Source organism: Neomonachus schauinslandi, chromosome 16 (assembly GCF_002201575.2).
Source record: "Neomonachus schauinslandi chromosome 16, ASM220157v2, whole genome shotgun sequence".
In the NCBI taxonomy this organism is placed as follows: domain Eukaryota; kingdom Metazoa; phylum Chordata; class Mammalia; order Carnivora; family Phocidae; genus Neomonachus; species Neomonachus schauinslandi.
Genome location: NC_058418.1, coordinates 55,451,750 through 55,591,609, shown reverse-complemented (window position 1 = coordinate 55,591,609; position 139,860 = coordinate 55,451,750). Strand labels below are relative to the sequence as shown.

At 53.6% G+C, this 139,860-nt stretch overlaps 2 protein-coding genes across 3 annotated transcripts in view; one reads left to right on the top strand and one right to left on the bottom strand.

Annotated features, from left to right (window-relative positions):
• ZDHHC7 (zinc finger DHHC-type palmitoyltransferase 7) overlaps window positions 1-10,882 on the top strand; it is a 27,130-nt gene extending 16,248 nt beyond the window's left edge. Inside the window, exons 4-8 of the mRNA XM_021702523.1 lie at window positions 6,419-6,543; window positions 6,731-6,827; window positions 7,301-7,382; window positions 8,088-8,218; window positions 8,866-10,882. Coding sequence (XP_021558198.1) covers window positions 6,419-6,543; window positions 6,731-6,827; window positions 7,301-7,382; window positions 8,088-8,218; window positions 8,866-9,042 — 612 coding nt within the window. The 3' untranslated portion in view covers window positions 9,043-10,882. The remainder of the gene's footprint in view (window positions 1-6,418; window positions 6,544-6,730; window positions 6,828-7,300; window positions 7,383-8,087; window positions 8,219-8,865) is intronic.
• A 58,795-nt stretch (window positions 10,883-69,677) lies between these two features.
• CRISPLD2 (cysteine rich secretory protein LCCL domain containing 2) lies at window positions 69,678-132,669 on the bottom strand. 2 transcript variants are annotated; one of them, XM_021705690.2, is made up of 15 exons: window positions 132,531-132,669; window positions 117,499-117,813; window positions 112,982-113,100; window positions 110,356-110,488; window positions 109,788-109,903; window positions 106,637-106,737; window positions 101,110-101,253; window positions 99,671-99,731; window positions 97,077-97,143; window positions 96,487-96,617; window positions 94,404-94,447; window positions 91,792-91,864; window positions 89,333-89,408; window positions 83,228-83,361; window positions 69,678-72,209 (listed from the first exon to the last, which is right to left on the bottom strand). In XM_021705690.2, the coding sequence occupies exons 2-15, from the start codon at window positions 117,736-117,738 to the stop codon at window positions 72,155-72,157; spliced, it is 1,494 nt and encodes a 497-aa protein (XP_021561365.1). In that variant the 5' UTR covers window positions 117,739-117,813; window positions 132,531-132,669; the 3' UTR covers window positions 69,678-72,154. The 2 variants fall into 2 exon arrangements, with proteins under 2 accessions (XP_021561365.1, XP_021561366.1); XM_021705691.2 differs by lacking the exon at window positions 132,531-132,669 and adding an exon at window positions 121,745-122,001.
• Between the last annotated feature and the right edge of the window lie 7,191 nt (window positions 132,670-139,860).

Below are 139,860 nucleotides of genomic sequence, written 5' to 3'. Positions count from 1 at the left end.
TATTTTATTTTATTTTATTTTATTTTATTTTATTTTATTTTATTTTATTTTATTTTATTTTATTTTAGATTTGAGAGAGAGAAAGAGAGAGCAAGCTAGAGAAGAGGGCCCGTGCACGAGTCGGGGGAGGGGCAGAGGGAGATAATCTCCAGCCGACTCCCCACTGAGCACGGAGCCCGACGCAAGACGCGATCTCACCACCCTAAGATCCTGACCTGACCGAAACCAAGAGTCAGACACTCAACCAGCTGAGCTACCCAGGCGCCCCACATTTTTCATGTCTTCACTAGAGAATAAATATTGCTCAAACACAAATGATGTCACAGTGCAGCAATGGAAAATAGCCCGCTGGGCAGTTTGTACAGATGGAGAGATTGTAACTAGATGATTTATAAATTCCTCCTGGTTTAAATACTGTTCCTCTAAAGAACAGACTGAGATCTGGGTTTTAGATTTCACCACTTAACTAATCTTAAGTTCTTTGTAGCTTTACAGTTCTCTCATTGTTCTGTGTCAGCTGAAGTCTGAGGCCACATGGGCCGTGTATTGGGCTCCTTTTGGGAGCAGGTTCTCTGAGAGTCAAGAGGGGCCAGACCTACCACCGTGAACTGCCCTTGGTCCCTGATGTCTTGAAGGCCACTGGATTCAGAACCTCTGTGTTGGGTTTCCGGCTCTTTCTCTGAGGTCTGAGACCTCCTTGGGGTAGGCAGAGCAGTACAGACCCTAGCAGCTCAGCCAGGAGTCACCCCCAGAGCCCGGAGATGCCCAGGGCCCCCAGGGAGAGGTGACTGCCGTCAGGGGAGCCATGCGACAGGCCGTGCCACCAGGTGGTCCCTGAGGAGCGGCATTTGAAAACTGCTTTCCATAGCATTAAAACTTCGGTTTCTAACTAGTGGTCCAGGGGCTCCTGATTGAGGAATTATCGTCTACCCGGTTCATGTTTGTTGGTAGCTTTCTCTACAGAAAATACTAACAAGTTAATATCTTGTTGGTACAGATTTTTTTTTATAAATTAGATTAGGAGTCTGTTTGAGGATGAACTGATACCGATCGGTCCACAGAATGTGGTTTACATGCACTTTTATCTGACTTTTGCTGTCGGAGTTCATATCCCAGGGGCTCTTCCTACGCTGTTCACTCTGTCCCTTGCCTAGTGGGGGTCTTGGGCAGAGGATGGCATTACTGACCTGGCCGGTGGGCATCAGGAAGCAGCGCCGTGGGACAGACTGAGACTCGGGGTCTGCTGGTGGCTTCGTAGCCTCACCTCACAAAGATTGTGCCATCTCTGACCACAGCCCAATCCAGTGTCCCCTCAGAGACTTATCAGGGGCCCTCTCCTCATTCCCTTTTATGCAGCAAAGTCTCCCTTTGGGAGCGAAACCCTGCTTCTAACCCCCGCAGTCCAACTCCTGTCCTGACCCACCTCCTCCTGTGGGAAAAGGTCTAACGCTTAGTGGAAGGCCCAAGAGCTGGGGAGGCCGGGTGGTGGGGAGAAGGTGCGTGCACGACACTGCACCTGTCCGTCATGGGCACATTCATTCTCCTTGCTGGGTCACTACAGAGAACGCTGGGCAAAGCGTCAGGAGGGAGGTCCAAGGTCGAGGAGGAGTTTGGGATCTTGGATATCAGGGTTTTGAATTCAAACTGAATTCATACCCCACAAAACTTGTACTTTTAAAGTGCACAGTTAAGTGGGTTTCATGTAGTCTGAGCTGTGCGACCACAGTCAATTTTAGGACATTTTCATCACCTAGAAGAGAAGCCCTGCACCCCTTAGCCATCACTGCCCGGGCCACTCTCCCCCCAGCCCTTGACACCTGCCCGCCCGCTTTCCGTCTACGGACGTGCCTATTCTGGACACTTCATCTAAATGGAATCCTATCATATGGGGCTTTTTATGTCTGGTTTCTTACACTCAGCATGAGGTGGTCAGAGTTCATCCACACTGTAGCACGTATCAGAACTTTGTTCCTTTTTGCGGCAAAAGGATGTTCCATCGAACGGATATGCCACATTTTGTTTCTAGGCGTGATTAGTTGAGGGACATTTGGGTTGCTTCTACTTTTTGGCTGTTACAGATAATGCTGCCGTGAACATTCCCGTGTAGGTGTATTTCATGTCCCTTGGGTAAATACCTAGGAGTGGAATTGCTGGATCCCATGGTAACTCTATGTTTAACTGCTGGAAGAACTTCCAGACTGGAGAGCATGCTCCCACCAGCAGCGTGCAAGGGACCTAGCTTGTCCACATCCTCATGCTCTTGTCCATCTCTCAGATGACTGCAACTGAGGGTCGCGAAGCAGTGTCTCACAGTGGTTTTGATCTGCATTTCCCTAATGACTAATGATGTCGAGCATCTTTTCATGAGCTTATTGGCCATTTGTGTGCCTTCTTTGGAGAACTGTCCATTCAAGTCCTTTGTCTCTTTGATGTCACTGTTTCAGCCGGGCCACATGTCAGGATTCTGCTGGCAAACTACAGACACAGCTAGAGTCAGTGTAAATAAAACTGGGGACACCCAGGGGAGCCTGCGGAGCCCAAGGGCAAGGACACACCTGGCCCCTGACAGGCTGGGGAACCGGGTCGTGCAGGCTGTTGTCAGGGCGGACCAGCGGGAGAGCAGGCTAGGCTCCTGGAGCTTCCTCTGTCCCTTCGGGCGCCTGTCTCTCCCTGCCGTCTAGTGAGGAAGGGTAGCCCCACAGACCAGATCAGATTGGAATCATTAAGGGCCAAATCCCCATTTCTGAAGCAGAGAGTGCACGGCCCAGCACAGTCACACAGCGACCCTCTGTCCCTCAGCACGGGGAGTCTGCTGTCTTCTCTTTGCGGGCCACGACTTTACTCTCCCAGGGTCCAGTCTGGGCTGAACTAGAACCGAGATGCCGTGTCAGGGCACAGACCCCACTGGGACCTCAACAGCATTTTCCGAGGGAGCAGGACCAGTTGATTGGCTTCAGTTCATGTTGTTACTTGAGAATAGGCCCTGGCTCTGGGGAGCAGGGAGGAAGATGGGGTCCTTGAGAGGTGATGGCTCTTACTACTGGAAGGTGAGACTTTCACCATTCTTAACATCCAGGAACACACTGAGGACTTAAAATTGAGAAAGACCACCCACGACCCAGAGCCCGTTGTCCCAGACCCTGGTCTGTGTTCACGAATGTCCACTTTGTCATCCGGCGTCTGCTGAGCGCCTGGTGGCAGAGGGAGCCCTTTGTGGTCCTATCCCAGGCACCCGACGGAGGGCACCCCTCTGGTAGTCCACCAGCAGCGAGCAGAGGTGGGTGGTCAGTCCACATCAGAAAACGACCCCTCAGCTGCACCGGGAACAAAGCGAGGCTTTGAACAAGGTTCGCCTGTCACCAAAGTCCCTGCCTTTTTGTTAACTTCTTGTAGACCGTTTCCAACACACAGAAGTTGAGCGGGAAGCCCATTAGCCCCTCATGGTCAGTCTTGTGTCAGCGATACCCTCCCTGCTCCCTCTCTTCCCCTCCCCAGAGCTTCTGGAGGTAAATCGCAGACATGGTAAAACTTGATTTGTAAGTATTTGCGTGGACATTGAAAGAGGAAGGGCTCTTCTTCGGGAAAGCCTAGCTGCACGTGCGGCGACCCCTCCGTGTGTGCGCGGCCGCACGCGGCCGGCCTCGGGGTCTCGGTCTGCTCACTCCTCCTTGCCGGGAGCCTGCGCTCTGACGGTGGGTGACTGTGTCTTCCGCTTCTCAGTCTCTGTGTCTCGGGATTTTTTAGTGGAAGAAACATGGGCCTTTTGTCTCGGAGCTTTCGTTGCACTCTGGAGTCTTCAGCTTACATCCCTGTGCCCGTTTGCACGTGCTGCCTGTCCCCTGGGCGTTCATAAATGAGTCTGTAGGTCTCAGGGATAGCCCCACTCTCAGCTGGCCCTTGAGTAGGTCCTGGGGAATCCAGAATGCATGACAGGGAGTTGGGGAGACAAGATGGGAATATACGGGAGGAAAAAGAAAACAAAGTACATTGCAAAGCGTAACCTCCCCGGACATAGGCCGTGGCTGGGAGCCCTGTCCCCAAGGGTGGGCATCTGGTTCCTTCCCTGTAGTAGATGAGAGGTGGATGTGGGTGTGCACGGGGGACCGGGTACTGGAAGAGGCGGCAGGAGAGCAAAAAGCTGTTCGGGGTAGCGGGGCGCCTGAAGGCGCTGCTGTGGCCTGGGGAGCTGGGCATGAAGCATGCAGATGGGTTTTACAAGAAGCACCCACTGATGCTTCTTCTACTCCAAGTAGGAACGTGAGCCTGAGGACCACGTCTCTGCTCTTTGGGTTTCTTTGGACGGCGTGAAGAGCGGCCCCACAGGTGCGAGCAAACGGGCCCTCCTCTGGGTGTGACCCGCGTGACCCTCGGTGCTGATCTGGGGGGACAGCACCTGCCCTTCTGCTTGGCATCTGCTCTGTGAAAGCACAGTGAGAGAGACCCAGAATCCGAGTGTAGGTCACCAGCTGCAGGGCGTCGGCCAGGCCGTCTGGAAGCCCTGAGGTTCTGAGCAGCAACCCAGAAGGTCTCCAGGCAGGATCCCAAAGATGCCCAAACCACCGCGCATGAGCCCCAGCCATCAGGCCCCACCTGCCCTTGCCTCAGGAGACAGTCCTAAGGGATCTCCTGGGAAAGACAGGCAGTTGTTCTGCTTTCCAGAGGAGTCCAGAAGGGTACTGTAGCGGATCACAGTTTTTACTGTGGAAGAGTGCATAAAAATTAAGGTGTGTGGAGTTTTAAAATCTGGTCCGTTTCCTCCTATTATGGAAACATATAACATTGAACTGTCACCAGGAGTGTGTATGACGTTACAGGATTTACAAAATCATTGTATCTTTAAGACTCCTGGATCAGTGGAGGAAACTTGATTCAAGACTCCTAATTGTGGTATGTAGATTAAGTAAAATGTTTTGCCTAACATTCTGGTTTAAATTTTCAAAGCCAAAACATTTTAAACCCTTAACTGTTTAATCTTCTTTAAGGAGACAATTGGAGTGGTAGGAAACACTAGGACCTTGACCAGAATAGCTTCCCTGTGTTAGGACGGTGAAGGGACAGGTGCCTGCATGGAGGGAAATACACTGGTGGAGGGCGGGCCGGAAGCCGCTCCTCCTGTCCTCAGGTGGCTCTTGGGCTCTGGGTCTGGCTTGCTGGGGGCCTTGGAGCTGGTGGTCCTCAGTCTCCAAGCCCAGCACACTCACTGCTGAGCCTTGTCAAGCGTGGATGCTGGCCCCCGCCTCACACAGGTTCAGCTCTCTGGCTCTGGCGCCAGCCCGGGCATCCGGGCTTTGAGAAGTCCCTCGCCGTGCCCACCACTGTTCACTCCCGCCTTGCATCTCCTTGGGCTCGTGCTCCCTCCGCAGCCCTGGGCTGCTCTTCCCGATGTGCATTTCTGCTCCAAGCGCAGGCTCCGTGGCGCTAACCGAGGGGAGATGAGACCTTGTTCCTGCCTTGCCACGTGTAGAACCTCCTCCTCTCTAGTGGGTCACCGTCCTCAGTGCACCCCGCCATGGCTCCCGGAGTCCGTCCCACAGATGTGTTGTTCACGGAGCAGCTCCGCTGCCCAAAGAACAAGGCCCTCCGTGCCCGCCGCACAGGCCTCACCTGCTCCTGGCCGCCGGCACCCCACCTCGGCCAGCATGTGGGACACCAGCAACTGCACCATCGCCACCCTAATGCTGCTCCTCCCGGGGCCGAGCCCCACCCATCGCGTCAGGTGCTCAGGGCCACACTTTGCAGGTGTGTGTGAGTGCTCTTGATGAGGCGGCAGGTGCATTGCACAACTGCAAATACGAGATAAAGTGCCTTTTTGTTATCGTTCTGTGCCGTGTTGCCCTCCGGCAGCTGCTAGGAAAGCGACACACTTATCATGAAGCCCTGCCCGTGAGAATGGGGTGACACGGGAGTGGTGTCGACAGAACATTCTGCCCTTCAGCGATAATCAGCTGCCCTTGAGTTGGAATGACTTGACAAACAGACCTCGCCTCTGGTGTGTCCTGCCTTAAGCTAGAAAGAACTCAGGTGACCTACCAGTTTATGAAGGATAAAGTATTTTGAGTTCATTTTAATACATGTGCTATTTTTCATGGAAAGTCAAACTCCTGATCGTGTCTGAGTTATACGGTTATTTTTCATTTTTGTCTTTTGGTTTTTAAGTAGGCTCCACGCCCAGTGGGGAGCCCGTCGTGGGGCTTGAACTCATGACCCTGAGATCAAGACCTGAGATCAAGAGTTAGACGTTTAACCGACGGAGCCACCAGGCGCCCCTTTTTTTCGTATTAATGTACTTTAAGTGGCAACCACAGCATTACAAATTCTTTTACAATGTATAAAATCTAAGATTGATCCTACATTTATTGTTTTTTTTTTTTTAATCTTTCTTTCTCTCCAACCAAAACACATTCTTACTGAACTGCAGGGGGCGGTACCCAAAGGAAATGCTACTAAAGAGTACATGGAGAGTTTGCAGCTGAAGCCTGGAGAGGTCATCTACAAATGCCCAAAGTGCTGCTGCATCAAGCCCGAGCGCGCCCACCACTGCAGGTACCACGGCCCCCTCCCCAGAGCAGCCCGGGTGCCCACCTCTGCAGGGACCACGGCCCCCTCCCCAGAACAGGAGGCCCTTCTCGGAGGCCTCTTGCCAGCACCTAATTCTGTGTATTGGATGCGTGAACTGGGGTTGTATGTTCTCAGAGCATGGAATACTGAAAACCACACTTCTCCTTTTCAGTATTTGCAAAAGATGTATTCGGAAAATGGATCATCACTGCCCGTGGGTGAACAACTGTGTAGGAGAAAAGAATCAGAGATTTTTTGTGCTCTTCACTGTGAGTAAAAGTACTTGTGTGGTGACTTAAGTTGAGTGTTCAGTTCTTTAACTAGAATCTTGTCTGGAGCAGGTGAATTTATTCTCACATCAGACCACTTTCTCTCCAACCTTTTCTCCAGGATTGAAATGATAATACCATGCTGTCCTTGGCAGGAAGCAGTCAATGTTGCTTGTGTGACTGTTTTAGGTGTTTTATGCGGTTTCGTTCTCTCTCAGATACCTTGAGTCACAGTTGCTAATGAGGGTCTTGCCGAAATGTGTTAGGACTCCCTTCCCTGCTGCGTGTTCTGGGGGATTGTGCTCCTTAGTGTAGTATGACCCCGGGCGGCAGCTGTGAGCTGCTCTGATGGATTCCTCCCCTCATTAATCTACTGATGATCGAAATGGAAGAGAAAACACGCTGACGGAGATTTTGCTCCTAGAAACACGTGATGGCTTCCTGGTTGCTAATGAGCTTCTCTCTTGTTCCAGATGTACATAGCTCTGTCCTCAGTCCACGCTCTGATCCTCTGTGGACTCCAGTTCGTGTCCTGTGTCCGAGGGCAGTGGACTGGTGAGTCACGCTGTGTGTCCCCTTCTCGTGAGCACATGCTGTCGGGCAAAATGGGAAAAGTCAGAAGAGAAGATGTTCCAATCAATTCCTAGATCCCTTTAGTGAGGAGTACGGGTTTCAGGTCTACTGTCTCATGAGTGTATTGAAGCCACATACGCATGGTCCTTGCTTAGCCACGTAACAGTTCCTGCAAAGCATCTGTGCAGAGTTTAAGACTACCTGGAAATGAGTGTCGTTCTGGCAGACGTTGAGTTTGCTTTCTGGTTAGCTAGCTGGGAATTGTCAGTGTGGGCCTCGAGTTACCGTATCGGAGCAAACTGCAGCAGGTGCAGTAAGGTGGGCACTGATCGCCCCTCCCTGGACGGGCCAGCAGGTCGGCCAGATGCGCCCCCTGGGGGCTTGTGCGGAGCAGGGTGGGGACGCGGGGCTGTCCTATCTCCTGGCTTCCCTTGAAGGTCAGTGCACAGGTACAGCTTTCCAGAAACCTCGGGTGAGATGGGAACTGCTGACCAACAGCTGGTGGAGTGGGTTTGTGCCAAGAAGGGCTGACTGCCTCCGCCCCGTGGCGAACAGTGAATGTGCCTTTGACAGGCGAGCACGGCGGTCCGCTGGGCCTGGTTCCGGGGCTGGCTCCACGAGGATTCTTCTGTGAGCCGAACACGATGCTCTGGGGCCCGCTCACAGCCCGCTTTCTCTTGTTCACAGAATGCAGTGACTTCTCACCTCCGGTGACTGTAATCCTGTTGATCTTCCTGTGCCTTGAGAGTCTTCTGTTTTTCACTTTCACTGCAGTTATGTTTGGCACCCAGATCCACTCCATATGCAACGATGAAACGGTACGCTTCCTTCTCCGGCGCGCCTGCTTGACGTTATTTGGCTTGAGTAAATGGGCAATCCCAGGGTCAACAGCAGGTGCGGGCGTACTAACTCAGGAGATTGATAGGACAGGTTTTCTGTGTTTGTCCTTCCTGTCTTTGTGCGCGGTGCAAACTCAAGGATCAGTTTGATTTGAGAGTGAGCAGATCCGGGCAGATAGAGCCAGGCTGATTCCCAGGTTCTAGGAGACCCAGCCCCCCCGGAGCAGCTATGTGTGAGGTGCCGCGAACGAATGGCCTTCGTGCCTTTGAACTGTAGATCTAGAGCAGGCACTTGATAAATATTTGTAACAAATGCAAAAAAGGTTGGTGGCCTGACCCCAAGGACTGGCTCCTTCCCGCCACCGCCGTGGCTGCCCGGGCTGGGTGCGGGTGGCCACTTGGCCGGTGGCTACAGCCCGCAGGCGCTCAGGAGGCCGTGGGGCTGGCACAGCAAGGAGGGTCTGCTCTGCTGGCCACCGAGGGCCCACACGTCGCCAGAGCATCTGGCTGTCACGTGGAACCGGATTCCAAACTCTGGTGCTGGCTTCTCTGCTGTGAGCACAGGCCTGCACGTGGTGGGGGTTCCGCGGGGGCTGCCGCCCACCTGCGATCCTCTCTGCTTCCAGGAGATCGAGAGGCTGAAGAGTGAGAAGCCGACGTGGGAGCGGAGACTGCGATGGGAGGGGATGCGGTCTGTCTTCGGAGGGCCCCCCTCCCTCCTCTGGATGAACCCCTTTGTCGGCTTCCGGTTTGGGCGGCTGCAGACCAGACCCAGGAAAGGGGGCCCAGAGTTCTCTGTCTGAGGCCTCATCATGCCGGAACTTGTCAACAGACTTTAAGTTATTTATTTGGGGTCTGAAAGGGTATCAGCAGCTCGCCTGTGATCATGAGGGCAGACGAAACCTACACAGACCCGCTGCTTGCAGCAAGCAGAGTTTTCTATATTTATAATCACAGATTGCAGAATTTCGAAACCAGTGACGGGGGGACGCTCTGGCCAGTTTTCGCCTGTATGACTAACGAGAGGTACGTGGCCACGTGAAGAAGCCAAATGTCATTATCTTCCTGCACAGTTAGGATTTTTGTTAAGAACACTTCGCGTTTTCTAAGAAGTTGTGTGGGATATTCCATGGGTGATTAAAATCCTGTGTATTAAGCTGCTTTTTTCAAACATGAAGAAAAAAAAGTCAATCCAGTGAATAAGAATTCTCCAGCTAATGGTTTCAGGGTGTTCCTGTTGACCCTGGGCTTCGTTAGTGCACTCCCTCGAGCAAGAAGGGGCGTTTACATAGAAACACATTTTGGTCTCAGTGAGCTCTGACACTTTGCACTGAATGTGCAAAAGATCTGTGCACTGAACAGTGAAGGTGGCTTTAGGTTCACTCCCACTGCCCTGGAAGAGGGGTGCTTTGACCCTTGCAGCAAGTCTGTGTGTGTGTGTGTGTGTGTGTGTGTCTGTGCGTGTCTGCGAGTGTGTGTGTGCGTGTGCATGTGTGCTTTAAAATTGGCAGCGTTGTTTAGGTGACATAACAGGTAATAGCTGCGTGCAGCCAACGAGCTGTTTTTTTAGAAACCGACGTTTCAGGGAAGAGGGGAGAGCTGCCACGGGACAAGGCCCCGTGGGGTTTACTATGAATGTATTGCATTTTGGGGAATATCTTGATCCAAAGAACAACCACTCCTGTGTGGTCCTTCGTTGCCCTCCTGTTTTAACTTTCTTTTAAAGATCTTGGGTGCGTGAGGGCCTTGGAACGGACGTGGTTTTTTCCCAGCCAAGTCAGCAGTGTACAGACGGCACCTCAGTGAGAGAACAGTGAAGGCTCGTGGTGGCCTAATACTTTGTGCAGCTGGATGTCGTTTTGGGTGTGGAGGAGGACGGGCCTGGCCACAGTGAATCGCAGAGAGAGACAGCTGTGGGCCTCTGGGCGTCACTGAGAATGTGAGGGGACCCCAAGGCAGAGCCCCTGGACTCTGAGCCTCACTCACTTGCAGAGAGTATTCAGGATGTCAACAGCTTTATTTTTTGTATCATTTATGTTTCTCTACCCACGTCACAAGCGATAAAACAGGACCTTTGGTGCAGCGCTTAAAATGCTATCAGAAAGCAAACAGCTCCCCTCCTTGGGGACTCGCCTTAAACTTGGCCTGGTCTGTACCTGTTCTGCGGGACTCGTGAGGAAGCGATCCATGACACAGTCCAAGTCTCTCTTGCGAGCCTGCCTGCACGCTGAGAAGAGTTGGTGTTTCCTTCCTGGCTTTGACGCCTTTCCGTTCATCTGTGAACTGTTCTGTTTCTGTGGGAATTAATCCGTATCCTCTCCTAATCAGGGCTTCTGCCACTGCTGATGCAGATCCCCAGGGGGACCTACCCGAGATACAGCTGTTGCCAGGTGAGCAAAGCTGGGGGGGATGTCTTGGAAATGGACCGAGTCTCTGCACACATGTGTGAGCCATGGGGGAGGGGCCGTGTCCCTGCCAGAGGGACAGGCCCGAGGGGGACCGGACACGACGAGTGTCCAGAGGTCGTGTTGCATATTCATTTGCACATCTGTTGTCTGGGGTGGACTTGTGTGTTTGGCTTCAGTGTGAGGCTTTTAAAATGTATACCTGTTTATCAATAAAAACATGGTCGAAGTGGTTGAACCCCCTGAGACTTGGCAAGTGTGTGCAAATCAAGAATCCTTGACTTTCACCTGTTCAGCGTCATTTTATGTGAAATAAAGTTGCCGCTGACAGCCCCAGACAGCTGGGTAAGTGGCGCAGGTCCTCACTGACCGTCAGCACCAGCAGCCTGGCTGCCACCGTCCCTGTCCCAGAGCCTCGAAATGCTCTGGTGCCATGCCGAGTGGTGTGGGCTGGCAGGCGCTGCCCTCCCAAAATGTGCCCTACCCACGTTTACTGTCTGCTCGAAGTCGATGCGTGTCATCCAGCTTGACTTGATTCAAAGCATTCCTGTCATTTTTTTAGTGCACTTTGAAATAAAAACAATTTAAAAAAAAATCTCTCTCTTGGATCCAGAATCTCAGGCACCTACAACTTCATTCAACAAACCTAACGTTTGTGCTCGAGGGAGCCAAAGGGCCGTGAAGAGGGCGACGGTGCCGGCACTCCGACCGCCACGGCAGGAGGACCAGCAAGCTGCACGCGCGCCCACTGTGCCCGCCCGTGGGGATGCCGCCCGCACACTCTTGCACGGGGTGCCTGCTGGCGTTTCGGATGTGCCGGGGCCCGGACACACAGCCCTGAGCCCGGCGGCCAGGCCGGCAGCAGCTCTCAGGCTTCTGTTTGTGCAGGATTTTGCTGCCACATTCCCAATCTTCCCCCATTAGGCTGTGAGGGTAGACTCCTTATCTAGAAGTAGGACGGTGGCGTTAAGATGGATAATGGCAATATTACCCAAATGCGAAGGTGGCTAAATCCAATCTTCTAGTGTATGTGAACTTGGTTTGGCTGCTTAAGCAGAGAAAAGCATCCTGTAAGGTGGCCCAGAAAAAGCACCTGAAGAGGCGGGTGCCCATCAAATCCACAGTGGTTCCAAAGTAGCATTCCGGTGTACTCAGTGAAAGGGTGAGCTACCTACAGTCCTGACTGGGGACCAGATTCAGAACCTCAGTGCTTCTTATCCAACTGATAAGCAGAGACAGCCTGAAGACGCAAAGGGAAGATATGCTGTCATCTGTGGCTGGTTTTGCTTTCGATCTGCCAAAGGAAGCACAGCTCGACTGCCAGGCATGATGGGAAAGACCGGGAAATTCTGCTTTCCCGGGGACCCATGGTTTCCCAGGATTCCTGGCCTGCTCCCCCTCCCCTCCCCACTCACCCAGCATGTTCACAGACTGACATTTTATTCCTTATATAGTTTATGAAGGCTAGATAAAAAAACTAAGCTAAGTAGGGTCCTGTGACACACAGTTTCCCGCTTTTCCTAGAGCTAGAAGAGCGGTGTGTGCCCTGGTCCCCACTGCTAGGTCTTCCTCTACCCCAGCAAGCCTCTCCGGTCCCGGGGTGGTTCTGCCTGGCCTCCCCGACCCACTTCTGCTCCCGGAGCCCGGCTTCTCCAGGGGTGCTGCGCAGCCGTCGTCCTGAAGCACGTGTGTTCAAGCCCCCCTTTCCTGGGTTCCACATCCGGATCCTGCAGCTGATGCAGAACATTCTCTGCTGGTTCCTTGAAAAGGGTTGTTACCAGTCAAGGTTTTCAACATGGTGGCCTGTTGGAAAATGCCTTTATTCTACCCTCACCTTGGCTGACGGACTGTGTAGCCAGATCGCGGGTTCTAGTTTTGGTCTTTTCATTCCCCCTGTTGGAAGCGCCATCCCATCGTCCGCCCCCACCCCCAGCCCCCACCCCAGCACAGCCGCTGAAAGGGTCTGTGCCTGTGTTTTCAACCACAGGAAGCCTTTTTGTCCTCTTGCTATCAGATCCTCAGGTGTCCCCGTGGTTGGACTGGTGTGCGTGCACCCCTCCTGTCCCAGACACATGTTTTTCAGTCCCAGCAGGTATGCTGTCGCACATCTTCGGGAACTCCATCCTCTCCATTTTCTTGTTTTCCTAACTCTTACAGATTGAATGTTGCACTGCCTAGACTGGTCCTCTGATTTTCTTAACTGTCTATGCTTTGTTTTCTGAAAATAGTCTTAATTTTGTCTTCTAGCTGAGTATTTGATTTAGGCTATGATAGTTTTAATTTCTAAGGGCCCTTTATTAGTTCCTTTGTCCTTATTTTCTTTCTTAAACACACACACACGGCTTTTTAAAAAGTGGGTTTAGATTCCCAGCAAAACTGAGGGGACGGTTCAGTGGGTTTCCATATGCCCTCTTTCCCCACCATCAACATCCCCCACCAGAGGGTACCTCTGTCACAGTTGATGAGCCCACGCTGACACATCATCACCCAAAGCCCACAGTTTACATTAGGGTTCGCTCTTAGTGTTAATTCAGTGGGTTTGGAACAATGTATAATGACAGGCGTCCATACACAGAGTATCTTCACTGCCCTAAAGAAGCCTCAGCTCCACTTAGTCCTTCCTTCCCCTCCACCCTGCCTGGCAGCCGCTGATCTTTTCACTGTCTTCATAGTTTTGTCTCTCAGAAAGAAGGTCATCTAGTTGGAATCTTACCGTACGTGGACTTTTCAGATGGGCTTCTGTCACTCAGTGACAAGCATGTAGGTTTCCTCCATTTCTTCACGGCCTCATAGCTCATTTCTTTTTAGCGCTAATATTTGATTATTGTGGTGTGCCACAGTTTATTTATCCACCTCCTCAAGAGCATCTTGCTTGCCCCCCAGCACTGGCAATTATGAACAGAGCTGCTAGAAACAGCTACATGCTGTATGGACCTAAGTTTTCAACCCCTGTGTGTTCTGCCAGGAGTTGTAGTTTCCGGGTCTTCTGTTTGAGTTGATGTTTGTGTATGTGGGAAGGTAAGGGGTCCATTTTCATTCTCCTGCATGTAGATAACCAAATTTCTCAACTCCACCATTTGTTGAAGAGACTGTCCTCTCCCCATCATGTGTTTTTGGCACCCTCTGTCAAAGATCAGTTGACCATACATGCCTGGGTTTATTTCTGGACCCTCCATTCTGTTCCGTTGGTCTATATATCTGTCTCTCTGCTGGTACCATACTGTATTGATTCCTGTGGCTTCAAAATATATTTTGAAATCAGGAAGTGTGATCGTCAGCTTTATTCTTTGCTCTCATGATTGATTGGCCATTTTTAGTCTTCTGTGGTTCTGAATGAATTTTAGAATTGTTTTTTCTAGTTCTGTAAAACATGCCATTGGGACTTTGATGGGGATCACATTGAATCTATAGATCAGTTTGGGTAGCGTGGACATTTTAGTAATTCTTCTTCCAATCCATGAACATGGGATGTCTTTCCATTTGTGTCTTTCATTTCTTTCATCAATGTTTATGGAGTTTTTCACTTCTTAGTTTATTCCTAAGTATTTTATTCTTTTTTATGTAAATGGGATTGTTTCCCTAATTTCCTTTTCAGGTAGTTTGTTGTTAGTGTATAGACACGTGACTTTTTGTATATTGATTTTGTATCCTGCAACTTTTATTAAATTTATTAGCTTTAACAGTTTTTTTTTTTTTTGGAGTTTTTTTTGCTTTGTTTTGGGGGGGAATCTTTAGAGAGTTTTCGATATATAAGATCATGTTACCTGCAGACAGGGATGGTTTTATTTCTTCCTTTCCAATTTGGATGCATTTTATTTTTTTGTGGTTAAGTGCTCTGGTTCGGACTTCCAGTACTATGTTGAATAAAAGTAGTGAAAGTAAAAGGCATCCTTGTCCTGTTGCAGATTTTTACTGCTGAGTATGATGTTAACTCTTGGCTTTTCATACATGATCTTTATTATGTTGAAGTACTTTCTATTTACAGTTGAGAACTTGGTTTATTGTTTTTAAGCATGAAAGGGTGTCGAATTTTGCCAGACACCTTTTCTTCATCTGTTGAGATGATTGTGTGATTTTTATGCTTTATTCTGTTAATGTAGGTGAATCACATGAATTGATTTTTGTTTGTTGAACCATCCTTGTATTCAGGGGAAAATACCACTTGGTCCTGGTGTATGTTTCTTTTAATGTGCTGTTGGATTTGGTTTGCTATTGTTTTGTTGAGGATTTTTATATCTGTTTTCATAAGGGACATTGTTCTGTAGTTTTCTTGTAGTATCTGTGTCTGGCTTTGGTGTCAGGATAATGCTGACCTCATAGAATGAGTTTAGAAGTGTTTCCTCCTCTTAAATTTTTTTGGAAGAGTTTGAGAAGGATTGGCCTGAATTCTTCCTTCAGTGTTTGGTAGAGTTTACTAGTGAAGCCATCTGGTCCTGGACTTCTATTTGTTGGCGGGTTTTTGATTACTGATTCAACTTCAGTATTAGTTATAAGTCTGTGAAGACTTAATAAAATCAGAAATGAAGGAGGAGACATTACAACCAATGCCACAGAAATAAAAATGACTATAGGAGACTATAAACAATCATATGCCAACAAACTGGACAGCCTAGAGAGGATGCACTCCCGGACACATACAACCCACCAACTGGACAGCCTAGAGAGGATGCACTCCTGGAAACATACAACCTACCAAGACTGAATCACGAAGAAACAGCACACCACTTACAAGGCCAGACTCAATCTGCAGGAGTGCTCCGGGGGGCAGGTGTGTTAGTGGCACATCTTTATCTTGAGGAAGGATTTTGTTGGGAGGAGGGACTTGAGACCTCAAACTGATAAAGAAGCAAAATTCAAACTAAATGAAATGTTTGGGTTTCATTATGCTTCCTTTTACTGCATCCCCCCCCTTTTTTTTTTAAAGATTTTATTTATTTATTTGATAGAGCAAGAGAACACAAGCAGGGGGAACAGTAGAGGGAGAGGGAGAAGCAGACTCCCCACTAAACAGGGAGCCCGATGCGGGGCTCGATCCCAGGACCCTGGGATCAAGACCTGAGCTGAAGGCAGACGCTTAACCATCTGAGACACCCAGGCGCCCCACCCCACCCCCATTTTTTTTAAAGATTTTATTTATTTATTTGAGAGAGAGAATGAGATAGAGAGAGAGAGCATGAGAGGGGGGAGGGTCAGAGGGCGAAGCAGGCTCCCTGCCGAGCAGGGAGCCCGATGTGGGACTCGATCCCGGGACTCCAGGATCATGACCTGAGCCGAAGGCAGTGGCTTAACCAACTGAGCCACACAGGCGCCCCATCCATCCCCTTGTTTTGATTGTCATCCTTGAGAATGTCATGCGGAATGAACTAGGAAGGAGGAAACATACGCACGTTCACAAGCCTGCTGCAAGACACATGAACCTCCAAGAGCTTTAAAAGAAAGGGGCCACAGGAACGTTGGCAAGGTTGCAGGTCTTACGTGAACGTGGTCACTGCTTGTTTTCCAAGTAACAACAGCAACCAGGTAAGGCCAGACAACTGCAGAGATCCGCAAGGACCTCACTTCATCCGACTAAGGAGACTTGGGCCCTCCATTCTCACCCCACCTCCCTTCTCGTGTCCATCAGCCCGGATCCTAAAAATACCTGGCCCACTGTGCAGCCCCCTCTCTCTGGACCAAGTTGGGTGGCGGAGCTTTGCCGTGTGGATGTGATTTTTTTCAGTTCTGGGACATTCCAAAGAGATGTGACTTTGCAGGCTGATCAGATGGGAGCAAGCATGTACACTTACTGGGGGCCCCAACGCCCCTTGGGTTCTTCTTAATAGTAGTCCCACACACAAAAACCTGTAAAACTACCTGCCTTGCAAGGCCTTATTCTTGTAAGAGTATCGCCAGGTTGTGCAAAGGCATTCTATTCAAGTTACTCCAACACTTTATAAGTTCTGAACGAGAGCCGCTCACACCGTAATGTACATACACGTTCCCTGGCATCTTGGTAAAGGTTAGATTCTGATTCAGCAGGTCTGGGGTGCAGCCTGAGATTCTGCATTTATCACTGAATCCTGGTGACGCTAATGCTGCTGGTCCACAGACCCACACTTTGAGTAGTAAAATCTAAATGTCAGCCCACATGGGAAGAGTTAATTTGCCCTTGGTAGCTACTCAATGAAAGTATTAACCATTTGACCAACACTGAAATATACTTGCATAAGTAAAGAAGACTGTCTTCTGCTCTCATGTCAAGATCATACACAAGATCATACACGTGTACACACACACACCTTTGTAAAGTCAGAACAGGAAGGACAAATAGAAAAGTGAAAGCAGTTGGACTTGTTGAGGTGACAAGCCTTTTGGAGAATTTCAGTTTCAAAGTGGTTACATGTTTGTGGAATCAGCAATTAAAAGGAAAAAAGTACTCAATCCAGAAAGCAAACCACTGCTTTGAGCTGTTTATCGTCTACTCTAGAAAGTTTTAGAACTTAATCATTTTGGGAAGAATTTATGGCTTACTGAGAAAAGCCTGGAGGTTGATAGAGTTCATGTAGGAAGTTGGCTGAAGGACAAAGCAGCTCTTACAATTATTTAAGCAGGAAACGATTCAGTCAGTGGAGACTGGTTCCTTCCGTGGTGTCATCTGGGAGGTGAGAACCATTTGTCCTTCAGAGCCACCAAGCTGGCTGCTCTTGGAGTTGGGTGGTGTCACTGTGCCACGGCGGGGTGCACTCTCTCTCGGCATGACTTTGACCACTGGCCCCAGCCCAGCCATCCGAAAGAGGGAAGTCATCCAGCTGGGAAGGCACCTTCCTTATCTGAAGGACTGTTTTAGGCTGGAGGCATCATCGAATCAGCAGGGAGGTTCCCAGGGGACCACTTGAAAGGAAATGGTCCTCTGGGTGCAGAAGCTCTCCATAAAGACACGGCATTTTTTTTGACTTTGTAGTCAGGCTTTGCTGTGTCCCAGGCATGACCTGCAAGACGGCCTACCAGCTCTGAAATCTCCTCTTCTGACAAGCGCCGGGCTCAACATGCCTGTGTGGATGGACGGGGACACTGTCCACCTACAGACTGACCCTCTGACAAACCAGCTCATCTTCACCTGGCCAGTAGAATTGGCTTGAGTTCTAATAAAAGCTCCCAGGGCGAGGTTTAATAATGACAGTGACCACCAGGACACCATTTCGACATTTCCGGTTTCCAAAATGCCCTCCTGTCCATGATCTGATTGCATCTCACTATAGCCTTGAGGCAGATAACAAAATGCCCATTTCATAGACCAAAAGACAGGCTCCCTGAGGTTACTGAAGTGCCCCAGTCCTCACAGGGAGGGCAAGAGGAGGATCCCATATGGGCATTCCGGCTAGAATAAAACACTTTTTCTAATTTAGCTCCTCCTCTGTTTTTATTTCCTAATTACTGAGTTTAAAAAGTAATTTTAAAAAACCCTTTTTGAGTAAATAAGTCAAAAACAGTAACATAAATTGCAACCTTCACTGAGGTTATTTCAATAAGATATTTTTAGTAGCGTTAGAACTGGAAAGTATATCCTGAAAACTTCATTGTTGTTTCCAGGCTAAATCATGTCCCCCTGGGCACTGGAGCAATGCCTGTCCATGTCCTCGTGACCCCTTCCCTCCAGGGAAGCCTTTGTGCTGGTCTTTATACGTTTGCAGGTGCAGGGCCCAACCTGAGATTTCTGGGCTCCGCCCTGACATTCAGACCCTGGATTTTTAGTGTCTGGGATGTGTGTGTCCGCAGCTGAACACTCCCTGGCTCAGACTCTAAACCTGCCTGATCTTTTCTCCATGAGCTTTAATGCAAATCCTGGGGGGCTGGGGGGGCGGAGCCAGGTCAGTGGCCAGGACATGCCCACCACGGTGTCCGTCAAAGCCTGGAGGAGCCAGCTGCGGAGAGAGGGAGGGAACTCAGGCCCGGAGGGTCCCAGGCAATGACTGGGAGAGGCTGGTCTGGAGCCCACAGGTGGCACAAAATGACCATTTTATGTTTAATGTTAACATTGGCAGTTTAATAATAATGTGAGAAGCTGGCTGACCTCGCAACTCACCTGCTCATCCAGAAGCAGCTCACAGAACTCCAGGAGGACCAATTTCTGCCACTCACAGGCTCACGAACGTCACCTTGGTGGCCAGGGCCCTGCGCCAGTGGGTGACCCAGGGGTAGGGAAGCTGAAAGAGAAAGTGGTTGGCGTTGGCCCTCAGCCTGGCATCAGTGTAACGTCCACCAGAGGGCACCACCAGACAGCAGATGTCCACACGCGGCTCTGGCCACAGACACTCCTGCAGCCAGGGCTCATCAGGCCAGGTGGTCCACTAATGCTTACTGAATGCCTACTGTGCACCCATGAGGCCTCTGCCCTCAGTAGACACGGATACAAGAAATTAAATGTATAATTACATCCTGTGATTCGTGCTATAAATGAACAGCAGCAGGGAGAGGGAACACCAGGGTGGACATCATGGAGAAAGAGGAATCAGGGAAGGGCCCTGGGGGAGGGAACAGCCTTCCAGGTGGAGGCAAGAGCACATGCAAAGGCCCTGGGGCAGGGAAGGGCTGGCTGGTGGTGAGTTTTGTCTCTTTAACATCAGCCTGGAATTGGAGCTGCTTAAAACAAGAGAATGCTCTAGTGGAAGGAGCTGACAGAGCTCACGTGGCCCAGCCTGCTGGGCTCAGAGAAGGTGCCGGGGGGTGCTCACACACGCACACACCACTGGTTACCAGCTGAAGTAGGTTTCCTAAAGATCAGGCTAGCCATCTCCCCCAGGGCCCAGGAGCAAAGCAGATGGGCTTCTGAAGATCAGGGACTTCAGACATTTCCCTCCAGGGTGGGTTGTTAGGGCTCCTCGGGTGGGCAGGGGTGGGAGCAGGGGTGGCATCTGCTGTGGAAAGCACCCTGGAGGTACAGGGGAACGGTCTGAGTAGCCGGGAGGCGTCTGTGCATGGCCTTTCTCGGCACCGGGGACAATGGTGTACTGGGTGGCCTTGACAGCTATCCGGTAAGGGACTCTGTTCAACACCCCAGAAAGCTCAGCCATCAGGCGGCCTCCGGGAGGGTTACTCCACGGGCAGGTTTGGCTCCGAGTGCCCATGGGATAGGGCTGAAAGAGCCTGCCAGACGCGGCTGTGGTTCCCACACCTGCCACCCTCCAGCTGCGTGACTTGGGGCAGGCACCTTCCCCTCTATGCTTCGGTGTCCTCATCTGCAAAGTGATGCTGTCACAGTCCTCCCCCATGCAGCCCGCGGGAGGTGTAGGGCCGTAAGGCCTGGCCAGGATGCCCATGCGCCTTGGTGTCTGTTAGGGGGCGCAGGGCTTCATGGCCACAGCAAGACCTCACGCCCCACCCGACGAGCCGCGGGTGGTTGCACTCCTCGTCCATGTCTTTTGCCCTTTTCTTGGTTTTTCTGGACTAACACAGTGTTCTCAGTTAAGATGGTCTTGCAGGCTTTTTTTTTTTTTTTAACACAAAAACTTAACCAGCTAAACAAAACCAAGTCCATTTATAACAAAGTCCCACCAGAGCAAACATTTGCAATCCCCCACAAATTTAAACAGGCTGCAGCTCATGTCTTTAAAAGCCACCAGCGTCTTCATGTTTGTCTAGGCCTTTCTCTCTGCTGGGAGGTACTTTTCCATCTGCCCTCCTTTCTCCCAGCAGAGCCCAAGAAGGTGGGGGCGGCCGTCCAGGTACTGGACCAGGGGTGGGCAATCTGCCCCTGGCTACAGGAGAGGCTGCAAGCTGGTGGTGTGACCTGGATGTGTCCCCGTGGCATTGGTAAAATACCTTGAGTCAGTCACTCCCATGTACAAATCAGGAGAGTTCACCTGGAAATGCAGATTCACGGGTTCCCTGGGCCCCCATTCCTACCGGCTACCCTGCCTGTAGCTGGCGGTCACTCCCCTAAATGCACGCACGCCCAGGACAGCATTTGCATCTTTTTTTTTTTTAAGTACGCTCTGTGCCCAACGTGGGGCTTGAACTCACAACCCCGAGATCAAGAGTCACACGCTCCACCCACTGAGCCAGTCAGGTGCTCCTTGTTTTCCTTTGTTTAAATAACCTATTGAAGCGAGATTCACATAACCTAAAATTAACCACTTTAAAGTGAACAGTCAAGTGGCAGTTTGTGCCCTCAGCGTGTCGGGCACCGCCCCGAGAAACCCTGTGCCCACGAGCTGTCACTCCCCACTCCTCTGCCCTGGCAGCTGTGTGTCTACTTGGCGTCTGCGGAGCTGCCTCTGCCGGGCATTCCTTACAGACGGGATCGCACGAATGCGGCTGCCTTCCCTCGCTGAGCCTGTCTTCGGGGTTCATCCAAGTTGTAGCCTGGGTCAGAGCTCCCTCCTTTTCATGGCTGAGCAGTACCCCGGCCCGTGTGTGTGCACACGTTACACGCATCCACCACAGTATCACACCACTCCCGTTTGCCCCTCTGGGCCTTGCTCCCACCCCACCGAGACTTGCTGGCTCTCTGCAACCCTGAGGGCCACTCGGATCAGCAGCCAGCATCCTCCCCCGGAGCAGAGTCTCAGACCGGGGTCCACAGAGCCATTTCTTGGCCAGTCCCTGCCCTGGGCATCTCTCATACCCATGCACGTGCACGCACGTGTCTGCTGCATCACGGCCGCCCAATGCCGCTGGGCACTTTGCTGTCCTTCCCATCCGCACAGAGAGCTCCATCTCCTTCCCTGCTGCACACGACGCAGCACCGTGACCCTCAGGTGTGGGCCAGCCCGGCCAGCACTCCCACACGTGGCCTGGCCAAGCCCTGGGCCCCAGGCAGGCCTGGAAAGGAATATCCTCTAGTTTCCTGGCCTCTGACCTCCCAGAGCCAACACCTGACAGCGTTGGCCTCCACGGGGCCTCATGGACATGGGGGAGATGCCTGTTAATCGAATGAATGAAAAAGTGAGTGGCTACTTCTCACTCATTGTTTAAGGCCTAGAGCAGATGTCGCCTCCTCCAGGAAGCCTTCCCAGGGTCTCGGCCCTTCCTCTAGGCCCCCAGGCCCATATGCACAGCACATAAGCCCACTGGCTGTGGCTGACGGGCACTGTGTTGGCAACCACCACACTCGCCTCCATTCCTCCTGGTACCTCCAGGAGTGGGCAGGACCCCTAGCACAGAGCGGTGAACGGTGAGCCCACAAGGCCTGGCACACAGCCGGGGGATGAACAGATGGCAAGAGTCATCTCTGCCATCATCAACGCCAAATCTAAGCACACCTAACAGTTTGTTTCCACACAGCTCTGCAATCATACCCATTTTGCAGATGAGAAACTGAGGCTGAGAGTCAGCATCTTACCCGAGGCCACACAGTTCGTAAAGTGGGAGCTGGCTAACTCCAGCTCTTCCCCACTCTGAACCTTGCTCCCGCCCTCCTGTTGGGGCCGGAGGGGACACACAGGAGCAGAGTGTGCTGGGAAGTGTAGGGGGTGAGCTGAGGTTCAGGGGGAAACATGGCCTGCGTCTCAGAGATGCCAGCAGGGAGGGTGAGGACAAGGGGGAGAGGTGACCCTGAGGCAGTGTTCTATCTGCACACACACTGTGTGTCCAACCAAGGCCCTCGGACAGTGGGAGGGAAGAAACCCCCACTGGGCCCTCCCCAAAGCAGTGGGCTAGCCCCATAGCCCCCAGTCCCTCCTGAGGCTGGGGCTGCCATATTGGCCGCAAAGTCCAGGTTATGATCTGCCCCCTCTCACCTCTCCCTTGGGGAGAGGGAGGGAGACACATGTTCTCTAAGGGGAGACTCTGAAGATGTCAAGGGCTTCAGTTAAAAGAGGAGAAAAGAAGCTGAGAAGAGCCAGGGGCTGGTGAGACAGGGACATACACACGTGAAGGGGCCCCCCACCAATTACAGGATGTCTTGTCTTCACCCACTTGGCTTCCTCCTTGCTTTCCAAACAGAATTGTTTGGACCTGTTCCCAGGCTGGTGCCAGGTCCTAGGCAGAATTGGGGAGAGATGGAGGGAGCCAGGACCTACAGAGGCAGGAGAACGCAGGTGAGAGCTCTCACCCTTCTTGCGGAGAATCTAGATCTTAGAGAAAGGGATGAGAAAACAAGCAAAACTGGGGACAAGAAGCTCATCTTCATCAGAAAGCAGGGCTGAGGCTGGGAGGGGGCGAGAGGTAAACATGAAAGCTGGATTTGGGGGGTGAGGTCTGGGGTGAGTGAATAAGGGAGGCATCCTGGGGTCGCTGCAGGATTTGGGAAACAAAACTGTGGGTGAAAAAGTAGATTCCTTTAATCTTTTAGGGAATTGCAAGTAAAAATCCAAACTCCTTTGTCTCCCATCGGTGGCTAGATCACACTTTTCTCCAACACTCTCTAGACTGTGCTGTCAGGTAACCTGGGTCATAGTAGGGTTACATCCACAAAGCCCATCTCACAACAAGGAAATAATTTAATCCTCATCACGGCTCAGAGGCTGGGGCTGCCATTATCCCACACCAAAGATGACAGAACAGAGACACAAAGAGGTCATGTGAGTTGCCCAAGGTCACAGAGCCAGAATGGGGCCATGCCGGGACAAAGCCCGGGTTCTCCTGCCTCCAAATCCTGACCTCTTTTCTCTCCCCAGCTCTGCCCCTGGGGAAGGATCCAATGACACTGAATCGTCTCTTTTTCAGAGTTTAATATTTTGGGCCAAATCTGAGTGAGGTTTGCTGTTTCCTCTGAAAAGTTTGGCCTGACCTCAGGGCACCGATGCCTGGTCACTGGCAAGAGTCCTCCACTGGCAGGGATGGGCTAGTGGGCAGGCTGCTCTGGACACGATTCAATAGAAACTCAGATAACCCAATAAAAGCTCTTACTTACCTTTGTGGTCAAAACACACAGGACAGTTTAAAGGTGTCAAGTAGGATAATGCCCACTGCGGGCATGGAAGTGGGCACCTCTAGTCTCTGCCAGTGGGAGGTTAAATCCGTACAACTTTTTGGAGAGCAACTTGACACTATGAATCCAGTGTCTTTAAAAATACAAAGTCTTTGACTCAGCCACTCCACTTCTAGGAACATAGCCCAAGGAAATAATCCTGTACAATGTAATTGTTCTCATTCACACACTGATGGAGTTCAGACGGAGGGTCCTATGTGGTCAATGGAGTTCACGTCTAATTGGTTAACTGGAACATTTGTTCTTCCACGGACATTTTGTTTCCCCTCAAAATGGAAGAGCACTTGGGCTTTTTTTTTTTTTTTTTAAGATTTTATTTATTTATTTGAGAGAGAGAGAGAGCACAAGAGGGAGGAGCGGGAGAGGGAGAAGCAGACTCCCTGCGGAGCAGGTAGCCCGATGCGGGACTCGATCCCTGGACTCCAGGATCATGACCCGAGCCGAAAGCAGTCGCTTAACCAACTGAGCCACCCAGGCGCCCTTGGGCTATTTTTAAAAATAGCACCTAATTATGCATATAAATTTCTACTGATTTCATGGCCTGGCTTCCAATTCCAAAAGCCACAGGATTCTCAGTCTGGAGAGGACCTTACAGGTTTTTGAGTCCAACATTTCCCAAAGGGTATCACATAAGAGGTTAAAGGGTAGGTGAGAATGAATGCTTTTGCGTTGGAATGCATTCAGGAAAATGGAACATGCTCTTCCCTGCAGGACTTCTCAGGGCCTTTGCTATATGATGGGCATTGCAAGTCTCCGCCATGCAGATAGAGGGTGCAGTGTTTCTGTGCCATGTCTGGCCACTGCATTCATTTTCTGGGGCTGCTGTAACAAAGTATCAAGAGCTGGGCGGCATAAAATAAAAGACATTCTTTCATAGTTCTGGTGGCTAGAGGCCCAAGAGCAAGGTATCAGCAGGGCCAAGCTCTCTCTGACAGCTCCAGGGGAGGATCCTTCCTTGCTCTTCCAGTTCTTGGTGGCCCCGGGCATCCCTTGGCTGTCTTCACAGGCTTATCTGCCCTCCGTATCATGTCCAAACTTCCTCTTCTTACGAGGACCCCAGTCATCACGCCCACCCCTCTCTAGTAGGACCTCATCTAAACTTGACATCTGCCAAGACTCTGTTTCCAAATAAGCTCACACGCACAGGTTCCAGATGGACATGAATTGTGGGGGGACACTATTCACCCCAATACAGATGGAAAGCCCTCGGAGGCTTCTAAGCAGGGGAGGCACGGGAGCATCCCTCCACCTGCTGCACTGGGACAGACCACAGAGGTGAGGGCGGGCACAGGGACAGCAGCGAGGAGCTCCCTGCAAGGTCCGGGCCAGAGGACGCGTGGCTCAGGCCAGGTGGAGGAGTACAGGTAGGGGAGGTGGTTGGCCTTGGGCTGCATTTTGAAGGGGGAGTAACCGGCGGTGACCCAACATTTGCATGTGTGACTCAAGGAAATGAGGCATTAATGTTACCCAACTTTCTGTGCCCTGCAGGACACACCTGCCTCCGCGTCACCATGGGAGGCTGTAAATACCAGGACCTTGAGCAAGCCGCTCCTCCTCTCAGGGCCCTGTTGTCCTCTCTTGAGATACGGGGCTCCAGGGCTCGAAGGTGGTCATTTGGCGGTTGCCCTCCCAGCCCCCGTGGCTCTGCAGAAACAGCGCCCCGCCCACACGCACGATGCCCACGGGGCCTTCCTGGCAGCCGGTGTGTGCCTGGCGCATTCGAGGGAGGGAAGGCCGGACCCGGTCTGACCCTCCCTGGGATGGGCGCCGCTGTGGGTGCTCGAGCAGACAACAGGGCCTGCACAGTGCAGGAGAGGTCACCTGGGTGGGGAGACTCCTGTGGCTTCTGGTGGCTTTCGGTGGCTGTGCGGCTTGGGCTGGGCTGACCAGCGGGGCTCGAGGAGTCCGGCGGCCACAACCTCAAGCCTGGAGCCTGCTTCTGTTTCGACAGGGCTAAGGGTGGTTTGCACTCATGGAAACAGGTCGTGCTGCCCAGGCTCAAGTCACCTCCCAAGCTCTCCACGAAGCAGGTCACAGAGCCAGGCAACTGTCCTAATTTGAGCTCTGAAATTTCTTGCAGACCTCTCCCTTCTGCCGGGAATTTGGAGGACTTGGTCCAACATCTGGGCAGGAAGGAGGCTGACCTGCTTCCATGCACCGGACCGGCCGGGAGCAAGAGACAAGGCGGGGAGGTGTGGAGCGACTACGTGGGTGTTGGGAATGCTCTGAGACTTGGTTTTTCCATCTGCGAGATGGGCCGTCGCTGGCCACCTTCCCTTCACAAAAGGACAGCTTAACCCCCAACAATGAAGGAAGCACATAAGCCGTGAAGAAAGGCCAGCCCTTGAATCTGGACATGCTCCATTGGGAGGACGCCGTCCCATTTTCTCGGGTTCCCTCAGAGCGCTGACTGTGGGGAATGGGAGACAGAGGCAGTGAGCATGTGTCCCGGGGCTGCTGTGAGAAAGTGCCACAAACTGGGAGCTTAACACAGCAGACATGCAGTTCCGGAGGCTGGAAGTCCAGAATCAAGGTGTGCGCAGGCCGCGTTCTCTCTCAAGGACCGTCGCCTGCTGTCCTGGCTTCTGGTGCCACCAGCAATCTTGGCATCCCTTGGCTCACGGACTCATCCTCCCACCTCCGCCTCATCACCACATGGCCTTCTCCTGGGGTATCTAAGTTCCTCTCTTCTGGTAAGGACCCCCGGCACTGGATTCAAGCCCACCCTCATCCAGCATGACCCCTAATTTAACCTGACATCGGCCAAGACCCTATTTCCAAACAAGGCCACTTACAGCTTTGGGGTAATGGATCTTTTTACAGGGCGTGTCCTTCCCATGGTGCCAGTGAGGTGTCAGAAAGGCTGGGTGGAGGGACGATTCCCTCTTGGCCATGTCTGGGGTTGGGGGACCACCAGGCACAGCTGGGGAGCCCTGGGCTGTCCCACCTGCCCTCACAGATGGAGGTTCCCCATGTCTCCCCTGCAAGGGGCAGCCAGCCTGAGGTCAGCCAGCTGCCCATTGGCGAAGCTACACCAGAATGCAGAGCTCCGGTGCCGGACCAGGGCTGGGCTGTGACCTGGGGAAGGAAGCTCAGCATTTTAGCCCCAGCCCTGCACACAGGCCCAGTGGAGAATGGGCGGCTAGAGCGGAAATTCATGGCGGAGAGAAATCGGCGCCTTTGCCTGTTGGATGGCAGAAGGCCTTGACCTTGCATCAGGGCCCCACGTGACTTCCCAGGCTGCATGCACAGACCCACAGCAGCTGCCCCCCTCCGGCCAGTCCTCTGGACGGGGACCGAGGACTGAGTTGGCTCACAGGCTCCCTGGAGGCTGGCTCTGCAGGGAATGTTCGCCAACCCAAACGACACACTTCCCAGAGAGGTGTGGGGACCTGCCTGAGGTCACACAGCCATCAGTCAGGGCCTACGTGAGGGGCCAGGGGCCTTGCCTTCCGTTCTGCCAGTGGGATCCTCATAGCCTTCATCCATGGAGTTGGCGTCTGTCGGGGAGGTCTTCGCACAGGGGAAGCAGGATGGACTTGATAACGGCTCCACAGTGGCAATCGGGAAGAAAGGATCACCCTCACACGCCCATCCTACCTGTGAGCAGCCGGGTGCTCCGGGCAGCTGGACTCAGCCAAGGGTTCTGTCCCCAGTCAAGCCTCTCGGGTGTCCTGTCCTGTCACTGAGCCTCAGCTTCCAGAGCTGTGATAGGATCGCAAGTTCAATGTCATCGGTGGTCATGAGGATTCGGGATTCCCTCCCAACAGCACCAGCACATAGTAGGTCCCCGAGAAAGATGCCATTTCCATTTTTTATTGCTGCTGTAATCAATTTCCACAAACTCAGCAGCTTAAACAGCACAGGTTTATTGTCTTCAGCCTAGAGGTTAGAGGTTCAACACGGGTCTCCTTGGGCTCAATCAAGGTGTTGGTGGGGCTGCGCTCCTTCTGGGGGTTCTGGGGGACAACCTACTCCTTGCCCTTCCAGCTTCTAGAGGGGGAATTCCTGGGCTCACAGCCCTCCCCCAGAGCTCAGAGCCAGCAACACTGTATCTCTGTGCTCAGACCCAGCAACATTGTGTATCTGTGCTCAGAGCCAGCAACACTGTATCTCTCTGAGCCTTCCCCTCTTTCTCTGGAAAAGTTGAGCCCATTTGGGCAACCCAGGATAACCTCCATATCACAAGGCCCCAAACTCAATCCCATCTGCAAAGTCCCTTTTGCCACGCGAGGTCACATACACACAGGTTCCGGGAATTGGGGCTAGGACGTCTGGGGGGTGTTATTTTGCTGACCACAGGTGAGTGGAGCTGAATTCCATCAAGCAAGGGAAGCCTGGCCTGGTCTCTGGCAGTTCTTTTTGGACCAAGAGGATTCCACTAACACCAGCTCATTCCAGAACCATTTCCCATCGTTCTGCTGTTTTTGACTCTCTTCAAAGAGGTACTGTCTAGCCAAGGAGACTGGGTCAGAGCTGCCAAACCTTTGCTTCAAAATAAACCCTACTAGGAAATTTCCATGAGATCGGGCCCTTTTCTGCCCCCACAAACCTGCCTGAAATCCCAGACCCAGCAGGGCTTCTTGTGGAAAAACCTTCAGACTTCAAGCTCTCCCAGATGGGACTTGCGTTGTTGTTTGGTGTTTATTTTCTTTTGTTAGTTTTCCCCCATCGAACTAAAGGGCACCAGGTACATCACCATGCAGGCAACGTGAACCTGATTTAGGACATCACCAACTCGGAAAGGGTTCTGCAGCCCTCCTCCTCAAAAGGGCCTAAACCACCCCCACTTAAATTCTTCGGGGGTCCCTCCTCCTGGTCTTCAAGGAGTGCTCCACCATCTTTACAGGGAGCGTATCTTATGCCAACACGGAGGCAGGCACACACATCCCCCCAGCCTAATACCCAGCATCTTTTGACCTTGATTTTCCCGGAAGTATTTATACACAGGCTCAGTTTCAGATGCTTCCACATGGAGGAAGGCCATTTGTTTTGGATTTCAAACAGCTTGCAAGGATAGACATCATCTCATGAATTCTCCCCATGATACTGGTGTCCCCACTTTCCTGATGAGGAAACAGGGTGGGACAGGGGAGGGGACTGGGTCATGGTCACTCAGCCGGTAGGTGGCAGGGCTGGAGTTTGAAGCTGAGTCTTCTGACTTTATGTCTTTCCAATTTACGATGGCAACACGCACTCTCTATTGTGATAAGAAATATATATGTGGTCTTCGTCCCAGGTTCCCGCCACAAGAGCTCCTCAAACCCTGGTAACTTCCTCATAGGGGTGAGAGAGGTGTCTTTGTTCATCCGGAACAAGACCCCTTCCACCACACCTGAGTCGATGCTAATGAGGTGACCCTTGGTGGCCCTCAGATAGCTTCAGCATGGGGCTGGCGACCAGAGGAACCAACTGTGTGATTAGAGGGTTGGAATTTGCAGCCCCATCCCCAACCTCCAGGGAAGGGAGTGGGGCTGGGGATGGAGTTGATCACCAGCGGCCAATGACTGAGCCCATCCCGCCTGCGTAATGGAACCTACATAAACACTCTAAACGAAGGGGTTTGGAAAGCTTCTGGCTTGATGAATGCACCCACGTGCCAGGAGGGTGGCACACCCCAAGCCCCAAAAGGACAGAAGTTCCTTCGGGACCTCACCCGACGTACCTCTGCACCTGGCTGTTGATTTGTCTCCTTTATAATCAACCAGTAAATGCAAGGCAAGTGTTTCCCTGCGTGCTGTGAGCTGATACCACAGATTATCAAACCTGAAGGCGTCATGGGATCCCTCAACGTATAGCCAAGTTGGACAGAAGTGTGGGCAATCTGGGGACCCACTACTTACAGACTGGCCTCTAAAGTGGGGGCAGTCTTATGGGTCTGAGCCCTCACATGAGGGGTCTGTGCTAACTCCAGGGACTGTGAGGATTGAATTAAGTTGTAGGACACCCAGCTGGTGTCCACAGTGACCCGGGGAATGGCTGGGTGTGAAAACCCCACACATTTGGTGCCAGAAGCGTTATGAGTAAAAAACAGATCTTAGTCGTGTCTATATTCATTGCTGCATTAACTTGTTCAGGGTCTGGTAGGTTTGTCAGGTCAGCTGTGTGCTGGTGACCAAGTGATGGACAAGAAATGTGCATCCCTTGCCCCATGGCGTATGGAAGAGAAGGGAAGCACCAGGACCCTGTGGAACTTAGGAACAAAAACAGCAGAGCTTCTGGTTCAACTGGTGTGGGGTGGGCCCATCACACTGGGAATTCTTAATATATATATATTTTTTAATTTAGGCATGTGGCAGGCTGAGTAATGGTCCCCAAAGATACCAGGTCCTAATCCCTGGCACCTGTAAATGTTTCCTTCCATGGCAAAGACTTTACAGATATGACTAAGGCTCTTGAGAGGGATAAGCGGGACCCTGGACTATCTGGTGGGAGCACTTGTGTCCCCACAGGGAGGCAGAGGGAGGTGTGACACACAGAGGGGAAGGTGGCGTGACCCCAGGAGCAGAGATGGGAGGGATGTGGCCACAAAGCCAGCACCACCAGCAGCCACCAGAAGCCAGAAGAGACCAGAGCTTTCAGAGGGATCACGGCCTTGACACCTTGATCTCACAATTCTGGCCCCCAGAACTGAGAGAGAATCAATACTGTTCCTTTGCACCCCAAGTTTACGGTAATTGACGACAGCGGTCGCAGCAAACGCACACGAGGAAGATGCACAGCCTGATGGACAGTTAAATGCACGTACACCTGTGTGGTCCCCTATAGATCACGACAGAACATCCCCAGCACCCTGGAAGGCACCCCAGAAATAACCGCTCCCAGCCACTGTCATAAGAGACTCGTTCTGCCTATTGTAGAGCTTCATACACATGGGATTGTGCAACAATCATAATTTGCTCATCTATTGTCCATTGATGGGCACCGACCTGCTCTCAGTTATCTGTTATTATCAACCAAGCTGATAGGAACAGTGACCTATGGTCTTCTGTGGAAGTATCCGTTCATCTGCCTCGGGCACACAGCTAGGAGTGGACGTGCTGGGTCTGGATCAGGAAGTTTCTGCAGCTTCCCAGGTGATCCAAATGTGTCATCAGGTGCTGAGACCATTGCTCTAGACCAACGGTTCTCAACTGGGGCCGCCTTTGCTCCCCAGGGGGCATGTGGCCAGGTCTGGAGACATTTTTGGTTGTTACAACTCAGACTGGGGGACGCTAATGGTCTCTAGTGGACAGAGGTCAGGGATGCTGCTAAATAAACATCCTGCCGTACATAGGGCAACACCTCCCCCCGCCCCCATGGCAGTGAATTATCTGGCCCCGATGGCCAAGAGGCCCGAGAAACCCTACTGCACACGGATGAGTCACGACCCTGTGCATGAGTAACCCACCTGCATGGAAGCTGCAGCTCCAAGAGCCCAGTTCCCACTGCGAGAGGTGCACCGGACTGCCGGTGACGAAGGTCAGAGCTGCGGGGGAGAGAGCAGGCTGCCTGCTGAGAACGTGGCCTCCTGCCCCGAGCTGACCTCAGCTGGGGGTCGTTAGCCGGAGCTCCGAGGCAAACTCCTGCTGCACGGCCGCGCAGAGTGGTTTTCCGACCTCACTGCCCTGTTCTGCAGTTCCTTCCTGGGTCTGTTGGCTCCAGAGACACAGAAGGCCCCTGGGGCGGAGGGGGCGCGGTGGGAACCAGTCTGAGCCACGCTGCAGATGTCTGCTCAGTGAGGGGATGATGGTCCAGGTGCACGTCCAGGCAGCGTGGCCCAGGGAGCGCTGAGCGAGATTGGCCTTGTGCCCACGGGCCTCGGGAACGAAGGTCTAACGGTGGGCTTCCCCTCGGCTCCGCTGCCGGGCAATGTTTTTGGCTTTGTACAGGCACTGTCATGGGGCCTCTGTGTGAGTGTGGGGGGCACTGGCTGGCTGTTCGCCATCCCCATTTCCTCTTCCTCCTGGGCCTGCTGGGCTACATTTCCCAGCATCCCTTGCAGTCAGGGGCGGCCCTGTGACTGACTGCAGGTGAAGTCCTGAGCTCCTCTTAAAAACCTCCCACACCCGGGCGCCTGGGTGGCTCAGTTGGTTAAGCAACTGCCTTCGGCTCAGGTCATGATCCTGGAGTCCCAGGATCGAGTCCCGCATCGGGCTCCCTGCTCTACAGGGAGTCTGCTTCTCCCTCTGACCCTCCCCCCTCTCATGCTCTATCTCATTGTCTCTCTCAGATAAATAAATAAAATCTTTAAAAAAAAAAAAAAAACCTCCCACACCCGCTCCTCCCTGCTGGGTGCCACCCAGGAGCCTGGAGCTGCGGGTGGGTGGCCGAGCCAAAGACAGGAAGAGCCTGGGCCCTAAGTCCCCCTGTGGAAAAGTCACCCACCACCTGCTTTGCACGATTGAGCGGAAAACAAACTCCAGTTAAGTCACAGAAACGTGGAGATTGGCTTGTTTTAGCAGGTCGCATGTCCTTAACTAGCACCCCGTGCTTCTCCAAACGGGGGGGCGGGGATAGGGTTCCAACTCCACTCCTGGTAAGAAGTGATTCCTCACCCCAAAAAGGACTTATAATGCGGAATGAGGAAGAGTTTGCAGAGAAAACACAGGAGCCAAAGGCACAGCAGAATGACGTAAGTCAGGGGCCGCGAGGGCTGTGACTGTGGGCGGGGCGTGTCTCAACCTCTGTAGTCGGGTCGTCCAAACCTGCGGACGGGTATTCAGATGCGCAAACATGAGTGAATTATTCTTTGCTCTTGTTTTTTTACATTATAATATTTACACATAATTAAAATCATATTGGCTCTTTAGAAGTGCTTTCCACACTGCCATTTCATGAAACCTCTTCAAACTGCTCTCAGGCCCCCAAGGCCGGACTTCGGCAGCCTCAGCACCACGCTGGTGTTCGGTCACTTGCGTTCCCTGATTTGAGCCGTGGAACTCTGATCTCAGATACTGTGTGGGTTGCTCCCCAGCTTGGTTGTTCTGTGATCCTCAAGCGGGGTCACTTTGCTCCTTGCATTGGTGACCCCTCTCCCCCGCCCCAGGATTGTACCAACCTGCCCGCTTGGCCATATCCCACTTTCCTCTCTGGGGCCCAAGGAACTTCTAAAGCCCCACATGCTACACACACGCTGTGGGAAGCAGGGCTCTCCGGTCAGACTCCTTCCCGGGGCCTCCCTCACAGCCTTTCTGCTCTAGCATCCAGGCCCGTGTGGAAGCGATGCTGGGCCGGGGGTCCGGGCCCTTCCCATCCTCTGCGTCACAGGATCCCCAGTGGCTGTGTTTGCCAGGTGCCTTGGTCCGCCGATGGAGGCCAAGGGGGGCACTGGAGGAGAAGCCCCTTCCCCCCTTGTGGCTACAGCTCCGGTGGCCTCTTGCGCTGGCTGAACTCAGGTCTCGGCCCAGCTGTGTGGCTTCTCAGCGTTCTGTGGACCGCATGGCCAGCTCCCAGCATTCAGTGTCCTCCGTCAAAGTGTCCAGAGGAGCGTGTTTCCCAGGCTGGACCCCAATGGCTACGCAAGCCTCCACCTCCCACGGTGCTGCCCCAGCCAGCCGCTCGCCTCTCCCACTCTTCCCCTCCATGGATTTGTTTCTTCCCTCGGCTGCATCTTGCAACTTCCCTTCAGATTCAGGCCGAGGTCGGTTCTCCACGTGTGGCTCTTCATGTGAGAACACCCAGGTCTGGGAATTCCAGAAACATTATGTACACTTGAATGCCCGACTTCCAAGACCACTGACTAAGGACTTAAGAAAACCTCAAAAAGTTATTTTGAAGCTCAAAACTGAGTGTTTGTCCGTTTGTATCTGTTCTCCTCCTCCCTGAGCGATAAGCTGCATTTTGTGGCTGGTCTGTAATAGCAGTAGGAGTGCTGATGGGGGGGAACCCCAAAAGAAAACCTCTGAGCTGTTTTATAATATCCTTCCCCTATGGAAGCACAGCCAGCAGCCAGCAAGCGACAGACAGAACGTGTTCACAGGAGCAAATTTTCATAGAAGCCAGTGATACGTTGTTGCCCCTATGAGCCTGGCCTCTCTGGAAGGACAGAAGATACTGCTAACTGGGAGGGAAATGGGGGTTTGGGTGAGAGGAAGGTGGGGTCCCTGACCGTCCCTTTGACTCTGTTACACCGGGCACGGGCGTTCCTTTCTGAAAATGGAGGAGGAAAAACATCTCATCCCTCTTTCCAAAAAGTCCAGTTGACTCAAGTCATCCTGTCTGAAATACAGAAAAGAAAAAAAAAAATGAAGAAAAACAGCTGCTAAAAGTCTCCAGCTTAAGGCTGTGCTCTGCAGAAATACCCAAACCACACTAACCCCTTGCCTGCCATTTGCGATAAGCATTTGCAGGTTCAGGGAGAAACAGGTCACAAGTGTGCAAGGGAGGGCGTGGGCAGCAGACACCAGATCCCCGTCTTGTGGCTGGTTGGGGCTTATCTGCCTTGGGTAATGCAGAGGATTAGAGTTGCCATCATTCCATCTTTGCTCACTGGCTGGCTGGCTGGCTGGCTGAGCACTCACATGCCCACACTCATCTGAGGTCTGAGATCAAAGGTCAGAGATGACTAAGGGGACGGTGATCAGGACCCCTCCCTTCCCTGTCTGAAGCCAGACCCAGACCCGCACCAGTTGGAGGAAACCCAGGCCGGCCAGACCTGCTGTATGCATCTGTTTCATGGCGTGGTGGCAGGCCCCCTGGTGTCCCCTGGAGAGCGTGACTTGGTGGCCTGCCTTGGGAGGCTGGCCTTTGCGAGCTGTTTCCACCAGCATGGACAGGGCGGATATCTCAGAAGGACTGCAAGGAAGACTTAGAACCAAGCCCAGGACAGGTCCTGGCCGCAGTTTCTACAGCCCAGTGCAGCCCACAAGCTTTGAAGATGCCACCCCCCACAGAGCCACCAGAGGGCACTGTCCATTGCCACATCACCACTCCCCTTCTGAAATCTTCCATGGCTCCCCATGGCTCTTAGGAGAAAGGCCAGATTCATAAAGCCATCTTGCAAGGCCATGAATGAGGTGACTGCTGGCCTTCCTGGCTTCTTCTTACCCTCCATGCTCTGCTCCAGCAATAAGGGCTGTCTCTCAGTTCCTGGGAAAGACGATACTTCCCGTGGCCACAGGGCTTCTGCAACCCCTCTCTCCCCAGCTAGGCTGGGCCAGGAAGGCCGGCGGCCTCTCCCCCACTTGGACTTCCAAGCATCTTCCCCGAGCAGCGAGGCCAGCCTTGCTGCTGCCTGGATGGGGGAGCGGAGGGGGGGAGACTCAGTGAGAAAAAATCCACATAAACAAATGCCTCCAAACACTACCAGGCCACACATGAATTGTAACACTGGGTTAGAGCCGTTAATTCTTTGTTCTGTTTATGCCTGTGAACTCCCCCTTGAAAGCAAGGGCTGTCGATGCCTCCTGTCTGTGTGCCCCCCGGCACAAGCTGGGAAATAGAACCAGTAATGGTTGCTCACACACCACGCTCCCTGTCCCATCCCCGGGCCATGGCAGACATCACGAATGGATCACAGCTCTCCAAACAGGCATTACTAATCAGTCTGGGCATGTGAGAGGCTCTCTGGCCTTTCTGTTTGACCTGATGTGTGTGGCACGGTGCTCAGCATGTACACTAAGAGCTTGATTAATATTTGTTCAGTGAATGCAGGATGATGTTGCTTGTTCCTAAGACCTAATATCTGGTGACCAGGGCCACCTCTCCACTCCTACAGCTATGTAGTTTGTGCACTGAACAAAAGCACCTGGCAGGGGCAATGGGGACTGAAATCCAGCTGTGAGCGAGCAGGGGCCTTGGCCATGGGGGACGTGTCTGGCCCAAGCATGGCAATCCCGTCAGACGTTCTGGATCTTACCCAACCCTGCCTGCCTCCGATTTGGGGGACGGGGCCCAGAATCCCAAAGCCAGAGGCTCCAGACAGTAGCCTCTGCCCCCGAAAACGGACTCTGGGCGAGGAGGAGAGTCCCCAGGCCCAGGCAGTCCCCTCCATCCGTGGGGCTCTTCGCTGGGCTGACTTCCCCTCACCCTCTTCCCTCGTGGCCCAAGACATTTATTGTGGAGGGGACCCCCTTTCATGTCCCTTCATTTAAATGCCTCTTCCCTTTTTCAAAGTCCGGGAGGGCTCGGGTTCACCCATTCAGACCAAACACGGTAGATTCTGTTTCTTTCAAACCTGACCCTTCGTTTCCGCTATTCTCACCGTTCCTGCTCACCTGGCCCGAGCCAGAGCCGGGAGAAGCCTTGCCCAGATCCGGCTCCAACCCCGAGGAGTAGCCCTTCCAGGCTGAACACGCAGCCTTCCCTCTCCTCGGGCACACACTTCCTCCCCTCAGAGAGGCACGTTCCGCATCCTTAATGTCTCTGGATGGGTTTGCAAATTTCACATCACTGCCCCCCAGGCGGTGGTCCCCACGCAGGTGCCGTGGCCCGAGAGGTGCACCTACCGTTTGTCCCCAGCTCCTCCCCATTCCACATCTCTGAAGGCAGGGCGCATCTTGCACAACAGATCGTGGTGAAGAGGGTTTAAGGCTTTGGTCCTGATGCGTGGACTCCTGTAAGGATGGCCGCCAGCCCCATGCCCTTGGTGACGCAGAGAAATCGGGGACCTCCATCACTCGGCATCCAGGGGTGATCTGGAAGAGCCAGACTCTGTGACATGCAGATGCACAAAGCCAGCCTCAGCATGATCCCACTCCGTCTGTGATCTGCACGGTGCTTACACGATAAACCTAAATAAAAGCTCTGGGAGGGAAGACACTTAAACAAGTGTGTCCTGAATCAGGAGGGAGAGAAGAGAGGGAATTGCCTGGCTGCCCCCGTTAGGTCAGGCAAGAGCCCTGGGAGCCTCGGTTTCCCCCTTCATAAATGCATGATGACGCAGGCCTGGCCTGCGAGGCCGGCTGGGGGCCTCACACGGATGGGAGCAGGCTGGGGTAGTCCGTCAGCTGTGTGTATTAATCCATACCCGGTACCCCAGGCGGAAGGTGTGCACCTTCTTTCTGGCTGGTTTGTGGGCCCGTCCACAGTGTTACATTAACCACATTCCTTTCTGACCAAGATGAGGTAGAATTAAAATATGATCAAGACAATTAAAATATGATCAAGACAGAGCCCAGCTCTGCCAGTCCCACTGAGGATCTGCCCTGCAGCCTGGCTTCCCACTCTGCCTCTAGTTAACGAGAGGTGGGCAGCGGGCTGCCAGCAGGAAATAGCTTACACATGCCAGGTGGGCCCTGGGCGGCCGAAACTGGGCCAGAGCAGGGGGTCACTTAAATGCTCAAAGAGGATGACACGCCAGAGCTGGCCCAGCCGGGGCCCCAGCTGAGCAAGCAGCAGACAGGAAGTGTGCAATAGGCTTCTTTGGGCTGGACAATCTCTTTTTAAGTGGAAATGTCAATCGGCTTTGAGAAGAAGACTCAGTCCTTGGAGAGAGGCCAGGTCTTTCCCTGGCCAACAGCCTCGGGCTGAGCGTGGGCTGACCCACACTGGAGACCAGCTCTCCTACGTGGCAGTAGGAAGTTGGGGGGACTTGGGCGCCCTCAAATGGGGCTGAAGAAGCTTTGGCCGAGGAGGAGGGGAGATTTGTGATCATTCCTTTCCCTCTGTCCCTTCCTTCTTTCCTCTGTCCCTCCCTCCCTCCCTCTCTTCCTGCCTCTTTGATTTTGCCAAATATTTATTAAATGCCTACAATGTCTCAGATACTCTGCTAGGCACCGGGGATTCAGCAGCAAATGAAAAGAACAAAAAATCCTGCCTTTGTGAAGTTTACATTTTAGTGGGAAAGATGGACAAGAAAATAAATAAATAAAAATAAGTTTCAAGGGGCTCCTGGGTGGCTCAGTCGGTTAAGCCTCTGACTCTTGATTTCGGCTCAGGTCATGATCTCAAGGTCATGAGATCGAGCCCCGTATCTGGCTCCGCACTGGGCGTGGAGCCTGCTTGAGATTCTCTGTCTCCCTCTGCCTTTCTAAAAGAAAATAAATTTCAAAAAACACTCTGGGGGAAAAATAATAAGGAAGGGAAATGCAGTATGTCGGCAGGGGTGGGGGCAGCTGCAGGACTCTCAGCTGGGGTAGCCTGGGAAGGAAGGTCTCACAGAGGGTGGTGAGGAGGTAAGATTACTGGGGGAGGGCATTCCAGGGAGAGGGCACAGCAGGTGCAAAGGTCCTGGGGCGGCAGTGTGCCTGGCACGTTTGAGGAACAGCAAGAAGGCTCAATTCACCCAGTTCCTTCCCCGGACTGTCCCAGAACCTTCCTTTGTCCCACTTGTTTCTGGGCTTTATCTCTCTAACCCAAGGACAAGTCCCAAGCACCCATTTCGTGTGTGACACTGCTCTCAGTTCTGGGAACTTGGGTGGGGAAGCTGAGATGGGCCTGCCCTTGCATTGGTTACAATCTGGTCCCCATACAGAAACCTGGCAGCTCGTGGGCTCAGCTGGACCAAACAGCTCATTTGCTTTGGCCAGCACTGAATTTTTTTTTTTTAATTGGGGACTTTTTAAATTGGGGACTAATAATTTCAAACTCACAGAAAAGTTGCAAGAACAGCATATGGACCTCCTGTGTGTTCTTCATGCAGACTCACCAACTATTTGGGTTTTGCCCCGTTTGCTTCACACCCACGTGTTGCTCTGGGTGGGTGTGAATGCATGTCCCCTCCCTGAGCCATGTGACCGTAAGTCACAGCCAGCAGACGCTGTTACCCATACTCACTTCAGTGTGATAGAAGCAACCTACGTGTCCCTCAAAAAGAAAATGTGCAAATATGTGCCATGGACGATTACAGAGCCCGAAGAAAGAAGGAAATTCTGCCATTTGCAGCCACATGGATGAACCTGGAGGACGTGATGCTAAGAAATAAGCCAGACGCAGAAGGACTAATGTTGCAGGCGACCATTTGCAGGACGAATCCAACAGTCAGCTCCTAGGAGCAGAGAGAGTCATCAAAGGGTGCGTAGTGTCCGCTCTGTAAGATGAGTCTGTCCCACTGCCCACCGCACGGCATAGAGCCTGTCGTCAAAAATGCTGCGCTGTGTGCTGGGAGGGGGGTCACTGAAAGAATGAGTGAGTGAACGAACGCATGGATGGATGAATGAATGGAACTTTGAAGATGACGCGTATGTTTATGGCATAGATTATGGGGATGGTTTCGTGGGTGTAGCCTTATCTCCAAACGCATCAAGTTGTGCACATTGAACACGGAGAGCTTTTTGGATGTCAATCATGCCTCAGGAAAGTGGTTAAAAAAATACTTGGTGTGCGATTCCCGAGAACAAGAACATTCTCTCACTTAATCACGGTGTGAAGATCGAAGTCAGGACATTCACATGGATACCATCCTCGTATCTAATCTGTATCACTTGTGGTTCACATTCAAATCTCACCAACTGTCCTGCTCGTCTTCTGTGGTTGTATTTGCTTTTTCTAGAACAAGACCCAGGACCTTGCACCGCATTTACCTGCCGGGTCTCTTGAGTGTCCTTTCCTTGTGAACGGGGTACTTGGCCTTTTCTTCTTCTTCTTCTTTTTTTTTTTTTGGTCTTCATGATAACAGTTTTGAAGTGTATGGGCCCATTATTTTGTAGAATGTCCCTCAGTTTGAGTTTGTCTCACACTTATACCCCGGTTCTGCATTTGGGGTAGGAATCCTGCAGAAGTGATGCTCTGGTCCCCTGAGTGCGTCTCCTCCGGAGACACGTTGTTGGTTTGGTCTAATATGGATGACATTAGTGTTTTTCAAAAAATAAATAAATTTAGAAGTTTATTAGTTCTAGGAAAAAATAGACTCCTCAAAATCAATTCTTAAGTTGCCTGTAAAACAGTAAGCTTACAGAAAATGTCTCTCTCATGAACAGAAAATCACTATGCTTTTGGTCCAAGATATGTTGCATTTTTTTTCCTTCTACGATGACAAACAGATGGATGTAGCTGAATCTGTGAATGAGCATACTTGCCCCAAATGTGCAACATACATACAGAAGCGATGAACAGAAGACTCACATTCCATTCTGGAGCAGGGCCAGCTTCAAGCCCAGGTGAACCTTCTAGATGGAACGGCCACATGCCCTAGGCCTGTGCTCTCCGATCCACGGCTGGGGCGTTCTCTGCCCAGGGGGGCAGTCCCGCTGGGCTGGGAGAGTGCTCTGCAAAGCCGCATGAGGGCCGCCGGGCTTGGACCCCACCTGCCGGGGGTGGCAGGGGCTGGCGTGAGTGGCTGGAAGGTTGCTGATGTTAGTTTCAACCACTTGATTAGGCTTGCGTCTGCCTGTTCTCTCCACTGAAAAGTTACCATTTTCCCCTTTGTAAATTATAAATAATTTGTGGGGAAATACTTTGAGACTATAAATATCCTGCTCCTCCAAACATTGTCTCTCGTGAGGTTTTCCGCATCCACTGATGATCTAACTGCACCATTCCTAATGCATTTATTCGTTGGCGGATCCATTACTTGGCAGATATATGGTTGTCAGAGAGCTGCTTTTTTTCCAAAGAGAGCTTTCTCTTCTCCCTCATTTATTCTTTTATTCGTTCCTTTTGTTTCTGTCCATGCGGCATGCATGTTTCATCCATTGTAGCTGTTGTGGGGGAAGGCCTGGGTGTGGGTGGGTGGATTAGCCAGACATTGCTGTGTAACAAGTCACCCCAACACGCAGGTGTAAACATTTATGATCGCTCATAGTTTCTGCGGACCAGGTATTTGGGAACGGCTCAGCAGGATAGTTCTGGCTTGGGGTTTCTCAGGGTCCACATGCAGGCCTGAAGGCTCGATTGCGGATGGGGAGCCACTCATGGCCACCATATTGGTGCTGGTTGGTGGCAGGAGGCCTCAGTGTCTCAGGCTGCTCCAGAGCAAGTGACCCAAGAGAGGGAGAGGCAAGCAGAGGGTGTCCTTCCCAGGACCTAGCCTGGGAGGTGGGACAGCACCACTTTCACCACACTCTACTAGTTAGAAGTGAGACTTAGTGAGCGGGTCCACACCAAAGGGAGGGGAATTAGCCTCCACCTTTAAAGGAAGGAGGTCAAAGACTGTGCAGACACACATGGGCTCCTCGAAAAGTTACACACAAGAGTCACCTTATGACCCAGCCATCCGCCTCCTAGGTATATACCCAGAAATAGGAAAGCAGGGACCGGAACTGGTGCTTGTACATGGATCTCACAGGAGGGCAAGTTGGAAACAGCCCAAGTGTCTGTCAACCGATGACGGATAATCCACACACGGTCTAGCCGTGCGGTGGAATTTCATTTTGTCACAACGAAGAATGAGGCACTGATACAGGCCACAACATGGATCAACCTTGAAAACCTGCTGCCACGTGAAGGAAGCCAGACACAGGCGGTCACATGCCGCCTGACTCTATCTGTGGGAGATGTCCGGAACAGAAAAATCCAGAGACAGGGCCTGGTGGGAGAGGGGATAGGAAGCAATGCTTCACACATGGGGTTTTACTTTGGGGTGACGGACCCATTTTGGAAGTCTGTAGAGCTCACAGCCGTAGAGCATTGTTAATGTACTAAATGCCTCCAGAAGGCTCACTTCAAATAGTTAATTATACGTTATGTGAGTTAGCCTCAGTTAATTATTTTAAAAAAACAAAACAAAAGCCCCACATTGGGCAAGCCTGAACTCTGGGGAGACCGGCTGGAGCTGTGCAGTCTATCGGGGTAGGGATGCGAGCAGAGGGAGGGCCTAGGAAGGAACAGGGGTGTGCAGAGAGATTTCCACCTGAACAGGCAAGGAAAGGATAGAGGGGCCCCAGCTTCTGGAGGACAGTGAGGATCATCAGGGTCCAGAGCACAAGGGCCTCCAGAAGCTTCTGGAAGAAGAGCAATGAGCTGTTTGTGTGTTGGTTTTGTGGTGCTGGGGGCGCCTCCTGGCGGGGCTGCTCACGGGAGCGTCTGCCACTAAGTGAGTCAGAGGGAGGGCATGCTCAACATCTATCTGGGAAAACAGGCGACGTGTCTTGTCATCTGAAACCAGCCCTCCCCACCACATCCCGGGGGCTGATCCCCGATGTCAGAGCGGCCGGCGCCTCAGCTCAGCCTGGCGGCAGACTGGTGAATGTGTCTGCGTGGGGTGGCGCCATGTGGGGCCGGGGGCTCTCGTGGGTTGCAGGGGGGCTGTGCTCACGTCAAAGGCATGTCCCGGAATCCTCTGTGCTTGGTCCAACTGCAGCACAACTTCCCTCGAGTTTGAGGGATTTGCCTCTCTATTTCTCTTTGGGGGCTGGAATCTGGGCACTTGGGTGCAGAACAGAACCCGTTCCTTACCCCCTGAGCGGGGAGCAGAAATGCTACGGAAGATACCCAAGGCTTGGAGAGGCCTTTGGGGATCAGAGAGGATGATATTGTAATCAACGCCGAGCCTGGGATGTTACTAGCCCAGGCAATATTCACGATTATGTGAACCTGAGTCTCTGTTTAAGAAGGTGGGCGAGCAGGGCGCCTGGGTGGCTCAGTTGGTTAAGCGACTGCCTTTGGCTCAGGTCAGGATCCTGGAGTCCCGGGATCGAGTCCCGCGTCGGGCTCCCTGCTCAGCAGGGAGTCTGCTTCTCCCTCTGACCCTCCCCCCTCTCATGTGCTCTCTCTCATTCTCTCTCTCAAATGAATAAATAAAATCTTTAAAAAAAAAAAAAAAAAGAAGGTGGGCGAGTGGACCATGGTAATCCCCGTGGCAGGTTTTGGGGGATTATCGCAGGTTATAAACTTGGGCTCAGGGTCGGATGGACCTAGAGTCAAGACTAGCTGTGCCACTCACTAGCAGTTTAACTGGGGGTCAAGTCGCCTGACCTCTCTGTGCCTCGACTTGTCCTTCTGCGGAGTGGGGTGGTAGCAGTCCCTGGGGGATAGCACTGTGAAAATGTGTGTGATGAGCTGGGCCCTGTGCACACGGCCCCTATGATTATCAACCATCATCTTCATATCACTGCGATACGCCCAGGGTGTTGGCCAAGCTTTATCTGACCTTCCTGCCCCATCACCTGTCTGGATCATGACCATTCTCCCCATTTTAGGAATGAGAGAGACTGTTCGGTTGAGGGGTAGTTGGGGTGGGTCACATCCACATGATTTCAAATCGCACACGCTTTTCTTTATTTCATGCTTAGCTTCTTACAACCTACATTCGTACCTTTCAGAAACACATTTTAGAAGGGTCCCCTCTTAAAACGGCCACAGGGTTTGGGAACTTACAGAGCCAAGCCTCAGTTGTGGGAACAGCTCTCTGCACGAAGCAGTGGGCTCTCTCTCTTGCCGGCGATCCAGGTTGGAAGCGGGTGGTCATGGAACAGGACTTCCCTGGGTTTGGCAGAGTGAGAGCCACTTCCGGGACAGCGGCCGGGCAGAGCAGCTCCCGCGGGCTTGCCCCCATCAGGATAACTGGGGGCGGGGGGGGGGGGGGGGGGGGCCCCCGGGGGCCCCCGGGGGAGGGGGGGGGGGGGGGGGGGGGGGGGGGTCCGGGAGCCATCTGTGCTCAGCGGGCAGCACGGGGCAGGAGGAAGGAGCCATCGGCCAGCCAGGGAGGTCTGTGTGCAGTGCCCAGACCTGCATGCAGTTGGCCAGGCCCCAAGACCCACAGGGAGGAAACTGGGGGAGTGAATACCCACTTATCTCCTCTAGCTCCTGCCGGTGTCTCCCACTGGCCAAACCCCATAGGACCCGAGGGCGGCTGGTCCCGACAGGTGGGCCCCGGGATGCAGAGGGTGCAGGATGGATGCGGAACAAGCCCCACATCCTCAAAGGCAGCATCGGCCGGCCGGGCATTCCCTGGCTCCTGGCCCTGTCACGTGCAACCTCACGAGGGAGAGGAAGGGAACCTCATCCCGCTGTTTGTAAACCTCAGAAAGCCAAACAAACTGTCCTTCTTAGAAGCCAGGACCAGATTTGCCTTGGACATCTGGAAAACCTTACCCGATTTCCCAATCTCCGCTGGCGGCGCTCGGCTAACTCGGGAAGAGGTCCAAGCGGACAGGGGCCAGGGCACCTGAGGAATGTCACATCTGATGGCCAGAGGGACGGCTGAGAGGAAGATCCCGCTTGGATCCTGTCCCACATACGGCCGGAGACGAGCGGGACGGGCAGGGTGTTCTGGAACCTTCTCGTGGTGCATGAGGCCTCATCTTATGCCATCTCACCAGACCCTCTACTGGCTTTGTACCCTAATACGTTCCAAGCCCCTTCCTACCACAGGGCCTTCCCTGCACTGTTGCCCTTGTTAGGAATGCCAGCCCAGCCCCCTTCACTCCACTGCCTGCCCCCTTCAGCTCTCGGGGGACACAGGCCCCAGCTTCCTAAACTGGGTCACAGCCCACTGTGAGCCCTCTGAGCCCCTGGTTCCATAATTTATCACACGGGGTGTCTCCCGGCCATCGGGCCCCGGGCAGGCAGGGGCATGGCTGGCTGGCTCCTGTCCATCTGTCCATCCGGGTCTGCGTTTCGTACGTGGTAGAAGCTCAGAGAAGGGTTTGTTGGACAAGTGGATGAACCATGGGAGCCCCAGAGAAAGGGTTTGTCTTGACTCCAAGGGTTCCTTCTCTTGTCTGTGCGCTCAGAAACACGTGGATGACAGAGTTCCTAACTTTTCTCAGACATTATTTTTGATGTTTTGAAGGAAAAGGAAGTGGAAATGGGCAGAAGTGACTTGTCCACGCTGAGGTGATGATGAAGGTGGTCGTGGAATATTTGGAATATTCTCCTTTGCTCCCAAATCGACAGAGGTTTGCCCTGGGGTAGGCGTGGCCACGCAGCCAGCCGGGCCAGGGGTGCTGGAACCCTACACCATTCTGAAGAACTGTGTCTCGGGTGAACAAACCTAGGTGGAGGCCTCAGCAGAGCCTTCTGTCCACCCCGGCTTCCTCCCGGCGGGGAGCAGCGGGTCTAACGCGGGGCCAGGAATGCAGATTCCCGGGCACTGTGGCTTCAGGAGGTCTGGGCTCGGACCCCTGACAGCAAGGGGCTTGGCGGAGCTCAGTGGGTACAACGGCCTGCGTCCCCTCTGTGAACGGCTCCCATGTGGACACCCCTCCTGGCCACCTCAGTGTGTGTGCCTGAATGAAGATACTCAGGAACCAGGGTGGCCCTTACTAGCATTTAGATAAGCAGAATGGTTTAACTCATCAACACCACCACAGAGAGCCAGGTCTAGAAAATATGCATAAGAAAAAAAAAAAAGCTGAAATAAACAAGAAAAAGAGAGGAAAAGTTTGTTTTTTGTTTTTTGTTTTTTAAAGGCTGGAACCAATTTCGGGGTTAAACCAGCTGCCCACACAGATTTATTTCAGCTTTTCAAGCGTTATTCTATATGATTTATTTCCTGCTAACGCATTTGACAACTATTGTGTAAATGGTTTCCATTTATTCTGGAAAGGCATCTCCTCCTGCTTTCGGGAGGTCCTACTAGGACCCAACTAAATCAAAAACAACAACAACTGGTTTTGATTTGGGAAAACAAAACCCACAAGAAGACAGAAGAGTACAACAAACCCTGATTCCAAAAGCAATCTTCAGAGACTCCAAAATGAATCACCAGGGGCCCCTCTGGCCCTCTCTGATAGATTTAGGTCTGAGTCCTGCTGTGTGTCTTTGGGCAAATCACTTAAGCTTTCTGAGCCTCTGTTTCCTGATCCATAAAATGGGGACAGCCGTTGGAGCACCTCATGGGGAGGTCGAGAGCATGACGGAGATTGGGCATGGCACTTCGAAATCACTTAAAAATGGTCACAGTTACTACTCCTGTAACATGGAAACATTCTGAACCACAAAGGGCTCCTCCTCACTGTGCTTTAATACCTCGGCTCCGAGCGCAAGGGCCCCAGGTGGACCTGGGCGACACCTGGATTCCTGTCTCGGAAGCGGAAGTGACTTATTACAGAATAACAGAGGCTGCAGGAGGGATAAGGCGTCTGCGGGCTCCAGGGCACACAGTCCACTGAAGGCAAAGTTGTCTTTTGAATCTAAAAGAACCTTTTCATCTAAAGGAAGGAACGGGGCGGGGGGGGGAGGGCACCTTTCGAAGAAAGCAGTTTGCAGACCTCACAATCGAGTTACTCTTGCCTCGCTATGAGAGAAAAAAAAAAAATCTTGACTTGGCCAAGTGTGTGAAGCTAGTTGGAGAACAAAAGAACTCTCCGCGAGCTCATGGTAAGGCAGGACCCACTTCAGGCATTGGGGGAAAGGGGTTTCCGGAATGGTCATTAGAGCGGAAAGGGCAGGTTTCCCTGCGGCCACCAGCATTGCGAACCCGGACCGGGGCAGTCGCAAGGCTTGGGTTTTGCCACGAGCGTGGGGAGGGGGCCGCGGGGGAGGCAGGGTTGCTCGCCACCTGACATGCGTCCAGAGGACGTGTTTGCGCTGGAGCTGCGCTCCAGCGGCTGCCATCCCATGGGAGGCGATGCAAGGGGAGTGCCCTGGCCTTGGTTCAGAGCGGCCGCAACCACCCGGCTGGCCCAAGAGGGTCACACCGGCCCGAGCGTGTGGGCTCAGTCAAAGCCCCTGCAGGTCAGAGCACGGGGAGGGGCCGCTGCAGCCCCAGGAAGGCCGTCAGCACATCTGGGCATCCCATGGCAAGAGGACTGGAGAGGCCGGGGCTGGGGGCCAAGAAAGGGATTCGAGGTCAGCACTAGCAGAGCCAAGTGAAGGAGAGAGGGAGCAAGGGCAGGCCAGGTCAGCAGGCCAGTGTCAGCTCCCGGGCTCCAAACCAAGCCATGGCTGAGCACACAGGCCAGAGTCAGCACGGAGATGCTGACTGGGCCTTAGAGAGCCTGGCAGCGGGCAGGGAGCTGCCTCTCAGCCCAGGGGTTCCTGGCAGTGACCCTGCTGCCTGAGGACAAAGACCACTCACCCTTGGCCACGAACTTGGCTGCCTCCTGCTGAAAAGGGACTGATGAAGGGCTGTTGGGGAGGCCGAGATGGCAGAGCAGCTGGGATGACCTAAGTGTCTGGGGAGGCAGCACGTGGTTCCGGCTTCTCAGCTGTAATGTGCACTCTGACTCAAGGCCAAGCTCAGCACAGGCCTGGAGGGGACTCAGGACAGGGACACCCCCAAATTCCAAGATCCTTCCCCACAAGACAGGGACAGCTCAAAAGGGTGGCTCAGTCTCCCCACAGTATCCATTAGCACCTCTGCCTTATGTTTCAGGTTGCATCGTCCAGATGCAGAGCTTGAGACGAGGATTTGGTACAAATAGTTGATGGGGTATGTGTTCCCAGGAAGCACAAGGGAGGGAAGTAGAAGGGAGGTGGGGCAGGGGAATGACAGGCGTCCCGAGTGGGCATCCTGCTGGGGACCCCAGGGGACAACTTGGAGTACCCTGCGTGAAGGGCAGGGAGCCAGGGTTTATATACGCATGCTTGTCCTTCCTTGCTAGAGGGCTGCTCCCGGGACATTAATTCCTCCATACGGTGACCAACCATCCCAGTCTGCCTGGGACTAAGGTGTTTCCTGGGCTCCGGGACTTTGAGCGTTAGAGACAGGAGTGTCCTGGGCAAACTGGCACAAGTTGGTCACCAGTTCTCTGGCTCTTCTGGGGCCCCTGATGCATGCTGAACTTACTCCTGCAGCCAGAGAATGCCTCAGGCATTCTTACCATGCACCGCAGCTAAAAAGCTGTTGGCATGAACAGCAATGGTGAGTTCAGAGGGGACACAGACAGGGGGTATCCAGCAGATTTGCTACACCAGCCTAGCCACCCCCATATACCTGTGATTGCTCCACCTCCGTGCATCCTTCCTGCTGCCTCCCCTCACTCACAGCGCTCCAGCCGGCCACAATGCTCCACACACTCTCCTGGCACCTCTGAGCTCAGGGCCTTTGCACTGGCTATTCCCTTTGACTTGATGTCTCTTTCCTGGACAGCATGTAGGAAAATGTGACCTCCACAAGGTAAGTTTGTTGAGTATAAACAGTGCATTATTCCCAATGCACAGTGTTTAACATACAGTAAACATTTATCCACTAAGCAAATGAATGAAAATGATCTAAAAACAACACTACATAGAAACAAGAATCTCAAATGCACCGGGAGATGAGACTCCAGGCCTTGCCACCCATGGAGATGGCCTCCTCCAAAGGAAATGGGGAAACTGTCAAATGAGGCCCGAGAGAGCCCTGGGAATCCAAACTCCACTGTAGCAGCCTCTCTGCTGCCTCATGCCCTGGCACCTCTGGCAATCCCTGCAGGGGTCATCGGAGGGTACCCAGCCCAGGACCAGGACTTCCAGATTCTTCTGCTTTAGCCAATTAATCTATGCAGAACCTCCTCAAATGAAACAAGAAATGTGCTGTTGACTTTTTAAAGCAGGGGTGGGGAACCTAGACCCACCTGCTTCCCATTTCCCTCATGAGGAGCCCAAAGGACAACCCTGGGGATTCAGGGGCAGCTTGAACACAAAGCCCTGAAGAGCTAATATCAGACGTCCCAGGGTCTCGTTAAGTGCAGAGGCGGATGCAGAAGATGTGAGTATGTCTAACAAGCTCCCAGGTGATGCCAATGGCCTGTGGCCAGGGCTCTGAGCATGCAACGAACATTTGGCCACATCTCCTCTCTGCCGGAGTCAGGAAGGTTTGATGATCTTGCCTGTAGTTTCCACAAACTCAGCGGTGGTGAGGTGTAAGACAGAGGAGGCAGAGGCCCTTGGGGTCACTGGCAATGTGAGGGTTGAGGCAGCCTCTCCGATACATAGGTCCATGTGTCTAAGTTAGGGTACTGTGTACCCACAGCATTGAGACCCCCTAATACCTTTGGCTTAAACAAGATAGTATTTCTCTCACCATCTAGAGGGAGGTGGGTCCAGGGCTAGGAGGGCAGCTCTGCTAGCTTCAGCACGGGGTTTTTATCTCTGGATCCAAAGTGGTTGCTGCAGATCCTGCCATCACGTCTACATCCCAGGTAATGGGAAGGAGGAAAAGGCAAAGGGAGCCACGCTCATTCTTTTTAAAGGCACCACCCAGCAGTGCCACCAACCACCCCTGCCCCCGCTCCGCGGGCCAGATGAGGCTAAGAAGTGAGCAGTCTTAGGCCCAGTGAAGCAGAGGCGTTCTATCATTCAAGGAAGAAGGGGGTGGATATTGGTGGCATCTGTAGGAAAAGAAGTTATGTTCAAACCCTAAACTTGAAGTTATGTGAATAATATTCCGACAACTTTATTTGGTATGGCCCATGCGGATAGAGAGTATGTGGAAGGCGGAATAATGGCCCCCAAAGACGTCCACATTCCAATCCCCAGAAACCGTGACCCAGAAACCATGTGGGAGCCAAGTGCAGACTTGGACCAGGCCTTCAGGGGTCATAAAGACCCCTTTTTGGAACCACCCTCCACCAAGCACAGACTTGGCTTTCCCCACGGTCAGCTAGTGACAGTGATATGTAACCAGATAAATCCGCAGACCCCTGGGGCTCCCCAAGTTGCTCCCTCCCTCAAAGAAACAGTCAGACCTTCCCTGCAGCCACCGAGGAGCTTTGAGAGTGCACTAAAGTGGACGCGCCCCATCTCCCACTGTACCAGTGCACAACACACACTTCTGTCCTGTTCTCCCACGGGATGGGCTCAGCCATCCAGAGCGGCTCGCTCTCAGTGACTCCCCCGGACCCCCCAAAAACCTCTCTCACCAGCCCCATCCCCCCACTCCCCTGGTGCCCTGGCTTCCAGCAGCACCCTGCCATCCACACCCTCCCTCACACAGGAACCCCCAATCCTCCCCATCCCGAAACTGCAGTTTTCTCTCACTCTGCTTCTTCCTTGAGGACTTCGGAGGAATTTCACAAATAAGCAAACTTTTTATAAATAAGGAACATTAACCAAGGACTTCTGCGTCCAGGCCTGTGCCCAACACTTCCCCCCATGACTGGCCTTCAGAATAAGGGTGTCATTATGCACCTCTTGCCCCTGTTTTGGGTAGGGACACGGGTGGAGGGAGTCCCTGCTTTCCCAAGGTCACCTTGTAGGGAGGAGCCAGGCCCCACTCTCTAGACCATTCCATTGCCCAGTCTGGGCTGTTGCAGGAGTTGGCTACAAAAAACCATGTCCTCTCGCCGGCCTAAACAGCTTGTCCACGTTTGCCTCCAAAAGGGTGGCCCTCGGGGTCCCCTAGGACCTGTTTTCCTGCCATCGGAGATAAACAGCAGGCGCGCTGGGTCTCAGGCTGGGTGGGGAGGCAGAGCGGCTGGTCCAGCCCTGGCTGGCTGCCTGCTCGGGGCCAGCACTGATCAATCAGCAGACACACAGCCTGAGCCCGGGGAGCAGGTCTGCCTCGGCCAAAGGACACGTGACCTCTTGCCCTGGCCGGGCCTGGCGGCTTCACTTAAACGGCATCTGAGGAGCTGTGCCAGGCGCTACCTTGTACCCCCGGCCGGTGGCCCTGTCCCACTGTCTCGGAAATCCCAGGAGGCTGAGGAGGAGGAGGCTGGCCTTCAGCCCAGTCCCCTGAGGCTCAGTTTCTCAGTGGTCCACAAGGACCAAGAGCCTGTTTCCTGCCTCCAGGGACTGGTGAAGACCCAGAGAGATAATGGCAGAGAGAGTATTCTGGAGACTCACTCCAGGGAACACCTTTGCAGAGAGCCCGCAACAGGCCAGGTGCAGGGAGGCAGGGCATGCTGGGGCGACTGCAACGGGTACCCAGCCCTCCAGGGGTGGACGCTGTGACCAAAGAGCAAACAGGCCACCAGACTATCATAGATGAGCTTGGGAGCCCCACTGTGCCTGGACATTCTGGAAGGTTCTGGGGGTAAGGCAGGAGGGAAACTCCAGCTGGAAGGGAATGGGTGGTCAGCTGGCCGAGTCTGGAGGAGCCACCTCGTAGGTGGGAGCCTGTCAGAGTCATGTCCATCTGGGCATGCTTTACCAAATGGGTTCTTCACAAGCAGCCTGCCGAGGCTCCTCACCCTGCGGTGGGGACCAAGGCCCTGGAGGGAGTGACTTGTCCGAGGGCATGCAGCCAGGACCTGGTGGAGCCTTCCCATGACAGCCCGTGCAAAGGCCCAGGGGTGTGGGCAGCGGGGAGAAGCGTCAGGGCTGAGGAGAGTCTGCATAGGCAGACAGGGGCAGGCTATAGGACCTGAGCGCACCCCCCCACCCCGAACAAGCCTGAAGGCCGTGGGAGGGTGATGGGAAGCCAGGGGAAGCTCTGAACAGCAGAGGAGGCAGGGAACAGAGCATCCTTCAGCCCCCGTGCCAGGAGCCCCTCCTTTCCCTGGTGACTTTCCCTCTGGCCCACAGCGGCTCTGCTTGGACCCTCTCCTTCTGGACAAACACTGGAGCAGGGTGGGGACATTTCCTTCTGGAGATAAGGTCTGGGCAAGCCTCCCTGGCACTGCCTTCAAGGACAGCTGTGGATCTGGACTTGCCTTCCTGGGTCAGGACATGCTGGAATTTTTCTAATACGTTAACCCCAAGACCCTGAAGATCCTAGGGGCTTAACCCGCCCTGGTCTGCACGGTGTTTACAGACAAAATGCAACTGGATGGTCCGCAGCCTTTAAAAACAACTCACAATTTGAGGGGCTGTTTCGCTCTGCTGTTATGGGGGCCTGACCTCGAACGAGGGGCCCATGACAGAGCCCTCTCCCTTGGAGACAAAATTGAGCTCGAATACCTTTTCTAAATTTTTTTGCTTAGCAGTCAATTTGGGGAAAATTAAAATGTTCACAGGATACCCGCCCCCCAACCCCCAACTAAGAACAAAAATAGCTTTAGGACATCTCATGGGGAAAATGTGGGGTTTTTAACAGCTCTTGTGAGGCCTAATGCACACACAACACAGCTCAGCCGTTTAAAGTGTACGACTCAATAGTTCGGGGCATATTCAAGAGTCATGCTAGCCGTGCAGTCCATTCTAGAACCTGTCATTACCCTGTTCCCTTAGCCGTCCCCTTCAATCTCCCGACCCCCAGCCCAGCCCCTGCAACCACGAATCTGCTTTCCGTCTCTGGATCTGCCTGTTGCGGACACTCCGTATGAATGGAGGCCTGGTTTGTGACCGGTGTCTTTCACGGGGCGGGCTGCTGTCCAGGGGTGTCCGCGGTGGTGGGCCTGCCTGCACCTCACTCATCTTTACAGCCCAGGTATGCTTCCAGCAGGAGGGACCTCAGACCTCATCCTTGGGTCCCCTTGCTGGCTGCTCTGAAGAGCTCCTGGGAGCATCTGGAGGTGGGTTTCCATGGGGACCTAAGTGGGTGTCTCCTTACACATGGAATCGCTGGGTCATACGGGAAGTCTGTTTCACCTTGGAAACCACCGGACTGGGAAAACACAGGTGGTTCCAACATACATGACCTGTTTATTAAGAAGATTCACGGACACTTGTTGAGTGTCGACTATGAGCCCGGGGTCCCAGGAATTATTTAATTCCATCCTCACAGTCAGCTTATTTGGCCGTGGGTACTGTTATTGTCCCCACTGTTCGGGGACAGGGACGGAGGAATCAGAGAGGTTGAGTCACTGAGCAGCAAGGCCCAGCTTGTAGGTGCGGAGCAGGAATTTGAACCCTCTCTTCCTGATGCCTCCCGAAGGGCGGGCTCTACTCGTTCTAGCTCCTGGAAAAGGCCCTGCAGCTCCTTTTTACTCCTTTTTAGCCGCATCTATGGCTCATCGTGGAGAACGAGAACCCCGAGGCCACTGTCTCACTCCCCCTTCTGGAAATTGCTTGGGCTGGGTCCCGATGCTCTACGACCGTAACCGACTCGCTCATCCATCACAGTGACCGCCACCGGTGGATCCCCCGCTCTAGACCAACCACCTTATAGCACGCTGCGTCCCACCGCGTTCTTCCTCTCCTTCCCAAGGCCACATCGACATATGTCTGCAAATAAATCGCTGCTTTATTTGATGATGATCAGTACTGCTCCCAGTACTGATTCATCGAAAGCAGTACTTCTCAAGGCTGAGCTGCCTCCAGAGAGTCCCCCGGGGAGGGTCTGTTTAAACCCCCACGGCCAGGCCCTGCCCCCAGAGATTCTGAAGCTGTCAGTCTGAGGCGGGGCCAGAGAATCTGCATTTCCAACAAGCTCCCAGGTGAGGCCGGTGCTGCCGGCCGGGGTTCCCCGCTTTGAGAAAGTCTGCGGACTTGGGCTTTTCTGCAGGAACCTTCCTTGACTCACGAGTGAGGTGCTTTGGACCTTTCTGGACCTCCGCCTGGCATGCTACGGAGGATACGCTAATGCAGCACACACTCGTTTGGAAGGAAGAAGAGGGGCTGCCTCGACGGGGGTAGGGGAGGAGTTTTGCAACTTATCCGAGTATTAATTCGGACCCCTGGATTTAGCTTTATGAATTGATTCCCTGGTGCTCTGCTGCCCCCTAGTGGTGGGCAATTCCGCACCCCCTCCTTTGGGAGGTGCCCCTTGATTGCTGACTCAAGCCAGGGGACCTGCTCCAGGACCCCCCAGGCCAGCCTCCCGTACTTGCTCTTTCTTGGTAACTCATCTGCTGTCAGTCATTTGTACTTTAGTACGAGTAAGTTCAAGTCCCTGATTGTCCCCTCTGGGGAGATTGCTCCTCAATCTCAGAGCTCATCACTAAAGGGCAGGAAGGTTCCCCCTTGGCTTTGTTTCATGGGCTGGAGAAGGAAGGGGCAGTGGTGTCTTTCCAGACCCCTAGAGGGCAACTCTCTCCTCTGAGCCTAGAATGTGGGGGAACCTGGCCGGGGTCCTGCCTCCCAGCTGCCCTGGGCTCCTGACCTGGAGGCGTGGGGTGTGGCTTCACAGCTGCCCAATAAGACACCAACCTCCGATTCTGAGTGCTTACCCTGTGCTCAGCCTTACCGCTTTATCTTCCCGTGAGGCCCTCCCAGGTCAGAGTTTCCACTAATCCTTATCTCACGGACATGGCCATGCAGGTGCAGACAGGCTAGGAGGCTTGCTACCTTGACAACCGGTAAGCTGAAGGGTCAGGAAGGTGTCCAAGGGGACAGGCCAGTGGCCCGCTGGTCCTAGAAGGCTACGGACCTCAGAAGAGACAAGAGCTGAAGACGGTGTAGGGGTGCCTCGCGTCAAGGGCACCTGAAGCCAGGGATGCGATGAGCTCTCCTAGGGAGGACAGATCCACCGAGGAGGGAAGGGACCCCGGGTCAGCTGTCAGAGGGGACAGCAGAAGAGCAGGAGGAGAGGCCGGGGAGGGAGGGAGGCCGTGAGGGTGGAGATGGAGCTGCTGACAGGCAGACACCAGCTGGAAGTTGTGGTCTTTAAGGGAAATCCACCATTTGATCAAGCACGCAGCCGACTGCAGGGCGTGGCCGGTCCGGTCCAAAGGGGGGCCAGGGGCGGAGCCGGAGGCGCCATCCCGGAGGTGGACCCGAGCTCAGGTGCCTTTCCTGTCCTTCAGCTCGAAGGCCAATTTGTGAGACACTTTGCAATTTGTATGTATCACATCCTGACCCCCAGAGCCCGTGAAGGTGCCTGATTTGGCAATAGGGTCTTTGTCGTTGTTATTAAGGACTCAGGATGAGATCATCTGGGTGGGCCCTAAACCCAAGGACAGGTGTCTTCCTAAAACACAGATAAGGAGCAGACACGGTCAAGGGGGAGGACGTGTGAAGACAGGCAGGGATTGGAGGAAGGGGCCACAGGCCACGGGACACCTGGGGCCCCCGGGAGCCGGAAGAGGCAGGAAGGACCCTCTCCTAGAACCTTCAGAGGGAGGTGACCCGGTGACACCTGATTTGGACTTGTGGCCCGCAGAGGATGGGAGAGTATACTTCTGTTGTTTTAAGCTGTGTGGTTTGTGATCCTTTGTTATGGCAGCCATAGGAAACTCATACAATACGTATCAATATATCTACATACGGCTAACTACATAAATATATCGAGAGAGAGAGAGATAAAATAGTACCCTCCCCCGTGTATCTATCACCTGTCATGTAAAGGGAGAATGCACCATCTGTGTCCGTGTTTCTCCAAGCGTGGCCTGAGGAAGACTTGCATCAAAACAGCCTGGGGACATTGTCCAAAATAAAGATCCCGAGCCCACTCCCAGACCTATGGGATCGGACTGCCTGGGTAGGGGCCCCTGAACGGGCATTGTATTATTCTATTATTTCTTAAAAGATTTTATTTACTTATTTGAGTGAAAGAGCATGAGCAGAGGAAGAGGGAGAAGCAGACTCCTCGCTGAGCAGGGAGCAGGACGCGGGGATCGATCCCAGGACCCTGAGATCACATCCTGAGCTGAAGGCAAACGCTTCACTGACTGAGCCCCCAGGCGCCCCCTCAGCGGGCATTTTAAACCTGCTTTCCAAGGATTCTGACCGACCTGGGGGTCTGGAAACCCATGCTCCCTGGACGTGGCCCTGAAAATGATTTGAGTGTAGGCAGGAGGAAGCTCATCACACAAGAGGGAGCAGGAACGTGTCCAGGCAAAACAGGAGGGACAAGGGCGGACTGTTTTGGTGAGGGGAGGTCGCCAGCGTGCCTTCCTCGAGGCTGGTCTGTGCTATGGGCCCAGATGTCCAGGGTCACAGGGACCCGGCTCTGCCCCTGGGCGCAGTTGCTGAAGGGCGGGGAGCACACAGAGGCTCTCGGGGGGCTGATGTGCGCACTTAGCACGCCTGGCGCCCCCAGTGTTTCAGCAGCTGCTCTGTGTCACGCCGCTCCAGGATCTCCGGGCCCAGGAAAGTGGCCAGGGCCGACACCCGGGGAGCAGCTGGTAGGGTGGGCCGCACGGCCATCTGGAAGCGTCCAGCCTCAGGGAACACTTATGTAACTGGTTCCGAGGGGAAGCTTGGATGATGGGGTAGGCTGGAGCCAAGGATGAACTGAGTGTTTCACAGAATGGGCCAGGGGGCACCGGGCCTGACAAGGAGGACCCTCCCTTATTCCTCAGCCCCTTGACCCCCACGAAGTGCTCCACGTCCTCGAGGACAGAAGCACAGGAGAAGGCAATTTAAGCTCTGCGAGGATGGAGCATCCGCGCGGCTTTGTCCCGCACGCTGCTCGGCTCGGGGCGCGGCACACAGTGGTGCTCGGTGAGTCGGACTCGCGAGGACTACTCCCGGCGAAACGATGGGCCCGCTCCCCCGCCTGCGGTTACCCGGCCGGTCGTTACCACCCCACGCTGTTACTCCCACTACCTTCACTGCGTCTCTGGGACCGTGACAGGGGCTGACAGCGGTCACTGCTCTCTCCCTGCTAGTACCCCAGCTGTTACTGCTGCAGCTGTGAATGTCGCTGCCGGTGTGACCCCACGGCCCTTCCACTCTGACCGCCAGCATTGCCGCAAAAGAGCCTGTGACCAGCGCCGCTAGTTACTACCCCGCTCTTCCTGCAGGTTCTCCTCGTAGCATTCCTGCTCCCATTCCTGCTCCCATCACCGTTTCAGCAAGGCAGAAGGACTTCGTCCTCCCAGCTTCTTCAAGGAGGGACGGTCGGTCGCCTCTCACGCCCGCTGGCTGCGTGCCGGGCTCCTGGCGCGGGAACCCGGCTCACAGCCCTGCACCCCCAGAAGCAGAGGCCGCCGGCGCAGGGCAGAGGGGGGCCCTTTCTCACTGTCTGGGGGAGCGGCGCGGTCCCTCTGCCCGGAGCGCAGCTAGGGCTTCCGCAGAACGTTCCCGAAGGTCACGGGCCCCGAGGCACCAGGCCCCGTCTCAGGCTCACGCTTTCCAAGCACCCCAGCAATCTCGTGTCCCTCCCCCAGCAAACACGTGGTGCCTTGGTGGAGGTTTCCTCCAAGTGGCTCTTCCCACCCAGACCCTATCTCGTCGGGGCCAGGGATGAAACAAAACAGAGCTGTCTCCCGGCTTTGGAAGCCAGGGGAGGGAACGCCTCTCGCTTTTCGAAAGGCCCAAGAGCTGTGGGAAAATGTCCACCACGCCAGGCTACGGTTGGCTCTGCACGTTTCTTTGGGAGAAAGGAAGAAAACGTAAGGAGGAAGTTAAAATGCCACAGTTAACACTGAGCTTTGGGAATTCAGACTGCAGTCGGCAGACCCGGATTGAAGGGCTGGAGCACCGTGAGGGCCGAGCCTGGTGGACAGGGGTGTGGTGCCACCGACAGCCACCGCATCCCTGCTCCCGGAGCCCCTCTCCCGACTCCCACCAGCCAGTTATTCTCGGGGGGGCGGGGCCAGAGGGAAACACGACCTCCATCGGCAGCATGGATTTCATGGAAAACATGTATGTTTTCATGTGGTTCTTCCCTAATCATAGTATTAGCACATGATCATCAAAGACTACTCGGGAAGTAGAGAAAAGTGAAAGGGGACGATCTCCTGTTCACAGAGAACCCCTGTTAACCGTTAGCGAAGTTGTTTTCTGTGTTTTTTCTACATGCTGTAAAGGAAAATAATACTATACTGCAGATCACACTTCCTTTTTTAACTTATGATGACAAATGTGGTTTTTTTTCCTCTCCCTCCCCAACCTAGAGTTACCTGGACTGACAGACACGACCATCGGTCCAGTTCAGCTAATTAAGTCAGACCCGCTGGAGGCGGCTTTGACCCTATTTCCTCCTCTCCCCAAACTCCATGTACCCCAAGTCCTGTCACGCTGCCACCCCAATCTCTCTCAACACACCCACTTCTCTGCACCCCCAGGGCTACCACCCCAAGTTGCCTGCTGCCGGCTCAGACACAGAGGGAAGCACCTTAGAAATTCTAGGCTTTGGCGTCTCCCCAGGCCCGCGCAATAGCCACCCACTTGTTTTCTGGCTTCCATTCCTGATCCCAACAATCCACTTTTCACACTCTTGCTGGAACGTGCTTTCAAAATGCAAATCTGACCACATCACCAACCACCCCCACCCCCAAGATTGAAGCTTCAATGTCTGTAGCTCATTGCTCCTAGGATCTAGACCAGACTCCTCCTCCAGGAAGCCTCCCTGTCTGCACACACAAATGGCCCCCCGTGGCACCATGTGCCACCCACCACTGTGCTCATAGGTGTTTGTGGGCCCGCCATCTGCCCTCCCCCCGTCACGGTGCCTCTGGGAACCACTCTGTCCGTACAGAGAGCACACACTCTGAAAACGCACCGTGGATGGAATGAATGCCAACACTCAGCACCGCCCATAAACACGGTGTTCGTGTGGCCTGTCATTCACATGGTGGAGGCATGGCTGCTTTCTTCAACCTTGCCTTCTCGGGAGAATGTGGGATCAGTGATCACCAAGCAACAGGCGATCACTCGACATACCCACGAAATTTAGGTGTTTGCCACCCTAAGTGCTGAGGATGGCGTGATCACCCCGATTTTCTTATCAGGGAGACAGATCTGGTGCTTGGTCTAGCAGATTCGGGGGACACAGCTCAGCAGGAAGTGGAGACTGGGGACAGCGGTCCCCTGAATCCCCGCTGGGTACTGTGCGCTCCCTGCTCCTGGGCGTGGGAGGGTATCCGGGGTCCAAGCGGAGCCCCGCCGCGCTGTTCTCGCTCCTGGCTCGGTTTGGAGACACACTTGTCTGGGCCATGACTACAGCAATCACTGGCTGTCGTTATCAGTGAGTGAGCTGCCTGGGGCCCCCATCAGTGCATGCACGCGCGTGTGTGCATGTGCGAGCATGCACACCCACAGTTGACCCCACCTGGGGCCATTCTGAAAGACAGCTGCCGGGTCGCCTGAGGCCACAGGCCCAGCCCAACAAGGAAACTGCTGGTCTCTTCCAGGTGGCCAGCCTCTAAGCCCCCTCTGCTTGGCTATACTTGGGGGTTAGGTCACGGGGCCCCTGGGGCCAGTGTCCAAAATGACACAGGAAGAGGCCACTGTGGGGTGATACGTGGAGAGTGTGAGGCTGCCCCCACCTCAGGGTTCCCTGCTGCAATCAGTGTTAAAAAAAATACTTCTCCTCTTACCAAGTGGCAGGTGGTGGGGTTTGTTACTCTGGCTTTTGGCAAAGCAACAGGAGGAAAAACAAACCCACACAGTCTGGAAGGAAAGGAGGGGGCCAAACGGTAAGATCTGGACCCAGTTCCGTCGCATCTGGGCCACAAATGGAGAGAATGATGAAGTGTTTCAGCCCCGAAACGATCGTCACTCTGCTCAACAACGCCGCCGTCGTTAGAACGCTTGTCGAGCACCCAGCCAAGGCTCTGTGCACTATCAGTGTCTGTTCGAGAGACAAGACCAGGGAGGCTTAGCCTCACCATCCGGGGCTTATACACCACGGAGCTGGGCCGGGCCACACCCAGATTCCGCACCTGCAGGTCCACACCTGCTGTGCTCCCCGCTCCCAGGACGTCTGAGCTGCTCCGGCAGGTAGAAGACCAGAGTCGAGGCGGCAGGTCAAGGGTGGAGCCCTGGGCCCAGTGCCCCCTGCCCTGGGCACTAGTGGGCTCCATCTCCCTGTAGACGTCACCCCTCCTTCTTACAGGAAGGGGGGTGGCAGCGTTCAGGTGCGAATCCCAGGGCTGCCCCACCCTAGCCCCGAGACCACGGGCGAGCGAATTACACACTTGGAACCTGTTTTCCCGCCTATCAAAAGGGCTAATAGTACCTATTGCACAGAGCTGCCGGGATACACGTTGCCGCCTTCCCTCCTCCCCTAGCTTTTCCTCTCCTCCTGCACAACTATTCCCACCCAGAAGCCTTTCCAACTCCCACCCTGCCCTAGGCCGGCAGGTCCCCCTCAGCACCTGCACCTCCGCCTTGGAGCCTCCTCATCCTTGTCCTGTGTTTGTTGGTCCTTGGAGGGCAGGGGCGGGTCTGTCTCATTGGCCACGGGGCCGCTGGGGTCAACTCCAGTGCCTGGCACCCAGGAGATGCTTTCGTTTCCACTGGAGCTGGGGGCAGGCAGCGAGGGTGTATGGGGCACCTGCAGCCTCTCGGACACCGAGCAGCAGGCTGCCCACCTGAGCGTGATGATGTCCAGCAGGCGGGCTGAGAAGGTACAGACGTGCCTCCCCGTTGGGGACGTCCGTGCCCGAGTGAGAGCTCCAGAATGCACTTGTGATGACATGGATTCGGTGCCTTTTTGGGGGTTGTGCTTGGTTATTATATTCTGTAACTTCTTATTTTGGTGTAATTTCGAACTTACAGACAAGTTGCAAGGATAATAAAGGGAATTCCTGTGCACCCTTCGCCCAGATTCACCAACTGTTTGCATTTGTCCTGCAGCTGTAGCACTTTCTGTGTATGTGTGCGTGTTTATTCACATCCCATTCGAGAGTCAAGTGCAGATGCCAGTCCCTCCCGTTCCTAAATCCCTTCCCTACAATAGCACGATCCACGTCGGGACGCCGAACATCTCATGGGGACGTTGGGCCGTCAGAGTGTGACGGCGTCTTCAGTCTCCCGTGATGAGTATGATCACCCAGCCCGAGGACCGGGTCGCGGTGCCCAGGGCCTCTGGGAGGCGCTCCATGGCCGTCCCTGCCTCCGGGGTTCAGGGCCCAGTCTCTCTCGTCCCCCTAATTTGGAACAGTCCTTCGGCCTATCTTTGTCTTTCGTGACTTGTTGGTTCTGAGGACCGTGTTTCTCGTTTTGACCCACGAGTTGGAAACCAGGACAGCCATTCTGAGCCAAGTTTGGAGGATTAAGTGCGCGATGAAGTTGATGCCCCCGCATCCGGTCAGCACTCACGTCCTGTCACATGATTCTGACGGGTGGCCGTCACAAGCTCTTGGGCTCTTGGGTGAGGGTTGTGTGGACCCCCGGTGAGGGGCATGCTCCTCACCTGACTGCCCCAGGCTGTGTGACATGAGCTAAGTCGCCTACCCTCTCTGTGGCAGTCTCCTCATCTGTGAAATGGGGATGAAGACACGGTGTCCGTCTCATGGGACTGTCATGAGGATCGATGCGCTCGTATTTGTGAAGAGCCGGGAATGGCACCCAGTGCGAACACGTGACACAGGGAGCTTTCTGGAACAGGCCGTCTGTTTCACTCACTCGTTTCATCACTCACTCTGGTTTCATCTTCAAGCTGCAGCTGCATCACATCGCCGCTGGGGACAGTGGCTCAGTCACAGGGGAGGGGTTCACGTGTCTCCCACTTCCTTCCCCCGGGCTCCCCCTTTACTCACACGCACCCGCCCGCACAGGCACGCGCCCCCGGGCGCCCACACGTGCCTGCACAGCCTGGAGAGCAGAACCAGGCTGACGGCACGATCCTCGGGGCTGCTCGCACACTCGTCAGGTTCCAGTATCGTGCTCGTTGCTGCACCGCTCTTTTTACGACTCTTCGCGTGTTACTGTAATGTCAGCGGCCACATTCGCAGGGCTTTGCTGTGGTGACTCGGCGGCATGCACGTGCCCACGTGCTGTCGTAAGCACTTCCCACACACTTGTAGGGTCCCCGTCACCACTGTCTGAGGCACGTACTGTTCCTGCCCCCCCCCCCCGGGACAGACACGGAAACAGGCACAGAGAGGTTAAGGTGAAGGAGCGTGCCCAGGGGGGCGCCTGGGTGGCTCAGTTGGTTGAGCAACTGCCTTCGGCTCAGGTCAGGATCCTGGAGTCCCGGGATCGAGTCCCGCATCGGGGTCCCTGCTCGGCGGGGGGTCTGCTTCCGACCCTCCTCCCTCTCATGCTCTCTGTCTCTCATTGTCTCTCTCGCAAATAAAATCTTAAAAAAAAAAAGGAGCGTGCCCAGGGCCACACAGCTAGAAGGGGCCACGCTGGGCCTCTAACCCACGGGCTACTAGCTCTTCAGTTAGCCCCCCCGATGATGTTGGATGAAGAAGAGAGTGCTCATGGCACAAGCTTGGGATAGCATCTTCAGAAGGCAGCGCACTGAGATTTGAGACAGTGAGGGAAACTGAGTCTCGGAGGGGTCATGCCCCATGGGGGTGAAGCCCAGCTCTGGCACTTACCAGCCATGTGACGAGTCTCCGAGGCAGGGAGGTGCCCCACGGGGGCTCTGGGGGCTGGGGGGGGGACTGAGGCTGAGCGCACCCAACAAGGCAGGCGTGCTGGTCCCTGGCAAGCCCGACCGCCATGTTCACAAAGGGCAGCTGGGTCTCTGGGAAGGCTTGGCCGGGACCTTGGTTCTGCGCCTTGCCTGCATTTCCTTGGCCAAATGATGGAACTCCAGCTTCTCCCTGGACAAATGGGCTGTTGCGAGACCAGATGGGGTGGGTTAGCAGGCTCGATTCAGCAAAGAGTAGCAAACGGGCCCTTTGTTTTGACCTTGCACCATGTTTGCTCCCTTCCTCAAGTGAGCAGGGGAGGCCCTGGGAAGGAGCAGACGGAGGGGGAGAAAGGTGGTCTGGTTCCAATTAAGCTGTTTATATGCGTCCTTGTCCAGTGACAAATGGCTGCAGTGACGGAGAATCGTGGTTTCAATTTTCCATTTGGGATCAGACGTCTCGTGGCGCTGCCAACCTCCTCCGGAAGTGGGCAGGTCATCCCAGCGGCCTTGGGAGCCAGAGAAGGTGGCTCTCGACCACGATGCGTGCTCCAGGCCTGGCCTGGGTCGGCCAGGGGAGGAGGACGGTCCTCGCCGATCGCGGCCTGGGGCCGCTCTGGGACCTACCCCCTGTCCATGCACTCCTGTGCTCTCCCCCCCCCCCGCATGACAAGACCACCTTATTTTTGGGGCAGAACCAAGTTAACACACGTCCACGCCCACCCGCAAATGCTTCCTTCTCAATTGACCCATTTGGCCAGAGCAGGCTGTTTCCAGGCCAACCCGAACAGGGAGGGTGGAGCGGGGCAGGCAGGTGGAACGGCCGGCTGGGCTCCTGGTAATTTCCATCTTGATTTTCAAAGTCCCACAGAAGGCGAAGGCGAGCCAGGGGCGACTCAGGCTGGAAGGAAGCTTGACAAGGGAGGTGCTCCGCGGGGAAGGCGGCCTGGGGTGGCCCCGGGGGCCTGGCAAGGCACTCAGCCTCACCGGGCCCTGGCTTGCCCACCTGGCAACGGGGACACTGGCACCTGGCTCGCAGGCCCGTGACGAGGAATACACGGGAGGAGGCACCTGAGCCAGCCACCATGAGTCTTCAAGGCACACGCCCAGGTTGCAAGAAAAGGCACCCTTCTATTTCTCTATAGTGAACCTTGACCTTTGGCTCTCGAGGTTCCCCCCTCCCCGCCCCACCCCAATAGCTGACAAACTCAGAAAACTGGCCATTCTGCAAAAAGCACCCTGGTTTTACGTGTTTCTGATTCAAATCAGTTCATTCTGAGAGCCCTCTGCCCCCTCCTTGAGCTCACACTCCTCGAGAAATGGAAGTCAAGGCCCATCTCTCCTCAGTCCAGAGCCCTCCATGGCTCCCCAATTCCCTGGACTGGAAGCTCAAGTCCTCCCCGAGGCCTGATGGCCGCCCTCACCTGCCCCTCTGTCACCTCTCCCGCCGTGCTGCCCTCCTGGGCTCCCTGGGGCCAGGCACACTCCCTCTGACACCCTCTGGCTCCTCCACCTCCATCCCCCCTTTACAAAGACCTGACCTCACCTTCCCTGAGCACCCTGTTGAACGTATCAACCACCTCTGCCTCGGGCACTCCCAGCCTCCTCTGTCTGGGTTCTTTTTCTCATAGCACTTCTTACACCTGATGCAGAAGATGGTTAACGTGCTCTCGTTTCCTGCCTGCCACCCCCCTACACTCCACCCCCACACAAATGTAAGCTCCACGCGGGAGACCACGCATCTGTGTCTGTTTTGTCATTTGTGGTACCTCTAGGACCTAGAACAGTGCCTAACACACAGGAGGTGCTCAATAATCATCAGATGGATGGATGGATGGATGGAGAATGGAAGGGAGGAAGGAAGGAGGGAAGGATAATGGATGGATAGAAGGAAGGAAGGATGGATGGTTGGTTCAGCCTGTGGGCTGGGGAATCCTGCAAGTTCTGGAAGGAAGCAGGAGACAAGTCCATTCTACTCTCTGGTTTCCCAGACCGATCTGGGGGCTTCCTCCCCTCTTCCCCACCCGGCTTCAGCACAGAGATGGGCACAGGTGGCCGTTCCCAGTGCTCTGCACTCATTTAAACAGAAAAGGGATTTGTTATGAGAACAGTGAGGATACCACAGGATCTCAGGGAGGGCTGGAGGACCAGGTGGGAAGGTTCTGCAGCCAGAAACAGGCTCCAAAATCACACCACAAAACTGGTCTGGTGGCACCCCCCCTGCTGGGTGGCTGAGCGTGGGCATCAGGCCCCGGGGTGGGAGTCTGGACTCTCCTGTCAGCCCCACACCCATGGTTGCCAGATAAAACACAGGAGACCCAGTCCAATTGGAGTTGCAGGTAAACAACGAATAATATTTTAGTAAAAGGAGGTACCACACAATATTTTATTGTTATTATTATATTTTATTTTCTTTAAATCTGTCATCCCTACCCACTGCTCCCGAAGCTCCTACTGTTGCTCTGAGAGAACAACTCTGGACACCAACTTCCTTGAATCAGGGGCTCCCAGTTCCAAGTATGGGAGGCATGCCACTTGCGTGCACCCTAGCTGCAAGGGAGTCTGGGGAAGTGGGTATCAGATGCTTCTAAGCCTCTCCAGGAGGAGGGGGCTCCAGCTCATGGGTTGGGGAGCCCCGTAGACGATGGCCAGCACCCGGCTTTAGGCTTCTCCTCTCCTGTCATCTGCAGAGCCCAGGAAGGCAAAGAACCAGACTCTCCCCATATCTGTTGTGTGATCCCCGAGATGTGGCTTTTGAGATACAAGCATCCTTTCCTTTAATCGGTTTTCTCTGTCAGAGAGTTTTGTGTCTGTTTAGATACAATCTCCACTAAAAGGAACCAGGGCTCCTTGGAGAAATGACTGATTCCAGGGTTGGGGAGAGGAAAGTACAGGATGAGCCGGGAAACATCGGCCAGAGCCGATGGGGCTCATGTCAAAGGCACTCAGAAGCCAGCCGGCCAGCCTCCCTCTGCTCCAGTCTGGGAGGGGCGAGCACCGAAACAGAAAATGTATAAGGTGGTGTGATCCCCTGCATGACGCTAGAATCAGCCATACCAACGTGTGCGTGCAGGTATAATGTATGGACATCATATACAAAGTATATACAAATATATAACTTATTTATAAAACAGAAAATACAACATTTGTGTGTGTGAGTAAATGAAGAGGGGACATGACAGGGTTGTGCCAACTAATAAAAGTGGAAGGCAGAGGGTAATCAGAAAAGTTTCCATTTGACAACCACCCCAGAATACTTGTTTCAGGCGAGAATTATCAATGAAGGCGAAAACTAGTGAGTGAAGGTTTCATGGGGAATGGGTTATTTACATAGCCTCAACCTATGTCTCCCCAAGATAATTATTTATTACAAAAAAAAAAGACCTTGGCAGTGGAGAAATGTGGCAGACACCACCTTTACCAAGTGATCAAAGTTGACATCCATGGCAAGATCACGAACAGACAGGTGCCTCCCACAACCCCCCCCCCCCCACTGAGATAGGGACAGCACCATTTGTGGGAGATTCCTGCCCGGAATGTCTAACCAGAATCTCCTAATGAAGACACACCCAACAAACTCAATGGGAGGGACGCTCTACAGAATATTTGGCCAATAATCTTTATTTTTTTTTTAAGATTTTATTTATTTATTTGACAGAGATGCAGCGAGAGAGGGAACACAAGCAGGGGGAGTGGGAGAGGGAGAAGCAGGCTTCCTGCGGAGCAGGGATCCCAATGCGGGGCTCGATCCCAGGACCCTGGGACCATGACCTGAGCCAAAGGCAGATGTTTAATGACTGAGCCACCCAGGCGCCCCTGGCCAATAATCTTTAAAACATCACAAAAGGTGAAGATACAGGGAGGTGCTTGTCCAGAGTCAAGGATACTAAAAAGACATGGAGGCTGAAGGAGATTTGTGATTTGAGAGTTTCTGTTACCACAGGGATGTTCCTGGGACGGTGGGCTCAATCTGAGCAAGGTCTCTATCTGTAGATTCGGTCACAGAATGTACCCACTTTAATTTCCCAATTGAGATAAATACACCAGGATTTACGTAAGGAAATCTCTCCTTCTGAGTAAGAGAATGCCCTTATTCTTAGGAAATACACACAAACGTGTTTAGAGACAAAGAGCGTCTCGTGTCTGCAACTTCCTCTTAAAGAATCGAGGGAAAAAAAAGGATCCAGCAAATGTGGTATATGTTAATTCATGTCTGGGGAATCCGAGGGGAGGCTATGTGGGAATTCTGGTAACCTTCTTGAAACTTCTCCGCAAGTCTGAAATTATGTAAAAATAAAAAGCTATAAAACAAACAGAAAAGTCTGTCTAGAAACTTAAAAGCCAAAACTGACCCTCTGGGGCCTCCCTTCCCTGAGGTAGAAGTCAGGATGGTGGGGATTGCTGCCAGAAGGCCCAGGGGAGGGTTTTAGAGGGAAAAAAAATCTTGGGGAAGCACAACACATTTGTTAAAATAATGGTATTTGTTGCAGTAACAACTAATATGTATAAAGCTTTAATTATGTGCCAGGCTTCCAAACACTTTTTAAAAAAATGATGTTAGGGACGCCTGGGTGGCTCAGTAGGTTAAGCGTCTGCCTTCAGCTCGGGTTGTGATCTCAGGGTCCTGGGATCGAGTCCCGCTTTGGGCTCCCTGCTCGGCGGGGAGCCTGCTTCTCCCTCTCCCTCTGCAGCTCCCCCTGCTTGTGCTCTCTCTCTGTCAAATAAATAAACAAAATCTAAAAAAAAAAAAAAAAATTATGTTAATGTGTTTAAGCCTCAGAACAACCCTATTATCATCCCTAGTTTACATTTGAGGAAATTGAGGTACAGAGAGGTTCAGTAATCTGTTCGAGGTCTCTCAGATCATAAGTGGTAGAGCCAGGATTGGAATCCAGACCCGCTGGCTCCAGGTTCCTCTCCTGCCCCTCACAAGTGTCATATCAAAGGTTCAAGCCAAGAGAGGCTGAAGAGGAAAAAGGGGATAGAGCAGAGACTAGACATTGAAGCCACACTACTCAGCAATCCTGGGAGCACGGCTCTGATGGAGAAGAGCTGCAAAGGGGCTCGAGCAAAATCCCAAAAAGGGAGCAGCAGTGCATCTACCAGCAAGGTGTCCAGAGAGATAAGATGCCCAATAGCTACCGTCACTCAGCCTGCAGGATAGGTTTCTACCTGTTGGATTGGGTTGAATAGTGTCCCCCTAAATTCATGACCTCCTGGAAGCCCCAGATGTGATCTTATTTTGAACTAGGGTCTTTGCAGATATAATTAGTTAGGCAGCTTGAGATGGAATCATCCTGGATTTAGGGTGACCCTAAATCCATGACTGGGAGAAGGTCATGTGAACATGGGGCAGAGACTGGAGGGATGTGCTCATAAGCCAAGGAATGTCTGCAGCCACCAGAATCTGGAAGAGGCAAGGAAGGATTCTTCCCTAGAGCCTTTAGAGGGGGGTGCAGCCCTGCCCACATCTAGAGTGCAGATTAATGGCCCCTAGAATTGTGAAAGAATAAACTTCAGTTGTTTAAGCTGCCAGATTTGTGGCCATTTGTTACAGTGGCCCCAAGAAATTAATGCACCTGTGATAAGTTCCCAGGAGGGCTGCCCCTTGCTCGCTCAAGGCCCCTTCCCTCCTTCTCCCTCAGTAAGACCCCTTTCCAGGAGGAGCTACATTGTGCATGGTTAAAAATACACATATGTCCAAACTCCTTTATAGCTGGGAGCGGCTGTGGAACCCAATCCAGACCAATGGGGGTATAAGTCGAGATTTATTGGCCAAGACATCTGGGAAAACTATTTCTAAGTCACAGACTCAGGGGTTCTGCTTCCAGCAATGGCAGAAGGGCTATAGTCCAACCAACCATCCTATACATGGAGACCATAACCTCCAAAAAAATGTAAAATACAACTCCCTGATGCTTATCAAGAGAAGCAGACAGGTGGAAATGTAGGAGTCAACGTTTGGAGGAAAGGAGATAGCACTGCATGAGTCTCACAGATTTTTCAACTTTTCGCCTGAAGACAGGCCCAGTCAGCACCATGCAGGGTTGGCTAAATGTCTGCTAAGAGCCTGAAGTCTTAAAGAACCAGAAAGCATAGCATCTAGAAAGGAGAGGGGAAACCCCAGAAAGGAGAGAGCCACAGGAGGGGAGCGTCCAAGTCTCTTGCTGACCCGTGAACCAGGCATGCAGAGAGCAGACTCCAAGCAGAGCAGCGAAGACCAACAAAACCTGAATGATTTCAGCTGCCAGACATCGCAGTGGGGCAGTGTCCGGAATTTGAGTCCAGACAAGTTAATTTCCTGCTCAAAGAATAACCATCTAGTCTCCATGATGCATTAGCACAATGTCCAAGATATAATATGAAATTACTAGACATACAAAGAAATGTTTTTACAAGGTCCATACTCAAGAGAAGGGGTCAGCAAATGATGCCTTGCAGGCTGGCCATCTGCTTTTAAAAATGAAGTTTTATGGGCGCCTAGGTGGCTCTGTTGGTTCAGCGTCTGACTCTTGGTTTCAGCTCAGGGCATGAACTCAGGGTCATGAGATGGAGCCCTGTGTTGGTCTCCATGTTGGGTGTGGAGCCTCCATAAGATTCTCACTCTCCCTCTGCCCCGCCCCGCCACTTGCACTCTCTCTCAAAAAAATTAAATTTTACTGGAACACCCTCACGCTCATCCATTTATGCCTATCTATGGCTGCCTTCACACCACAAACACTCGGTTGAGGCTTCATGACAGAGATGCTATGGCTCATGATCCTAAAATATTTACTGGTTGGGTCCTTTAACAAAAAGTGTGTCGACTCTTGCTCAAGAGAAAAGGCAATCAATGGTGAGTGATCCCACAATGACCCAGACATAGGAATTAGCTGACATATCTATGCTGAAGTCATAAAGGAAAATATCTTCAAAATAAATGAAAAAAAAAGAAAAATTTCATGGAGAATTAGAAAATTAGAAAAAGAACCAGATGGACATTCTAGGATGGAAAAATATCATATCTGAAATAAAAGGGACCAAATCAGCTGCAGGAGAAAGAGGCTGCAGATCTGGGATGGGGGTGGCAGGAGAGGTTCCCCCCCCAGTGCCCTGCAGGGAGCTGCCAACAGGGTCATTTCTGTGGATTTGACCATGCACTTGTCAGAAACCAGTGTGCACCAGACATCAGTCATTATCCAATGTCTGTGATTTTTGCAATCCAGCTGCATTAAGTGCTCATGCAATATTTTTAAATCCCCATTTTCAAAGCCTAGGTATACACATTACAGAGAAAAGCTATCCTCACCATCAATGGAAAGAACATAAACGGGGTGCTCAGAATACAAAGGCTGAAGCATTAATGGTAAGACGTAAAGATCAGCCAAGCCCCTGAACCTCCCCCCATGGCTAAGCAGCTCGGGACACCCGGGGACACATGACGGCAATCACCAAAAGAGGCTGATGTGCCCCCCCCCCCCCGGTTCAGATGTGGAAGCCCTAACTCCCAACATGATTATATTTGGAGACAGGACCTCTAAGGAGTTAATTAAGGTTCAGTGGGGGTCATAAGGGTGAGGCCTTGACCCAGTAGGACTAGGGGTGCTCGCCCAAAGTCCGGGACTCAGGGAGAAGGTGGCCGTCTGCAAGCAAGAAGCGAGGCCACAGGAGAGACCGACCCTGCTGCCACCTTGATCTCGGAGTTCCAGCCTCTAGAACTGGGAGGGAATAAATCTCTATTGTGGAAGCTGCCAGGTCTGAGCTGCTTTGTTGTGGGCGCCCGAGCAGACTCCTCGCTGACACACACGGTATGCTTGGGGGCCAGCAGCACTCACGTCACTAGGAGCTCATGAGAGATGCAGACTCTAGGGCCCCAGCCCAGAGCCGCTGGACCGGAATCTGAATTTTTTCTTTCTTTCTTTCCTTCTTTCTTCTTTTTTTAGAGAGAGAGGGAGAGAGAAAGCGTGTGTGAGCAGGGGAGGGGCAGACAGGGAGAAAATCTCAAGCAGGATCCACGTCCAGCACAGAGACTGACTGGGGCTCGATCTCACGACCCCGAGATCATGACCTGAGCCAACATCAAGAGTCGGACGCTCAACCAACTGAGCCACCTGGGCACCCCCAGAATCTGCATTTTGACAAGCTCCCCGCCCCCACCCCATGCATACATAGTCTGCACACATTAAACAACATCTCTTCATCTCTTCCTGCTTATCGGATGGAGGTTTCCCCGAGGCGCCAGAAAATACTGCAGGGCTCAGCATCTCCCTGCCTCGGTGTGACATTCCTAGTAGAAGTTCCGAAAATAAAACAGCCAAGAGCCTTCGAGGGGGGTTGTAAACGTTTTATTTCGCAAACTGTTCAGGTTTGTCCAAAAAAGATACGTCACAGAAACACTTTAGAAATCAAACCAGTTTTATTGAAACGACAGCAACGTGGTCCCTGTTCATGCAAAGCACACATACACACACAAATTTACAATAAACTTTTGTACATAGGAAGTAGTAAAATACATCATTTTTCATAGAAAAAAGCACACATGTAAGCTGTGGGCTGAGTGAGCCTACAGACAATATGAAAACCAGAACGTGATGGGGCAGAAATCTGAAGGAAACGAGAACTTTTCATTTTGGGGGCAGGAGACCCAGAAACAGTGTTGGCCTGATTTGTCATCTTTCTATGTGGGTTACGTGCCGATGGCATGATGGGTCCTGTTAACACACAAAATGAGAGGTGGTCTCTAATTACAGGGGGTTAGACTTTGCAGCCTTGTTTCCATTTTCAGAAGAAAAATGGTTCCAGTTGCAAAATGTTGGTGAGTACGGAGAGGAGAGCGAGTTCTGGCTCTGGGTGAGGACTGCCGATCCCGTGAGACTGGCCGGTTACTGAGGCGTCCAGCAACCGGGGGACTTGAGTCGAACATGATGGGGTCCGCTCACACCAGACGTTTCAGGTTCTCCCTTGGGAAGGATGCTTCTGGGAAGAGCCCCTGGATGGTCGCGAATTCTAAAAACCCCAACCCTGCAGTCCCAACAAAGCCACAGACCACAAAAGGCTGGTGGCACAGTAGGGGCTGAGGAAGCAAGCGTCCAGCAGCACAACACCTAGGATCCAGAAGTTTCCAAGTACTCAGATCTTTGGGCTGTCACGAGACACATAACTGACAGGCTGACCAAATTCTTGTGCTCTGACATTTGGGGCTGAATCGTCAAAACCTATGAATTACTACGAGCCCACAGTGCACGAAGGAAAAACAGCTCTGCTAAGTCCAGCTCCGTTGAGCTAAGGGTAGCATTGCTCTTACCCAATTCCTAAAGGTGGAGGAAGGAAGCTATTTACCTCCAGTGTGTGCACGAGGGAGAGATGCTCTCAACACATCAAGCTTACTTCCCCAAGTAGACTTCCTTGTCCGGACCATCTTGGTTTTGCTTTGTTTGGTTTGGTTTGTTTTTTTTTTTTTTTTAAACCCTCTGCTAGTTCCTTTGCCTTTGAAATATCTTGACGGAGGGTGAAATCAAATGTAAACCCGGCGTTCACAAAAGTGAGAGATCGGCCAGCCTCGTGGCGGAGGGTAGAATTTCACCTCCGGCAAAGCAATGCTATTTACAAAAAGGTATTTTATTTCACTGTGGGTTTTTGGTCTGGGCTCATGAAGAACTTTTATAAAGTGGGACCCAGAGAGCACCGCGCTCCTCGGAGCCCGAGGAGGATTTGGCAAGAATTGTTCCACAAAAACAGGAAGAGAAATCCTTCTAGAGTGTTACCATCTCTTGCTATTTTACCGCAGGCTGGTTTCATAACCACAAACTGTTCTTCTTCCCAGAGCTGCTAACCTGGGCGAGGAATGTACTCAGGAATCCATTCCTCCCACTGTTAAAAACTAGGTCATCTGATGCATGGGGACTCTGCATATTTCATTGTTGCTTTTTAAAAGCAGCAACAAAACAGCCCTCCTTTGGCTGTTTGTAGACACCTCAGTGGAACCAACAGACACTAAGAGTTGAGGAAAAAAAAGGGGGGGGGGGGAGGGTGTTGCCAACAGAACCGCTTGCAAAGCAAAGACCCTGGTGGGGAAGGTTATGCATAAACCAGTCTGGGCTGGGCCAGGAGTCACACGGGGAGGGGGCAAAGAAAGGATCCTGGTTCATTTGTCCTCAAGGAGACCAAAGGTCACGGCAGCAAACAGACGGGCCACGTGGACAAAGGGAAGGACAAAGACAAGATAAATCTCTGGAGTTACTGTGGAACTCTAAATAAACCAGCACTGCTGTCTACAGAACCAGCCTGCTGGAGGCAGGGTGCTGGCAAGGGGGGGGGGCAGGGTGGGGCCCAGGCCTCGCTCCCCCAGCCCCCTGGTTCCAGCCCATGTGTCTGACCAGCAAACATTACACCCATTTTTCTCCATTGGTAGGGATGGACTGTGTTTTCAAAGTTTTTAAATAACCACCTTCTACTCCATTCCTGAAACTCGCCTTGCAGGCTCTCACTCTATCTCTTCCCGCCCCTGCATGCCTCCCCGGCATGAGCTCCGAATCCCGCCATCTCTGAGGACCTGGAACCCTCTCCCTGCCGCCCACCGAGAAGCACCAGGGAGGAACGCCTTGGTGACTGTCCGTACAGAGAGGGCACACAAATGGAGACCCTCGGCCTCAGCAGGACCAGTCACCAGCTGTCCAGCCGGGACCCCAAGGATGCTGTTTCTCCATGTGGTTCGAGACAAAGGCACAAAGGGTGTGACACCGAACGCCATTCAAAGGAAGTTTCCTGCCTCTCTATATCCCCAGCCCACCCCCCTCCCAAAATGACAAAAATAAAAAGCAAAACCCTGAAGCCCTCTTGAAGACGCACGCCCCCTTCTCCCCGGTGCTGGAAATTCACTGCCTGACAGCAAAGATCCGGAAGGCCTTTCCGTCTCGAGCGGTCCTCAAGCTGAAAAAGAAGGCAGAGGGCACATTACTGAAAGATCGGGAGGGCCTTCTACAGAGACCGGCTCTGGGAAGGGAGAGCGGGGTGCCCCCCATCCCCGAGGTGGGAGAACCGTGGCCGAGGGACAGAGGGACACCTCCCCGCGGCTGCTGGAAACACAGCTCCAGTCCCCGGGGCCGGGAAGAGCCGGCAGATTCCATTCTCTTTGTAAACGGGCCTGGATCTGAATCTGGGTCAGGCCGGGCTGTGAAGTTCTTTTCTTTGAGCTCCATCTGGGTTTCGCTGGCCCCAGTCCGTCTGAACCGAGGGCACCCTCCAAGGCCTCTGCCTGGCGTTGGCTACCACCTGTCGACCTCCACGGTGGCCATCTGGCTGACGCTGAGCCGCGGTGACTGAAACAGCGCACGCCAACGGGGCCAGGATGCCATGCCGAGCACCGCGCAAAGCACTGTGTACACGCCTTTTCACCTTCTTCCTCTGGTGGGTGCCATCAGTGACCTCGTTTTGCAGGTGAGAAAACAGCAGCAGTAGAAAGCAAGGACTTACTACCCAAGGTCACACAGCTACCGAAGGTCACACAGCTGGTAACAGTCATTCTCTCAAGGCAGGAGTTAAAGCCTTCGGCTAACTGAAGGCTTTAAAAAAAACAAACAAACGAACAACTCTACTGATGGGGGCACCTGGGTGGGTCGGTCGAGTGGCGGACTCTCGATTTCGGCTCAGGTCATGATCTCAGGGTTGTGGGAGCGAGCCCCGTGTCGGGCTCCACGCTGAGCATGGAGTCTGCTTGAGATTCTCTCTCGCTCCCTCTGCCCCTCCCCTCCCAGCACGTGCACACTCAATACAGAAATACATAAATAAAAATTAAGAAACCCCAGCTCTACTGAGGTATAACATGCCATGAAATTCACCCTTTTTAAAGTGTACGATCCAGTGATTTTGAGTTATTTTATAGGGTTGTTCAGTCACCTCCACAAACCGGTTTTAGATGATTAGAATCACCCCAAAAGACTGTTCATGCCCAGTTTTAATCCGTTCCCCTCCCACTGGCCCTGGCAACTTCCGTCCATGCAGATCTGCCTGTCCTGGACGTTTCATGTGAACGGGATCATACAATATGCGGTCTGAGCGCCTGGCTTCTTTCGCTCAGCAGGATGGTTCTGAGGCTTATCCCATTTGGCAGCGTGATCCGTACTTCCCTCCTTTTTATGGCTGAATAATATTCCATCATAGGGGTAGCCCACGTTTTCTTTAGTCATTCCCCAGCTGACGGATATATAGATTCTCTCCACTTTGGGCATCTATGAAAAATGCTGCTGGGGACGTTTGTGGGTGCACGCTTGTAGGGACACGTTTTTCTTTTGGATATAGAGTGGCACCGCTGGGTCCATAGGTGAAACATATGTTCGCCTTTTTAAAAAGCTGCCCAACTGTTTTCCAAAGTAGCTGCCCCATCTTACCTCCCCACCGGCCGCACGCAAGGGGCTTGTGGGGGCTCCGCGTCCTCGCCAGCCCCCGTTGTGAGACGCACAGCTTGTGGTACACGAAGAGCCTCCCCATGCTTTGTATTCAGCAGCACAGTATCCTATCATATTAAAGTATTCCAACAGAGCTAACTGGGTCCCTACTCATGGAGCTTTAGTAGCTCCTAATATTTTGCTCTTGCAAACAATCCTACAGAGCGCAGCCTCGTCCTTGGGACTTTCCACACACGTATGAGAGCACCTGCAGATCGGCCCCGAGGAGTGGGATGGCTAGACCACAGGACACACGCATTTGTGATCTGGACAGCTTGCCAGACTGCCCTCCGCAAGGGCCCCACCAATGGACAAGTCCTGTCAACAGTGTGTGAGGCAGCCGGGGCAGCCCACGAGCTCGCCAGCCCGGCATGGTATCCAGCTTTTGGTGCTCAGCCATTCAAAAGTGGGGCATGGTATCCACACAGAGTTTCCACGTGCATTTTGCTCATTATAAATGAGTTTGAGCATAAGATTAACAGCCGAGCCTTGATTTAAGCATGATTTCCTGTAAGAGTCTCCCCTCCAGCTGAAACTGCCGGACCAGACAGATGGCCTTTGCCCTCTCAGATGGCTTGGGAAGGGTAGCAATCCTCGGGAAGCAGGCTGCTTGGAATTCCTGGTTGTTTTCCCCCTCTCCCCATGGCAGCTCTGTGCTTCTGGCTACCCTGGGACTGAACTTTTGAAACATGTATCAGATGGGAGCACTTGGCGAGATGGGGCTGTGAGCAAGAGCCAGGCGTCCAGACAGAGCAGAATGCTGGGCCGCCGGCCTCCGCACCCGCAGCTCCCCAACCAGACCGCGGACGGAGGGAGTGGCCATGCCGGGGCTGGGGTTACCCCGGCTGCCCTGCTGGTTTCTGGAAAGCTCGAGTTCCAGGGCCCTCCTCAGGCCTTTGGGCTGCAAGATTTCCCCAGATTCTCTGCCCGAATGAACAGTCTGGGAGAGCCACCCAGAGCCACAAGGTTCTCAGCTACTCCTCACGGTGGGCAAGCCACACTGGGGGAGAATACCAAGGTTTGTGTCTCTGACTTAGTACTGTAAATTCTAGAGTTGAGGCAGTGGCTTCTCCCCATCACAGGGCCCCAAACAACCCAGGGACAAGACGGCCAGTCAGGCTGTCATCCGGACAAGTGCCCCAAGCTACCTACGAAGCATCCCCATTGAGCAGCCCATCCACCTCGGAGGCAAAAAGCAGACCCTGCTGAACGGGGTGTATATTTCTTAACACATCAGACCAGCGGGCTGACACCGCCGAGGGTGTCGATGTGACAAGTGTCAGGCTCATCCACTGTCTCAGGCGGAGAATTCCTCTGGGTTTGGGCTACTCAAAAAGGCCTTCGGGTGGGTCCCCATTCGTTTGTACCTCAAACGCCGACTGAGCCCCGTCCTGCCGGCCGAGTCGGTGGCTGTGCGTGTTTGATGAAGAGTGGGTGTGATTGATAAACTGTAAGCCAGCCTTCCCACCCACCATTCCTAAGCCTCGCCCTCCGGTCCCGATTCTTTCCTTGGGTTGGTTGTAACTACCACACACACAAGAAGGGAGTGTCCATTGGCATGGCATTGAACCATTTTAATAAAGGGTTTAAATAATTTTCATAAAAAGTTTTGAAAAAAATCATTCAATGAGTTCTGAACAAATTTCTGAACTCAGCAATCTGTCTGTCATCCAACCGGTGTGCAGCTGAGCACATACTATGTACCGGGCTCTGGGCTGTGTGTTGGGGACATGGGGTTAACAGAACTGATGAGGTTCTTGCTTTCACGGACCTTAGACTGGGGGTGGGAGATAACAGCTAAATATGGGTAAGAGATCATCTCAGAGAGTGACAGGTCCTGGAAGTAAAACCACACAGGGAAAGGGGACTGAGGTGAGGCAGAATAATGGGGCCAGAGTAATGGGACCGGAGCAGGGCAGGGGTGAGGGATGCAGTCATGGGACCAGAGTCATGGGACCAGAGCAGGGCAGGGGTGAGGGATGCAGAGTCATGGGACCAGAGTCACGGGACCGGAGCAGGGCAGGGGTGAGGGATGCAGGGTGATGGGACCAAAGCAGCATGGGGAGGCAGCAGCTATGTGTCAGGCTGAATGACCAGGGGACCCCCCCCAGCAGCTGGGGGGGTGGGATTCAGGGTCAGGTGACAATGGGTGCAAAGGCCCTGGTCTCAGTGCATCCCCAGAATGGAGAGGCGAGCCAGTGAAGGGTCTCAAGGAGGGACAACACATCGAGAAAGTGGCGGGACAGGCAAGGATTGCATCCACTGTGACCTTGCGCGGTAAGGGAAGGGGCTTTCATTCTTGCCGCCAAAGAAGCCGCTGGGGGCAGATCTAACCCGGAGCAAGCCATACTTCCCCGTGGAAAGAGACCATCTGGAGCTGTGACCAATCTACTAAAAGGAAGTTATCTTAAGAAACTGTTGGGAAAGTACACGGGCTTGTGCAAAGATGTTCTCTGCCGTGTTGTTTATCGCAGCAAAGCAAAAAAAAAAAAAAAACACAACCCAGCCCGGATGTCTGGCAACAGATGTGTGTCTGCCCACACAAGGGAAGAAGATGCAGCCACTGAAACATTGGGTGGCTACATGGGTCGTGGCCTGGGAGCACATTCAAGCGGTTACTGACTGGGAAAACCAGTTAACCTAACAATACACAGAGTCTGGTCCCTTTTGGGTAAAAACAAAAACAAGAAGGTGTTTGTGAACAGAAAAAAATCTGGGAGGAAACGCACCAGAATGTTGACACTGGGTGTGGGATTTTCAGTGATCGTAATCTCTTGAAATTATCTTCTTGAAGTTTCTTAAAATTAAGATTTTAATCTCTTAAAATTGATTTCTTAAAATTACTTTAAAATTAGAATTATTTATTGAGGTCTCCCAGATTTTAAAAAGAAGAGAAGGAAAGAAGGGAGGAAGAGAGAGACCACACAGAAGACCCTTGCAGAGCTGGGGAGAACCACCACTGGCCGGGAAGCCCCGAGGGGGGCCCCTCCAGCTGACTCCAAGCACGCAGAGCGCTCATCTGTTGGGGCTGAGCTGTGACAAGGGCGCTCTGGGAAACGTCCAGTGTCTGCAGCCTCAGGGGGTCACAACTCAGCCCTGGTGAGTGGTTTGCGGCGGGAACGCACCCCTGGGAGCCGGCAGCTCTGCCCCCCCTCACTGCCCGCCGGATGCCACCTAGGTCCTTATGTAATCTCACCCCGTGCACCCCTCGAGGCCATCCCTTGAGATCCCTAAGGTTCTCGCCGCTTACAGAAAGGGAACCAAGGCTCTGAGAGATGATGCGATTTGCCCCAAATCGAACACCTTGTTCCAGGTGCAGCTGGGATGTGGACCCAGGTGCGTCGAGGCCCCTAACCATGATCCTGAGCAGTCAGGCTGTGGCCACGCTGTCTCCGAGGGCGACATCGGCCCACCCCAGGTCCTGGAGGGAGAGGGGAGGTTGCAGGCCCGCAAGGAGCAGCAAACACTGGACTGCGTCCCGGAGCTGCCGGTGAAGGTCACTCAGGGAGGGACTGATGGCCCTTTGCCGTCAGACCACCCAGACTGCAATGACAGTACAGCATGGAGCTCCCAGCGCGGGGTGGCCCGTCCCGGGAAGGACCTCGGGCTTCCCCACGAGCTGGCGGCTCGCTCCACAGAGTCACAGAACCCAGCGCCCAAAAGACTGCAGGAAAGGAACCCTTCACTGCCCTCCTGGCTTTTTAAGTGTGCGACTTCTTTTTAATTAAGAAATATCATTTCTAGGGGCGCCTGGGTGGCTCAGTCGTTAAGCGTCTGCCTTCGGCTCAGGTCGTGATCCCAGGGTCCTGGGATCGAGCCCCACATCGGGCTCCCTGCACTGCGGGGAAGCCTGCTTCTCCCTCTCCCACTCCCCCTGCTTGTGTTCCCTCTCTCACTGTGTCTCTGTGAAATAAATAAAATCTTAAATATATATCGTTTCTACATATACGTGTTCATAATACGTACTGATACATATATATGTGTGTATAGATGTTTATGTGTTGTGGAGGTATTTTGTTTCAAAGATTCAAACCCTGTTCTCCCAGAGTCTCATCTGTTTACTGAACTTCCAGGAGAATTCAAGAGTCAGACAGACACGGCTTCAGATCTTATCTGTAAGACCTTGGTTATTAGTCCATTTCCCTGAGCCCGTTCTCACATCTGTAAAACAGTGTTCGTGGAAGTCCCACTCCTTAGGGACTGGGAAGAGGACGCGAGCTTGTGCAGGGCAAGCACCGGGGTCAGTGCGTGCATTCAGCACGAGCTGTTTCGTCCTTCCTACGCGGTTTAAACCGTGATCTCCCCTCAGGGAAAGGATGGTGTGCCTGGCGTGTGGCGGGGCCACTCACGGAGATGAATGCACTACACCCACAAAGCCCAAACCCCGTCAAACCTCTTCCCCTTATCTCATGAAATATAAAAATATCCTTTAGGGAAAAGAGTTTCAGAACACTGTGTGTAGCATGATCTCCGTCTTGATTTTTAAGCGTGTTGTATGTGCCCCGGGGGGAAAAGGCTTGGAAAGCTATAAATGAGCAATTAACAGAGGTTAACAGGGCACCTGTGGGGGACTCTTATTTTCTACTCCTGAGACTTATTATTTAAATAGTAAGCACGTATTTCTTTTCTAATAAATACGTTTAAAGATAGAAACAAGTGCACCCTCGTACTGAATGCTCCCCTGGCCCCTCCTGGGCAGGGCCTGTGGCCCAGGCTCAGGGACCTATCTGTGGCGTGGAGTCACGTGTGCTGGGGAAGAGCATGGGGGCTGGGGTAGGCGGTCTGGATTCGATCATGGCTCTGTGGCTTGCTGGCTGGGTGACCTTGAACAAGTCACTTAACCTCTCTGTGCCTCCCTTTCCTTGCTGATAAAGTGGGGCTAACTGGGGTCCCCACCTCATGGGGCTGTTGGGGGGATTCGATGAGCTACTGTGTGTACAGATCTTAGAGGGTGCAGGAGAGGGCAACCCACCCATTTGCACAGCAGAGGGAACCTGACACCCAGCCGTGGTCCAGCTGGCTTGGGGGAGAGGGCAGAGCTCATGCCATCCGGAAACAACAGCTTAATGGTTTCTGCGTCTCCGAGTTTCTGGATACACAGATTTTCAGACACCCAACCCTTAAGAGTCCCAGAGCTGGGCTGCCCAGCAGAGGAACCAACCAGTCACAGTGGCTACTGGGCACTTGAGATGTAACTCGCCCAAACTGAAAATGTGCTGTGTGTGCACTATACACACTAGATCTCCAAGATCTTATTTATTAAAAAAAAAAAGAATGCATATTTCTTATCAATAACCTCCTATTAATACGCATTAGAATGGTAATATTTTTGATACACTGAATTCAATCAAATATATTCTAAATTTTCCCTTTTTTTTACTTTTTACGGTGTCTACTAGAACATTTAGAATCCCATGTGGCTCATAATTAAGTGTGTGCTGGACGTGTCCCAGGAGGTCAGTGCCTGGCACACAGAAGCTGCCCCACGACCGTGACATGAATAGCCCTCTTCTGGATGAAAGTCCACCTACATACATACCTTCTACCTCTGTATTACGTTTGTTAAACCAAGTGACCAAGAATGCTATCTGTCTTCATTGGTCTATTTCCCAACCTCCTTGTGAAATCGGTCTTAAAAAATGGTCCTGGTCTAGGAAAAATTCCTGAACTGATATTCATCCAGATGTCCAGCTTCTTTATGAGAATATTCCGGCAAACCCTGGTCCCAATGTCAAAAGCTCTTCTTGACACCTTTCCTCTGCTATCCTTTGCGGGCATGTGTGTGAGAAAGAAGATTCCTGTCCTCCCACAGTGTTCCAGTTCTGCATACTCATCTTTCAAAACTCTCAGGATATCCTCTTCTAGAAAAAGACCACTGCTAAACCAAAGCCCCTTTGCAGCCGGACTGACTTTTGGCCCATGTGCTGAGAATTCTTTTCAGGAGGCTTTTGTTTGCTCGCTTGATTGAAGGATTCCCTAAATTTAGAATGAAGTTTGCTGTGCACAGGTCCCAGAGTGTCCAGCATCCACAACTCCCTTGGGACCGACTGGGACCGCTCTCGGGTACCAGCAGACGTTGGGGACAGAGCCACCCTCTAGCCCCAGGCTTGGTTCCCACAGTCCCTAATGGGAACAGGCTCTGGGGAGATTTCTCAGTCCTGGTCTCTGTGCAGAGGGCTGCTGAGGTCCCCATCAAACAAGGGGCGGGTGGGGCATGGGTGGAACCACGTCACCAAGGAGGAGACTCTAGCTAGTGAGATTGGGCCCTGCTTCACGTGCTCAGCTGCCTGCCCTACCCCAGCACAGTGATGCCCGGGGCCCTGCAACGGCAGTGGTCATTTCTCTTGTCAGCTCCAACCCCACTGGGTGACACGCCCCACCTGGGCAGAGACCAGCTGCGTGTTCCCTGCTGGACCCCGGTGCCTGGGACATCGTGCGTGCTCGCCAAGCGTATGACCCCTGATGGGTGAGCGTGCAATGGAAGGGTGGATGCAAGGATGAAAGAGTGAGATCCTGCAAGAGGCTTTCCCCCTTGTCCCAAAAGACAATCCACGCAGCCTATTTCTTACGTACAAGTCACTTGGCCCTGTGTGCAAGAACCATGGCGCCCTGCGGTGCGCAACAGACCTCGTAAGTGCTACCATAGCCAAGAGGGCCCTGGATTCATCGGGCACTTACAGTGAGCCGCCAGGCAGTGCTCGGCACAAACCATCTCAGTGATCCTCACGGCAACCATGTGGCAGAGGAGAGACCAAAGCTTGGGGAGACCGCCTGCCCAAGGACACCCAGCTGGCGAGCAGGGGAGCAGGCTCCCAAATGCCTGCACCCTCCTGGCCTAGCCGCCCCCCTTCTGTGTGTGCAGGGTGGTCTGTGTCATTTCGACACCCATGGACCCCAGCACTGGTCCTGGTACCCCATGAGAATGAGTCTGAATTGCAGAATATCAGAGTCCCCCACGGTGCCTGTGTGTGCAGGGGATGCGACCACCCTCACGTCATCGTCCCGCCTACACCAGGACCCCTGGGAGTCGTGTTCACACAGATCGCAGAGCCCAGTCCCGGAGCTTCAGACTCCACAGGTCTGGGGAGGGCCCGAGAACCTGCTTTTGTAGCAAGCTCCGAGCTGATTTGGATTCTGCTGGTCTGTGGGGGCCGGTTTGAGACCTACCGCCTTACCACTAACCCCAGGGCGTAGGTGTTATCACCTTCCCCTTTATAGGTGGGGAAACTGAGTCACAAGAGAGCGAGTCCAAGGAGGAAGGGAAGCGGGATCTCAACTCTGGAGATGCTGCAGCAACTCCCTAGAACCCTTCTGAATAGCGCAGTGGGCAACGCCACTTCTGGGCCTGGGAAAGCCTGCCTGGAAGGTATTTATAATGATGATGATGGCGATGCTGGGCGGGTCACTTGGGGAGAGAGAAAGAACGACGGGTCTCGGGGGGGCGGGGAGGCTGACAGTGGGAAAGAAGCCACTCTGCAGACCCGTCTCAGACACCCACCTGCGGGGGCCGCACATTAAGCCGCGTGGCTGCCCTCAGGGAGCCACTCAGGGATGAGCTGGGCAGTGAGCCCGGAGGCCAGCCCGCCACCTTTCTCAGCAAGACCGTTTCCTCTTCGAGGGGTACAGATAACTCAACAGAGTGCTGTCCTGGGACTTCTTCCCAGCCTGGCCAGGAAATGCCACCTAATCAGCTGCCTCATTTCCCTCCCATTAAATCAGTGGAATTTCCCTTCATTAAGCTTTTCCCAAACAAAGATTGCCCACGCTGAAGAAGATGCAGACGCTGTTCGCTCCGGTGTCAGGGCTCAGGACAGAGTTCCTGTGTGGGCCCCTGGGGGGGGATCTTTCACTATGCAGCGTCCCCACAAGCGGCACCACCCTGACGGGAGGATGGGGGGTGCACGAAAGCCTAAGCTTCTGGGGGCCTGGTACGTTTTGTGTTCTTGATTTTATGCTCCTTTTCAAAAGAAGGGCCCTCAAATATAAAATTTCAGCACTCCCCTCTGTTATGAGCTCAGCTGTGTCCCCCAGACCCCATTCCTATGTTTAAATCCCAGCCCCCGATGCCTCAGAATGGGGGGAGACAGTAGTTGGAGAGGGTCTTTGAAGGGATAATGAAGTTAAAAATGAGGTCACGAGGGTAGAGCTCGATCCAATCTGACCAGTCTCCTTAGAGGAAGACAGTAGGACACTGAAGAGCACAGAGGGAGGGGCTTGTCAGGACACAGGGAGAAGGCGGCCGTCTACACACCCAGGAGAGAGGCCTCAGGAGGAAGTCCTCCCCACCCACGCCTTGATCTGGGACTTCCAGCCTCCAGCACTGCAACGTTTCTGTACCTTGCCCCACCAGCCCTGAGAACAACTCTACCCCAAGAGGGATCTGCCTCTTGGCGAGTCATGAGACCCATTTCACAGACACAGGAACTGAGGCTCGGGAAAGGCTGGTGCCTTGTGTGAGGTCATGGGGCTCTCAAGAGGAAACCCCAGGACTGGGGCCTGGATCCCTGGGCTGTGAGGCCTGGGAGGTGCTTCCGTGGACAACAGGGACACAGGTGAGGATGAGCAGCATGTGCCAGAAGATAAACTGGCAGCCTGAGGCCGTTCTGGAAAGGCATATGAAGCCTCAGACGTTTGCACGGTCTTTGATCTAGGAATGTCACTTCCAGGGACTTCCAGAAACAAGCATTGGCAGGTGCAGACATTCCCCCGTGAGGATGGTCATCACAGGGACGATCAGCCCCCCAGGATAGAAAAGTGCTGGGCTGCCCAACCAGGAAGTGAGGTGCAGGGGGCCCACTGGATGCGACTGTGTGGGGTCACCAGCAGGGACACAGGGGTGGGGGGTGGACTTAGGAGCAGCCTTGATGATCTATTCAGTGAAAGTACAGAGTACTAAACTCTCCTCTCCTGAGGGCCTGTTGCTCTCAGCTACCAGACAGCCACTGGATTAATCCTCCAGCAACCTGTGAGGCCGAGACCAGTGCTGTCCCCATATCACAGGTGAGAACACTGAGGCGCAAGGAAATCAGGTGGCTGGCTCGCGGGCACAAAGCTGGTGAGAGGCGGAGCTGCAGACCCCTTGCTCTTACTTCTGTAACACATGTAACTATACTATCGTTAACTACAGAGAACCACTGTGTCACCATAAATTGATCCCATTTGTTTTCTTTGCATACACGCCAAGTAAAAGGACCAGAGGAAGACACACCCCAAGTCTCGCGGTAACTCCCCCAGGTGACAGGTTATGGATGATTGTTATTCTTTGGGCTTATGGGATGCTTCTAAATCTTCTACAAAAACAGATATTGTCACAGAAAAAAGTTCTTAGTTTTAAAACAGAAAGGAAGAGAAAAGAACAGGCTCGTTTTGGGTATTCTGGTAGGAATGAGCGCAAGCCTGCCCAAGTTCTACTCCCAAGGTCAAGGTCATTGGCTTCCCTCCCGGGTGCCTCAGGGGCACCCTTGGTGGACCCTGGGTGTCAAGAGCCGGAGAACGCAGCCCTACCTTTCAGACTGGACTCCATTCCTGAGCGAGCCCACGTAGGTCTTCTTCTTATCCACGGGCATCACGTCCACGTAACCCCCGCTCTCGTTCTGGATGACTCCTGCATGCACGGCCGTCTTGCAGATGCTTGAACTCTGAAAGCGCCAGAAGAGCCATGGTCAACGTCAAGGATGCCGTGTTCCTGGGCGAGGCCCTGCTGCTGCCAACCAGTTCTTGGTGGCGTGGTCGGGGATGAGGGGGAGTGTCAAGTCACCTCTAGGAAATACCCATCATCCCCTTGATTCCTTAGGGGTCTCTCCAGAGAGACCTGGCCTCCTCCATTCGTTCATGCATTCATTCATTCAGCAAGTATTTTCTGAGCACGTACTAGTGCCAAGCATTGTGCTAGATGCAGGAAAACTCAGCAGGGAACACAATAAAGATTTGACCTTCATGCAGTTGAGGGAGCCTGACAAGTAAATACACAAACAAGCAACTCTGCCTGTGAAGAAAATAAAACCAGCTCATGAGATAAAGTGACTGGGTGGAGACACTCTTAGAATAGTTAATCCGGGAAGACTGCTCTTGGTGTGACACTGGAGCTTAGATTTGGAGGACAAAAAGGAATGGGTCACCGCCTAGGAGTATCTCTGGGAAGAGCATCCCACGCAGAGGGGACAGCCTGTGCAAAGGGCATGGGGTAAGAGTGAACTTGTCATGTCCGAGGAACGGAGGGCGGGCCAGGGTGGCCGGAATACAGAGGCAGGTGGAGTGTGGCAGGACAGGTGGGAGAGGTGAATGGAGCCCATCCCGTGGGGCTGTGAGGACCGCAGGGGGAGTTGAGGCTTATTCTAGGGGCCAAGGGAGCCGCTGGCTTTCAAGTAGGGGCAGGGTGTGCTGTCCTCCAAGGTTACCAAGTAGTCCAATTCCTGGGTAATAAACCCTTGAGTTAAATTTTCATTAGGGTCTTTAGTTATCCAATAGAAAAATGATCCTCAGGATGGAATGTCTGAGACTAATTAATCACCATTTCTCAAACTGGGGAGATTCACTCAGGGGTTGGGCGGCCGGTCCCCACTCGCCCTGACGGGCTGATTCAGAGTCACCCCCGACAAGGGCCAGGTGACTGAGGCACACTCAAGGTGAAGTACCACGTGGGGGACCCTCTCCTGCCACTTCTACGATCCTGTCATCCAGCCTGGGGTAAAAAGCCAACCCTGGCCTTGGCAGGGGGTGTCAGTCTTTACCGCAACCCAGAGCCCCTGCAGCATCTTTACAGGGTGACGGCGCCTGATGCCACACGGCTGGCTTTGCAGATGCAGGGCCGGGGCGGGGGGGCACAAGCGGGGACTGTGGGCGGCTTCCGGAAAGTGGGAAAGGCACGGAAACACGGGGCGGGGGGCTCTCCAGGAGGAATGAAGCTCTGCTGACAGCCTGACCTGCGCCCGGGGAGGCCTGTGCTGGGCTTCTGACCTCTAGACCGTGAGAGAGAAAGGCCACGAAGTTACTAAGTCTGTGCTCATCTGTCACAGCGGCCATAAGAAACCCATACAGCTTCTGACCACTGTCTCATGACCAAAATGTTCCACTGATAAGGCCCCTTAAGTGTGATGACTTCCAAAGAGTCAGAAAACAAAGTCACCAGGAGAATGGCCCCTGAGACATCGATAACATGTTGAGTCACACTGACGGAACCAGCTGCTCAATCTAGCTCAGCAAGTTGCCAACTTAAAGTCAGACGGACGTCTGCAGGGCAGACTCTAGTCCTGCCTTCATTCATGACCTAGTGACCTGCAGCCGTGACCATGGCCATCAGCAGGGGCTCAGCCTGCAGATTCCGTGTGTGTCGAGGAGGGGGCGGGGGGACGGTGCTTTGTGCAGGGAGTGGAGGCAAGGCCACGGCGGACCACGACCCAAGTTTGTAAACACCAACAGGTGATGGTCACTCTGTAGGAGGGGGGTCTGGGCTTGGCTGTCTCTCAAGGCCACCCGTCTGCACAATACCTGGGACCCTGTAATCACCTGTGGGGTGACTCGGGTCCCAACCACTGGTTAACCCAGCCAGCACCTCCTTTGTGAAGAGAGTAGGCTGAGGAAGAATCCTGTATGATTCTGCTCACATGGGGCATCGGAAGTGGTCAAGTCCGCACCCTGAGCTGCACTTTGAGAGGGACAAGCAACCCATCGAGCAGGTTCTTAACACCAGATGGGAGTGAACGGATTCAAGTGGGCTCTTTGAAAATACTGATTTGAAATCTCACATGGATTTGAAATCTCACACGCTGGGAGCCCGGGGCAATCCCTCTCAGGGACCCCCTCCAGGTGGTGAGCTCCTGCCCCCTTTCTTCAAAACCAGGTCCTGCCAGAGAAGCCGGGTCCCCGGGAAGTGCTTCGTGCTGTGCAAAGTGCAGAGTCTGAGAGCCCGAGCGAACTCTCACACCAAGGACCTAAGAACGGGGATGCTTGCTTTCTGTGACTGAGTCACTTGAGTCACTGAAGGCAGGTATGACCCTGTGCCAACGCATCTTTCCTTCTCCGATAAACAAACGGACAAGGACAGGGCTCCTTAGTGAAGTGGGCTCTGGGGGATCTGGGAGGCCCCAGAGTTGCAGGTCAGCAAGAACTTCCCTGATTTTAGCGCTGAATGTGGGAAACCCCAGGGAAGTGGGGACAGTTGGTCACCTTGTCTGTACGAGGAAGCCTTTTTAACTATCCCCTTGGAAAAAGGATCCATAAGTTTCCAGTTCTCCAAAGGATTTGTGCCCCCCAAAGATTAGGAAGCAATGCATTTGCGGGCATCTCAGAGAGAAAGGGAGACTTGAGAATTCCTCTAAACGCACTTCTAGGGGCGGTGAGCTGTGTGGGTACGAACGTGCTTGCTGTTCTCACCGGCAGGCATTTCTTCTGTCTCTCTGACTGAGTTACCAGACAGGAGGCCCGGGGCCACTTCGGCTGCAGCACCCGGAGGGACCCGAGCCCGCCTCCAGCAGGCACATCCTCAGGACTAAACGCTGCCAAGAGGTGCTACACTCTGGTTTTGTGCCCTCTGGGACAGTCCTTTGCCTCCTGTCCCCGGAGGATTTCTGGACACCAGCCTTGAATGACCTGTTTTAACCCCAAGAGCCCCTATTTTCTCGATACAAAGGGGGGGTCATCATAGGTAACATTTTCGAGCATTTACCAAGGCAGGCCCTGTTCTATGAGTTTCCCGTGTAGTGATGAAGAAATCTCTCAATAATGCTGCGAGGTAGGTATTATTATCCTCTCTGAACAGATGGGTGGAACGAGGTTCAGGGAGGTTAAGTGACTTCCCCCAAATCACTCAGCTGGCAAACAGCGGGGCCCGGACTGCCCCCACCCCCGAGCAAGCAAGCTGCCCACCATTCCTTATGGGACAGCAAGGGCCCAAGAGGACTATCTGGAAGACGCGACAAGCTCAGGGGCTGAATGCAGGCTTGCTGAGGCAGCACTCAGTAGATGTTAGTTAACTTGTCACCATCACTCTCACCGTCACCATTATCGAAAACGCTCAAGGGACTGCCGTCCCGGAACACCAACATCAGCAGCATCTGGGAACTTGTTAGAAATGCAGATTCTCTGGCTCTGCTCCAGACTCCCTGAGTCAGAAAGGCTGGGGTGGGGCCCAGAAATCTGTTTGAACAAGCCCTCTGGGGGATTCTGATGTGTGCCCAAGTGTGAGAACTTATCCAGCCGCCGAGAGATAAGAAAACCGAGGCTCAGAGTAGGAGAAAGGCTCACCCACGGTCTCACAACCGGGTCTTAAACTCGCATCTTGTGACCCAGACTTTGCTCTTTGGGCTACACCCTGTTGCTTCTCCTGCCTGCAACTCACCACGAAGGGAGCGGGCTGCCAAGTAATGCACTCCCGGTAAGCAGGCAGGAACAGCAGCACTATTAGGCCCTTCAAAGATCTGGAGACAACTCTCCCAAAATAAATCTCTTAGCTAAACAGACATTTTCCAAAAGGCATCGTCATTTCCCAGAATACAGAGTGACCTAGAAACCAAGGCCAGAAAAGAACCTCCGAGATGGACGGAACTCCCTTCCTTCTCTCCGGACACTTCCCCTCTCCTCTCCCTGTCTCCCCTCTCTTTTCTTCTTTCTCCCTTCCTTCTTTTATTTTCTGAAAAGCTTAATATTTAAACATTAAGTATCTTATGTAGTGTCTTCATTTATTTATTCCTTCAACAGTCATTAATTGAACAATCATTATGTGCCAAGTCCTGTGCTGAGCACTCTGGTTGCAAAAGCTCAAAACCCTAGTGAAATTAGGGCGCCTGGGTGGCTCAGTTGTTAAGCGTCTGCCTTCGGCTCAGGTCATGATCCCAGGGTTCTGGGATCAAGCCCCGCATCAGGCTCTCTGCTCGGCGGGAAGCCTGCTTCTCCCTCTCCCACTCCCCCTGCTTGTGTTCCCTCTCTCGCTGTGTCTCTCTCTGTCAAATAAATAAATAAAATCTTAAAAAAAAAATCCTAGTGAAATAAGTTAAAGACTGCACACAGGTCTTCACTTCCATGCCCACTCACATCAGTATAATTATGAATGCAGGTACATTCAAGTAAGGAAGAACAGGGCAGGGAAAGAACAGAACCTAAAGTAAGACATAACCCTCATGGCATCTCACCTTGGCTATGTATTAGCTGTGTGTTTTGGGGGCAGGTTATTCTAAGCCTCACTTTGTTTTCCTATAAGACGGGGACAACAATACCTGAAATGGTGTTCTTAATGTAAAAGATAGTAAAATATAGTTTTATATTATTGTTAATTCTTATCAGGTTCTCCTTGCATTTCTACCTTTTAAAAAAAACTTTATATGTTTAGCTGCGACGTTGTTCGGTGCATACAGATTTGATCTCATACCTTCATAAACTTTTTATGCCATTCCACCATGAATAGTGGTGTCCCATTCAGTATGTTTAACCTTAAATTCCACTTTATCAGATAGGAATATTGCCACTGCTGCTTTATTGTTTCTCTGTATTTTGCTAGAATCACTTGGCCTATCCCTTTAAGTCATTTTAAAATCAAAGTTTGGCTCAAACATTTAGTTTAACAATTGGTATACAATATTTTACTCCATTAAGCTTTTAAAGCTCAATTTTGGCTGAATGGCTTCTGAAAAGAAAAAGACTCACTTAAAGAGGAAAGAAAAAAGATGGGGAAAAAAAAAGGTTAGCCATGAGGGTTGCTTTGACTTTACAGAACTTAGTGACCTCAGATTTATAGGAATCTGGAACAAATGAAGCAGATGGAGACAAAGACGGTGGTGGTGGGTGGGAGAGAACAATTAAAATGAAGATGGAAAAAAGCTGAGTAAAAATGTTAGCTGGGGATGGGTGATGCTGATCTAATCAGGAAATGTTAGGTCTCGAAGATTCCTTGGACTAGAAAATCCCAGCTGGCTCATTCTACAGAGAGGTAAGCAACTTGGCAAGAAGACCACACAGCCTGGTGGGCAGGGCTGTGACCACATTCCCATCCTTTGGGACACCATGCCCCTTCACCCTGGGCAACTGGAGGGAATAGACTACGTTCTGGAAGATTCACTCAGAAAAATCAGGCTAAAGCTTCCTTGCTAAAGTTAGTAAGGAAATGTGGAAGAACAGACTCCAGTGTGATAAGAGTGGTTATGAACAAGTCATCAATTAGCGTAATTTGTATTTCCTTCTGTGTGCTTTTAGCTAAGTGGGGACATAGCCAAAAAAGAAATGCAGTGAGTAGAGTGGACCAGTTCTTTAAATGTATCAGGAGAGCTGGAAAGATGATTAAATAGCTGGGGAAATGAAGTGTTAAGTATGTGGTACCTAAAAGCCTTCACATTAAAAATGCGCATGAATGGGGAAGCAGGATTCCATTTACCCAACCATGAAAACATTTGCTAATGACGAGGTCCACCTGCATCCGCATCCACAAGCACACACCAGTGGAAGTACTAATGCGTCTACACATGGGGAAACTAGGGCAGAGGTTGCAGAAAGAAGTGATCTAAATTTAGCTCAAAGCACAGGAATGAGATCTCAGGTATCTGGTACCCAGACCTTGGAACGTGATTTCTGAGGTCTGAGCATGCTTTGAGAGGTGGTCACTGAAAATGCCGGCATACTTACATCTGCATAGATGTTAGTTCCAAACACAGGAGCCCAGTAGGATGGCTCATCTCTGCAGTGTGCTGGACAGTGAACTCTGGAAAACCAGAAACATGTGTGTGATGGTTATGATCAGCAGAAGACAAAAGTTCTTGAGAAGCAGCTGGCCTTCCCTATTTGAATTTCAAGATTTAACTACTTTCACGGGAAAAGAAACTACCACACAGTTTACTCTTTAAGAAAAAAAAACATACCTCTCCCACCCTAGCAGTGGTACAGATATTGTCCCTCTTCGTAATCAGTGCATATAGAATTTTCAAACTCCGTACAAAGGAGACATGCAGAAATAACAAGGTGAAAGAGAATAAATATGTAAGAGAGATGAATATGGGATTGTAAGAGATTGTACCTCTGGTTCTTGATTGTTGGCCAATTAATATCATGGGTACATTATGGAGATTATAATCAATAGACTTTGTTAGAGGCCACTTTCCTGTGTAAGGGAAGAAAGGGTGGAGGGCCCTCACCTCAGTGAGTCAAACTATTCCAGGGACAGGGCACTGATAACCTGAGGCGGAAGGGGTTAGATCACCACTGGTCAGTCACCACATCCCCGCCGTAGGCATAGAGGTGGAGGAAAGCACCTCAAACTGGAAATGGGTGGGCCCTAGCTGGTGTGAGAGATTCAAACCGGGAAAAAGCATGAACTTCACTTAAGAAAAGGTTTTTTGGGGCGCCTGGGTGGCTCAGATGGTTAAGCGTCTGCCTTCGGCTCAGGTCATGATCCCGGGATCCTGGGATCGAGCCCCACATCGGGCTCCTGGCTCAGCGGGGAGCCTGCTTCTCCCTCTGCCTCTCTCCCTGCTCATGCTCTCTCTATCTCTGTGTCTCAAATGAATAAATAAAATCTTAAAAAAAAAAAAAAGAAAAAAGAAAGGTTTTTTGCCTTTATCTGGAACAGTACACCATGTTACTGGAACCAAAATGGCAGCCGGAAACCATCTGGCCCTAAGACAGACAGGATTCTGGCAGGGAAGCGAGCTCAGACAAAGGCAATGGGAAGTTAAAACAGTCTGGGGGTGGGCAGGAGGGGATAAGGGTGGGCGGAGAGGAGGAGGATGTCTGCATGAGATTTTAAAAAAGAATCTGGGCAAGAAAATCCTTTCCTACTTTTTTGAGAATGGCAGGTCAGAAACCTGTATTTTCTATACTTGCAGTATGTCAAGTTTTTGTTGTTCATTTGTTTTCTGACGTAATTTCCTTCTGCTTCTCTTTAAGATTTGGGTTAGCTATTTAATATTTAATAAAAGGTGGTTATCCCTGATTGAACATTCAAAGGGGATCAGCGTGGTGGTGGTGGTGGCAGCCGTGAGAAAGCCCCAAGAGAAATGTGAGCCACAGAGGGGAGCAGCCGGGGTCCCCGCCCAGGGTCTTGTCCCTCACTGGCACCCTCCTGGGGCTCTTCCTTGCTCACATCTTGCGGGTGTCCACATGTTAGTTTTAAGGTCAGTCTGTAGGAAAATCCATAGGCCTCGAGGCCCAGGAGAAGGGTTCACAGCTTCCAAGAGGACCTAACAGGTACTTGAGAGGCAGATGTTACCAAATGTCACTTTACGTCATGATGCATCATCCTCCAAAAATCAGCCAATTAAGGTTTGGGTAGATGCATGTAAGACCTTCTCCTCAGACAGACTGTGGTCCGTGCACAGACCAGAACCCCGCAGGGCCACAAGAGGGAAGGCACCAGCGACGGGCTCGCAGCACCGATGATCTCAGAAGCATTAGACGGAGGGCAAGAAGCCAGACACAAAAGTCTACACCCTATGACGGCTCCGTTTACGTGAGATGCTAGAAAATTATAGTGACGGCACACAGACCAGTGGCTGCCAGGGACGTGGGTGGGAGGCAGAGGGAGAGGGGTGACTCAAGGCAACTTTCTGGCAGGACGGACACTCGATTGTGGTGGTGGCGGCCTGAGGGGTTGTGTGTGTCAAGACACATCGAATTGTACACTTACAGTGGGTGGATTTTATCGTGTGCAAGTTACACCTCAGAAAAGCTGGGGCACAATGAGCCGGTTCTAACGTGACCCAGAGAAGATGCCGCAGATGGGGCACAAGAATCAAGGACCTGCTTTAAAGGGGACAAATGGCACCATGAAGCTATTACGGGGAGTGGCCCCACTGGGCCACTCCCCGAGACTCAGATCCCAGTGGTCTGGGCGGGGGCCCCGGGAATCTGACCTGTTGATGCCCCTCAGACACTCCCACCCCACAGCCAGGGTTGAGAACCAGAGGTCGAGGGAGAGGTCCAGCGGGTGTGTGGTTCTGAGCACAAAGCGGTCGGTTTTCGGAGCGTCCGCACAAAGGGGCCGCACCTAGAACTCGGCTGTGCTTCGCCGCATGACATGACCCCCAACTCAGCACGATGCCTCCTTCTCCCCACCCCTGTTTGCAGAACAAGATGCCAGTGAGCCTTACCTGGGGCAGTGGGTCCCCGCCTTCTCGAATGGGCAGAGCTGAGCAACAGTGGTGTAGCAGTCCAGGTCCTGCACTGGGGACAGGAACATGGCGGGAAACGGTCAGGTCATTGGCAAGCCTGGGTCTCAGGCCTCCAACCTGTGAGACGGCCCTTCGGACAACCAGGTCCTCGGGGCTCATGGGATCCTTGAACTGAGGTGGGATGAGAAGCCAGCAGGTGCCGAGCCCTGGCGCCGCGGGCACCTCACCTCCGGGCCCTCAAGGGATGAGAAGCCCCATGGCCTGAGTGTGTCTACAGCTCAGGAATGTTATCACCCTCAGTAGTTTCTCCACGGGACCAATGATACCTTTTATTTGCTCCCCTACCTTCTCCTCATGGCAAGTATTATTCTAATTATACAGAGGAGGAAGCAGAGGCCCAAAGGCCGGAGACCACCCTGGGCCTGCACGGGACATGGCAGGAGGCTGGGTTTCTGATGTCGGGTCTAGAGCTCTTCTTCAAGGTCACTTGTTTTTAACAACAGAGGTAAGAAAGTGGCTCTAATACTGGCCACCTGTGGTCTCTGAGAGCATGTCCTCAGCTAGTCCAGGGCTTGGCAAACTTCTCCTAAAGGGCCAGAGGCTAAATATTTCTGGCTTTGTGGCCCTATGGACTATGTTGCAACTACTCAACTCTGCTGTTGTAGCAGAAACCAGCTAACAAGGATGTGTAAATGAACGGGTGCAACTGTGTGCCAATAAAACTTTATTTACAAAGACAGACGGCAGGAAGGATTTGCCCCTGAGGGTGGTCGTTTTCGACAACCCCTGGTCCAGCCTATCATTTGGATGGGCCAGGGATCTATGTAGCAATCCAACGAAGGGGATTGGTTCTGTATACCACGGGACGCTATACAATGGAAGGCAGGGGAGGTCATTAAAATTAGGTTGAGAACACCACTTAAAGGCACAGAAGTATCTTCCTGATACATTATTATTTTTTTTTTTAAATCCGGTGACCAAATTTACGTAATTCTATTTCAATTTTTAAAAGTGTATCAATGGGGGCGCCTGGGTAGCTCAGTCGTTAAGCGTTGCCTTCAGCTCAGGTCGTGATCCCGGGGTCCTGGGATCGAGCCCCCCATCGGCTCCCTGCTCCGCGGGAAGCCTGCTTCTCCCTCTCCCACTCCCCCTGCTTGTGTTCCCTCTCTCGCTGTGTCTCTCTCTGTCAAATAAATAAATAAAATCTTTAAAAAAAAAAAAAAGTGTATCAATGTATTACCAGTACAAATACTGTTAATCATAGGGAAAATAAACTACAAAGGTATCCACCAAAATGTTCACAATGTTATCTCTGAGTGGTGGAATCTGGGCCAAATCCCTTTTTTTTTTTTAAAGATTTTATTTATTTATTTGAGACAGAGAATGAGAGACAGAGAGCATGAGAGGGAGGAGGGTCAGAGGGAGAAGCAGACTCCCTGCCGAGCAGGGAGCCCGATGTGGGACTCGATCCCGGGACTCCAGGATCATGACCTGAGCCGAAGGCAGTCGCTTAACCAACTGAGCCACCCAGGCGCCCCCCTTTTTTTTTTTTTTAATGCTTCTTTGTATTTTTAAATTATCTGGAATAAATAGGCATTATTTTTGTAAAATGGAAAAAAAGCTGCTACATGTTTTTTTTTTTTTTTTAAAGATTTTACTTATTTATTTGAGAGAGAGAGAGAGCACAAGAGGGGGGAGCGGGAGAGGGAGAAGCAGGCTCCCCGCTGAGCAGGGAGCCCGACGCGGGACTCGATCCCAGGACTCCAGGATCATGACCTGAGCCGAAGGCAGTCACTTAACCAACTGAGCCACCCAGGCGCCCTGCTACATGTTTTTATAAAGACATCTACCTAGATATTCCTGCATCCAGGGCCTATGACGACAAGAATTGCTTTCCCAAAGGAAAGGAAAGGTCTGTAGGTCAATTTCCTGAGGAAGGGGCTGGGCAGGGTCCCCCCACATCTCCGCTTGCCTGAAACTTCCAGTCAAGTGCCAAGTCTGGGCAACCAGAATTCACAGCTCCACCTCTGCTTATAGGATGCTCTCCCATGGATGCACCCCACCCTGCCAAATGAATATGCCCTAGGCAATAGGCAATATAAAATACAGGCAATAGAAAAACTAGGCCAGAGATGGCAAGTATGTGCCACAGGCTTCCTCATGTTTCCCTTTGATGTTCATGGCTGACATTACTGGTCTACCAAGCCCTGTTTTCTGATGAGCCAAGAATGGGGCTTCAGCACCCTTCTCAACACAGGGCTCCAGCTGCTACTGTCGACCAGTAGAAAGGGACTCTCCCTATCAGGTACTCTAGCCCCAGGCATTAGTATTTCTGTGACACTCAGCTGGGAGCCCTGGTCCTGTTTCTGGTGTAGCAATTTAGGGCCAATATCAAGTTCAGATATGTTTAGAAAGTAGTTAAAGAATTGACTTCGTCAGGAACCCCTTTAAAAAACCTTTATAGTGCTGAGAACAGCAATATTAACAGGCATCAAACACATTCAATCAATAGCTAAGGAAAATGAAACCTCCAGGGAAACCCAAGGTAACCTGTGTATTACGATCACATAAAAAATGACTGGCCAGCTTACCTTTTACTTTTGATACCACGAATGAGCTGGAAGGCTTGTATTTGCTGGAAAAGAAAACATGAAGTAAATGCAAACATCATTTCTAAAAGTTCAAGATTGCTCTTGCATTTTATTTTCAGCCTCAACTTTATATTTTCCTACTCATTTCCCATCAGCCTGAAAGCCCATTCCAGAGTGGGGCTTGTTAACCTTCTCTGTGCCAAGAACCCCTCTGGCAGGCTGGGGAAGCCTATGGACCCCTTCTCAGAATAATGACTTTAAAATGCATACAATAAATTTAAAAGATAAACAGGGATCCAGTTATTAGTGACACTGACATCCAAGTATTAAAATAACTTTGCAATAGCTGTGGTCCCTTGAGAATGCAGTAAACACACGATCGAGAGGCGAGTCTTCTAACCACTATCCTTTCAGGGTAATGATGGCAGAAACCGTGTTTTCAGATGTCTGCAGCAACGAGATTTCTCCCAGTGAGAGAGTCACTGGCCCTGCTAATGCTACTCTGGTTTGGGGCCAACATTCATACCGGCAGGAAATACTACATTTCAATTAGAGGTTAGAGAAAATAAAGCTTTGATTTGCTTTGTTTCAATGTTTGCAGACTCCCTAAAACGCGAAGAACCCTGCTCCAGATACAAAGTTGGCCGCTGGGAGAGCCCAGAAGCGGCTCCAGGACAAGCGTGTCAGGCCACGCGGGGCCCAGACCTCGCCAGCCCGCTGAGCCCTTGGTGCCCATGCTGAGCCTTGCGTGGCCCGCGTTAAGTCACTCGGCCTCCGAGAATACGTTCTTTGCTTCCGTTTAGACTTCCTTGCTCGTGTTTACACAACCCCCGAGTCCCTAGCTAAGATGAAGAGGGAATTTTGCAAGACCTCTTGAAGAAGCAGGCCTTTCAAAGGGGAATGACTCATGTGGTTTCTGAAATGTCCTGAGTGGAGCTCCTTGGAACACACACAGGGGCTCTGGTCACCGTGGTCCTTGCTGCAGACCCTGGGATGGGCACTGACACGGGGAAGCTCTCTTGAGGCCATGCGCCATGGCCCAAGGCTGTAGGGAGCTGAGGCAGGGTCCCCAATGTCCCTGCTGGGCTGGGCACTAGATCCTGGATGGGGCGGGGGCTCCTGGGCATGGGGGCGGCGCATGTTCTCAGGTCTCTGGGTAACAGAGCTTTCCTAGCAATGGCAGGAGAGTTGCATCATGTAAAAAACTGGCTGACGGTAGCTCTGTGGACTAGCTGGGTGTCAGCCCTGGGTCCTACCAGGGCCCTCTTTAATAAGTGAGGTGCTGGGGCGCCTGGGTGGCTCAGTTGGTTAAGCGACTGCCTTCGGCTCAGGTCATGATCCTGGAGTCCCGGGATCGAGTCCCGCATCAGGCTCCCTGCTCAGCAGGGAGTCTGCTTCTTCCTCTGACCCTCTTCCCTCTCCTGCTCTCTGTCTCTCATTCTCTCTCTCTCAAATAAATAAATAAAATCTTTAAAAAAACAAATAAATAAAAATAAGTGAGGTGCTGCACCCAGAAGGGATGAAGAAACTGCCCCAAGGTCATGGGCGTGGCGGGGGGGGCGGGGTTAGTGAGAAAAGAGCCAGGTCTCTTTGGCCACCGTTGGGCTCCATGCTCCCTGGTTCCTTCATGCCTCCCACTCTACAGAGAGACCACGACGTGGCCTCCCCCAGTGCTCCCCAGAAAGTCAGGATGGAGAGGACGGCCTGCCCTGCATCCATCTGCAGACCTTACCCGAAAAACAGGATCTTGCCAATAAAAAAAAAAAGTCAATATATTTAAAAAATGAAAAGCCTCATTCTCCAGAAAGAAAAAAATGCTCATCAAGAATAAACCTATAAACTTAAGGATGGGAAGAAAAGCAAGGGTCAAAACTCGGCCCAAATGAAACACAGGAAAACCCACTCAGGGGAGAGATGGTAAATCGTCTGCGGGGGATAAATTCTGAGCTACGGAGTTAAGTTCATCTTTATAGTTTTTTTCCCCTGCTTCTTTATATTGTTTGGTGCTTTTCGAAATTTTGACAATAGTTTCATAACCAGAAAAAAAAAAGTGTTAAGGAATCCTCCATCCCAGAGTAGTTACCTCAAAGACTCCACGCCATTCCTCTCAGACCTGACGAAGAAGGGGACCTTCCCATTCCTGGTGACGTCCACCAGGCCACCTTTGCCGTCCAGGATCCCGTAGTGAATGGCGGCCCGGCATATGCTGGACGACTGGGGGCAGGGAGCGGGGCACCATAAGTACATCTGAATTCATCTTTGTTCAGGCTTCTTTTGAAACGACCGGGGTGTTTGTCTTCAACCCACAAAAAGCCGAGACGTCTGGCCAAATCTCACCCCACTTCTGACTCACCTTTCCCTAGAACATGTCTTTGTTCCCGGGGTTGCTTATCTCAGAAAACTCATCCAAGGGGCCTTACAAACTAAGAGCAGTGACAAACAGCCCTTTCTCCCCATCCAGTGGAGCATGTTAACGCTCTGTCTAGGACGGAGACTGACCTTCACGAGGGTGAGCCCCAGGTCCCCAAAGTGGCTTTACTAGTCTGTGCGCCCAGAGATAGGCGCGGATTGGCTCTGGGACTGAAGGGTGGAAAGAAAATCCCGTCGTGTGAAAACCCCCAGCCTCCCTTACAAATTACAAGTGCACGACAGGCGTCCACACAGGGCACTTACACTTTCATAGAACAGAGTTCCGAAGACCTTTGCCTTGCTGTCCAGGCAGCCTGCAGGGCACTGGTACCTGATGGAGGAGAAAGCAGACGGTTTTCAGAGGTGAACGTGGTGAGGGAATCTCACCAGGAATTCATCCGAGTTTGTCTCCTTCAAGAGCTCTACTATTACATCAGAGAGAAGCTTTGGTGACGCAAAATCCACGGTGTCCAAGCAAGTCGCGATTTACCCAGGCTGGAGTTCACACCAACACCATTCCAGATTCAACCTGACCTTTTCCCGTGTTTAAGATTCGTGTTGAAGGCAGAGATGCGAATAGAAGGACAATTCACAGAAGAAAGAAAAGTGGCTTTAAAGGCAGCAAAAAAAAAAAAAAAATCCTCAAACATCCATCATCAAAGAACATACAACTTTAAAGAAGATGCCTCTTTCTAGGTGTCGAATTGCAAGGGTTTGTTTTTTTTTTTTAAATAGAATAAAATCCAATGATGATGCTCCTGCCCATGAAATGCATAAATTAATCTTTCCAGAAAGCCCTAAAAATTCATATCCTCCCGTTCTTGAACTTTCCTTGTGAGCGTATAACCCAGGCCAGAGGTTGGAAAGTCAGACCCATGTGTTATTCCAAGTGCTTATAATCATGAAAAACTAGAAATAAGCCAGCACTATCAAAGGAATTTCCCTTAGAAATGAAGTCTTTGAAAAATATTTGACTTTGGGGGCCCCTGGGTGGCTCAGTTGTTAAGCGTCTGCCTTTGGCTCAGGTCATGATCCCCGGGGTCCTGGGATCAAGCCCTGCATCCGGCTCCCTGCTCAGCAGAGAGCCTGCTTCTCCCTCTCCCACTCCCCCTGCCTGTGTTCCCTCTCTCGCTGTGTCTCTCTCTGTCAAATAAATAAAACCTTTAAAAAAAAAATATTTGACTTTGGAAAATCTTAAATGAAAACCATCACGCACAACCCCACAGTGCACAGAAAGCACAAGGGAAGGGACTACATCAAATTGCCACGGATATCAAGGAGATGCCGGGGCAATTATTTATCTATTTTTCCTTTAAACTTTGGTGGTAGTGTTGTTTTCCTGAATTACTTACCATGAACAAGAATACCTTTTAAAGTCAGTGGGGGAAACAGGCCCAGTAAATATTATTTTATTTATGGGCTTCCTTCAAGGAGACAGGCTGTGGACATGCTTGAGCCTGCAGGTGGGGGAGTTACAGGTCTTGACTAGAGGCCTCGAATAGTCCTTCTCCCTGCTTACGGGGGGTCCCAGCTACCCCCGACTCTGGAACTTTCTCAGTGCTACCTGATGGATGTTCCCCGAGCCTTATAATTTCTTCCCACTGACTGCTCAGGGGTGATGCTCTCCTCTCCAGCTTGTGGTACAGAAATACAGAAAGGCACGTCATCACGATGGGACCACTCCGCGTTCTAGATGCCCTGGAGCCGTGCACGGGGACAGGTAAGCCACCACCCCTCGGTGCCACATGTTGCTGATCTCACCAGTAAGCTGGCTGCTTTTACTTCTGCAGTACATGCCGGCCAGCTGTTTGTGGGATGCGCCAGCCCTCGAGCGACCTCAGCCCGGGTCACTCCAAGTCAGCTTCCGGACACTCCTGCCAGGGTCCAAGGGGGGCGCTCTCCTGGCAAACCAAATTCCAATGCCCCGTGGCATGAAGTGGGAGCTGCTACCTTCTCTTGTAACTAGCACGGTTCACCTTTAGAGGAACGGCTCCCAGAAGGCGGAGGAAGAGGAGTAAGGACCGCTCTCTACCGCGGACATGGTTTTCCGACCGTGAGCCCGAGGCTCTGCGTGAGGCCACCGCACATGTTGGCCCTCTGCTGCCGGAAAGAGCAGCCTAGCAGCTGCCCGGCCAAAACCAAACCTGCCCTTCTTGGCAACCATTCTGCAACGTCTGAACGGACAATGCTGAGTGGGTCCATCAGCGAGCTGACCTCCTTCGACTACTGGGGAACACCCGGGCAGGTCTTCCTCCAGCTTTGGGAAGATCAGGTTATACAGTGGGCCCGCCCTAACGTCCCCTGCACAGCACCCCGGGCCACTCTGTGACCCTCTCCACACACACCTCGTAAGGTCTCTATGTCTACAGCATCCATGATTCGGGCCCCTCCTCCCCACTGGGGACGAAACACTTAACTGCAATATATGTCCAGGTGAACGGAGACCCAGAGCCTGGGCCAACTCCCTAGTCAAAGGTTACTACCACCTGGGAGTGATTTTACCCCTCCAGGACGGGGCGGGGGGCAATTTCTGGCACCAGTTTTAGTCATCACAGCTGGAGGTGGGAGTGCTCCTGGCATCCAGTGGGTTGAGGCCCGAATGCTGCTGCTCAGTACCCTCCAGGGCACAGAACAGCCCCGCCACCAAGAATCATCCGGCCCTAAGTGTCAGGAGCGCCGAGGTTCCGAAGCCCTGCTCTGGGCTGAGAGACACAGATCACCTTCGTGGGCCAAGCTCTTAATAAATGGTGGCAGTTGGAGGGACCTCGGAGACATCACGGTCAGTCTAACTTATGATCCGACCCACAACCCACAGCAGGCCCTTCAAAGGCGCCAGAGGGGCCCAGCCCAGACCTTACCTGTTGCACGTGGACCCTTTGCACTTGTCCTTCATCTTGGTGTCACATCGGACAACTTGGGCTAGGAGAGAAGTTCAAGAACGCATGTCACACAAACAGGGGATCGGTCTGAGGTAAAAGATACCAGCCCGCACTCCGACGAACTTTCCAGAACATCCTGGAATCCGTGTCATAACCTGAGCGGAAGCACTGCCCAATGGCTGCAGGCATCAGCTGCAAGGTTCGAATCCCAGACCCGGCCCTTCAGAGTAGCCGTGTGACCTTGGATGCGTGCCTTGCCCTCCTCTGAGGTTCAGGGGAGCAGCGGGACAAGTGCCGTGGGTGCTCTTTCTGTGAGCATTCACTGAGAAAGTCAGTGTGGCCTTGGAAGGGGGCCTGGCCCACACCACATGCCCCGAAGCCCCAGAGGGTTCCAGAAGGCTGGGACTCACAGGCCTTCCCCAGCCAAGAAGAGTTCTGTCGAGCTCTCCTTGTTTGTTTCCTAGTGACACATCAGAATCTTGGCGTAGCGTTACGGTTTGATAGAGTGACACTGTCAGGCCCACGAGGACAGAGACTGGTCAGGCAGGGCAGGGACAGAGCAGCCCAAAAAACTAGGGGGGGGGGGGGGGGGGAGAAACACGAGCACGAGCTCGGCCTTGCTTGGGATGGGGGAGCCCTGTTTTATGCTACTGGAGGCTCAGGGGACACGGAGAATCCCAGGCGGACAGCCCAGGCCTGTGTTGTGCCCATACAAAAATGCCCCCCGGAGCCCCGAACCTTCCATAAAGGGGCTACATCGGGGACATGAACACGGTGCTCCAGCTGGGGCAGGTGAGGGCAGAAAGAAGGAAGCTGCGAGGTGAGCGTGCGTGCAGGGCAGGGGAAAGCCGAGTGAGGGGTGAGCACAACATTCTGCGTCTGGGGACCTCCAGGAGCCTCGAGGGGCACCGTGGTGAGGAGCTCAGAGCTGATACTGGGTGGCCCCCATGACTGCACATGATCCTCACAGCAACCCCACATGGGCCTTATTGCCCCCTTGTATGGATGAGCAAACCAAGTCTCACAGAGGCCAGTGGGGGTCCGAGTCACCAGCCAGTATGTGGTGAAGAAGAGCCAGAGCCCACCAGAGCCGGCCCCGGGGATGCTCGTCCCACTGGAACCTCCAGAGGAACCCAGTTTTAGCCCAGGCCCCCTTTGAAAGGCACTAACCTTGGGCTAACCTTGAAATGCTGCCGGGGGGCAGGGGGGAGAACGCCACCCAAGCACCACTCCTATGATGCTTGCTTTGGAAATGACTTAAAAATACCATTTTTTTAAAAATGTCTTAGGGCTGTGCTTTTGCAGCTACCCCCCCAACCCCATTCCCCACTGTTTGCTGACCTGGAGACCTCTCAGGCCTCCCCCCCAGCCCCCCCAGCAGAGGCAGCCCGAGGGCAGAGGACGGAGCCCCGACTCACTCATGTAGGTCACCGCGGGTGCTTTCTTGGGCTTCGTGGGTCTGACCACCCTCGGCTGGACCCAGACGTGCTTCTCATCGGGAATGGGAGCCACCTCCACCTCATTCATCTCGTCTGTTTCGGGTTTGGGGCTGTACGTCTCTTCTTAAGAGTGCAGAGGGCGAAAAAGAGAACACGGTGAGGGGAGGATTCAACAGAAATGCACTTTACGGGGAAAACGGCAACTGGGAAAGTGGACTGGCTTGAGGTTCACAGTCACAAAGGGTCAGTTCAGGGTGCCTGAGTGGCTCAGTTGGTTAAGCGACTGCCTTCAGCTCAGGTCATGATCCTGGAGTCCCGGGATCGAGTCCCACGTCAGGCTCCCTGCTCAGCAGGGAGTCTGCCTCTCTCTCTGACTCTCCCCCCTCTCATGCTCTCTCTATCTCATTCTCTCTCTCAAATAAATAAATAAAATCTTTAAAAACAAAACAAAAAAAAACAAAGGGTCGGATCAGCGGCAGAGAGAAAGTTACACTTCAGAGCAGGGCCGGCCAGGGGGACTCCTACAGCCAAGGCGAGGCGGCCGGGCTCTCTGCACGCCGTGTTTGCCTTGGACCCAGGAGCAGCCGGGCCGACCGGAGGCGCAAACCCCAGTGCCGCACCTGGGTGATCACAGCGGCTTCTCGTCCCTCCTCCCGCACGCCACCACATGCCCGAGGAAGCGGCTTCGGGAGGCTGCCTCACCCTCTGACCCCAACCTAGCACTGTCTGCCCTGAGGTCCCTCTGGCCCCCGGTATTCACGGGGGGAGGGGTCTTCCTCAGTCCGATGACCCGCGTCAGTGTCCTTGGACCACGCTGCGCCCCGGCGCCGGGCACACTCTGCTCCCTTCTGCACCCCTGTGAGTCATCGCTCAACCAAGCCAACGCCTCTCTCTGCCCTGAAGCTTCGCTGCCCAACGTGTACAACCAGCCAAAGACCCAACTCCGGGTTAAAAACAGAGTTACACCATCGGGTCCAGTATGTTTCCCACCCCCCAGTATTCTCTCTTCTCCAACCGTGACCACAACCCCCAGGTTTAACACATGTTAATTAACCAAACAAATTCCATTTCTCAGGAGCATCAGGGCATCTTCCAGTTTTTCTCCTGAGAGACACCTGTGGGAGCTCATCAGAACCCACCTGTAGGCCATCAGGGTACCCAACTGTAAATTCAGCCAACGCACAGGAAAGTCTTGCTGTTTTTATCTGCTTTCATGGCCTTGTCAAGGACTAACTGATGCGAACCTTTGTGGGGCGAGGGGGGGAGCCCTCTCACCTTTAGTGTGCACACCCATTCCCCAAGGGTGTCTGAGGACCAGAGCTGGTAACCCCTGCCTTGGGAGCTCCTCCTGGGCCTCTCTGTGGCATGGGATTCAAATTCAAGTGGCAGCAAGTGCTCATGAACCCCCTAGCCTCACCCTCCCACTTCCCCTTAGGAGCAACGACCTCTCTTCTCCAAAGGGGGACCAGGTGTTTTGTGGCTCTGCAAAACAAGGATCCAAATCGAGGGCCAATTCTCCAGGGCTTTTCAAGGCTGGGATGTGCTGCATCTGTTTCACGGGCCAGTGCCCCCGAGCCCACGCACAGCCACCACCCCAGGTGAGGAGAGGGGGTGGGATTTAAGTGGGAGGCGGATGGCAGTCCTGAGCCCCCGTGCCATCCTCATCAGAGCTCTGTTGATAGCCATGAGGCCACCACCACCCGCCCCTCCCACCAGCTGCAAACTCCCTGGGGCCAGGAACCAGCCTGCTTCACCCACCCCCCTGCCCCCACCCCAGACACCCAGCTCCCATCTACAATTTTGCTCAACAAAATCTGCTGAATGAAGGATGAGCTAACCCTTAAAAAATTCTCTCTTTGAGTTCTTTCGGGGAAAAAAAAAGAGAGAAGAAAAGAGTCCCAGCTGAGTTTAAAGACCTTCACGATAAGAATTCTGAAAGCACCGTTTGGAGCCAAAAGCTACAGGCGAAATCTTTACGAAGACACTGGGTTTGCAAACGCCGTTCGGTCCACATCTTCTGTCTCTGGTCTGCTCTTCCTGTCAATGTGGCCATTCAGCTTTGCCCTTCACCGAAAGCCAGAGCTATCTCTGGAATGAGCCGGGTTTTCTTCCACTGGCCTTTAGGATTTTTATACCTCATAATCGTGGCTTTATTCAGCCGAATATAGTTTGGTAAAGCTGTCTAAAGCATTTGAGGGCTCACTATTTAAGAAAATGGGCAGACAGTCCTTGCCCTCAGACACACACATGAAAAGTGGAATGCTTACCCAGAGGACAGGCTGTATTTGAGCACATCCTAATTAAGATCCCCTGTGTGGAGCAGCGCAGGCCTGGGGAAATTCCATGCCCAAGTTCACCGCAAGGTTACTGTGCGCACCATCCAGCTCCGGACCAGGGGTCTCGGGCCCCACGGCATTGCTTACATCGGCCTGCAGGTTCCCACCTGGTTCTGTAGGTGGGGACAGAGCTCGTGGCTAATGTATACGGGGCCCACACTGCATGATTCCCCGCCAGCTCGATGCTTCCTTGGTGTGCTCTCCTCGCTCCCTAGGAGGCCTGATCAGCCCCATTTCACAGACAGGAAAACCGAGGCTCAGAGAGGCTAAGCTACCTGCCCAAGCTCACACAGCTGAGTGTCGAGCTGCCCGTCCAAGAAGCCCACACCCTTGATCACCACACGGTTTCACGGTTTCAGGCTGGAGGGACGGAAACGTCTCGAACGGTCTATCTTTAATTCTGCTCCATTTTCTTTATAGGTCAAGGCCTTGCCAGGCACCCTCAGTTGGTGCTTATTAAGTAGCTTATGCAGATAAGCTGCTTTACGGGAGACTTTCCTCCTGGTTAGCTGAGAAAACTGGGATGCCTGCCAAGGGGACTTGGGTGTTTTCCACCAAAAATAAAGAAACAAGCACAAAGGCTTCATTGGGTGGGTAACCCAGCATCTGAGGTGTCTTTGTGTGCATGTGTTCTTTGAAAATGACTCTCTGTGTGTATGGGCAGCATATGCATTCAGATGGCCTGCAGAACACAGCTGCTCCATGACCCTAGAGCCCTCAGAGCAAACTGACAGTTGGAACAACAGGTGATCAGGGTTCCAGGAGAGTCTGGGGGCAGAAAGAGCACAGAAGCAGGTGCACTGCCTGTGTAGTCAGGGAAGGCTCCCGGGAGGAGGTGTGACACCAGAGCTGTGTTTCCAAGGAGAGGAAGGTATCTGCCAGGTTCACCACATGGATGAGCCCTCAGGCAGGGAGAGGGCCTACAGTCCCCACCAGGTGAGGAAGGACCCCATGCAAGGTGCTAAGTGCAGTCATACCTCCCCACCCCCACTTCTCCGAGAGGGTAATCAGTGTGTTTATAAGGCACTATGTGTGGCTTGCTGTGTTAGCAACCCACATCCTTCTCTCTGCGTCCTCCCAGCAAAGCTTCTACAGACGGACTCTTACTGCCGCTGTTACAGATGGGCAGACTGAGGCCCAAAGAGAGCACGCAGTTTGCCTGAGTACGCACCTCCGATAACCATGGAGACAACCCCTAGCCCGAGCAGCTCTGGCTTGTGCGCCTGGAGCCCCTCATGGAGGAGCTGACGGGCCCTGAAAACAGCCCTGCAACGTGATTAGGCTGGAGCAAAGAACAGCGGGAGACCCAAGGAGAAGCCTCAACAGGCCTCGCTCTCCCACGGTCCCCAAATCAGCACTCGGGATCTGACGGGGGACTTGCCCCTCCCAGGGGACTGGACAGGAGCCACAGGTCCTGCCTGCCAGGGACACAGGGAAGGGCCCAGACACCAGCCTCCACCCACGATCTCGTCCTGCCCTGACCCCCACCTCCAGGCAGGGAGACTGAGGCTCAGAGAGAGGGGACGGCCTGCCCAGGGTCCCGCGGCTAGAATGTGGCCGGCATGCTGTTCCTAAAGCAGGTGTGCTGGGCTCTAGACCCCGTGTCTCGTGAATGCAGGCTTCGGAGCGGGGATATCCGGGCGGGGGGGTTCACTAAAGACAAGCGTGTGGAGCCCCGCCTCGGAGACAGAGAAGAGGGGTGGGCCAACGGGAGAAATTACAGTTAACAAGCCTCCCTGTCTCCAGGGCTCATGACCACGCCGCCCTCGTACCTACGGGCGCCTGCAGGTGCTCTGGCCCCTGTGGGAAGCACCCTCCCCTGCTCTCACCCCGAGGCTGCATCTCCCTCCTCGACGGCCACCTGCTCAGGAGGCCTTCCCTGACCCCACCAGATGACAGCCAATGCTCTTGCTGTAAGCTCCCTGGGAAGACACATGTCACTGCTCATGGCCATGACCCCACTTGACCCCAGTCTTATGAGGGTAGGGCCTTAAGTGTCAGGTCCCATGATCATCCCCACAATTACCACCTGGCAATGTCCTGCACGTGGCAGGTGCTAATATAACACATCCATACCGAATGCGTGGACTCCCTCACTGGAGCCTGACGTACCCAACGGAAGCCTGATGTTGTCATGCCCGTCTTGGGGCAGAGCGAACGAGGGGTCTGAGAACCAGCCTTGAAATCTGCCCCCTGGACACTCCACTGCCCGTGGATGACACACGATCCAGGGAGCAGCACGAACAGGTTTGTCTCGCATCCGGATCCTTGCACCTCCTGCCCCTCGGCCCCCACAATGGGCAGAACCAGCAGTGAACAGCTAGCCGAGACAACAGGGCCCCTGGGCCACGACCGGGTCTGGGACCCCCACCCTAGCCCACCCGTTTCCGTACCCCAGAGCCCACCAGACTGACAGGGAAAGCCCGGTGTGGAGAGCTGCCCTCTCCTGCACGCCCGCACCTCGGGAGACCCTCCCTGCTGTCACAGGGCCTGCCGGGGCAGCCACAGGGACAACACGTCCCGAACACGAACACCTGGTTAGCCCCTCAGGCCCAGTTCCGTCCCCCTGGGACAGAGCCCGAGAAAATACTGCAAAACGTGAGCAACACTTTAGGCCCCAGATACGTTACTTCTAGTAGCGGGGACAGTGGAAACGTCCTGAGAGGCCGACTAGAAACAAGGGGCAGGATACGTGGCAGATACACGGCCCCTGAAAGCAGGGCATCTGCCCAGGCCGTGGCGGGGAGGGAACTGTGAACATCTACGGCAAATCCAGGCGAGGCATCGGCAAGAGGCAAACAGGGTGGAAGGAAGGAGGCCATCAAGGAGAAAGGCCACCCCTGCCCAGCCTGGAGGTCACCTGGGACGGGCACAGTCTGGTTTGTTGTGTATTTAAGCCGTGAGCGCCAGTGACAGCAGGGACGCGGGTGCGCCCAGCACCCACCTCAGGGTGTGGCCACGGGAGAGGCCTCCTGGGGGGACATGCCAGCGCAGCCCCGTGTCCCCAGGGAGCCGGGGGCTGAACCCCGGGACTGGAGGGGGGATCTGCCCACCACACACGGCTGCACAAGTAGGGGGAGGGGGCACCTTGACTTCGGTGTTCCGTTTTCCCGTTTGACCCACAGACAGAGGGGACAGCCACTCGGGGCGGCTTCGAAGTCACTTCCTACCTCGGTAACACAGGTTGTTCTTACAGCTGCCTCCATAGCTGGGCGGGCACTCGGAGCAGGGCCGGCCGGTTTTGTACGGGGCTTCTCCGATCCAGTTGCCCCTGCGGACACACCAAACACACCATCAGGAGGGGCCGCCACCCGAGGGCCGGGGGCCCCTCCTCTCCCCCTTCCTGGGCCATCCAGGGGAAGAAGGAGGGTGTGTGTGCTGGGTAAAGGGGGAGAGGCAACTGCACGGAGCCTAGAGAATTCTAGGAGAATGCTGGTCGGGAGCTGTGACACATCCTTCCTCCCCAGCACCTTGGTCCCCTCGTGTTGGGGTGTGTCTTACCACCCCCCGGGCCCCACATCTGCCCGTGTCCTGCCTTACACGACTCTGAACACTGTCCCCCACCCCCCACCCCAGCCCCAACCCCTTTGTACTGGAAGGCTGCTGAGCTCCCCCCTGTTAAGCCGTTTCTCAAAGGAGTAAAAGTCAGCACGTTCTAGGGAGTACCTCATGTTTACTAAGCTCCTACAACCAGGTCCCCCCATCCTTCTGACACCCAGGAGGGACGTGCTGGAATTCCATCCTTTTTTAGAGGAGGCCACTGGGGCTCAAAAAGGTTAGGTGACCTGCCCAAGGTCACACAGCAAGCAAGCGGAGGGGCTCAGAGCCTTTGAGCACTCTGCCCTCACGGTTGGGACCAAGGTCCCTCCTGATGTCATGGACACCGTCCCACCTCCCTCTGAAGTTCCCAGGCAGGAAAACTGGAAGCTGGTCAGGGCCTGGTTCTCCGGGAGCCAGGTAGCAGGTGCAGAGCAGTATCCCCAAGCCCCTCTCCCAGAGCCTGGGCCTTTGGCACACAGGCTGGAGCCATGCGTGACCGGGGAACAGTCTCTGTGACTCCTTCTAGAAACTTCCTTCGGGGCTGACCTGATTGGTCACCCATCTGTTCACTCAGGAAGGCAATCCAGAGCCCCGCTACTAAGCTAAGCCCGGCCCCGGCCACCCTCAGCCTCCCTCCGCTGAGCAGTCCAGAGCAACTCCCCAAGTTGGACCCCAGCCCTACCTGCCGTGTGACCCCACCGCTGCCCTCAGCCCTGGCCCTCTGTCTCCTTCTCTGTAACAGGGGCCCCATCGGGAGGTTGTGTGGTGACAGAGTGATGGGCCCTCAGACCAGGGCCCTGCTCATGGTGAAGGTCGTGTGCTCTGCGAGCGTTTGCTGAATCAACAAGCTTGTCAGGTGGCGTTTCTGACGGCTTTTCAGGGAGGTCGGGGGCCTGGCTCAGCGACCTGCATGGCCAGGGGCTCGGACTCTTGAGGAAAGACGCCATGGATACCACACAGCAATCAAAACGGCCCACTGAACAGGCAACACTGCGCACAAATCTCAAACGCACGGTGTTGAGCAGATGCTGGGCCCGAAAGGGCATACATGTCTGGTCCATTCGCGTGAGGGTCCAAACCAGACACTGACCAATGCAGAGAGATGTTGGATGGTGGCACCTCTGGGGGACATCCTGGGCCCCTGGAAATATGCTCCATCTTGAGCTGGGGGGTAGTTACAGGGCTATATACGTATTATACGGACTGACTGTGCATCTCCCCCCAGCACCCGTTAATTCCTGCGTTGAAGCCCTGGGGGCACTGTGTGCGGAGACGGGGCTTCCCAGGAGGTAAGTGAGGTGAAATGAGGTCACGGGATAAGGCCTGATCCCCCAAGACTAGTGTCCCTAAAAGAGGAGACACGAGGGAGTCTGAAGAAAGGCCACGTGAGGACACAGGGAGGAAGGGACTTGCCGGCATCCGGCCCCGCCGTGCCTCCTCCTGAGACGCGCAGCTCCTGGGCCTCGGTCATGGCCGCCCGCGCTGGCTAGCCCACGCAGACACATGTGGGATTTATCGGGCCGCACACTTAAGACTAGTGTGTATCATCCATACGTTATTCTTTTTTTCAAGAAAACAGCTGGGCGCTGAGAAAGGCAGAACTCTGTTTCTGATAGGATCTTCAGGTGTTTTTTTTTTTTTCTTTTTTATACAGAGTGGAATCGAAATATCCCTCACGCCCCAGCGGCCACTCTGCCGGGGATCCCACCATCGTGGGCCAGTTACTGCTCGTCCACGGGGCTGGCGTGCCCCCCCAACCGCAGCGATGACCTCATCCGCCCGCCCTCACGCCGGGCCTGTGGGCTGTCAGACACTTGACGGAGAGCATCTATTTTCCTCCTGACCTCAGCGATTCCTTCTCATCCCACCTCCTCACGGCCACTCCTGACCCAAACCAAGTAAGTGAGGTCATCCTCATGTCATTCGGTCACTGAGCATATATGCCTCAAGGGCATACTGTGTGCAGGGCCCGGTGCTAGGCGACGGCCGGCCCCATGGCCGGCATGCAAACCACAGGCCATACCCAGGGAGGGCAGTGCTCCAAGAAGCAACACATTATTTGATGAGCAAAGGAGGTGAATGAGTCAATTGAAGGATAGATGGCACACTCATGATATCAGGATGCTGTGAGGAGGAAGGGGGCTGAGACACAGAGGCTCCGGGTGGCCTTTTCTAGAAGGGAAAACATAAAAATGCAAAAACTAGGTGTAGCATGTATACGTTTCCTAGAGTGCTATCTGCTGCATATTTTCAGAGAAAAAAAAGAATATCGCTATGGCACACACCGCTGGTTGGCCAGCCAACAGCTATTCTGGCTTCTGATTTGCTCAGGGGGTCCCAGAAGATGACTTGCAAAGCCAGTTGGGCAATTTCATTGGTTGAAGCCAATTAAGGAAATCTTGTGCTCCCCACCCCCCCCCCCAATCTGTGAGGAGTCTAGTTCTGGCCAATGACATAGGGAGAAAGTGGGCCAGGGCTGAGAAAGGCCCAAGAGAAAGCCCTTTTCTACCATTCTCTTCCCTTGAGTTTGGGAAGATGCGATGCCCGATGTTCTGCAGCCATCTTGGAACGACGAGGATAGGCTCGTACAGCAAGGAAACAGAAAGAGCTTGAGTCCTCACTGACACTGCGGAGCTTTTAAGTTGAACTGGATGCATCAATGTCTAGATGTCTTGTTATGTGAACCAATGAAGAGACCTCACCATTTAAGCCAACTTTAGTTGGGTCCTCCGTGCCAGGCAAATGCATCCCAACCCATACAACCATGTTCCTTGTTCTTACTTTGGAGAGTAATTGCAGACGAGGTAGACCGCATTCTCCCAAACATCTCCCCAAACGTTCATCCTCTCGCAGGTGTTCACAGCACAGCCAATCTTGTTGGTGGTGGCCCAGACTATCTGAAAAGATGACATCCACGTGTCAGAGCCAGGGACAAGGCAGAGCAGGGCAACGTAGTCTGGCCTGGATCTCCAGGGTGCTGGCGCTAAAGGGGTGTATGCTGTGAAGGGGTGAAGGACCAAATTTTCTCCTTAACCCCCTGAAGATCCATGTTTGTTAAACACACACACACACACACACACCCAAACAAAAACAAACCACACACGAGGAAAGTGTGCTAGCGATGGAAAATTGCCATACAAGTTTCTAGCACTTACTGCCCGTTTCTATGCTTATGTCACAAATCCAAGCTCAGCCCAGCAGCCGTACTTTAAGTAACACCAAATTAAAGGAAAAATATTATGGTAATGACAGGGCAGTTTTCCAACTGAGCAGCAGTCCTGCAGGGCCAGGTGAGTGATGGGGTCTGGGGGTGCTGGGCTGAGGTCTCAGCTCGGGCCTCGGGGGTTACCTGTGTGTAGTGGGTGCACATGGGCCCAGAGCACCTCTCCGGACACCAGGGGTTGCACTCGTGGGGGTAGGGGTAGGTGTAGTCCTTCACCTCGTCATACCAGGACTGGACATGGAAGCCGGGAGAGCGGTACCTGAGAGGGCAGATCAGCTAGTTACATTCCAGCCACCACACACGCGACAGACCGAGACCACAGCTCACGGCACAGCCACCCACGGGGCGGGCTGGAGAAGGGGGCTGCTGTGGGCAAACAGCCCCAAATCCTGCCCAGCACCTGCTGTAAGTGCCTATAACCCAAACTTGCAAGGAGCTCACCTGGGCATCCCCGGAGTGCCTGGGTTCCAGGAATTTCCCTGGGTGGCCCACACGCCACCTGTGTGTGCAGGAGACATTTGCCTGGCCCCCAGTGAGTCATTGTTTATATTACAATTATGTATTTATGCCCATGTAGACTTGGGGAAATACATGTAGCCCACGAACCCCCGATTTCCCAGATATGATTGTTAAAACACAACTTGATTGAAAATGTGAGTCCCTTTAAAGTCAGTGCAGAGGAAAACAGTGAATAAGTAACTGTCCAGGTAATGCACAGAAGGGACGCCGGGGAAGGTCTGAAAGCTGCAAAATAGCCGGCTATGGGGGACAGGGCACATGGGTCCCCATCACCCCCGAACAAGAGCCTAGAGGCTCACATTTCTCTATCATCGTGACTGGCTTCCTTCCTCAGCTGCTGGTGGGGGTACCCAAGGACTCAGATACAAGGTAGAAAATGAACTGAAGATGCAGAAACCTGCAGGGATGCAGAGCCCTGCTGTCACATGGGCAAATCCTTTCCAAAACTTCCTATTTAGGATCTGATCCCCTGAGCCCTCCCTCACCCCCACCCTGGTCATCACCATGGGTGGCCACTGCCCCCTCGCTCGGCCCCATCCACCAGGTTGGCATCGTTGCTTTCTTCCCAGGAAAGGAAATAAACTGAACACAAATCACTGGTCAGCGTCACCAGCAAGTGTAAACAAAGCGGTTTCGATAGAGAGAGAAGACACGAGGGGTCTGGCCGTTTCTGAGAGCACTGTGGTGAGCCGGGCAGTTAGAGGTCTTGTAACAATTACCATCAGAGCCCAGAGCGCATGGTGGTGGTCAGTGATGTGGCCGGGGCCTGCTTGGAGAAGGACGCTGGCAGCCACGGAACCACGGAGCCACAGGGCTGTGTGGGGACACCCGTGCCCGTCCGATCCCCCAGAGTGCCACGGCCAGGCTGCTGCAGGGGCCCAGAGAATGAAGGGGGCTCTTTGGGAAAGCAGGTCGGCACTCAGCATCCCGCAGGGGCAAGCCCTCTGTGCCCCCCGCACCATCAGTCCCAGTACTAAGCCTGATGCAGCAACAGCAAGACCAGATCCAAGAATGGCAAACGTTTGGGCTCTCGGCTCGATGGCCCGAAGGCAGCCTTGACAATGATCACCATGACGGCTACGGAATAGAAGAACTGTCTGATACCATATGAGAAGGGGGGAAAGAATTAAAAGCTGTCCTGGCCACCGTTACCACGAAGTAAAAATATGCCGGCCCACAGCCAGATGCTACACAGGAGTCCAGGAATATTCTGGCTGCTAAGCCAGGCCAAAGGAATGATGGGTTTTTTCCCTGTAGACATTTTCTTTTCATGCTACCAGAAGACTGATTTTACAAAAAGCAGAATTCACCAGAAGACAAAAAAAAAAACAGGTGTTAATTCACTTCCGTGAAGTCTGGACCCCTTATGACACCTGCTCAGGTTCTGTCCTGGAAAAGCACTGACCTAAAGGAAGCCGGCCGTTGGCAGCCACACTGAACGCAGGCGCTTACGGAGCTGGGGAATATCTGGGCTGCAAGACAGGCACCCTATGCTTTGAGGGGATACTTCAAGACCGGTCCAACTTTTCAATGATGCCGGCAAAGCACAAGTGGGCCTTGAGCCCCTGGCCAGCCCTGGGTTCGGCCCCAGAGGACTTGCGTCCACAGCACCTTGTCTGGCTTGTTGATGAGTTTGCACTGGCGAGAAGGCACGTTCCCCACATCCCCTAAGGAAACCAGCCCTCAGCCAGGTGGGTGCTCAGGTGCATGCATCTTAGAGACCATGCTCAAGAGCCTCCTCCGGGCAAGGGGGCCTGGGTGGTGAGGGCGAGCCTCCCCAAGGCCAGACGAGGAGGGGAAGGTGAGGGACAGCTGCTCGCCAGGTGGAACCTGGCTGGACCTGGAGAAGGAGCAGAACCCAGACGTGCCGGGGCAGAGAAGACACTCTAACCAGCACTGCATAAGCAACATCCCCGTGTTCCCAGCTCACCCGGCCAGCTCCCTGCCGCAACGGGCTCAAGAATCCTTTCAAGGAAGTGGGATGGAACCCCCTAGCTAGAAACCCCGAGCCTGGTGATCAGTGTCTGGAGCCAACAAGCAGCCTCGCATCCGTTTTGCCACTTACTTGGAAGTGGCCCTGGGCACTGAGCCTGTTTCCCCACATTCAGACGGGCACGGGGGATCCTGAGGACTTAAACGTGACAACGGACAGCGAGCACCAAGCCCAGCACACAGTAGGTGCTCTGCAGGGGCGGCCAGTTCACAAGCGAGGGGGGACCGCGGCAGCTCTTACCTGCCCCAGTGGACGGCCAGGTTCTGCCCAAGGGACACCAGCAGACTGGTGGGCCCGTGCTCCCAGAGGCACTCGTGAGCCCACGCCGCCGCCGACCGCTCCAGCTCCTCGTCCCAGGTCTGCAGGGAGAGGAGACACGGGCCGCCAGGGTCAGGGATGGTGTAAGAACGAAACCTACAGCCACGGGCCCCGCGTGGACCCCACACGGAGCCCAGACCAGGTCTCCGTTCTCGGACACTGGGGTCCACGCAGATGTTGGACAGGCTCCTGACCCGGCAAGCGGGGAGGGGCAGGGCAGCAAAGAACTCAGAGCAGCCCAGCCCACGGCGGTCCTCGCAGTTCCTGCTCTGGGCTCCCACTTGGCCGGGATGCTGAGGCAAGCCCCTTGCCTGGGGGTGCCCTCGGCGCAGCCCTGTGAACATGCTGAACACCACAGAACTGTATGCTTAAAAGTGGTTGAAAGGGTGAATTTTATGTTTTGTGTATTTTACTGTTCTAAAAAGAAAAAGGAGCAAGAAATGCCTCTGTCCCAGCCCATCCTACTCTCCTGCAGCACAGGCCACCCGGACCCAGGGGGAGGGGGTGGGGGGCAAGGGCAGGGTCTGGGCCAGAGGATCTGAAACAGGCTGCACCTCCCGTCCTGCCTCCCCGCCAGCCCAGGAACGCACATAACTCCCCGGGAAGGAACACGGTGAACAAAGCAGGGGGCTCACTGCCCTCCGGTCAGCTGCTGTCCGTCCTCCTCCCAGTCGCCAGGCGGGCAGGCGCTGTTCCCTCTCGGGGGCGCCCCAGCCCCCGGCACACAGTAGGTGCTCATGGGAAGACGGTCAGGCAGAGCCCCAGGACCTGGCCGGGAATGGGACACTGACGGCGCTAACTGCGGGCCCCCAGGACGGAACATCATGAAGCCGAGCACCTTCCCAACCTCCTGCCCAGCTGCCTCTTTCCGGCCTCAATGCCGGAGATTGCGGAACATCCAGGGCGAGTCCTGGCCTAGGGCAGACGCCTCTGCGGACCTGGGGCACACCCCTGGACGCAGCCCCCGTTTCGGCTGCAGTGGATGTTCTGGGTACACTCGGACATCAGACTCTTCTCTTGACGTGCCCACCAAGCACTGTGTCCCTTCTGCCTGGGATCCTTCTCCCAAGCCCGGGACAGCCTGAAGTGGGGAGGGGACAAGCTGCCTTCGGGTGAGTGATCCTCCTGCTGCTCTCTTTACTTAGCAGATCCAAGCCCCCGCTCCCACCGGGAGACCCCGTAGTATACCGTGATGTTGGACTTCCTCCTTCCTGTCTTCTGGACTTGTGCATCACCCCCTCCCCGATAAACTACCCGAACCAACTTGGTGGCTCCATCTCCAAGCAAGCACCCGCTGATGCTCCATGAAGGAAGAGACACCATCCACTGCGAGGGGAGGGCAGTGGGGACAGGAGGGAACACCAAGATCCCTCTGGCCATGGCCAGCTAAGGCCCTTCCCAGAGTCCAGGGAGGCAGGGCAGAGTGCGTGCAGGCGCTGACCCCACCCCGAGGCTCACTAGCTTCTCAGAAGTTCACTATTTATTCTGATTAACGTGAACCTGGTGTGCCTTTGGTCCGCGTCCATAATATTTTCTACAGCTCAGCGGGGATGGCTGTAGGGAGGGCCCTGGCAGATCTCTGGGGGTTAAGGCTTCCGAAATTCTGGCTAGAGGTAGAGGACGCAGCCAAACAAGGACCTAGCTCTCCCCTCCCTGCTTTCGAGGCCTCCTTTTGGGCCCGCCCTGCACCTCCCACCCTTCACCTCCCACCCTTCACCTCCCACCCTTCTCTTGGCTCCAGCTGTGCCTGGCACATAGTAGGACCTCAGAGAGGCACAGGTGAACATTCTCTACCCCCCAAAGGGAGGACTGGAGCAAGAAAGAGGGAAAGAGCCAGGCAGTGGGGGGCACTGGTGAGAGTGTGGGGCCAGGCTCTGCCCCTTGCTGGCTGTGTGACTGTGGACAAGCGGCTTCACCTCTCTGAGCCTGTTTCCCCACCTGGGCTAATGATGTCGCCGGAACAGGATGTGGGGGAAGGTTGAATGAGCAGGCATCAAGCCCCCAGGCGAGGTGCCGAGCAGCTCTCAGTAAACAGTACCTGGATATTAAGGAAATTAACTTTCTCAAGCACCTACTACGTGCCAGGGGCAGGGTCAGGCCCTGTACCTGAACACCTGCCACTTGCCAGAGAACATTATTAGCACCACTTTCTTATTTAATTCTCAGAATAAGCCCTTGAGGTTAAGTTATATTTTCCCACTGTTGCAGACAAAAATACCCAAAAAACAAAAAAAACCCCTTGAGGCTAAGAGAGGTTAGGTAACTTGCCAAAGGTTACACAGCAGGAAGTTAGAACTTTAACAACCCAGCTTTATCTGGCTTCCCAGGGGTCTCATCTTGCTCTGCATGCTGTCACCAAGGGCTGGTCCCACTCCACTAAAATAATAAGTCACTAAAATAGTAACAGCAACAGTATAGTTAACATTTATTTAGCACTTATGCATTATCTCATCGACTCCTCCGAACAATCCTATGAGAAAGGTACTTTTATTGTCCCCGATTGTGCAGGTAAGGAGACATTAACACAAAGAGACTAACTAATCTGCCTGAAGTCACCCAGCTACCAAGTGGCAGGCTGGCTCCAGAGCCCGTCCACCTATAAAACTTCAGAATAGGGTATCTCGACTCTTCGGAGTTTTAATGTCCGCCTTTCAGGGCTACGGCTATTTCAAAAGGACCACGGCCGGAGCCCCAGCAGGCACGGCTGAGCAGGAAGCTGGATTTTCAAGATACTTTCTCAAATGAGTGCCCCTTGTTTGGGTGGAGACCGGAACAGATAGGCAGGCCTGGGGTGGAGGGGCTGGGCCTCGTGCTACCTCCCCTGCCTCGGGGCCCCTGCTCAGAGTCGTCGCCAACACCACCAACGAAGGCCCAGCTTCCCTGACAGGCAAGCCATTTAGACCTAAGGACCCAGATCCCAGCTCCACCCCTGAAATAACACAAAATAGACAGGAAAGCATGGCAGGCTCGTGAGAGGCTGCACTGACGTTCCCTGCTGCCTATGTGAGCCCTGCTCACTGCACCGAATCTTCCATACAGCCCTGGACAAGCACAGAGTGGAGATGTGAAGACCAGCGTAAACTGAGCCTGTTCCCAATAGGAGGCAGGAAGCAGCCAGGATCCCCGGGGTTTGGGGCTCAGTAAAGCTCCCTGCTCCCTGCTGGGCACCATACCATATAGGGCCTTGGGGTGGGAGGCGGCCCAGGAGGAAGGCCGACCTATACAGAGAGGTGGAGAGTGTCCTCTCCCCCCCCGGGGACCGGGCCAGGTGTCAGGAAGGATGGGGGAAGAGTCCACACCGAAAGCCACCAAGAATTCTACTCTAATTCTCTACGTCTTCAACCCTAAAAAGGCCTGCACCAGCTGCTGATGCATTAGTATTTTGAAAGGGTGCCCGCTCTTCCTAAGATTAGCACAACCCCTTCAGAGTAAATGCCTGGGCCATGTTCTTGAGGAAAAGAAGAAATGGTTTCATAACGAGTTCCCAAAGGACAGCCTTGCTTCCGAGGGTGTTTGCCCAGAAGGGCAAGCCTTTCATCTGCCCTATAGCCGGTGACGGGCCACCTCGTGAGGGCAGAGACGGCGACACTGAGGGGCTCCCAGGCACGCGGGGTGCTCCCTGATCATGAGCACCACCTACATCAGAGCCCAAGGCACCATGAAACGGGACAGTAGAGTCCAGAGGAGGGAGAGAGCTGGGTCCTGAGTGAGGCTTGCTTACGATGGGATAAGGGACGAGGTGGGGACAGGACTCCTGGGGGAGGGAGGGCCTGGTGGCATCTTCGGGGAACACCGAGTGGCCTCTCAGGACAGATGAGCTCGTGATCGAAGGCCTCCAGCGCCGGGCAGGAGCATTTGGGCTCCATCCTGGGCACAGAGGGCCCTGAGGCTCCTGAGCAGGAGACAGGCTTGCTGAAGGTCAGGAAGGGCGCAGGAAGCAGGGCTCAGGGCGAGCCAGCAGGGGACAGCGTGGGAGGTGAGAAGCCCCAGGGCTGATCGAGGTGCTGGGGGGACAGGCTGGGCAGAGAGGAAGCGGGCAGGGGCAGTGGGGGTGCCAGGGTTTAAACTGGGCGTGGGATGGTGGCTGCGAGCCTGGGTCCTGCGGTCCGTTCTGCCACCACCGTCTCTGACCTCGGGCCTCAGTTTCCTAGTCTATAAAACGGGAGAAAAGCAGCAAGTGTGTCACAGGGCTGGGAGGATGGGAAGCGGTCCTGGCAGAAACAGAGGGGCGCGCGTGGATGTGGGGCCGGAGGCATGGGCTTGGAGGGCCGGCTGCCCCTCTGCTCCTTACGTATGGGATTTCCCCAGGCTCACGGGAGACCCTCCACTGTACCCTCTCTGCCAGCCCCTCGCTGACAGACACCCCATCTCTCACGGACTCGGCCCCGTTGCTGCTCAGACGGAGGAGGGCGGCGGGTGGGGCTGGATGAAGCGCTTACCATGTACTCCATGTTGGAGGCCGGGGGGTACACCTGGCCCCTCAGTTTGTTGTGAAGCATGAGGATCTCCTCCTTGTCCGACCTGGGGATGGCCCTCCGGACCCGGGAGTGGGGCTTGTCCTGCTGGTATTTGCTGAGCAGCTTCTCCAAGTGGGTGACGTTGGGCAGGAAAAAGCCTTGGGCTCCGCAGACCAGCAGCACCAGCCCCAAGGGGACGACTCTATTCAGGACACAGCTCATGGCGCCACGCAGGGAGCGAGGACCAGGGGGACCAAGCAGGCTGGGCTCTTGAGGCAGCGCTGGGGCGCAGAAGCTCTGAAGGAAAGCAGAGGGCAGTGGGGGGAGAAGTCGATCAGTCTTAAACCAGCTCTAGCGTGAGCTTGAGCAGTGAACAGCTATCCCTCTCCCCACTTTGCAGACGTGAAAACCGAGGCTCCCAGAAGCTCAGTAACCGAGGTCCCACAGACAGGAGAGGTGGAGCTACCCTGGTTCCTCTCTCCCTAGACGGTCACAGAGTGTCCGAGAGGACAAGGCAAGGCTTGAAAGAGTGTGTTTATTCACACATCTCACCTCTGCTTCACCTCCAAGGGAGAGTCTGTCAGTCACGGGAGCTTTCCTGGGCATCTAGTTTGTGCTATAGACACTGCGCCTTACCCCGGGGAGCTCCCACTCGGGCTGGGGCGAGAGACGAGGAAAACCACAGTCCCCACCTGCGGGGCAGCGCTGACCGCGGGCGAGGAGCTGGAAGAAGGAGCTGCGGAACCCCGCCAGGGTGCTGACCCGCCTGGGACCCCAAGGGGCCGTGTCCTTCCATCAAGGCTCCTTCGGTCTTCCCCCACACGAGCCGCAACCCGCTCTCATCAGTTGAGTTGGCTAGGTTTGCAAGACAACATCCAGCAGAGGCATCGGCAGGGGCACAGCGCGGAGGGGCAGGGAGGCAGAGTGTGAGGCTGAGCGTGGAGCCAAGGAGCCATGGGAACCGGGCAGTTCCCTCTCTGACCCTGGCAACTCTCCAGGGTCCTGACCGAGCTTCAGACAAAAATAACCACCATCCAGCAGGGAGGCCCGGCATTCTCTGGACTGGATGAGACGCAGTCTCCCTCCGGGGGAGTTCCCTCTGGGGCAGAGTCCCGGGGATGGGACGGCACAGAAGGACGTGTGTGCACTCGCCTGCCCCACTGGGAATCAAACCAGTAATGCAGACCCCTGAGGTCCCGACTCCTCTCCAAGATTAGTCACACTGCCATATATGAACATTTCCCAGCTGCAGAAGGCCAGGCCGACGGAGATGCCAAGACACTGACGCTGGACTGCCCTCGTTGACGCAGCAAGAGCAGAGACCCACGTCACGGAGCACCCACGGGGCGTCATGACGGCATGGGGTCTGCGGCACTCTCTGCCTCAGCAGCTTCAGGGCCAGGTACCCCCGAAGGCATGAAGCAGAACTGCTCCTAGGACTCAACTGTTCCACTGGACTAAAGCCTGGGTGGGGTTTAAATCACCAGTGGGCACCATTCAAACGACTCTCATGGGGGGACAGGTAAATAGACGGTGGGGCAGTCGGGTGGAGTATTACACAGCAGGGAAAAGGAACAACCTAGAGCCATGTGAATGTCAGCATACGTAAGTCCCAAATCCAGTGTTGGGTTAGAAAAGTAAGTTGGAGAATATAACACTAATGGTCCTATTTACGCCAACTTTAAAACATACAGACCACAGTTTGTGTAACTTACAGGTACACATGGATACAGACACACATACATATATGTGTATATTACATGTGCATATCGTACACATATATAATACACACATATACATGTGTCTGTGTGTACATATGTGTACATAGGGGTGTTTATATAGTAAAACCACACCTGAACCAGACCAAGTTTGTGGTGCTGGTTGACTCCAGGGTGAGGGATGGGGAACTGGGAAGGAGAATATGAGGGACCTCGTCTCGATCTTTAACATATTATTTGTATTTTTAAAATCTCAAGCAGATAGGGCAAACTGTCCACCTCTGTTCACTTTAGGGGGACAGGCTGAGTTGGGAGGAACGGCAAAGCGGTAGCCCAAGGAGGGTGGGCGCAGGGGCCGGACCTGGGTGGGGAGCCCATGCTATCCTTTGGACGTCTCTGGTTTTTAAAAATTTCAATTAATAAAACAAAACAAAATGCCAAAGCATGAAAAGACAAGGAAGCAATTGCTGGTTCCATGTGCATCCTTCCGGCGTGTTCTCCTGAACTGGTGAGACCTTATTCCAAAAGACGAGACAAGCCGCCTTCACTGTGCACTTGATGGGGCCGCCTGAGCCCAGCACTTGGAGGCTGGTCCTTGTCTGCATGGCCCCACAGAGAATTTGTAAAGCCTCAAGGGCAGCTTTTGAGTTGGGAGCACTGTTTCCGGGGTTTAGTCACACACTCCCCACAGAGAACACAAAGGACAGGAGACGAGACATTTCTCCAAGGGCCTCCTTGGCCTCAGCTCAGCCAGTCACTACCCGGGAAACGCAGATATGCCCTGGGTCGTGCCGCTCACAGCGTCGCAGGGGAAGCATGCCCATCGCACTGTTGGTTCTGAGAGTGGCCTGGCCTGGCGAGAGCTCAGGGGACCTGGGGGTCCTCGCTGGGTAGGAGTGAGGCCCAGATCATGCCGCTCCTGCTAAGTCTGGGCTGCAGGACGACACCAAAGGCTTTAGCAGAACCGTGAGGACGAGGTGGCCAGAGGCTCTCCTCCTGGGACCCTGCACGGTGCTGCTCTGGACTGAGCTGTGGTCCCCCAGATTCACAGGCTGGGGTCCTGACTCCCAGAACCTCAGAATGTGACTGTATTTGGAGACAGGGCCTTTAAAGAAGTCATTAAGTTAAAATGAGGTCACTAGGTGAACCCTGATCCAATCTGACAGCTGTCATCATAAGAGAGGGGATTGGGATGCAGACACCCACAGAGGGAGGATCCACAGGGAGAAGGCGGTGTCTACAGCCCATGAGAGAGGCCTCAGGGGACAGCAGCCCTGCCCACAGCGGGGGCTCAGGCCTCCAGAAGTATGAGAAAATACTGGATGAACAGGACTGCGGTCCCAATACCCCACTGGCCGCTGTGGGAAGAGGTTGGGGGGGGGGGGTGCAAGGTAAATCAGGAGGCCAAGGCCCACTTCCCAGGGGCATCACCAGCACCCTGGGCCTGCGCGGCCCCTCAAGCCTCTGCCGCCCCAACAGCTTAACCAGAACTTAGGGCCTAGACACTCCAGCCCCTTTCTGACCCACCATCAGACAATTTAAACCCTTTGTTATATGAGACGCGTGCACTGTCCGAGGCTGCTCGGGGCTTCCCAGGGACAAGTACAGTCCCCGACGGACCGACCAGGGAGGCTGACACTGAAGGAGACCTACTGCACACCAGTCCCTGGATTTCTCATCTCACCCACCTGATGATCCAGAGGCTTGGGTTCTACTGCTTCCATTTTACAGAAGAGGAGACTGAGGCCTCTGCAGTGTCCGGAAGAGCCCAAAGTTGTACAGTGGGTGAGCAGAAACTGAGCACTGGGATGCAGCCCATCCCGCCCCAGGACCCTTTCCTTACACTGCCCTGTCTCCCCGAGAGTGGGCTTCCTGGAGTGCCCGGCACCAGCCTGCAGGGGAGGGGGCCCCACGGCAGCCCCATCCACGCTGGCCTGCAGGTCAGATGGTGGTTCCTGGCGGTTAGAAGACACCTGTGTGTCACCCCCAGGGGACTAAAACCTTACATCATGGTGACCTTTCACCAAAACACGCCTCCATCACCGGGCCTGCACGCACCCAACCTCCCTGCATCGCTGCACCTGTGACTCCCACATGGCGAGCTGACCTCCGACCCCGGGCATCGACGGATGCTCTCTGAAGAGCACTCTTTGGACCCCCGGTTCTCCGAGGCTCGCCAAGGGCAAACCTCATTTCTAGAGAAGGCCTCCTCCACTCTGTCACCCCAGCCTGTCTCCGGTGGCTGCAGACACGCGTCGCGGACCGCTGAACAGCGCAGCCGAAACGCTCTCCGGAAGCTCTGGTACTCCTTTGCCACAGTTGCAAACCCAAGCCCGTGACCGTACAGACAGGACTCCTGAGAATGGGCCAGATGTCAGGCCCCCAGGGAGGTGGGGAGGAGGACCAATGACGCTTTCAGGCCCCAGGGCCCGTGGCAAGACCCCAGCCTGGCTAACGAAAGCCACAGGGAATCAACTTCCTACAACACTGCCCAGGGCCCCTAAACGTACCTGGAGCCCACCAGGGAGGTGGCGGTTTCTGACCCCATTTTACGGGAAAGAAAACTGAGTCCAGGAGACACTGCCTGGTGTTGGTGAGGCCGTGCAGCCCGTTGGAGGTGGAACCAAGACGTGAAATCCAGCTTTCTGAAAGCGTGGGGGACTTTCAGCCCATGGCCGGGGTATCCACTCTGCAGCCGCCCCGCCGCCCCGCCGGGGCTGTGTGGGCCCAGAGGGGATCAGCAGAGCCCCGTGTTCCCAATCTAGCAATGGCGCCTCCTCAGGGTTACCTCCTGGGCAAGGCCACCCCCAACCCCGCCTCTCGGGAGCAAGTGACAGAAAGGGAGTGCGTGTGGGGCTCCGTGCGTCACGCCACCAGGGCTCTGCCCGTGTTTGGGAGCGTCTGCCAGGAAGATGAATCTCAGCACTGCGTTTGTCGACCGGCAGCTCTGAGCTGTGCCAAAGCTCTTCCCTCCTGCACATGCTGTTCTCACAGCTCATCCCACGGCCCCAACCTGCCCCCTCCTCGCCCCGGGCCAGCCCCATGGATTCCTGCTCTTTTGGCTACGATTCAGCTCCAGGGTCACAGCTGAATCATGCCCCAACCACACCTGTTGGGCTTGTTCGCTGCTGAATCGCTGACATCTGACACGTCGGTGTTCAATAAATATTTATGAAATGAATGTGTGGGTTGCATCCTCCTGAGGAAGTCAGGAGAGCCGTCTAAGGACGGTGCAGGGTGCAGGCCCTCCGGGAACACCGAGCTGAGTCAGCTCCTGGCGCGGCCCCTCGCTGGCTGCGTGGCGTGGGCACGGCGTGTCCCTGCTCTGGGCCCCGGCCGCCGCGTCTATATGGTAGACGGGAATCACGGGGCTCGTCTGACCTCAGCGATTCAGCGGTCAGTAAGCCAGACAGGTCTGTGGACATGCTTCAGCGCCAGGAAGCTTCCAGAAAGCAGCGTCCTTTTATCTGAGGAGCAGGGCTTCATCCGCCTGGCCTGGTTAGGGTCAGGGGATGAGCTGTGTGATGAGCAGTGAACGAGATCATGAACATGGGTGCTTCATAAGCGTTAGTTATATTCATGAGAATGACAACACTACATGCACCACAGAGGCAGTGTGTGAAGAAGTTTCTAGAAGCCCAGGATTAATGACGGGGAGTAAACACCATTCTCTCTTCATTACAGTATTTCACAGCCCCACCTCTGCCTTGATACAAAAATCTAATTTTTAAACATCATATTAAATGTGTAACGCGTGCGGGGTTTAAAAACTGTCTCCTAAATTCGAAACACACTTTACTCAAGACGTGCCTTGAGCCATGGCCACTTTCTCCCCAGCTTTCTGGGGAAGCAGGTTCCGAGACGTCAGGAACCGTCGTGAAGCCCGGCCGACTCGGGGTCGCGAGTGCGGGGCCCCACGTTGGACTTAAAATTTTTTTAAATCAAAACAATAAAAAGGAACCAGGTCTGGGGCATTAATGTTGACTCTCTGGGCAGGAACTGCCCGTACGTATGTTCATGGTCATTTGCACTGATAACAATGACCCAGTTCACGTGCCATGAGGGCCAACGTGCTCCTTCCGGGGCTCAGTCTTAGCTGAGTCAAGAAGCCCTAGGTGCCCTAGATCTCACCATGGCCGCATCGTGTCTGCTCATACTTTCTGCCTTTCCCACCATACTGTGCACCTGCTGAGGGCTGGAACCAGTATAAGCCGGTAAATGTCCAAACACCGAAACTCCAAAAAATAAAAAAAATAAAATCACCCTGATATGTAGTGTTTGTCAGGTCCCTCGGGACAAACATTCCCACGGTGGCCAATTTCAAGCAACCCGTGTGAGATCACTGACGGTGGAATTTCTGGAAAGACGCGAGATGGCACATCACTGTGTGGTCTTTCCACCACAGGGATGGGACAGGCACCGATCACCTCACGGGCAGAGACGGCAGTGAAGTGTAGGAGAAGGCTGGGACAGGGTAAGTTCTGAGTTTTCATTACGTTCGTTGTAAAGAGGACTCATGTTAACTGTAAGTGCATGTCATTTGATGTTTAAGGGTGGTCTCTGAAAATTTAACAAAACGCAAGGAGCCGGTTCCAGCCCACCGCTGGCTGGCCCTGAGTCGTGTTCCAGTTCACACCCCAGTGAGTATTAACTGCTCCACAAACATTTGTCGCAAACACCATAGCCAGCCGTTCTGGACGCGACCCTGCAGTGGGTCCTCCACTCCCGTAGTCCACAGGCTGATGGGGTCATGGCCTCTATGGGCCCTGTCCTACAGGTGAGGGAACCGAGGCTCCAGACAGAGAAGCCACTTGCTCACAGTCACACAGAATGTCTGCGAGTGCCGATGCATATCGTCACACTCTTGCCGCTGGCCCGAAGGTGAGCTCTCCGAAACGTCAGGGCAGCTCTAACCTCCCGCCCATGTCAGCCGGGCTCATTCAGGAACACGTCCGCCCCATGTGACAGCAGCTAGCCCAAAAGGCCAGGGGTGCCCCACGCTCTGCTCTTCCTCGGAAGCACAGAGGGGAACGCAAAATGTGAGTGGGGCCAAGGGCAGATCACAGTCATACCCACAAACCACCCAAAATTCCAGGAATGAAGCCGTGGCTGGGAGGAGGGAGGAGGGACACCCCAGCATGTCTGGGGCAGATCCCGGGACTGGCCAGAACCTCCAGGGACGAGCATCTGGGTAAGCACCAGACACCCGGGATGGGGGGGGGGGCGTGGAATCTCCCTTCCTCGATGGGATCCAGTCGGTTTTCCTTAAACTCTTCCCCATGGAATGAGGGCTGGATACAGTAGGAGGCAGGCTTTTTTCCCTTCCCTGCAGCCTCCCCACCCCCAGCCCTGGTTGTCCACAACTAAAGACAGATGGCCAACAAGAGCCTATGCGAAACCCATTCGATTTTTTTTTTAAAGATTTTATTTATTTATTTCAGACAGAGAGAGAGAGAGAGAGAGCGAGAGTGAGAGCGAGAGAGCATGAGCACAAGCTGGGGGGAGGGGCAGAGAGAGAAGCAGGCTCCCAGCTGAGCAGGGAGCCCGATGCAGGACTCAATCTCAGGACCCTGGGATCATGACCTGAGCTGAAGGCAGATGCTTAACCGACTGAGCCACCCGGGTGCCCCCCGATTTTTTTTTTAAGATTTTCCTTATTTATTTATTTGAGGGAGAGAGGAAGAGCAGGGAGAGGGGCAGAGGGAGAGGGAGAGAGAGAAAATCTCAAGCAGACTCCACCCTGAGCATGAAGCCCAAAGCGGGGCTCAATCTCAACCCCGCGCGATCATGCCCCGGGCCGAAATCAAGAGTCGGACGTTCAACCATCTGAGCCACCAAGGCATCCATCAATTTCTTAAATACTATGTGGAGAATATACAAAATCTTAGGCAAAAGGAGAAGAGAGCTCATTTTGCAAAAAAAAAAAAAAAAAGAATTAAAAACCAGATGTGTTTAATATAAACCAAGATCGTAAATAAGAAAAGCCATTTAAAGTGACTGGATAATAAATCAATATATTCTCAAAATACCCGATATCTGACTCCAGGGGCCCCTCGCCTGCCTTCTTGCCCATGTGTGGATGTTTAGCAAAGCTTCAGATAAACATCAGGAAACCACGGGCTCCCAAGGACTGCTCCAGGGCCGTGAGGAAAAGCATGGATGTCAGGTCAGACCCAGGTTCGAACTGTGGCCTCACCATGTAGAGCCTCGTGCTGCCCAAAAGGTCCCTCGGCCTCTGATTTTCCAGTTCCTCAAGGGGGACAATGAGGCCCTGAATTGCTCACAGGGATAGAGGAGGGAGGGTAAGAAGATGAGGAGAGAATTAGTGGTTCTGGAGCTGTCTACGGACGGTCTTTCCTTTCTCCTGGGTGAGTTCAGGCATCTCAGATCCTCTCTGCTCCGGGCTTCGGGGCTGACACCACCTGCACCAGCCTCCTGCCTGCAGTGCCTGATTCATGGTATTCAGTGGTATCTGTAAGGGTGAGTCACGGCCCCTGGCTCTGAACTAAGCTCCAAGACACACGGCTCAAGAATCCTACAGCACCAGGCTATGGAACCTCCACACGGCTGTGCAGACAGAAATCCCAGGGCAAGCCCCCGGGTGGCCACAGAGTCCTTCGCATGTGCAAGCAAGCAAGACAGTCTGCCTCGAGAGAGGGAGGGGACATCACAGCTAACAGACAAAGACAGAAGGCGTGAGAGAACCGCCTGGGGAATGGGATGGTAACTCCAGGCAGAGGAAGGACAGGGACCGCTCTGGCTGGGGTGAACAGCAAGGTCTCGCTCAAATCTCAAGGAAGGGGAACCCCAGACAGCAGGAACCACAAGGTCAAAGGCTCCGGGATGGTCCCCGTCTTGGCATGACTGAGGACAGGCACAAAGCTGTGGAGCTGGGAGGAAATGGGGTCACACAGGAGGGCAGCGCCAGGTGGCCAGGGGCCTGGAAGACCATGGTGAGGAGTCCTGCTTTTACTCCAAATGCAAAGAGGAGCATCAGCTGGTGGGGGGGGGGAGGTACAGCCGAGGTGACAGGGTCTGACTTAGGCTTTGAAAGCCCATCAGCATGCAACGACACAGGGCAGAGCTCAAGACCGAACAGAAGAAGCCAGACTCCAATGATTAAACAGGCTCCGTTCTGTTTATGTCAAGTTCAAAACCAGGCAAAACCAACCTATGCTATTAGAAGTCAGGAAATGGTTCCCCCCGGGGTGGGGGGGGGGGAGGGGCCGGGGGGGGGGGGGGGGGGGGGCAGCTCAGGCTCCCTGCAGCTTGTGCACTTGGGGAAAAGTCACCCGCCAGCGCACCAATGAGCGCGCACTCCTCTCTGGTAACGTGAAACTTGAATACAACTTTTTTCAAGTTTGAAATCGCTCCGGCTTCTAAGAACGGACCAAGAGAAGTGTGAGACGCAGCAAGGAGGAGGAGATCCTCGGAGCTGTCCCCAAGGAGTCTCAGGGCTGAGGCAGGTCCAGGGCCTGGCCTCCGACAGCCCTTCAGACTGCAGCCCAGATAAAGCCCCGCGCCCGGCGGGGGCCTCCCCCTTGGACCAGACAGCGACTCTCCCAGACAGGGCCCGGTTCATCCCAAGTCTGAGAGGGCACTTTGTCCGGCAGTGCCAAAGCTGCAAATGCCTTCCCCGCCAGTGAGGCCCGAGCCTTGAAGGTTCCCGGGAATAAACAGGGTTTTCAGCGGCCAGGCGCTTCCCCGGGAGAGAACAGATGGGCTGTGTCGGAGCTGGTGTGGGGCAGAGCGGGGGTGGCGGCCGACGCTATACATACACTCAGACGCATTTTCAGCGCTGTTGAGGAACTGCTCATTGTTCCAGAGGGGGCGTTTGGGGCTTACAAACAGATGTATTTTGAAAGCTCCTGGGCACACAGGGGCAGGGAATGTGCTCCGAAGGAAGATGCTAGACTCCTCCGGACACTTGCTCAGGCCCCAGAGCAATGAGTGCCAACAAGCTGAGTGTTCTTCTGGAAGAAAAGCCATGAATCTGCCAACAGCTTGTGAAGGGGCCTCTTGATCCTGCACGGAGGTGGCCATCCCAGCCCCCAAGGCTCTTACTCCCGTCTGGCCGTGTGACCTCTCTGGTCGCACCAGGCCCTGTATCCAGAACCTCCCACACAACTTCACATCCACCCCCACCAGCCAGCCATCCCCACCCCATGTTGGTGCCGGGGCCCCAAGGCAAGTCTTCATCAGCTGTATAGGGTGGCAGGGCTCACCTTCAGGCCTGAGCCAGAAAGTGCCGGAAGCCTCATTAAAACAGATTGCTGGCCCCACCCTCGTAGCTTCTGATTCAGGAAGCCTGGGATGGGGCCTGGGAGTCGGCATTCCTAACAAGTTCCCAGGTACTGCTGCGCCCCCCTTGGAGGGGGCCCCACTTTGACAGTTGTGGCCCCAGACTGGAACAGTCTCAAGTCTCATGCCCCACCTGAACGCAGCACTTCCCAAACTCCCACCCTCGGCACACCTACCTCCCCCCCCCGCCCCGCCCGGCTACCTGCGCCAGTCCATACTGTGTACTTTTATGTAAGGTGGCCCGCACCCTCAATGCGGACATTTCTCCTTGGAAAAGTAACTTTCCATCCCCACCATTTGCAAAGAACATGATCACTTCTGCCTCGAACAGAAGGCAGGAGTAAAACTTCACGTGTTGAAAACAGAACAAAGCGAGGGCCTCCCAGCCGGCCACGGACGCCAGCCACAGACTTTTATGCCGAGGGCGCTCTGTCTTTGCCACAAGGGGGGAGCATGGTGTGGGGCAGCTGTTGGGTTCAGGCAGCACGCCCGCATTCGCCTTGACTTAAAAGGTCAGCTCCTGGAGGGGGCGCCTCTGAGGCTCGTCTGTGCACAGGCTCGGTCGGGACCAGTGAGGGGGAACACTGCTCATTTCACGGTCATCTGTTCTCAAGTGCAAGCCCCACAGCCCGTGACAGGAAATCCAGACCCAGGGGGCACCAGGGTGGCTCAGTCGGTTAAGTGCCTGACTCTTGATTTCAGCTCAGGTCATGATCTCAGGGTCATGAGATCGAGCCCTGCGTTGGGCTCTGCGCTGGGCTTGGAGCCTGCTTGGGATTCTCTCTCTCCCTCCCCCTCTGCCCTTGCCCCCCAGCCCCCCGCTCCCCAATTGCACACATGCTCACTCTCTAAAAAAAGAAAAAAAAGGAAATCCAAACTCACCCTACCCTCAGGGCAGACCCTTGCCACTCTGGGCCTGAGGGCCTGATGCTCAGACTCTAGCCATACGGAACTCCTTGCCATTTTCCACGGGTGCAGGCCCCTCCCCATCTCCAGGCCTTTGCATACACATGGTCCCTCTGCTTGGGGCACTCTCTATCACCTTTCCTAGCCTCTGCTCTAGAAGGATTTCTCAGGCTCTTATCAAGTTGGTCCCAGCAGGTGCCATCCAGCTCCCAACCCTAGAGAGATCAGAGTGGGTTTTTTCCAGTCTGGAAGAACTTTAGAGCAGGCTCGATTCCAGGACCATTTGACTACGAATGAAATGGAAGCTCTATTCTTCTTCCTTCTGGGATACTGCCCTCCCGCACTCACAATGGGACACGGTTCAGAAATTTGGGTTGAAAATGTGGGATTTCATAATTTATAATTTTTTTTAAATGATGGTCCAGAAGTTGCATGATCCGCATTATGAATTTCTTTTTCCCCGGAACCTGTGGTTTTTGTCTAAGCTGACACAGCACTTCAGACAATCAGAGAAGATAAATCTCCCTGGGGCTGAACCACGAGAAACTGTCTGTCCTCATGGCCATGACAAGGGGGGGGGGGCGGAGTCTGTCCAGGAACACCCACAAGTACACAGCCTGGGGCAGAATGCCTCAGACGGGATTCTCCACCAGTTGCTGCCATGACCCTGGGGAGAATGCCAACACCTCCCCCAGAACACCCAGATTTCCCTGCGTCCACGGCGGAGGGCCCTGATCTGTTCTGCAGTGAGATGACCTGAGTCTATGCTTCTTCAAGAAGGAAGCCAAGAAGGGAGAACACGGTTTCCTCCATAAGTTAACTACAAAGTGACCGTGTGACTTGGCAATCCCACTTCTAGGTGCGGACCCAAAACAACACAAAGAGTTGGTCCAACAAAGATGTGTCTACACGTGTCCACAGCAACGTTGTTCACAACAGCCAAATGGTGGAAACAACCCAAACGTCCATGGATGGAAGGACGGATAAATGAAATGTGGTCCATCCACACAGTGGAATATTACTCGGCCATGAAAAGGAGCAAAACGCTAATACACGCTACAACATGGAGGGACTCTGAAAGCATCACATTGAGTGCAAGACGCCAGTCACAAAAGGCCACATATCACATCATTCCATTTATATGAGATTTCCAGAATAAGCAAATCCACAGAGATGGCAAGCAGACTGGTGGTCGCCGGGGGGCTGGGGAGGAGAGACTGGGTAACAATGGCTACGGGGTGTCCTTTGGGGGTGACGAGGACATTCCAGAACCAGACAGGGGTGCTGGGTGCACAGCATTGTAAACATGCACAATGCCACTGTGCTCTACGCTTTAAAATGGTTAAAATGGTAAATTTTGTACTTATGCGTATTTTACCACATGAAAATAATTTTTTCAAGGAAAGAAAGAAGAAAAAAGGTTATGGCGGGTCCTACCAACCACCATCCAGATCTGCCCTCGCCTTCCTGTTCCAGAACACGGTATACCTCAGTTAGGACTTTCGGAGAGGCTCAGGGTCCCCGTCCTCTCAGAAGAGCTGAGCAGCTACTCAGCTTCATTAACTGAAGATGAAATGAAATGATGCCCGTGTTGTATTTTCCTTTCTTGACAAGCCATCAGCCCCTTTGAGTGATGCTGGGCTTGCACATCTGGGACTGATCAAAAACCAGTGAGTTTACAAAAAAAAAAAAAAAAAAAAAGCCTCCTAGGTCTGGAGCAAGCAGACAGAGAGGCACCTCCCATACGTAGTAAATTACGCTGGTGACAGAGCAAAGAAATGTTCCAGCTCCCACAAGGCCAAAGAGGTCAGCATTTGAGGGTCCCGCCTCTAAAAGCCAGTTTTCAAATGCAACCTACAAAAGGCCAGATATCCAACGAGGGGTCTTGGAGGGAGGGATGAAGTGTGGGACTCCCAGAGGCCTCGTGTTCTTCTGCCAAGGCTCCAGACCCTCCCCTGCCAAGCCAGCTCTCCTCTGTAGTCCAGAGGCTGATCTGGGTCCCAGAGCAGGGCTGTCCACACGCTGACACTGATACCTGTCAGCAGAGTAGAGCCCCGGCCCCCGTGTCAGGGTATCCCCTGTCCAGGCCCACCCCTAAGTCGGACAGGGATCCGGATCCCACATGGCACGAGAAGCCCTCTCAGCCAGCTCTGCTGTGACAAACAGCCTTCTTCCAGAGGCTGGGGTGGGGCCCAGCCTGGAGGGCCGCTCTCCCCTGCCCTGCCTCTGTCATGTCGCATACATGCCTTCATCACTCCGAGACTCAATTTCCTCCTTGTAAAAAGGAAGACAGCCCAGTGTCCGCCTCCTACGGAAAGCCATGAGATGACCCATGTAAAGCCCAGCCACATCTGGCTCATGCTGAGTGTCAGGTACACATCAGCTGCCGGTATTACTATAAATGTAACGACTCCCACTCCTACATCTTCAGAGACTCTGTAAAGAATCCAAATCGCTCTCTTTCTCCTCCCTGGGTGCATATTATTGGGAACCTGGGGGCTTGGGCTTAACTCTGCTGAGAGATTTTACTGGAACCTCTCTTAGACAACACAAAATTTTGTGTGCAGGTCAGGTCCAGAGGTGGAGTTAGTGGTTGGGCAAAGAAATGTCTTAAAGGAGGCAGGACCCAGCAGTTAAGAGCACAAGTCTGCAACCAGACAAACCTGGAGGTGACAGCATGGCATATCAGCTAGGAGACCTTCTGCATGATCTTTACCTCTTTGAGCCTTGGTTTACTCATCTGTGAAATGGGGATCAAGAGGCCGACTGCCCAGGTGTGTGGCAGGGATGAAAACGCAGGGAAGTGGCATGGCCTCACACCTGTCACACCAGCAATACAGCTCCCACACCTTCTGCTCCTCCTTCCCGTGTGGAAACAGCCAGATCAGAGGCAGAAGCAGAAAATGAGGTGCACAAAACACCAAGAACCTTCAAAGGCCCCCTCTCAGTCTATTTGGAGAAGAGGGCATGCCTCTCATCTTGTTCTGCTGGACCCTGGGCTCTCACCTGGCAGATTTAGACCCTAGATGACCCTACTGGGGAAGGCAGGGACACCAGATTCTGCCGGAACATGGCACCCAAATGCTCAGGGTGGAAATGTACAAACCCACTTTGCCAGGCAAGCTGGGCATTTGCACAGGCTCCCAGCTGCTTCTCTCAACTGGAGCAGCAGCTCAGCCTTTGGATAAAAGATGCCCAGCTCAAGTTAGGTTTCAATGAGCAGGCATCAGCTGAGCCTTTTCTGACTCGTCCACCAGCCAAGTCCTGGCCAAGGGAGGCTCTGAGTCTGCACCACACAAGGGGCCTGCCCTGGCCCTGTCCATCTAGGGCAGCTGATCTCCCTGGGACCACAGAGCCAAGTCCTCAGCTTCCAGCACAATTCTTCCCCCACAAGGAGTGTATGCAGATGTCCAGTCTGGCTGAAGAGACCCAGCATGTTCCCAAGCCTGCAGGAACTCTGGCATGCCCCACACCTGGACACGGAGCTTCGGAGGCAGAGAGAGCTGCCCTGGCTCGAACTGGACAACTCACCTCCCCTCTCTGACCCTCAGGATCTTCATCTGAAATATGGGAAGAGAAAGGCTACCTCACAGGTTTGTTGCAAATAAAATCATAAAGGGGCGTGGCCCTGTAAACCCTAGCAGAATGCACACACCGTTAGGATCACCCGGACCATCCACACGTGGATAGACACATTCAAACCCTTGCCACATTCACACCATCAGTTTTCCATTTATTGACGCCCACTGTGTACACAGGAATGCAACAGATGCCAGCGAGCTACAAAGGGAGGCAAGAGCACTCAGGCTCAAGGAGCAGGAATCTGCAGTTAGACCGGCTTGGAGTCCCGACTCCCTTGCTCCCTGGTTGTGAGGTCTTGGACAAGTGCCTTGGTCTCTCTGAGCCTCAGTTTCTCCATCTACAAAAGGCCATGCGGCTGAGCCCGGTTCTGAGCCGCAGGTAGCGCGCCCAGCACAGTGCCTGCACAGAGTAAGCCCCAAGACATGGTATCTGCTCTGGTTAATTCAGCTCATAGATTAGTGGAGTGGATCGCAGCCTGGAGAGGAGAGGAAGCGAAGTCACACTTACCTCCGCAGGGCTCTCCAATCACCACCACGCCGGTGTCTCCCGTGTCGTGCAGCGGCAGCAGCGCGCACACAGTGGACACGGTCGGCACAGCGGGTCGCACAGGGGGTCTGTCGCAGGCACCACACACCGGGGCAGCGGAGGGATGCGGTGGATGCAGGGGCCTTGCGCGCAGCCTCTTATAGAATCTCCGCGCCACGCCCCCGGAGGCCGGCGGCGCTGATAGGGCCGCGACGCGTAGTCCCGCCCCCGGCCCCGCCCTTCTCCCCTCCCCGCCCCCCCGGGAGTCCCGCGGGCGCCAGGAATGGGGGTGAGGGGGCAGGGGGCGGCGCGCGCAGGGCTGGACCAGAGCGTCCTAAGATTGGGGCTTGAGAAGAGGACGCGCTCGCTTTCCTCAGCGTGACCATGAAAATATCGTTTCCTCTGAGCGCTTACTGTGCGTCCGGCGAGGTGCCAAGCACTTTCCACCGGGGGTTGGCAAATTTACCAAGTCCCATCTCTCTGTGCCTCAAATGGAAAATGGGAATAGGGAAGTGACCTCCCGGGATTGTAGCAAATAAAACCGGGAAGGGTGTGGGCTCTGTAAACTGTGGCACAGAATACACACTTGCTATATTTACTCCCATCCTCTACACGGTGGCAGAAAACTCCACTCGTCACACACACACACGCACACGCGCATTCCCAGTGTGCAGACCAAGAAACCGTGCTCCAGGCTAGGCGCTTGCCCTTCATTATCCCAGTACGCGTTCACAGGAATCTACTATGGGGGAAGTGATCCCATTTCGCAGATCAGACACCTGAGGCCTGGAGAAAAGAGTGTCTGTCGCTAGTCCCACAGGTGGGGTGCAGCAGCCTTGCTCTAGTTACATTTTGCCCACAGGCATTTAGCATCCTTAACCTGCGCAGGCAAATACGAATCCATTTAGAGCCAGAAGGTGCTGCCTTTGAAACACGTAAATCCAAGGCCCTTGCTGGCAGGCGAAGAAACCAAGGCTAGAGGGGGTGAAGGACTAGAGGAGAGTGTGGACCCCCTGCGGGCGGACAAGGGCAGGGGGAGCCCGTCCTCGTGGCGCGTCCCTGCATGAAGACCGGGAATCACCTGCTCCATCCGCACACTCCGACCGGGTCACTCTGCACCAGCCCCTGTGCTCTGCAGCTCCGGCAGGGCGGACGGGGCCCCTCTGGAATCTCAAGCATCGGGGGCATCCAGAGGGTCAGAGCAGATGGGGAGCCAAAATGGACAGCAAGTGGGCGGGCAATGCATGGCTCAGTTCTGAAAGCCCCAACGCTTGCCAGGGTTTCGGTGCCACTCAAACGCCAATAAGAAGTTGGCACAGGCACATTTATGGTTGTTATCTGTCTGTTCCCTTTACTCTTTTTACTTTTGAAGCTTCGGGCTAGCTCCACATTCATGCAGAACTTATTAAGCACCTACTGTGCGCCGGGCTCTGTTCCAAACACTGGCGTATCCCGTGGTCCAGAACAAGTCCCTCATTCGACAAAGGACAAACCCGGACGGAGAAGAGATGCTCATCAGGCACCGGGCCTCACATGCATTATCCTGTCAACCTCCCCCCCACCACAACCCTCCCCCCCTCCACCTGAGTGGTGCTGGGCACCCGGTGCAAGTAGTTTCCAGAGGCCACACTGCTCCCGAGGGGAGGAACTGGGATTTGAACTCATGCTCTCGTTCACTCGGCTCCACTGCCCGTGTACCAACAAGCTTTGGGTTCGGGGGAGTGGAAGAAACTGGGTTCCCACCCAGGAAAAGAGGAGAGGAAGGAAAGCTACACAGGATCAGGTTTCACATGGGGGTGGGGGTAGTTCGTACTTAAATGTCCAGAGCTCTGCTAACTTGAACCCCCACCTCCTTACCGTTGCTTTTTATGGTAACTCAGTGGGCTCCCTGTTGATCCAGGATGGCTCTGGGGACACCCTTCCCGGGCCAGGCACTCCAGGGGCACCGCTGCCACAGCTGCCACCGGGGGGCACCTCTCAACAGTGTCATCCCCTCACCAGCCTCCCGGCTCCTGTCCAGCCTGGCAGCCCCTGCCCCAGTACCCTGCACATCACGGAACCTTCCAGACCCTTACCCCTCTCCTTTCCCTCTGTGGTCTTCTCCTTATCTGCCCCACCCCCCCCACCCCCGCTTCTTATCTGACCCACTGAGCCTCCAAGGCCTGGCATCTGACCATGCCCACCCCTGCCCACTGACGTCCAGCAAGCACTTCCACGTGCCTGGCCCTGTGCCCAGGGCTTCCCTGGCATCTGCCTGTGACCCTCTTACAACCTGATGAGCAGAGGGGCTTTAGTTGGCCTTGTTTTATAGATGGGGAAACTGAGGCTGAGGTAGGTGAGGGTCACTTGGCTATTGAGTGCTAGGGTTGGGACCCCAACTCAGGCGGTGCAGGACCACAGCTCATGACCTTGGCCTCTAAACCAGGTGACCCGAGGGGATTAGGGAGTCTGGGTTTGCTGCAGGGTGGATCCACTGAGCGTTTCTGAGCTATTTCGTTTCTCTTTAACATCCCAGTCTGGCAAACATTTCTCAGATGGGACATTATGGTTACTCTTGCTTTGTAACAAATTACCCAAAACGTTGTGTCTTAAAACCACCATTGTATTTTGCTCATACTTTTGTAGATCAGGCATCTGGGAAAGGCCTGTTTGCATGGTTCTTGCTTAGGGGTCTCTCGTGTGGTTGCCATCAGATGTTGGCTGGGGTGGCAGCATCTGAGGGCTCAGTTGGGCTGGACATCCAAGCTGTCACCCACGTGGCAGGAGCTCAGCAGGACGGCTCGACTGATCTGCCCCCATGTGGTTTTTCCTGGAAGGCAGTCTCGGCATAGTCAGAATTTTACTTCCCCCACAACAAGCCTCCCAAGAGAAGCGGGTGGAAGGTGCATGGCCTTTTATGACCCGGCATTGGAAATCAGAGAACATCACTTGAGCTGTACTCCTAGTTGAATCACAGAGCCTGCCGAGGGTCAGGGAGAGAAGACACAGATCACCCTTCTCAACAGGTGAAGATCAAAGAATTTGCAGACAAGATACGTGGAATTTGCAGACACAGCCTGGCACCGAGCAGATACTCAATAAAAGATAATCCATCCTTCTTATGGGGCTAAGCTAGGCAGTCCAGTGGAGTGAGCATCATCTTTGCATGTCCGTGGAGGCGTTCCAATCCTGACTCCACCATGCACCAGCTGTGTGTGTCTTTTCTCAAGTCACCTGACCTGAGTGACAACAGCCTCCCAGGCTCCAAAGGGGCAGGCTGAGTCTGTAGCCTGCTGGTTGGTGCCACCGTTTGGCACCAGTCAGGATGGGACCCAATCCCAACTCCTCTACCTCCAAGCACCTGGCCTGTGCTCAGCTCCCCATCTGTAAACTGAGGGTAATGACAATGGCATCTTTCTATGGGCTGCCTTTAAAACATTAAATGGTTTAAAGGCATACATTAATTAATGAAAAATTAGAACAGGGTCTGGCACATGGCAAGAATTAGTTAATATTATTGTTATTAGAGTCAACAAACTAAAACAAGAGACAGATAATTTTAATCTTGATCAACAATTTTCCATCACTGTGCTATCTTAGAATCCAATTTCCAGAAAGTAATATTTGAATTCGAGTAAAATGATGTCATGGGGAATGTGGGTTCCTGAGAAGCTCTGAACATGGGAAAGGGCCAAGATGCACCCAGGAATCCTCCTGGGAAGGGAATGGCCACTTGGATCCTTGGAAATCCCAGTAAAGGATCCTGTCTGCTGGCCAGGCAGGAGTCAAGTCATGGAGCGTTTGAGACAAAGGAAAAGGTCTTTGTGGCTAGAATGCAGCCCCAGCCTGGAAGTGGGAGCACACAGACCTGGTCTCGACATCAGGGAGAGGTTCCAGCCCTCTACCCACCTGCTGCCTCAGAACCGGGGCGGGAAGCTGACAGGAAGGCCACACGGAGAAGTGCAAAACAGTGGGTCACACCAGATGGTCCCGAGGGTTTCACCACTTGGAGCACAGACCAGGTCTTTCTCTCCTATCTCGATGAGGCTGCCACAGGACTGGTGGGTCTTGGACTCACACCAACATCTTCTTCACCAGCTGACCAGCTATTTTCATCAGAAGATCTTGGGCTGGACAGCAAGTTCCAGCTTCTCTGTCTGTTCCTGCCACACCCATTCAGCAGCTGTTGGTGAGCCTTTATTTGCATGAAAGACCACTAACAATTTGAGACAAGGAGACATGGGTGGGGGTACCATTTTGTGATGGGCATGGTGTAGAAAGAGGAACCGAAAGTGGGAAAGAGGTGTCACTGTCAGGAAAGACGGTAACACCTCTGGGTTAACAGGTACCAATCATGGGGTCCTCCAGGATCTGAGTGGGATGGGTTTGCTTGACTTGCTGCTGAGGAACGGTACGGGGTGAGTTCCACATCTTCTATTGGTGGGCAACTCTTTGGGGGCAGTGTGGGCCCTGCTGGTGGGGAGATCTGGGGCAAGGTCTTGATCGATTGAAGTTGTAAAAGAAATGCCAAGTTAGTGTAGGCAGAGAAGAGGGCTTCTGGAAGCAAGGAAGCTTAATGTGGAACCCAAGGACAGTCCAGACCCTCAGAGAACTAGAATTAGCTGTGGAGGGTGTCAGGCCTTCTGGCAGTCCTTTGTGAGCATTTCTCCTACACTGATTTAGGGTCCCTTCCTTTTTCCTCTGTGGCCAGGTCTTGCCCACTCCCTGTGGACATGAGCATCCCTCCAGCATGACTTCACATCCGCCTAGTTCCACGGACCAGCTCAGGCTGTGCCCGGGCACCTCCCAGTTCCGGTTCCTGGACACAGAACCTACTTGGCCCTGTCGGTAGCTGATGTCCACCCCTGGTCAATCACGTGCGACCCAGGGGGCATTGCCAGGCAACATGAGCGTGACGGAAGGCACTGTGAGCTGGGGAGGGGGGGGACGCACCCGAAGGTCAGACTGATGGAGATGGCTCAAGGCTGAGTCTTCACATCCTTACGAAAGGGCAGAACCCCACTTTGTAATTTCATGGAACTCCTTGCTCACGCTGCTTTGAAGCCATTAACCTGGGTCAGCCCAGACCGATGTCCAAAACACGCCCGCGTTCCCGTGCTCCCAGGGGTTTCTGCACCCTCTGGTCTCCCTGATCTCCAAACACAAGAGCCAGAGAACACCGAGGACCATGACTGGAAACTGCTCAGGAAATCCAGCTCTTTTGGCAAACGCTGCCACGGTGATTGCTTTCTCCCTCAGTGACAATCAGGCTTTTCCAGAGGAGGCCTGGCCCTGAGTTTCACGCCCAGGGTGTGGTGTTTCCGGAAGATTCTAAACCTTTCTGTCTGCCTGGGAGGAAGCCAAGTCTCCGGATGCTGCTCATTCTCCCATGTCCCCCAGGGCATGTGCTGGGTCCTTCTGTGAGCTGGAGCCCTCCTCGCTGAGGCCAGGAATGGAAACACAGCACGACTCCCCTCCTGCTGGGGAGGGGCCCTCACACCCCTCCTCACGGCACTGAGCTTGCAGATCCCCTGTGGGGCCTCGAATCCAAGCTCTGTCACGCCTGCCTTGACTTCTCTGTCCCCCAGAGTCCTCCCCTGTAAATGGCAGTAGCAACAGGCCACGTCACAGAGCTGTGGCGGGAAACAAGCTAACTGCTGAGAATCCTTAGGATCATCCTGTCCATGTTTGCTCTCCAAGTTGTCCACACTCCTGTTTCTATGAACACTGCCCCTGCCAAGCATGACCTCCTCCGGGGCACCCTCCCTAATCACCCCCGCCCCAGGAAGCAAGCAAATAAGGAGTTTGTGGTCAAAGACTGAAAAGCAGGGTACATGGATGCACTGGTTTCCTGGGGCTGGTAACAAATGACCACCAACAGGGGACTGAAAGCAACAGGAATTTGTTCTCTCCCAGAACCCAGAGTCTGAAATCAAGGTGTTGGCAGGGCCATGTTCCCTCTGGAGCCGGCATGGGAGGATTCCCGCCTCTTCCAGCTTCTGATCTGTCCACGTCTCCTCTTCTTAGAAGGAGCCAACAGCCAGCACCAACGTGCAGTTATGAGTGCACCATCTTGGAATGGGTCCTCCGGATCCAGTGGACACATGAGCAAAATAAAAGACTGCTGTGCTCCAAGCCGCCAGGGGCTGGGATGGTCTCTTGTGCAGCAACAGACAAAAGAATAAGAAGGATGAACACACTGCGGGGCACACGGCAGGCACTCACCGATGCTTGCTGAGTAGAACAGAGCCCTCTCCGACTCCCGAGAAACTAGCCAACACTGGCAGTAACCCAGAGCCATTAATAAATAGAATGTGCCAGCACTCTGTCTTCCTTCTCACCTAAACCAAGGTAAACTGAGACTTTTATTTCCAAGTGATGGGGCGGAACCAGTGTTCCTGTTAAATAGGCCATACCGGCCCCTGATGGAGCACAGACCTCCCACGGCCAGTGGCCGGCTTTGGCTGGGTAAGTGAATTCATGAGACCTGCAGACATGCAAGGCCTAGCAGGTGCTTTGACCTGGGGACACGTGGAAGAAGGACCTGATCCTGCGTGCAGGTATTTCAGATCACTGCTACCAGCTCAATGACTGGGGGCTGGTGCTCATTAGGTCTTGATTTCATGAACCCAAGTCAAAACTGAAAATGTCTCTTCAAAAGAGAAATGCCCATGTAAATCATTACAGATCATTATAATGACAGCTCCCAAGGAAGCCCACAGCCCCGTGTCCTGCCCCTTGTAGTGTGACTCTGTCCCTTGTCTCATCAGGAGGTGGACTCGATCTCCCTTGTACGTGGACTGGCCGTGTGATTTACTTTGGCCAACAGATTATGGTGGAAGTGAGGAGTACCCGTTCCAAGCCTGGGACTTAAGGGGTCTGCAGCCTCTGTTCTGCTCTCTCAGACCCAGGGACAGCTGTGCTCTAGAGAGGCCCAGTCTAGCCTTCTGGAGCACGAAAGGCCACATGCAGGCCAACGAAGGCACCTGAACTGACAGCTAGCACCAACTGCCTGGTGTTTGGATGAGTGGCCTTGGACCTTCAGCCCTACTCAAGCTGTCAGCCACCTGCAGCCGCAGGAGTGAGCCCAGCAAGATCACAGAAGGACCATCTGATCGCCCCCTACAGAGCATGAGAATTATACACTGTCACCGTTTGAAGCCCCTCCAGCTCGGGATGCTTTGTTATGCAGCAAACACTAACAGATCATGTCCTGGGATGACAAACATTGTCAAGGAGAGATGATTCTGAAGGCCAAACATTTCCCCTCTAAACAGCCACCTGTCTGGTAAAAATTAGCCTGAATTGTGCCCCCCTCCACCCCCGAAGTCAC

Excerpts from the sequence above, each read along its gene's own strand:
- CRISPLD2 (XM_021705690.2), bottom strand. The coding sequence starts at position 117,738 with ATGAGCTGTGTCCTGAATAGAGTCGTCCCCTTGGGGCTGGTGCTGCTG. Across the intron at positions 101,254-106,636 it reads GAACAACCTGTGTTACCGAG|AAGAGACGTACAGCCCCAAA; the intron begins GTAGGAAGTGAC and ends TGCACTCTTAAG. Across the intron at positions 99,732-101,109 it reads ACCCGCGGTGACCTACATGA|CCCAAGTTGTCCGATGTGAC; the intron begins GTGAGTCGGGGC and ends CTTCTCTCCTAG.